This window comes from Bos mutus, chromosome 29, assembly GCF_027580195.1.
Source record: "Bos mutus isolate GX-2022 chromosome 29, NWIPB_WYAK_1.1, whole genome shotgun sequence".
NCBI lineage: Eukaryota > Metazoa > Chordata > Mammalia > Artiodactyla > Bovidae > Bos > Bos mutus.
The window spans coordinates 31,977,803-32,115,879 of NC_091645.1; the positions used below are offsets into that span (position 1 = coordinate 31,977,803).

Consider the following 138,077-nt stretch of genomic DNA (forward strand, 5'->3'; position numbering starts at 1 on the left):
AGTCGTGTCCAACTCACACAATCCCATGGACCATAGCCAGCCAGGCTCCTCTGACCATGGGATTTTCTAAGCAAGGATACCGGAGTAGTTTGTTATTTCCTTCTCCAGGGATTTTGGCCCCTGATTGACAACTACCGATCATACCTCCAGGCCCCCCTCCACCTCCACTCCTATCAGAAAAAATAAGCAGAAGCAGTCTGCCCTCACCTGGGTGGAATGAAGGAAGACCTTTACAGTCCTGTCTCACAGCCTCGCCACATCTCCAGCTCTCTGACACATAAAATCCAGAAGGATTTGACTGTCCTGCTCTCCCGTGGAACATCATGCTGGCCCCTGACATTGATAACATTTTTTTCTAGTTGAATCTGGAAGAAAGAATTAGGGAACACTCTGACAAGATAGGAGAAGGCAATGGCACCCCACTCTAGTACTCTTGCCTGGAAAATCCCATGGGCGGAGGAGCCCGGTGGGCTGCAGTCTATAGGGTCGCTAGGAGTCGGACAGGACTGAGTGACTTCACTTTCATTTTTCACTTTCATGCATTGGAGAAGGAAATGGCAACCCACTCCAGTGTTCTTGCCTGGAGAATCCCAGGGACGGGGGAGCCTGGTGGGTTGCCGTCTCTGGGATCGCACAGAGTCGGATACGACTGAAGCGACTTAGCAGCAGCAGCTGACAAGATGCATGCTAGAAGGGAGCTCAGAAGCGCTTGCTCCATCAGTGACAGTTCCAGGGCTGCTATGGTCTGGGGCTTAACAGCCACTGCTAAGTGAGGCACAGACTCCTGCACCTTGCATGCTCACCGCAAAGGAAAAGCACCCCGTTTGCGAGCCTGTTTGGGTTGTGGGGCTTCGTATCTGACATTTGGCTGTGCTACTTTGACTCACACACTGGGTCCCCCATTAGGCTGCTTATTTTGAGTGGAGCCTGATACAAGAACCCTTGGCAGAGCTGCAGGCTTCATTTCAAACTGTCCCACCAGTTTCACTGTAAAATCCAGCAGACCTAAATTATGGAATCCCTGGCAGACAGAGATGCAACCTCCACCCAGCTCCCACAGGAGACCCCAGGGGCAAAGCCAGGCTTGTTCTGTGAACAACTATACTGTATTTGCAAATACAGCCACCTCACAGCTGGGTCCTGGCAGAGACGAGATGTCTGACGATGGGACACGAGATGAGTTTGCAACCTGAACTGTTTGACTAAACTACATTTGTCATACAACTAAATGCAACCACAGAGCAGCATGTCAGCATAGGATGGAACCAATATCTATGAGATCAGGCCTGAACACGTCCAGGAGGCACGTTTTCTGTTGCCGTGCAAGAAACTAAGTGATTCGAAACAATGACTTGTTATTTCTCCTGATTCCGTGGGCTGGGAATTCAGGCAGGAATTGGCAGAGGAGTGCAGGAGCTCCCTGCTGTGTTTCCATGCTGTGAGGTCATGACCATGGTGGGGCCAGATCATCCAAAAGCATTCACATGCCTGGCTCCTTGAGACCCCTCTGCATGGCCACTCTCCTCCCAAGAATTTGGGATTCCTCACAGGTCTGTGGTCTGTCAGGGGAGCTGGATTTCTTGCATAGTATGTACTTTCCAAGGGAAAAAAGTGGAATCGCCAGTGCTCTGAAGAGCCAGGTCCGGAGCCATCACTTCTGCTGTGTGTGTGTGTGTGTGTGTGTGTGTGTGTGTGTGTGTGTTAGTCACTCAGTCATGTCCAACTCTTTGCAACCCCATGGACTGTAGCCCTCCAGGCCCCTCTGTCCATGGAATTCTCCGGGCAAGAATACTGGAGCGGGTTGCCATTTCCGTCTTCCAGAAAGGATGCCTGATCTTCCCTATTTCAGGACATGATAGGGATTTGTGGTACTTCTGAGACAGCACTGAGGTCAGGGAGCCCCTGGAGTGGAGGACAGGGGAACTAGTTGTCCAGGGAGGGCATTCCTTAAACGTCTGCACTGAAATACAATAGAATGGTACCTCCTGAGGACCTCGGGTGCTGGTCTGGGCCCAGGTGATGCTCTGAGCCCACCGGCGCCTCTCTGAAACCAGTCTTGGGCGATGGAGATTTTTCTGCCAATAGAGGGAGACGTGGCACCACAGCACAGATGCAGTTCTTCCTTTCATCCGGGAGGGGGCAGTGCCGGCCGCCGCCCTAGACACCGCGGGCTCCCGGACAGTCCGTTGCTGACTCCTGGCAGGGTCCCTCCGAAAGCCAAGGCGATTGGGCCCTAAAGCCCCTCCGGGGGCGCCGGGAAGGACTGCTAGGAGGTGAAAAACTTGTGAGAACTCCGAGAAAGCCCATTGACAGTCTACCTTCTACATGATTATCAACTCATTTTCCTTGCTCATGAAATTTCTGTTAACTTTCAACAGGTGATTGGGACTGTCTATATTTAGAGTAACCGAAGCTGCAGGACACATGAGATGCTTCGGCTTACCATCCGAGACCAACTTTGCTATTTCCTGACTTTAATATGTTTTCATATCAGCTTCCTTAGTATTCAGTACATCTCAGTTTTATAAAGTGCTGAGCATTAATCTTAATGTGGAAGATGAAAAACAGATATTTGTATAACTGTAATTATAACTTTTCCCACCCCCTTCCCTCCTGTTTGGAAAAATAAACTGGTATTCTTGAAGAATCATTGTCCAGTGGGAGGTATAGTGAACTTGAACTCAAAAGACCTGGGTCTGGGTTGTTTCATCGCTAAGTCCTGTCAGACTCTTGTGACCCCATGGATTGTAGCGGGCCAGGCTCCTCTGTCCATGAGATTTCCCAGGCAAGAGTACTGGAGTGGGGTGCCATTGCCTTTTCCAGGGATCTGCCCAGCCAAGGGATTGAACCCTTGTCTCCTGCATTGGCAGGCGGATTCTTTACCAATGAACCCCCTGGGGAGCCTGAGGCTCTGAGATTAGGGTCTACAACATTCTTAGCTGTGGGTGGGGTCCTCAGGTAAAACACTAATTGTTCATACCTGAAACACAAATGATGAGATATGTCCCTTTTCATTCATAGGACTTTGTAAGCCTCTAATGAAATAAGCTATTTGGAAATTTTCTGTAAATGTAAGTGTTCTGCACATGTAAGATGTTTTAAAACTATATAATATTTTTGAACTTAAATGAAATGCTTTTGAGGAAAATGAGAAATGTTAATTGAAAAATAATTCAAACAATATGAAAAACTACAGAAAGGAAAGTAAGTCCCTCAAAATTTCACTATTAAGAGATTATCACTGTTAGTATTTGAACATGTTTTCAGACAACTCTGCATGTCCATATTTACATATGTATGTAAACAGTGTTTCAAAAGTTAAATTGTATTCCACATTCTCTTACTTAAATGCCTTTTCCTCCACTCAACATTGCATAATATCTAATATTTATTGATCTTTAATAATGTGTCAAGCTTTATCTAAGCCTTTTAAGTGAACCCTTATTTAATCTCAGAGCAGTGGCATTGAGTATCTACTTTTATTGTAAAGATGGGGAACTGAGGTTCAGAGAAGTGAAATAACATTTTCCAATTTCCTGCCACTTTAAGGAGTCTTAGAACTAACGTATTTGCTTCTGCTTATGGCTTTTTCTACTTTTATTACTATGTCTTCGGCACCCTGTTTATTGGTAATGAAATCAAGAGAGCTACTTATTTAATACGTCGATTCTCATACCTGCAAATCTCTGGGGAAAGAGACTTAGGGGTTGAAAAATTTTTAAACAAGCTCTCCTTGGAAATTGCTCTGTGTACAGTCATGTTTGAGAACCACAACCTTGGTTTAAATTCCTAGGTTGGGTTTGCTGGATCAGTCTTAAATCTGAGACATAATGCCAAACGGCCCTCCAGAAATGTCAACCAGTTTACATTCCCACAAACCGTGTGACTAATTTAGGCTCTTTTGCTTGGATCTCTTTTTCTATTCCACAATAGTATCTTATAAATTGTTTCCTAGTTTGTCATCAGGACAGTAACCTACTTCTTGGCTATTTAGCGTGTGTGTGTGTGTGTGCTAAAGTTTCAATTTGAGGTTGAGCACTTGTTTTGAAATATGTTAATTATTTGAAGTTCAGGAACCTTTGTGTGTATTCTGTTCAACACTACCTTCTCTTCCTGTCTCATCTCTCTAACACCTTGCCTCATGCTGTTCTCTTTCTGGTCTCCAAGCCATTGTCTTGGACTATAAAACGTATTTTTCTAAAATCCTACTGGATAAATGAAAGTATAAACTGCATAATTAGTACCTCCAGGTGGAAAACAGATTCTTGTTATTTCCACAAGAAGTCAACTATAATCTACCTTCTGCCCCCGTTTGATCTCCCTAGTTTATCCTATTCTTAACCCAGAATCCTTCTGCCAAATTCTCCAAAATGTCTTGATCTTACCAACCTCCAGTCTCCCCACGTCAGAACTAAAGTCCTTCCCCTTGTCTACGTGAACATCATTCCTTTACTGGATCCCAGAGTTCATGAAGCAAGATTCTCCTTGTACTAAAGTTCTAAATAAAACTCCTTTTCTCCTTTTCAAAAACTATCTTCTTCCTACCTAGGAAACTGGATTTCTTTGAATTTCTTTGTCCTCAAAGTAAAGAGTTATTTTCTCTCCTAAAGAATACAGACTTTTTTTTTAAACCCATTCGTTAACTATTAACTTTTAACAATTAAGATACAGACAATTCACAAGTTATACACAGACAGCCCCTAAGTGACCATGTACTCTGGAATATTCAGTAGGAGGGTGAGTCATCTCAGACTTAAAGTTTACATTATTCATTTATGACAGTGATTGTTTCTAATTGTCTGTATCTTATAAAAAACATTTAAATCTATACGCAGAGAATAAAGCCCTGTAAAATTAGACATAGGTAAGTTATCTGGATTTCATTTTGCCCAAAAGAATATAAAAATGTCTTCTTTTTCTAATGCATTTATGCAAGTGAGAGCTTTCGTTCTGATACAGTTTTCTGAAACAAATTATTTTATAAACTGTTTCAGATCAGAAGATTTTTAGTCTGTGAATGAGAGCATGAATGTGAAAGGAAGACGGGTTAGTACAAGCAGAATGTTGGGCTGAGGTCCTGACACTTTCTCTTCCCTTCTCTGAGCATTTGTTTCTCTTTGGGGCTGTCTCTATGTCATCTAGAAAGGTAGTGATTTGAAATCACAAATATTCGTTGACAATTCCATATAGGAGGCTGAAAAAAATAAAAGGATTTCATTGTTATGATGATTTTACAGAGAAGCATTCTATGAAGCAGTGATTCAAAGAAAAGGCTGTATTCTCATATATGTGGTCGTTCAAATAATGTATCAGATTTCCTTTAAGTGAGGACATAGGCGGACAGGAATGCTAGTAAATTCCAGGGGAATAAACACTATTCGGTGATTTCTAATACTGCTGCTTTTATTTTTCAACATTTAACAAACACCAGTCTGGCTTAATTCTGGCATGATCCCAACCTTGAGAACGTCGAATTCAAATGAACACAGAATCGTCTCAGAGACATGGCTAAGCCATCTTCATACCCATGACATTTTGGACTGAAGATCTGTCAGAACACCTCCCAAACATTAACCGATAAAAATCGCAACCTCCTTCAGGAACCGGTTTCAGAAAAGAAAATTAAAACCTTTTGAGCTGTATCCACTTACTGTCTACTCTGAGAAAACAACCCATTGTTCTGCTGTACAAATGACTAATTTGACTAATTTTTTCCCCTGACTTGGCAGAATCTTTTATTGAACTGATTGAAATGACCAGATGTTTTGGCAGCTTATGTAGACATAATCTAAGAAACTCAGTAATTGACTTAAGTAAACGTATCAGGATGTGGACTGGCAATAGAATTGGGGATTCTCTGTTCTGTGATGACTTCAAATCCCTTTTTAAAAGGAAGGCTGCTTGTGTAGTTGAAATGCACAACAGAGATTGGCACCATCTCATTCATTTACTTTAGTAATTTATAGCCTATATAGATCTGAGCAACTCTGTAACTTTCAGAAAAAAAGCAAGGAAAAGCTTCAGCATTAGAGAGCTATAAAAATTGTCTGTGAGGCTGTCTGCTCAAGTGAAATGAAATACTTCTCTGCATAAGAATCCCCAGATGAAAAGATTGAAGCAGAATTTCATTTGACTCAAATTATCTAGAAAATGATACAGTTGCTTGCCTTAAGTTTTTGAGTGTTTTTTTGAGAAACTATTTAATACCAGAATTTTCCATTTTATTTTTTAATTCTCCATTTTGCTTTGAGCACACTTCTGTGTTATAATCTCTACTGATAATTAAAAATATTCATCATAAATAACTCACTAAGGTCAACTTTCTCTTAAAAGCCTATAACCAAAAGAAATATTTTAAATTGTGGTTTATTCCTTAGAAAAGGAAACAGTCTAATGAAAAAAGAAAAAAAAAAGGAAACAGTCTACACGTCTTTCTGTGTCCAAAAGTCTGCCAACCTGGGAAGACCACAGGGCAGACAGAAAACAAATGTCAAACTTTGGGCTGGACAATTCACTTGGCCTCAGGTTTTTTTTTTTTTAAGAGTGTTTTTTCCCCTCTCCTCTAAGATTAAGGATTCCTCCTGAATTTGTTTAGGAAACAAGGTTTTTTAATATCTCTTATTTCCCCCTTTTCCTGTTTTTTCCTACTCATTTATTCCTATATTCTAAAAAATGTATAGAACCTGGGCTCTGGCAAGTGTGCACACTCACCTCCTCTACACTTAGAACTAAGTGGGTGATTAGCACCTGTGTCCAGGAGTCCAAGCAACTTCCTCTTCCTTACCAGCTTGGAGAGCAGAGGCCATTACGTTCTGATTGGCACTCTGCACCCAGTGTTCTTGGTAAATATTGTTCTGTAAGAGCATAATAACAAACCCGCCAGCAAGTTAATCATTTGAGCATTGTTTTCCCTTCATGTGGTCAGAGGCAGACTGGCTCCACAAGTCTTTCCCTGTGCTGGCTGACACAGGAACCTTCCTGTCCTTGATAACAGCCTATGCCAACAACCAAATGACTGATCGCTCTCTTTGAAATCTGGCCTCTCTGGGTTGGTTGCTGGCTGGCCCTTTATTAGGGCAGATTACAGAGAATTCACATGAAACCTAACTGAGGCCTGCTTGAGGCAGAGGAGAGAATAAAAATACTTTATGAGATGATTTGGGTAAGCTGTCACCCAGTGGGTGCAGGATCTTAGCATTGTTTTGTGCAGACAGAAAACAACAACGATCAATGAGCCAGTCTCTTGTGAAGTGCTGGTTAGGATGATTGACACCTACAGATGTGCTGAGTCTGGGCTGCAGGTGCCAGATGTTGAGTAGCACTCAGGGACGCTTGGTGGCCAGCGCCATTCCCCTCAGTTAATGACAGTCCCTTACTCTTATACCGGTCCCTCCCACTCTTCATTTCTTGGTTGATCCTAGGTTCTGAACATTGAACAAAAGCCCAAACCAGATGTATATGAAACTGCAGTGGCTCTGACTCTTTTTAAAATATGCAGTTGTATTTTGTGATGGTTTTTTAGCCTAATCCTTGCTGTTTATCTATTAAAAAAAATTTTTTTTGGCTACTTCACAAGGCGTGTGGGATCTTAGTTCCCTGACCAGGGATCTAACTTGCACTCCCCCTGCATTGGAAGCTTGGAGTCTTAACCACTGAACTGCCAGGGAAATCCCTTTGTGATTTAAAATATATATATATATATTTTATATATATATATTAGTTCATTTATTTATTTTTGGTTGCACTGGGTCTTCACTGATGCACAAAAGCTTTAATCTCGTTGCAGTGCGTGGGGGCTACTGTTTCCTGGGGTGAGCGGGCTGCTTATTGCAGCGGCTTCTCTTGTTGCCAGCCACAAGCTGTAGGGTGCGTGGGCCTCAGTAGCTGCAGCTCCCAGGTTCTAGAGCACAGGTTCAACGTTTATGGCACATGGACTTAGTTGCCCCGAGGCCTGTGGTGTCTTCCCAGATCAGGGATCAAACCCATATCTCATATATTGGCAGGAGGATTCGTTACCACTCACTGAGCTTCCAGGGAAGCCCTGTGATGGTTTTTGAAAGCAAATTGCTTCCTAGGTTCTGGACATTGAACAAAAAACCAACCAAAGGCTCGGATGCTTTTTGAAAAATGCAGTTGTATTGTGTGATGGTTTTTGAAAGTGAATAGCGTATTTTATAGAACTCAGAGTAAAGGTAGTGGGAGCACCGGCTTCTCATAAATTAGCACAGTGCCTACAGTCCTCCATTGAACCCTCCAGCAAAAGTGAGTTGGCTATCATCATCCCACGTTGCGGGTGCAGACCAGAGGTCAGGGAGATTACTAACTGATTGGGCTGTGAATGGAACACACATTTGCCTGACTCAAAAGTTCTTTCCACTTACCCCAGGCTCAGAGCACTGCTCCCTAACATATTGAAAAATGATTCTCCTCTCTTGTGGCAGCTTCCTCATGAGTGAGGGATATTATTTCCAAAAAAAGAACAAATCAAAAGCAGTGGTGTCCCAAACATCAACATCCATTTCTACAACATTATGAAAAACATAGGAGTGCTTAAATTTTATTTTCCTGGCTATATCCAATGGGATAATTGAGAAAAATAGGCAGAAACAAGACTGTTTAGCCTGGATGGAAGGGAAGGTTGGGGGAGAATGGATACACGTATATGTATGACTGGGTCCCTTTGCCGTCCACCTAAAATTATAACAACATTGCTAGGCAGATATATTCCAATATAAAATAAAAAGTTAAAAAAAAAAGAAAAAGAAAGAAGACTGTTTAATGTTAGGATAGAGCAATTTTAAAAAGGAAATAATCAACAAAACAAATGTTTTTTGAACTTTTTATTTTATATTGGAGTATAGCTGATTCACAATGTTGTGATTGTTTCAGGTGGACAGCAAAGGGACCCAGCCATACACATATGTGCATCCATTCTCCCCCAAACTTCCCTCCCACCCAGGCTCCCACATAACATTGAGCAGAGTTCCCTGTGCTGTACAGTAGGTCCTCAAAACAAATGTGTGTGTGTGTGTGTGTTTTAATTTTTAAACCTGTATACCAAGCTTCTAAAAATTTGGAAACATTTGGATGATTCACTGCATTTTCACTTTTCACATAAATGTTAGGTGCCCTGTAGATACAGCAATCGTCTTTTTTTTTTTTTTCAGTTTAAAAACTTTTCCACCAGAAAGATGTTTCGAGAAAGAAGGACCTATTCAGACATTTCCAAGCCCATTTGTCAAGTGCATTGCATTTGTACCCTCTCTTAAAAAGATGCTTTACAGAGTATGAGAGCAGTTTTTGTAAATTAATATCATCATTAAAAATAAGCTGGCTTTCTTGTCTGCCTCCTTTGACTTCTTGTGCAAGACTGCTGGGCCGGGCTCTGCAGGCAGCAGTTTTGGCATGGCCCTGGAGCCCAGGGGAATATTAACTTACAAGGCTTTCCCTATTTTGCTTTTACATGTCTGAAACTATTTCAAAACTTAGCGACTGAAATACAAGTTATTAAACACACTTTACTGGAGTGTAAGGAGTGCTTTCGCTCCCCTCTCCCTACTTGGAGAAAAGACGATGGGGAATGAATTCGTTTGCTCAGAAGGCTTATTTATGCACTGGCCACTTCGGTATCTACCTTGACACATTGCCCAAGGTTATAAAATGATAGTTACACAAAAAATGAAGCTGAGTTCATTTACCTAGGGTTAGCTCCTAGAGGCAATTTAAATGCCACCCTAGGATTTTTAAATACCATTTTGTTTTATTAAATTTTCATGTATTCTGGTTGAGTAGAGACACTGGGTGTCAGCTGAAATGGGAAAGAGCAGGTCTTTGGTTTCTAGTTGTCAAAACCTTAAACTTTACACAGGTGTCTTTGCCCCTTCTTTCTGGCTGGCCCTATCCCCAGGAATCAGGCGCCAGATGGGGGAGGGGAGCTGAGCTCCTGAAGCCTCCTGGGGGTGTGCATTATTATCCCCTTCCCTGCCTGCCTGAGCAAGAATGGCTGGGTACAGACGGGTCTGTTTCTCTCCGTGTGTGTTCCTCCCGGTAGAGGGGCAGACACCGCTGGGGCACCGTCGTCACAGGAGGCTGGGAAGTGTCTGTGGGTCTCCAGCAGCTGGAAAAGGTTTGAGGCTCTTTGGCAGATGTTTGCTGTTCCAGCCACTTCATTAATGTTGGAAACTAAACCCCGGACTATTTCTGACCAAAGCCCCACTTTGTGATTGACAGCTGGGGTGTGCTTCCTTCTACCGAAGCCCTTTACAATCTGAGATCAGGAGAAGGGGAGTGAAAAGAGAGAGATGAGAGCAAAATGGGAGCTGGGCTAGATGCCATTGCTGAAAAATCAAAACTACAAAGGAAAGAGAGATGGATTTAAGGAGAAAGACAAATTCAGTACAACCAGTGAAGATTCTGAAGTCCCACCAAGTTCTCGAGTCTTACACACATTATACAATGATACAAACTTTCATGCATTAACTTATTCATGACATGTACTGAGAACCTACTATGTGCCAGGTGCTATGCTGGTCTTGGTGATATAAGATGAATTGTTCAGTGGGTGACACTAACACAGAGAAGACAGTAATTCGGTAAAGAAACCCCTAAGATAGGAACAGCAACCCCAGTCTTGAGAAGTGGGGGATATTTTTCCAGAGGAGGTGACATATGAGATGGGCCCTGAATTACTTTTTCAGGCAGAGAACGAGGGAGGGGATGGGGTGCCTTGGGCATTCTCATTGAAGGCAAGAGCTGTAAAAAGGCACGGATCATGAAATGCCAACCTTGTGAAATAGATATTATGATGGTCACGTACAAATGAAAAAACAGGCTTGTCTTTGATTATAAGTAACACAAAACTGGAGGCTCCAGACTCCAATATCCGGCATCCCTCTCCACTCTACTTGGAGACTTGTGCCCTCAGACCCCTTCTGAGATTTCTTGCGTCTGTGGTAGAAAATAGAAAAGACGGAAAGCCCAAGAATTATTACTTAATTTATTATGTAGCTATTTGAATACGCTGCAGATTTCCAATCGCAGGACCAGTTGCGGGAGAGTCTGGGCGAACGTTGTGCAGTGCTCGTGTGCACACTGAGAGGAACGCGGGTTAGAGGGCGCGGAGGGCAGAGGCGAGGCCGGTTCCCCCAGAACCGGCGGCTGGGGCTTTGGCGCAGTCCGGTCCCACGAGCCACCCGCAGCCGTCCGGGCGGCAGAGCGGCGATGCAGGAGCACAGGGAAGCGGCTTCAGATGCGTGTCTGAAGAGAGGGGGAGGGAGAGGACAAGAAGGAGCAAGGAAAGGAAGAGAGGAAAGAAAGAAAAAGAAACCAGGCTGGCAGATGGGGAGAAGGGGAAAAGCGGGAGTTCGATCGAGCAGAGGAGGCCCGAAGGCCTGGGAACAGTGGGGGAAGGAGAAATGGGCGCAAGCGGAGGAAAGGGACGGTGGCGGTGCAAGGGCCAGGAAGAGCCGGCGAGGGGAGGACCGGGCAAGAGGTGGAGGAAAAGGCAGGGGCCAAAGGGCGCGCGCGTTCCGTGAAGGCCCAACAGAGGGTTCAAGTGGTTAACGCTCGATCCCTCGCCAGGGTCGCTGGGTGCGATGCAGAGGCCCACCCCACAGCACGCCGCGCCCTCCGCTCCCACCAAACAGTTTCTCGTCGCTGCAGACAACGCTGCACTTTCCAGCAGGAAATTTAGCTCCGCACCCAACAATGTCCTCTGCTTCAACGCCGTACCCCCTGGGACTGTCCCCAGCTCGTGGCGCAGCGTGTTCTGAAGGCGCCGGGCGGCGCTGCCCGGACTGAGCCCGGAGCATCCTCGGCCAGGCTTGGGGCAGAGGACAGGCCGCGGAACCCGCCACCACGGCCGGGGGCGCACCGGGGCCCAGCAGGGCGACCTCCAGGCCTTGCGGCGGGACGCGCGCCGCACCCGGACACATGGCCGCAGCTCCCGCGGGCCCTCGAGCTGTCTCTCCGGGGGAGAGAAGAATGAGCATAAGGAGATATGAGAATAAACGAAAATCGTACTAAATGCAGGGAAGGGGCGGAGGGGAGCCAGGGTGCACGCAAACACTTTGGGAATGAAGTTCCTCAAAGGCGCGTAGCGGGCCATGTCTAATGTAAGGCTATAATTCGGTTTATTACTACTTTTTTTCTAAGTGCCTCGTTATTAGTTCTCCAGGCGTGGCCCTTCCCTCTGAGTCGAACCACTCGCCCAGGCGCGCGCGTTCACTTGCTTTGCCGCGACTCCGGCTCCGGGACAAGCAGCTCCGCTGGGAGCCCGCCGCGATCGAGACCGCGAGATGTCACCAGCCCCAAACTCGGTCTCGGCGAAGGCCATTCGCATCTGTAATTCTTAATACTCCTTACGGCCCCGCGCAAACCCATTTCCAAACTAAATCGCGAGGAACTGGCAGCACCAACAGTTTCTGCCGAGCGCGGGCGCGCGGGGAGGATGCCGGCAGCACTGTGAGTCCGGGTGCCTAGGCTGGGTGGGGTCCCCTTGCCCAACAATTTCAACTGAAAGCAAAACTTCGTTCAGCTACTAATTGGAGCACCCAGGAGGCAAAAGACAAAACATTTCATGAACGCGTGTCCTCGAGAGTCCCCGAACCCTGCGCGTTGCCAGGGACCTGGGGGAGGAACGCTGCGGTGCCCTAGTATTCGGCGCCAGGAGCCACCGCCGGGCCGGCTGCCCGAGGACCGGCCGCACCGGCAGTCACTCTCCGCTGGCCCTCCTGGAGACGAAAAAAGGTTTATAAACAGAGTTAAAGAATAAAAATAAAAACACACACACACACACACATGTTTTTACTGATTCCTCTTTTTTTTTTTTAAAAAAAAAGTTTACTGGTGGGATAACGGACAGCGCTAGGGTCATTGATGGCTTGGGATCTCCGTGGAACCATTAAGTTCGCGATCCCAGCGCACACTCCGGGTGCTGGAGCGCGCGGGCTGGGCGCGGGCTGCGAGCCTAAGGAACGCGAGGGGATGCCGTAGTCCTCGGGAAACGGCCTCCGGAAGTCCAGGTGGAGAGGGAAGAAGGCAACCAGATGCTGGGGGTCGCCGATTCTGGGGGTCGCCGATTCTGGGGTCCGCAGTCTCGGGAGCCACGGCGAGGTCTCCACTTCTTTCTAGTAACAGACCAGGAGGTGCCGGCCGGCTGGGTGCTGGCGATGGGAGCGGGACCGGGAGCGCAGCATGCCCAGAGCGTCGGGCTCGGCGGGGGCCGCGGCCAGCTGAGGCCTGGCCGGCAGGCGGGGGCGGCGCGCGCTCCCCTCACCGCGCGCACACACGGGCGCGCACACTGCACACACACCTGGAGCTCGTCCCGGGAAGGGGGTGGGGAGGAAAGCCAAAGCAAGTGTCTTAAAATAGGCAGGCAGAAGAGCGCTAGACGCTGAGAGGCGGGAGGAGGCGATCGCGAGCGGCAGGCACTAGGCGCGCAGGTCCGCGCCGGGTTGCACAGGAGGGCTGGGCGGGGTGGGCGCCGACGCCCCTCGGCGGCCAGCCCTCGGCGCAGCTCCGCACCCTGTCCCGCAGGAAGCGCGCGCTGATTGACAGCTGCGATGTCCCCAAAAGGCTCCGCGAAGATGCTGATCCGCGGGTGGGTCTAGACGCGCGGCCGGCACGCCCGGTGCCGCCTCCCCTCCGCACGCCTCCTGAGCCCCGCCGCCTCCCGGCCGCGGAGGAGCCGGGCCGAGGCCCCGCCGGCGTGCCAGCCCCACGGCCCCGGCTGGTGGGCGCTCGCCCGGGCTCACCATGCACTGCCACGCGGAGCTGAGGCTGAGCTCGCCCGGCCAACTCAAAGCAGCCAGGCGGCGCTACAAGACTTTCATGATCGACGAGATCCTCTCCAAGGAGACCTGCGATTACTTTGAGAAACTTTCCCTCTACTCCGTGTGCCCGTCGCTGGTCGTGCGACCCAAGCCTCTGCATTCCTGTACCGGTAAGACGGCCCGCGGGGGCGCAGTGGGGTGCGGCAGCTTTGGCACCAGGGTCGGGCGCTTGACCACCTCTGTTCTCGCACCCGAGGGCGAGAGGAAGGAACCCGGGAATTCTGGGCCCCTGCAAGGGAACTAGGCTTCTCCGCGGCTAGCATGGCAGAGGCCTCTGCAAGTTGGGGAAAGGCCCCGCAAGGTGTCGATGGCCAGGTTGGAAACGCAGTCACGGCAGCGCGCCCCCGAGAAACTGTGGCTCCGCAGCGCCCTGGGATCCGCCGGCAGGAGAACCTTCCTTCTTCCCAGCGCCGCTGTGGTTTTCCGGCAGAAAAGGCTTGTTTTCGGGCACAGAAGGCAACCCCCTGACCTGGTTCAGCGCCTAAATCACAGTTTCTCACCTGAGTTAACTCGTCCAACCCCCTCCTGTCTCCAGTGAGAATTTTACATGTAAATCAGTAGTATCCTGAGGTTTCCAGAAAAATCGTGAATCCGCTGAAGTTTGCTTTAAAGGATCGCCTTCTGGGAAAGTAGTACTTCTGGGGAAGAAGTGTGGCGTTGTGCGGCAAACACAACCCCCTGAGTTCTAAGCGAGTGAGAAACAATGCTCACAATAAAAACGGTCCTGAGGTCTGGTTTCCTTTCTCCATAAGAGCTAAGACCCTTGGGAAAGATAAAGAGCACTTAATAAATATATTTTAAAAGTCGTAGGTTTATATAGAAAATAAAACTTTACATTAAGAGAAGCTCCAAGTTTCATAGTACCCTGGTATTATAATTATAAAATCATCATAATTTGGATTTGGACTATCCAAACGTGGGTGTAGCAAAAAAAATTTTTTTTTAATCAAAAAAACCTGTTGACTGTGCTTCAACTTAAGGTAAAAAGTTTAGTATTTTCAAACTGGAAGACCCTTTGAAGTTATGTTTGTTGCATGGGTGATATGAAATAAATGAATTTAATTGTACTAACATTGAAAAAGTAAAGGGAAGTGTTAGCAGTGGTTTTCAAAGACAATTTTGTAATGTTCGGGCCAACTGCTGGTACACAATGCTTGGAATACTACATTTTCTGGTGGCTCCATTGACAGGCTCTTTAGGGAAATCAGTAAATCAGTGTGTGAATAGATAAAGTTCTTTCACAACCAAGTTGTTGCTACATGTGTTTGGTAATAAATGAATATTCTATTCAGTTACTCCTTTGTAAAATACAATTTGTCTGTAAGGTGAAGTTAGGTCTGATAGCCCAGAGCAAGACTTGAAATACTGAATTTCAAAAGCCAAGAAATTTATGAAACAAGAAATGAAGAAGAAATTTTAGAAACAAGACAGATATGGTTGATGTTGATGTTTTTACTTTTGTGTGTCTGCTGTGCGTTAGCCCTGGGATGACTCGTCCACATAGATCTTGAATGAAGAGAGGAGGTAGGCTGAACCTTATTTTGAGTATGAAGAATCATTTCCTGAAAAAACTCAAATCCCTTAAAGGAAAAAGAGAGGATCTGTTTTAATCATAAATCTCCATGAACCCTGCAAAGACATTGCATACCTGGGGGTCCCTAGGACAAAGCAGAACAGCTTCTCCTAAGCACCTTGGCATAGGCTGATGCCTGCAAACTTTTTAGTGACTTTGTACCATGCGTTGACTGGAAGGCAGCTTTTCCTGGCTTTTAGCAGTCACAGAGTTGGATCATAGAAGAAATCATGCCATAAAAAGAGTAATAAATAGCCTCCAAAAACAATGATCCAGTCATCAGTCAAGGCTGAGTAAGTTCTATGTTTTATTGAACCTTGTGCGGGACATAAATCAGAGGAAAATACAGTGATTCATATGTACTTTTGTGAGTGTTAAGAGTGAATTGCACATATTTCACAAACTAAACGTTTTGCTCAGTCTTGTGCTCTTGAAGTTCTTTGATGGTTTGTTGGGAAGCATGGTTGTTGGCACTGACATTCTTTCCCTATCATTCCCGCGCTTGATTTCTTTAGGTTGTTCTTTTGAAACGTGTGTTATGATTTTGCTGTAGTTGAGATTTAAAATATAGAAACTGGGATTGGCCAGTGGAATTAAACTCAAGAAAACTGGCTACAATAGTCCATCCTTTCAGATCATAAGCTTTCAGTGGGTTTACGATTACAGTTAAAGCCTTACATGTATTAGATCATGGGAATACCATTAACGACTTCTCAAAGGCTTTGCAAATACCACGCTTTGAAAGTTTTGCTTTTAACAGTAATATTCAGGTTCACAAATCTTAAGATTGGATGAACTTAATTTTTTTTTGAACTTAATTTTTATTAATTGAAAAAAACAGCAATAAGTTGCTGGCATCCATAATGAAACTATATATACATATATATATGTATATATAGGATAGAAATAAGTACCTTAGCACTTTGGTGGAACCAATGAATAAAATATTCAAATCAAGTGAAAGGCATAATTTGGAATTAAAGTTACTGAACTGTCTCATCCTTTGGTTTTGCTGTTTTAAGGTTTAAATAACTAAGAGAAATGAACTTTGTCAGATAAAATAATGAAAACTAAGATAGTAAAGTGACCACCCTCCACAATAAGTACATAAAATTGTAGAGAAAAAACTACAGTGTTTTAAAAGCCTCTACATAATTAAACAATCTGTGTTGTTTAGATTTAGCAATCCAAATGTCAGTTTATGATACCGATCTCCTTAGGCAGAAGAGCATGTATTCAAGTAAACTGAGAAATGGAAACATTTTTCATCAGGCAGATAATCGCCTGACAGTAATTTATTATTAGATACTTTAACCTTGATGGACTGCTCATCTTCAAAAAAACTTATTTGTTTGAACAGGTCTTTTCTTATTAAAATATAGTAATTTTAGTTTTAGGACGCAATCTCTAAACGGATTTAAGTTTCCTAATGGATCTCTTACATCATATAATAGATATTGAGTGAAGCAATCCTTTTCTTAAAGCCAAATAAAGGAATATTTGTCATTAAATTTAAAATGAAATAACTTAAAGAGAGTCTCCATTTGAAAAAAAATTGTTATTCCGACCATTGATGAATGTGGAACATGTTTAGAATTGAGTTTAGAACATGTTGTTCATATTTTAAAATCTGATAACAGTAATCTTTATTCAGAGGGGAACGATATTGTCGTTTAGAAGCCAGTGATGATCTCTCATAAATATTAGAATGTTGACAGTGATTGAAGCGCAATATGACTTGTAGTGTATGCTATCATATTTAACTTTCTGGTGCCTTGTTTTATTTTTCTGGTTGTGATGACTGTTTCTTGGTGGGAGAGTTGCTTGAACTGGCTTCTCAGGACAGAACATTGCAGAGGTATTGTCACGGTTCCTTTGGAAGAATCTCTTTCAGTTTGATCTTTAGAAATGGGCAGGGTTTCTAAATTTGAGGAGTGTTTGGAAAAAATGAGTAACTTGAATCACAAAAACGAGTTGTTACAATTTACCCTAAGAGTTTTCATATGAGGATACTGAGAAACCAATGCACTGTGCATAATTACATATAGCATTATAATTATTGAGATTTATAACCTAGAATTACCCTAGGTCTTGGACATGCACATTTAGGGGGAGCTGACTATGATATTTGAACATTTTACAACCCGTGACCGCTACATGATTTTTAGTGATCTTACTGAAACCTATAGTTTAATTCCTTTTCTCTTCTCTGGGTTCTGTTGACTGTCTCCGGGACCTCCAGTGGCCAGTCTTATAGAGCTGACTGGTGAGTTTTAGAGCTGGAAGGAAACATACCAATCACAGACCAAGCTTCCCAAGTAGACATACTTTTATTTTTTGCAAAGTCCCCAAACTCCCCTCCCATCCAGGCTGCCACAATATGGAGAAGAGTTTCATGTAATGTATGGCTGAGACCCTTCACTTCACCTGAAGCTATCACAACATTGTCTGTTAATTGATTATACCCAGTACAAAATTAAAAGTTAAAAAAAAAAGTGCTGTGGTCACATCAGTGACATATGACAGCTTAGACGTACTTTCAGCCTGCACCAAACACTGCTGCCTTTCATATTAGGGTACTCAGAACTCAGGAAGATTTTTCCAACTCATTTACACACCCAGGATAAATCCGCACAATCACACCCAAGAGACAGTCAACCAGTCAATTAAAAGGGGCATGTGGGGAAGGGTGTTTATCTTAGGAGGTGGCTTTGAGAACATTTTATTCTTTGGTGGGTCTAAGAGAAACAAGTTCTTTTGGGTGGTGTCCTTGGGTTCATTTTTTTATCATAAAGATTGAGTGTCATCCTGGTTAAGAATGAAATGAGGTGTGGACATGTGTGATGACTTCTTTGGGACTTAGGGAGCTGGCCGCTGCTTCATGAGTTGGCTCCAGTGAGTCCCTAGATTGTAGCTCAGTTTTTTAAAATTAGAGCCCAAAACCCATTGGATATTGGGAGCCTGGCTCCTGGGCCCTGAAATGTTGATGGAGAAATGCAAACTGTGGGTTTGGAAAATGGTCTTTATCAACAGGCATTTGTATTTCTGCCAGAGGCAAATGGGCTTTTATTAGCAATTACTCATCTCTGTCTTTCCTGTTCCCATTCTCAGGGTAAATAAACTGAGGAATGCATGGGGTAGAGGACTCAGAGTCAGAATATATTTGGAGCGGAGCTCTTTTTGGATACTGAGTTTGGGATCCTCAGCTGTCGTCTCTTTCCTCTTTAAATTTTATAATGCCTCTGCAAAATAGAGAGGCTAAGGGGATTCCTTAGGAGTCAGTTTTAAGGAGTTTATTAGCAGTTTCTTCTCTGGTTCTGCTTTTTCTAATAGGAAATGGGAAAATGATTCCAAATTTAGCAAGTTAAAAATGCCTTTCCAAAAGTCTATAATCTTCAGTATCATTTAACTCAGTAATTTAATTCAACAAATATTTACACTTGGTTGGTGATGGCAGTCCCATTATTTTTAAGTTTATTTTAAGTCTTGACTAACAGTGGGGATATTTTAAACCTTTCTCTGAAGCACCTGTAGAGCCACTGCCTACTTTGTGGTCCTCTGAAGTCTGTTCGGGCAATTTAGAATTGTGGACATTAAGGGCATAGTAACCCACTCCAGTATTCTTGCCTGGAGAATCTCATGGACAGGGGAGACTGGCAGGGTTGCAGAGAGTCAGAGATGACTGAACTTCATGACTGAAGCAACTGAGCATGCATGCATGACAATTAAATCCTTTTGCTTACCATCTGGAATTTTCTTTTTGAAGTACACCTGAAGGGTATTATCAGCACCAAAATTGTCATATTAACCTCCTTAAATGCAACTCAACTGACACTGCATATATAATAAATCTTTTATGAAACCAGTTTCCTACAGTGTCAGTTGTACCTCTGGGTTGAAAATAGAATTTGTGATCCCAGCGTAGCCCGTATACAGTTGCTCGGCGGAAATCTAAATGAAAAGATTGTTACATTTTTACATCCAAGAAATCTATGTGGAAAGCAGTAAGGATGGTAAGATGTTGTTGAGATTGTAAAGAGAGATGAAAATGAAAGAAGAGATGGAATAGGGAAAAATAAAAAGAGTAGGTTTCTTTGAAACTCTTGAAGCCACTTGATTCCACCTTGTATGTAGCACAGTGTCCTTCAGGATGACCGTAGGGGTGACACAAAGGTGGCTTCTAAGATTTTTCTGTCCCTGCGTGGAGAGGAAATGACCAACGCTGATTTTACTTAGACACCTCCCTGGGGACCCCTCAGGGGAGAGCCTGGCGCCAGTGCCCTGCCTGGCATTTAGGCCTCACGGTGCAGGACTGAGCCCGGGTGAACCCAGAGCATTTTTAGATGCTGTTTGCACTTTGTTTTGAGGTCAGAAGGAAGGGGTGGAAGTTAGGCAGGGCACGGACCAGAAGCGCCCTCCTTTGTAGGAGCCTGGGGACTTTGGTGTTGGAGCCTACAGGCTGCACTCACCACTCATCCATCCAGAGTGAAGACACTTTGGGTCCCCTGGCGACACCGTTGCTGACCTCTTAGCTGGAATATGATTAGAGGTCATGGGGCTTTGGTTAGATGGATAGATAGAGGCCTCATTCTGCATTCTCTTGGGGAGTGTCAGTGTCCATTCTGATCTTGAGACGGTGGAGTTTTTCTCATGGACCCCTGACTCTGCTAGATTCACCCCCTTCTAACCCAGAACTTGGCAAAACCAACAGGTGCTCTCTGGCCTGCTGCGAATCACTGGGCTGCAGGTCTTTTGGGAACAGTACGACAAAGAGGAGGAAGGAGAGAAAGAAAAATAGAGAACCTTTGGGTAGAGACTTCCCATGTGAGGCAAAGGCCCTCCGTCCCACCTGGCATGCCTGCCTCCATTTCAGCTGCTGTGATGTTGGAACGGTTGTTTCTCCTTCCGTAACACAGATGACGGGATTAGAACTGGCCTTAGGATTGATCAAGAATGGGGTTCAGACCAGGACCGTGTACCAACTTAGTGATATTAATAAAATCAGAAATACTCTTGGTCCAGGAGGAGAGCTGTTTGTTTGTTTTTCACCAGAAATGCCTTGCAAACCCTCAGAATTTAATTTATTTTTATTGCAGTTTAAAAACAGTTAGAAAAAGAAATGTCTTGTTAAAATGAATGCTCTAAATAAAAACAAGGTTAATTTTCCATTACAGTGTCTAATTACTTATCATCACCAGGGCATTTTTATATGGCGATTTAACTTCTTGGAAGCAGAAACTTGGCACACATTTAGGGAAGAAAGCAATACACCCAGATAGATATCAGAAGAGGGTCTAATTATATTTGGGCTGTAGTTGACACTTACACATGATTGCTCTGCCGAAGGCAGGAGGAGGGTCACTGAGGAAAGTCTCTGGTTTCTTGAGTGCTGGTGGAAACTGAATCTGGAGGGAGAGATGAGGTGCCAGTCACCTGTTGAAGCTGATGTCAGGACTTCTTGATCGGCCTGGAGGTCAGCTGTAAATGCTCCCTGACTCCCCTGGCAGAGTTCATGAGGATGAATGTGGCCCTTCTCCAAGGAGAAGCCAAGATGCAACTGAGCAGAAGCCAACCTGGGAGGCTCTTGGCACAAAATTAAATATGTTAAGAGTCTGAGCAGAGAGGCTTACGTGATTCCTTTTTATTGCATCTCTCTAGCTCACCACCATACCCTTAGAAACATGTGCTTCTGGATAGCAGGGATAGATAAGTATTTTCACAGAGTGCTTGCCACCGAGGTGATGTCAGTGTACTTTTGGTCACTATTATAAAAAACACTTCTGTGTTTGATATGTGATAGGATGATTGTCTTTTTGCTGTTCTTATGTGAGGGACATCATGGAGGCATCTCATGAAGTCAAGGCTGTGCTTCCATCCCAGGAACACCAACATGTCTCTAGCACTGACTTACCTGCTGGCTTCTACCACCTCCTGCCCCCCTCCCTTTTCATGCAGGTACTTGAAATTCAGGATCATGGTCCTTCTGCAGACAAGATCACAGTCGCTTGTGGATTGGAGGATGTGTCACTTTGATGTTTCGTTTAAGCTGTCTGGGAGGATCAGCACTGCACACGTTCCTCATAGAAACTTGTAAACAACAGAATCTTATTATGTTCTTGTATCTAGGGGAAGTCGGAGTAAGAGATGCTCAGAGTCCCCTTCCTGAGTCCTGCAACATTTATCCCAAAGGAGTTGTGAACTGGGGAGGAAGGCTACAAATGCATACTCTAAACCTCATTCTTCATCTTCATCACAATAATGGAAATAGTGACTTGTTTTGAGGCTCTATGTGTAACAGGCACTGGACTCAGTGCTTTTTGATCTGCTTCCGATTGTTCCTAAGAGATGTTATCTCTACTTTTCTGATAGGAGGCTGAGAAATTAAGTCACTTTCCCAAAGTCACAGAATATATAAACATCTCTTCCAGACCAGTTAAGAAAAAAAATGCAAGTAGGACTTCCCTGGTGGCGCAGTGGATGAGAATCTGCCTACCAATGCAGATAGGGGAATGGGTTCGATCCCTGGTCTGGGAAGATCCCACATGCCAGAGAACAGCTAAGCCCATGTGCCATGACTACTGAAGCCCAAGCTCTAGAGCCCATGCTCCGCAACAAGAGAAGCCACTGCAATGAGAAGCGCTTGCCCAGCTAGAGAGTAGCCCCTGCTCGCTGCTACCAGAGAAAAGCCCACAAAAAGTAACAAAGACCCAGCTCAGCCCAAAATAAATTTAAAAAGACAGCTTAAAAAAAGGAAAAAATGCAAGTAGAAAAATTGGCAATTCATAGAAATGAAGATCTATGTCCAGTGAACATGAAAAGGACTTTCCTGGTAATCAAGAAAACACAAATGAAAACGAGGTACCGTTTCATACCCATCGGACAAGCGAGCATGAAAAAGTCTGATGCTATCGCTAGATGAGAAGGGTGCAGAACAATAGGCACTCTCATCCCCTGATGGTGGAAGTGTTGTTTGGTACAATTACTTTGGAAGCCATGTGGCAGCACCTGAAACTGCACATATGCACAGAAGCCCTTGATCTGGCACTTCCACCTCTGTTTACACCCTAGATCACTGCATGTGGGCAACGGGATGCTGGGAGAGGAATGTTCATGTCTCTGTTGTTTATGCTAATGAAAAATCTCAAGCAGTTTAACTGCCTTCAGAGGAAAAAAATCATATGTATTGTATTCATGCAGTTAAATTCATGCAATAATGAAAATGAATGTGTGTGTGTGTGTATGTGTGTGTGTGTTCGCGTATGCTCACTTGTGTCCAGCTCTTTACAACGCCATGGACTGTGGCCCGTCAGGCTCCTCTGTCCATGGAATTTTCCAGGCAAGAATACTGGAGTGGGTTGCCATTTCCTTCTCTGGGGTATCTTCCCGACCTAGGAATCGAAACCTCGTCTCCTGTCTCCTGCATTGCTGGGTGGATTCTTTCCTACTGTGCCACTAAGGAAACCCAAAAATGGATGACCCAGACCTAACTGTATGAAGATAGATAAGATTTAGAATTACAAGGCTGAGGAAGAACAAGCTGTAGGTTGACACCATGTATATAATGCTGGAAAATGTGTAGACTGATACTGTTATATTGTTTAGGAAAGCAGGTGCATGGGATTGGGAGGGCTACACACAGATTTTTTATTTTCCTGTGTAGTAATTTATTTATTAAGGAAAAGAAAAGGCCTAGTGTCAGTATAGCCAGGCATAAATATTGGACAAAGCTGATCACGGGCACAAAAATGTTCCTTACATTATTTTGTGGACTTTTCTGCATGTTTGAAAATTTTTATAGTATAAACTTTGAAAATGATAGTACAGGAGACTCCACATATTCATACACCTCTTGGTCTTGGGGACTTCTGATGGTTTTCTTCATTGCTTTCTATCCTGAAACAGAAACTTTTAAATACAAGCTTCCTGTATTCATACTCACAGTAGGGAAAGAACTTTATAATTAGACCTGTGTGTGTGCTCACCCTGAAACAACCAAAGCAGCTTCTGAAATTGGGTTTTGGATCTCACTTACCTACCCTGGCTGGATGGGGATGTCATTTATCACCAAGATAACTGCTGTTCCCCCAAGTAATGCTTTGGCATCTGAATAAATGGGCTGAGTTGGGCTTGGAGGCAGGAGGGAATTGCTGATGAACTGTGTGTTTATTTTCCCTAAATATCCGTCAGTGATCATGCAAGCAAGAGTCGTGAGGTTCTTTTCCCCTCTTTCTTAATGATGTTTCAAAATCCAAGTAAATTGCCTTTGATTGCATCCTGCTTTGCTGTTTATCTGCTCAAATGATATGCCACCCTTAGCTTTTGACCAGTGGTCATTGCTATTAACAGTTTAACTTAAAATTTGTCTAGGGACATTGGTGAATATCAAATAATCAAAAACTGTTTTAAAAAACATAGCTTCTTGTATAGTTTTGAGATTAGTTGTTTGTCAGTTGCTTCATTTGCTATTATTTTCTCCCATTCTGAAGGCTGTCTTTTCACCTTGTTGATAGTTTCCTTTGATGTGCAGAAGCTTTTAAGGTTAATTAGGTCCCATTTGTTTATTTTTGCTTTTATTTCTGATACTCTGGGAGGTGGGTCATAGAGGATCCTGCTGTGATGTATGTCAGAGAGTGTTTTGCCTATGTTCTCCTCTAGGAGTTTTATAGTTTCTGGTCTTATGTTTAGATCTTTAATCCATTTTGAGTTTATTTTTGTGTATGGTGTTAGAAAGTGTTCTAGTTTCATTCTTTTACAAGTGGTTGACCAGTTTTCCCAGCACCACTTGTTAAAGAGATTGTCTTTAATCCATTGTATATTCTTGCCTCCTTTGTCAAAGATAAGGTGTCCATATGTGCGTGGATTTATCTCTGGGCTTTCTATTTTGTTCCATTGATCTATATTTCTGTCTTTGTGCCAGTACCATACTGTCTTGATAACTGTGGCTTTGTAGTAGAGCCTGAAGTCAGGCAGGTTGATTCCTCCAGTTCCATTCTTCTTTCTCAAGATCGCTTTGGCTATTCGAGGTTTTTTGTATTTCCATACAAATTGTGAAATTATTTGTTCTAGCTCTGTGAAGAATACTGTTGGTAGCTTGATAGGGATTGCATTGAATTTATAGTTTGCTTTGGGTAGTATACTCATTTTCACTATATTGATTCTTCCAATTCATGAACATGGTATATTTCTCCATCTATTAGTGTCCTCTTTGATTTCTTTCACCAGTGTTTTATAGTTTTCTATATATAGGTCTTTAGTTTCTTTAGGTAGATATATTCCTAAGTATTTTATTCTTTCCGTTGCAATGGTGAATGGAATTGTTTCCTTAATTTCTCTTTCTGTTTTCTCATTATTAGTGTATAGGAATGCAAGGGATTTCTGTGTGTTGATTTTATATCCTGCAACTTTACTATAGTCATTGATTAGTTCTAGTAATTTTCTGGTGGAGTCTTTAGGGTTTTCTATGTAGAGGATCATGTCATCTGCAAATAGTGAGAGTTTTACTTCTTCTTTTCCAATTTGCAACTCCTACAGCTCAACTCCAGAAAAATAAATGACCCAATCAAAAAATGGGCCAAAGAACTAAATAGACATTTCTCCAAAGAAGACATACAGATGGCTAACAAACACATGAAAAGATGCTCAACATCATTCATTATCAGAGAAATGCAAATCAAGACCACTATGAGGTACCATTTCACACCAGTCAGAATGGCTGCGATCCAAACGTCTACAAATAATAAATGTTGGAGAGGGTGTGGAGGAAAGGGAACCCTCTTACACTGTTGGTGGAAATGCAAACTAGTACAGCCACTATGGAGAACAGTGTGGAGATTCCTTAAAAAACTGGAAATAGAACTGCCTTATGATCCAGCAATCCCACTGCTGGGCATACACACTGAGGAAACCAGAAGGGAAAGAGACACGTGTACCCCAATGTTCATCGCAGCACTGTTTATAATAGCCAGGACATGGAAGCAACCTAGATGTCCATCAGCAGATGAATGGATAAGAAAGCTGTGGTACATATACACAATGGAGTATTACTCAGCCATTAAAAAGAATACATTTGAATCAGTTCTAATGAGATGGATGAAACTGGAGCCTATTATACAGAGTGAAGTAAGCCAGAAGGAAAAACACCAATACAGTACACTAACGCATATATATGGAATTTAGAAGGATGATAACAATAACCCTGTGTACGAGACAGCAAGGGTGACGCTGATGTATGGAACAGTCTTATGGACTCTGTGGGAGAGGGAGAGGGTGGGAAGATTTTGGAGAATGGCATTGAAACATGTAAAGTATCATGTATGAAACGAGATGCCAGTCCAGGTTCAATGCACGATACTGGATGCTTGGGGCTAGTGCACTGGGACGACCCAGAGGGATGGTGTGGGGAGGGAGGAGGGAGGAGGGTTCAGGATGGGGAGCACATGTATACCTGTGATGGATTCATTTTGATATTTGGCAAAACTAATACAATTATGTAAAGTTTAAAAATAAAATAAAATTAAAAAAAAAAAAACATAGCTTCTTAGCTGGGAAGAATCATGTGGATGTTGGCACATAAGCTGGTGAGTTCTCTTTATAGTCTATAACCATGATTTGATTTTAAAACTTTGATGTGTGGTGTCAGGGATTGTTAGGAAGGAATGGGAACTATTACCATGGTAATCACACAGAGAGCTGTCTGTTAGGGGTGATGGATGGTCATATTGTGGTTTGGAGAGGTTAACCTGGACCACGTTACTTTCCAGTGACAACTGTGATGGCAGGTGCTTTGTTCAGCCTCTCTTAACAGCCCACAAATTCTTCTTTTCTCTGCAGAATAGTTGCAATGTATAAATGTTGCTTTAAGGTACTGTGACAAAACCCTGACATTTTGGGAGCTCTATCTTTCTATGTCCCTTCAGAGGGAATGTACTCCTTGGTGTGAATGAAACAGTCTGTACAGTCAAGAGTTTGCCAAAGCATTTCTCCTTCCAAAACCACCCGTCTGTCCAAAGTAAGGTACAGAGTGCATGAGTGCTCAGTCATGTTTGATTCTTTGCGACCCCGTGGACTGTAGCTGGCCAGGCTCCTCTGTCCATGGGATTCTCCAGGCAATAATACTGGAGTGGGTTGCCATTTCCTCCTCCAGGAGATCTTCCAGCCCCAGGGATCATACCTGGGTTTCCCTACATATCCTCCATTGGCAGGCAGATTCTTTACCAACTGCACCAGCTGGGAAGCCTCTCTCCAAAATCCATATATAAATGGAGAAGCAAATAGATCAAAGCATCCAGAGCTCACATCTCATCCCTACCGTCCATAGCCAGGGTCGCTGTGCTGTCTTTGGTACTTGGCAGTGTGGCGAGGTCTGCAGGAATTAATGACCACATCTGGAGGGTGGTGGCCAAATTGCACATGACTGAAAGGCCGGTGGATCTAGCAGACCTGCTGCCAGTGGACAGACTTTCAGGGCTACAGGAGCGAGGCCTTCTGCATTTGATCTTATCTGTATGGAAGCACAGAATGGCTTCGGTGAGAAGAATAGATTGAAACTTCATTTTTGCCACACTCTGTCCCCTTCCTGGGTTTCTCTAGTGAAATCTTATTCCTTCAAGATGGACTTACCAGGCTTGAGGCTCTGAACGGAGTGAATACTATCGAGAAACACACTCCATGGGCTGTGTGCGGCTGTCAAAGGAAGATAAAATGCAAGTCTTGCTCCTGCTGCCCTGACTGTCCATTTACTGGCAGCAAATCTGACGGCTCCACCTTTGATCTTCTCTTTGGAACGACTTGGGAAAGGACGAGCAAGGATTTGGTGTGTTTATGGTAACTTTGAACAAGTTTCACTGACAGAGGGGATATATCTCACTAAGGTTCCAACCCAAGTTCTTTCTTTGTCACCACTGAACATTTGATTGAAATAATTCGTAACTTTCCCCAGAGGAGATTTTTTTAGGGAGAGAATGTTGTTAATTTTGTTATCCCTGGATATCATGGCAACTCATTATTGCTCTTAGCATGTTAGACAGCTGTGTGTCTTGGAAGCATGCTCTCAATCCTCAGTTGGGAGGACGGCAGAAAGGAATGTCCTACTGGAGGGCTGGATTTTTTTTTTTTTTTTAACTGGGACATTGAGCCTGTGCAGTTAGCTGCATAAACAAAATGTGTTTCACTTTTCAGAGAACGGGAAAGTAAAAATAATAACAATTATAAATGGTAACTGTGAGCCATTTGTAGAGGAGCCAATGGTGCTCCTCTATACTGAGTAATTAAACCATAAGTGGATACTCTATAGGAAGTAGTTATGGTTATCACTGTTTTTCAGAGGAGGACAGTATTAGTAAAACTCAGAGAGGTGAAGAAAATTGTAACACGATCCCGTGAGGAAGTGGCAGAGTTGAGACTGGAATTCAGGTCTGTCTCTTTCAATATCAAGTTCCATCCTGTGATAATATGTTGTTGTTGTTCAGTCACTAAGTCGTGTCTGCCTCTTTGAGACCCCATGGACTGCAGCATGCCAGGCTTGCCTGTTCTTCACTATTTCCTGGAGTTTGCTCGGTGATGCTATCTAACCATCTCATTGTCTGTCACCCCCTTCCCCTTTTGCCTTCAATCTCTCTCAGCATCAGGGCCTTTTCCAATGAGTCTGCTCTTTGTATCAGGTGGCCAGCTTCAGCATCAGTCCTTCCAATGAATATTCAGGGTTGATTTCCTTTAGGACTGACTGGTTTGATCTCCTTGCAGTCCAAGGGATTCTCAAGAGTCTTCTCCAGCGCCACAATTCAAAAGCATCAGTTCTTTGGCACTCTGCCTTCTTTATGGTCCAACTCTCACATCCATACATGACTACTGGAAAAATCATAGCTTTGAATCTACAGACATTTGTCAGCATAATGATATCTCTGCTTTTTAATATGCTGTCTAGGTGTGTCATAGCTTTCCTTCCAAGGAGCAAGTGTCTTTCAATTTCTTGGCTGCAGTCACCGTCTGCAGTGATTTTGGAGCCCAAGAAAATAAAACCCATCACCTTTTTGAGACCATACAAAGGTGTGTCAATTAGGAGTCAAGTATATCTTCTTGCATGGAGGCACCATGCTCTGTGTAAGGAAAGGTCCAGTGAATGCCGGCTCCCTAAAGATTTATTTTGAATGTATTAACTCCTTTACACATGTATTATACAAATGTATTTATGATCATTTCACATGTTTCTGAACAATTCCAGATGAATCTTAAGCAGCAGTGCCTTCTTTGGAGGACGTGAGTGGTGGGCAGATTTTGGGCCTGCAGCTGTCTGGCTGGGTCACCCTGAACTCATGTCATTATTTCTGGACATTAGTGTTCCCTGCCCAGGGATCAAACTGACACCCCCTGCATCAAAAGTGCAGAGTCTTAACCACTGGACACCAGGGAAGCCCCTGGAAGCTTCTTCTTCTGGATAAAGCTTTTCTGTGGGAGTCCAGAGTAGAATTCCCAGGCATGCCTGTGTTCATTCATTTATTCATTCTTGTGAACCAGAGAGAAAGTACTGAACGATGGAATGCTAGCCAATTGCCTTGAGAGTTAAGATTTTGAGTATTTTTTGTGAAATATTCATTATTAAGTTCAATGGGGAAAAAAAAAAATCTGGGACTTCCCTGCTAGTCCAGTGGCATCTGCCTTGAAATGCAGACCTGGTTTGATCCCTGGTTGGGGAACTAACATCCCACATGCCGAGGGGCAACTAAGCCTGGGCAGTATTACTGAGCCAAGAGAAATTCAAAGTGAGAGAAAAAAATCTGGCCATTTTTTTGGCATTGCTTAAAACAAAAGATTAATTTCTTTCATATTTTATCCAGTCGGGTTGGGGTGAGTTCTGGGAATCTCCATTTTGAAAAAGAGATTGTAATGAAAAGTCAAGTTTGGGAATCACTGTAGTAGACGGTAGCTTAAGGATGAGATTGAGGTAATTTATATCCGTGACTCAAATATATGAAGCTGTTGAGCAGAATGATCCTACTGGATGGATTTTGAGTCAGATGGTCCTGGATTTGTTTGTGTTTTATTATTGGTGTGACCTTAGGCAAGTCATTTAGTCTTTCTGACACTCAATTTCCTCATCTGTAAAAGGAAGATAGTAATAGCTACCTAATAGGGTTAGTCATATAGGTTAAATGAGATAATGTGTATAAAGCACTTAGCATTAGTTCCTGGCACGTAAGTACTTGGTAATTGATAGCTTCTATTACAACTAATTATCTTATAATAATAACCTCATCTTGGTTGGCTGAAGCACAGCCATTTAGAGAATGATTACTATTCCTGATGAATGAAACTCAAGAAAAATTAAATATCCTTTAAAAACCACTTCACTCTAGGGCATTCTTGTGGGTTATGTCATTGTACTGGCTGCCTTGTAAGTCCTCTGCAACCTGGGTGGTCTGTGAGCTGTTGAAGTCTTCATGAGTAGGTATGTTTCATTCTCTCCACCATTCTGGTTTATAGTGTGAATTCAGAATTTTGTGAATTCATACATGAGTGGCACAAACAAGTCAAACACTACAGCATCACAAAATGTGCTTTGTTACTTTACTTTTTACAAGAATTGCTCGGGATTCATTTACCCCTAGGAAATATTTCATCATACATCTATGCATCTCAAGAACTGTTTTAGAAAAGTGGCAGAATTTCTCAGCATGTTTTTTTTTTTTTTCCTTTGAAGAATAGAGTTAGGAAAAGTCTTTTCTTTTGAAAGAGAATATGTGTTTTTATTTTCTTATCTCAAAGTACTAAGAGAAGGAAAGAAATGCAGTTGATATCTTTCTTTCTGATTGGTAGTGTGGAAAAAGGTGGCAGGTTGGGGGTAATCCTTGTCTTCCTATATTTTTGAATCTGTGATTCAGAGGGAGTTCTAAAGGAAACCCCTGTATTACAGCTTTCAGTTGCTCATGGGGATCTTTTATGATTGCCTTCTGATCAGTAATGATGACCATTGTATAGAAGGGGCTCAATGCACAGGGTTTGCATGGATTTTTCCTGGAATTGTGTTTCTTAACTACTCACTGGTATCTTAGGAAACCAAGTATCTGCCAATGAAACTAACTGGTGGATCCCCTTCATAGGGTGAGAAGATTCCCATGGGCTGAAGGAAGTTACAGTGACCAGGGCAGCAGCTCTGTCCAACTATTTATAGTGGCGGTTCCTGCAGACAGTTTCTAGTGACATCATCCAGGTTCAGAGGGGGTGGGGGCTGGCTGGAAGCAGGTGGGATAGGAAGGAGGAGGTGCCTTGGGTGGTATTAATTTGTGGAGAGAATGCCAAAGTGGTCCCTTAAGCTCCTCAGAACCCTTGTAGAAATAGGACTCAGTTGGAGATAAGGATCTTTCTCCCCTCTCTTTATGTTTACTTTTGAAGACCATTATTTTTTTATTTATTTGGCGTGCTGTGCCTTTCTTGTGGCATGTGGGATGTAGTTCCCCAACCAGGGATTGAACCTGTGCCCCCTGCTTTGGGAACGAGGAGTCTTAATCATTGGACGACCAGGGAAGTCCCTATTTTCATGATTTTTTTAAACCTTTTATTTTATATTGGAGGATAGCCGATCAACAATATTGTGATAGTTTCAGGTGGATAACAAAGAGATATGGATCTGTGGCAGCCTGTTGAGAATACTCTGTTCCCGGTGAATTTGGAGAAGCAGTGTTTCTACTCTGGTGGGAGGGGAGCAGGCAGGGATAGGTCGGGGGTGAGAAAGAATGAGGGGGTGGGGAGAGAGGAGTCAGTGGAAGGCTTAAACAGGCTATTCTCCTGACGTGTGGATCCTTATGTGCTTGTTCAGCACTTGTTGTCCAGATTTGAAAATGAGAATGGGACATTTCATTTGGGAAATTGCCCTGTGAGTACGTGCTGCTTCTCAGAGGCGTAACTCAGAACTGACAGCAGCGATGACTTGGGGTTGGGCCAGGACTTGCTCAGCCACATAGGTTGCCTCATTATCATATATATTATGATAATATATATTAATGATGCATTAAAGAGTTTCACCATCCTGGGTCATGGAAGATACTATTATCCCATTAGGATGCAGTAATAGTGCTCTTGCAGTGCTCTGCAGGAGATGTGTGTACTCGAGATGAGCAGGCAACGGGGGCACAGAGTTCAAGGTGGAATTGCTCTCAGAAAGCCTCCCCTAGGACTTCCCTGGTGGTTGAGTGGCTAAGCCTCCACACTCCCAATCAGGAGGCTGGGGTTTGATCCCTGGTCAGGAAACTAGATTCCAAATGCAGAAACTAAGAGTTCACGTGCCGCAACTACAAGATCCTGCATGCTGCAACAAAGACCAAAGAGCCTGCGTGCCATAACTAAGACCCAATAAACATAAAATTTTTTAAAAAAGAGAACCTCCTCTGGGGCCCCCTTTCTCTGGGTTCATTCTGGGTCGGCTCAGTGCTTCAGTTTCTGCATTGATAAGACAGACCTGCCTCCCCGGTGTGTGGGCAAGAGTGGTTGATTAAGGATTATTAACTTAATGCCCTGAGAAGATCAAGGTGCAATGAACAAGCACAGTCTCCACGTGAGGGCAGCTGTTCAGTGTCAGGATCATTCTGCTTTTCCTAAATGGCTGGACCCCAGAGAGGCCAAACCTGGACCAACACCTGTCTTCCTGTTGTCATGAGCTCATGATGGCTTTTACACCTGTGCACAAAAGTCAGAAGAACAATATTCCATGACGTGTGAAAGTTATATCAGGTCCAGGTATCAGTGTCTATGAAGTTTTACTGGGGACAGCCATTCCCCTTTGTATACATACGGAGTCCTTTTGACGGAGAAAGTGTGGTCCACAGGATCTAAAATATTTACTATCCTGGCCCTTCGCGGGAAGAGTTTGCAGACCCTTGAATGAGACTGTTGGAAACAGGGTCCCTCGGCTGTGAAATGAAGTTGTTACCGATCCACATGTGGGATGTCCTTCTAGGCTACAGCCTGATGCCTCACACACCAGGCTTGTGTAGTCATCTTGAAATGCGTGGAGGCCAGAAAATGGGAGCTTAGTGGGGAATTTTACACAGACTCTCTGAACTTGGGATCAGGCTCTTAGCTCTATGGAGACATTTTCATGCCTTTCTAGAAATAACACTAGATTATTTTCTGCACAGAGACAGGGGTCAAAAATACTTACAGGAAAGTGGTTGGGATTCCACTGAACTGGGGAGACTTTTCTTTATAGTTCTAAAGAGGAAATCTTTAGATTTCCCAGAGGAAATATGAGAATGACGACTGATGGGAGGCTGGGAGCAGCAAAATTACTGGCCTTTTTCCGTTTGAGGTTTGGGTGACTTTTATATGCTTCTTCTCTGACTTTAATTTGTTGCCTGGCCCTTGAAGTAATAGTAATAATAATAAACATTGTGCAATCACGGTAGCACAACCCCACCTGGAAGGGTGTGTATCACTGGATAAAGTGCATAATTGCTGTGGTCCTTTCTGCTGTGGTTTCCACACACATCTGTGTGTGTCCATCGGAACCATCAGCTCGCCAGGGTCAGGGCTGCCAGGCCTCTCTGGAGGGACCAAGCGTGATTCTCTCGGTGCCTTGTCCCATCCTTGCTTTTGTCTGAGCACTTGAGTTCCAGTGAGGCTTCTGGGTTCCAAAGCAACCGTGAAGTGTTAGGGGAAGTGGGAGACTGAAATTAACCTGATGAGGCGCTAACTTCCTATTTGTGTTGGGTTGTTCCAGCCACCAGCCTGAGAATCCTTTAGGTTTAACCCTTGCCACTGGGATGTAGTGGAGAGTGTGAGGGCAAGTGGAACGCAGAGTAACTTCAGAGGAGAAAGTGGTTGATGTTGCAGGTAAAATTCTACCTGGAAGAGAAGTATGTGTGGGAGCACTTCATCAGACTTTCTTACACCAAACCAGAGGTGAAGTCACAAAGCAACAATAATAACAATAATAAACAAAAGAACTGTAAAAACAAATACGCATGATAGCAGACACTTACGTAATTGTTCCTATATACCAGGCACTGCTCTGATGACTTATGTGAATTAACTTATTTAATTCCTAATGCAATCATATGATACTTTTTTTTTTCTTTTTTTTGGAAGTAAAGTTGAATTACAGCATTGTTTTAATTACTGCTGTACAGCAAAGTGATCAGTTATATGTATACTGTTTTTCATAGTCTTTTACATTATGGTTTATCAGAGGATATTGAATGTAATTTCCTGTGCAGACTAGTTCTCTTATAATCCCTGTTTCACTTGCAGCTGAGAAATGAAGCCTAGAATGTGGGAGAGGGTAGAAGCAATGACTCTCCCTCCTAATTGCTATTTTCAGGCCTCATTGCATTTGAGACACTATTATTCTTCCTATTTAATAGTCGTGTCCGACCCTTGGGACCCCGTGGACTGTAGCCCACCAGGCTTCTCTATGCATGGGATTTTCTAGGTAAGAGTACTGAAGTGGGCTGCCATTTCCTTCTCCAGGGGATCTTCCCAACCTGGGGATAGATCCCTTGTCTCCTGCATCACAGGCAGATTCTACCAACTGAGCCACAGAGAAAGCACCTAATAGAGGAGGAAGCAGATAGAAAGAAGTAGGGAGATAGACCTCTTCTTGGGTGGGAGATTATGGGAGAGAAGAGGAGAGACAGCAGGATTCTAGGTTGTATAGAGATTGACTACATTAAGGGATAATCTCTGAGATCTATGATGCTAATATAGAAAGACAAAAACTCTACTCAAAAAATATGTGAGAAAAAAAAATATGTGAGGGAAGGCAGAGGAGAAATCAAAACCTGTCACGCATAGAGAACTGTGTTGCCTCATTTGGAGCTTAAACACCTGAAGAACTTATTTTCAAAAGCATGGTGCTGGGTACAAAGTAGGTCTTCAGCAATATTTAAATTTATTTTTCTTTTATTACAACCAATTTGACTTTCCCTTACCTAGTTCTTTATTTCTAGGCAATAAAAACACCCCTAGAGTGATGAGGACATGTTTTTTTGCCCTCAAGGAGCAGTAAAGTTCTTACACAGCTGGAGCCCTAGGGAATGTCTGGATACCCAAATATGCCAGGTGTGCCAGTGATGGACGAAATTCACTATTTTATCCATTATGCTTCACTTCCTTAGGTATTGTTCCAGGGTGAGTACGATTTAAGTAAATTTCACCTGATTGTTGGACGCCAAGGTGGGAAAGGAGGGGTGGGATGGATTGGGAGATATATACACCACTATGGATAAAGTAGATAAGTAATGAGAAGCTACACTATAGCACAAGGAGCTCTACTCAGTGCTCTGTGGCGCCCTAAATGGGAAGGAAATCCCAAAAGGGGGATATATGTGTATGTATAACTGATTCACTTTACTGCACTTTACTGCAGAAAATAACACAACATTGTAAAGTGACTATACTCCAATAAAAACTTTAAATAAATAAATGTCACCTGATTATAAATATTGTTAATATAAATATCAGGTAGATAAAAATATTTATATAAGATATGTAGGATAGAAAAATAACAATACAGAGGGGTAGATGAGGGAGGGACTGCAAATTTGAGATTAACAGATGCAAATTATTATATAGAGAATGGGTAAACAAGGTCCTACTGTATAGCATAGGGAACTCTATTTAGTATTTTGTGGTAAACCATCATGGAAAAGAATATGAAAAAGAATATATATATATACACACACATAACTGAATCACTGTTGCACAGCATAAATTAATACAACATTTAAATCAACTACACTTCTATAAAAAAGAGTAATGGTGAATAGCTGTGTACCTGCCACTCGGTTTAAGACAAAGGGCATTTTGTCTCAGGCTGCCTATGCTCTGGCCTGACACTGTCCTCAGCGCTTTGCCCATTAAGGACCCCGTATCTCAGCTCGCTATGCACACCTTGTGGTTTTCTGCAGTCTTACCATGTATTTGATGGTTCAGCTAGTAAAGAACCAGCCTGCCAATTCAGGAGATGCAAGAGATGCAAGTTCGATTTCTGGATCTGGACAAAGTGAAAGTGAAGTCACTCAGTCGTGTCAGACTCTTTGCGACCCCATGGACTGTAGCCTACCAGGCTCCTCTGTCCATGGGATTTTCCAGGCAAGAGTACTGGAGTGGGTTGCCATTTCCTTCTCCAGGAGATCTTCCCAACCCAGGGATTGAACCCGGGTCTCCTGTATTGTAGGCAGACACTTTACCATCTATCTGGACATGGAAATGACAACTCGATCCAGTATTCTTGCTTGGAAAATCCCATAGACAGAGGAGCCTGGTGGGCTACAGACCATGGGATCTCAAGAGTTGGACACAACTGAGTGTGCACACACGCACATCATATATTTATATCTCTTAATCCCTTTAGTTTGACTGTATATTTATTTTTTTTTCTTGGAAGAATTTCCTCTTCCCTTTTTATTTAAATGTAAACTGCAAAATAAAATCACCGAGTCAGTTGATTGATTATTCATCAGAGACTTGTGACAGGTCAAGAAATCAATTATTTATCATTTTAATTGTGAGAGAATGGTCCATGGAAAGAATAAAATAAAATTGTTAAGAGAAGTACTGTTGGGTTTCATACCCACCATTCCCTTTCAAATTACAAGTTTTACAGTTAAACCACAGTGCAATTAAAATGTGAATGGACTGATTGCACAAAGAGTCCATCATCTCTTAATCACATATTGATTAGCTCTGCTGGTTTTTGAACTTGTTATAAATGTATTTTTGTGACTTGTTTTCTCATATAACATCCAAGATTTGGAATCATGTAGATTCCAAGAATCACCTATGCTGTGTGTAGCTGCAGTTCACTCATGTTCGTTACTGTATAGAATCCAGTATATAAATATTATATGTTTATCCACTCCATTGACTTTTGCATTGTTTCCAGTTCTTATTACCAATATTGCTGCTTGAATATTATTGCTAAAGTCTTTTTTAAAAAACAATGACCAGGAAGACTCATTTAATTTTTTTTATTATTAAAAAAATAGTCTTAGAGCTTAATGAAAATTATAATGTTTGTTCTTTGCACAGATAAATGTAGTTTCCATTTGGGGGCACATATTACATGGGTTTATTTTTAGTTGCTTTTGGGGTTAATTTTTTTCCTGAATTGATAATGATCTGTGTATTTTATTTGGTAAACAAATCGAAGCATTGACTGTAAAAAAAACTGCCCCGTTTTACAGGAAAGGCTTTGTAAATATTTTGATAAACAAGTTTGAAAATAGTAGTTAAATTAGAATGTGAAGGACTTTCTTCTCTAAATTAAACAGGATATAAACTTTTTTCATCCAGAGCAACAAACAAACAATGTTTCATTATGTAGCTCAGAGGGTCATTGCCCTCTTCTTTTATTTGGAGACTAGAAAAGAAATTTTTAACATTTTCCAACTTAAAAAGATAGGACTGAAAATACTTGTGAAATCACTGCTAGAATTGTGCACAGGCACAGAGATTTAACTGGAGAAGAATTTAGAGTTCACTCTGCTTTTTTTTTGGACTAGAAGGAAAACCAAAGCTCCGAATAATTAGATGACTTCACCACCATCACAGCAAGGCTCTAGTCTTTTAGATAGGATTTCTCTAAAACAGTGTTGTGAGCTATAATTTCATTTTGAAATTAGAAGCCACAGCTTCTTTTCTTTTTAAATTTATTGACCATCTTCTGTGCTTTTTTTTTCTTTAAGCTTTTGGCTGTGCAGCAAGGCACGGGGGATCTTACTTCCCTCACCAGGGATTGCTGTGCAGCAAGGCACGGGGAATCTTACTTCCCTCCCCAGGGGTTGAACCTGCGTGCCTGAAAGTGAAAGTGCAGTCGCTCAGTCGTGTCCGATTCTTTCGGACCCCGTGGACTGTAGCCTACCAGGCTCCTCTGTCCATGGGATTTTCCAGGCAATAGTACTGGAGTGGATTGCCCTTTCCTTCTCCAGGGGATCTTCCCAACCCAGGGATTGAACCGGGTTCTCCCGCATTGTAGACAGATGCTTTACCGTCTGAGCCATCAGGGAAGTCCTGCGCCGCGTGCATTGGCAGCAAGATCATTTGAATCAGGCTGCAATCGCAGGCAGTGGATACCGGGTGTTTGGGGCTGGGTGTGAGGCTTTTTTGTGTTTCTGGACTCGCCCCTGCCCTCCTGTCACTCCCTGCAGCGCCCCACGGAGCCCCACCCTCTGCCCCATCCTGAAATAGCCGTAATTCAGCGGGAGGGGGGCGGGAATTGCTGGTGAGCCCTGCATTTGCCCCGGGGTGGCTTTTGATTTCCTTTCCCTTTCTGGAGAATCTGAAAGCTTAAAATCTGTGTAAAGAACCTGGACTGGTAGGAATGTAACAGAGCCTGGCGGCCACCGTGGAGACTGAGGGTCCAGCCCGGCTCCGCTGTTGGTGACTCTGGACCAGCCACCGTCCTTTCCTGGGTCTCTCCTTTTCGATTGTGAAGCAGGTATAATAGTACTAATACTGCTTTTTTGAGCTGAATCTCTATCATTTTATACAAATAATTTCACCTCTGAAATACATTTGAGGAAAAAAAAAAACAAAAAAAACAACCCCACATATTTCCTTATGTTTTTACATCAAAACCAGGAACACATTTGCAAGAGGCCAGAGTGCTAGTGGTTGGTTGCTGGGCTCACGACCTGTCCAGCCTGGTCACACATCAGTGCCCTCCTCTTGCACTCCAGCAGCACTGACACAGTGGGGATATTATACCGAAACTGTCACTGTCCCTCCTGTGGGGCTCTGAGCTTCCATCAGAGGCAAGGTTTGTGCTTCATTCTTCTTTGTGCTTCTGGCATCTAACATATTAGTGGCGCATGGTAGGTACTAAGCTTCCCAGCTAGTGAAAAAGAATTAGCCTGCCAGTGCAGGAGATGCAAGAGTCGAGGGTTAGATCCCTGGGTTGGGAAGATCCCCTGGAGAAGGAAATAGCAACCCATTCCAGTGTTCTTGCTTGGGGATTCCCATGGACAGAGGAGCTGGACCATGGGGTCGCAAAGAGTTGGACATGACTGGGCAACTGAACAACAGCACCAAACTGTTGAGAATTGTCTGTCCCTGGTGTTTCTTTACAGGAACTTGTTTTTTCCCTTATCATTTTCTTGTCCACACTTTCGGGCATGTGAGATCTTAGTTCCCTGGCCAGGGATCGAACCCATACTGCCTGCGTTGGAAGTGCAGAAGTCTTAACTTCTGAGCGGCCAGGGAAGCCCCTACAGAAATCTTTCTTACTATATTTAATGGGTTTCTCTCTCACTCAGCCTTCCCTGCTTCCTCCACACAATTGACTTTTTCACCCGGTCTGGGGACCACCCAGATCCTACACATGCAGTTTTCACACATTGCTGCTCCTCCGTACACCCCCTTTTTTTGGGGTGGGGTCTAAAAATTTATAATATGTAGCTTGCCACACTTAGCTCATAGGCTTTATTATCTGGAATGGTCTGCTTCAGCGTGAGAATCCTTAAGTTGAAGGCTTTATTTGTCTATTTTACTGTGTCTGCTGTTTTTTTTTTTAATTCTCTTAGTTCACCCTAATTGTACTTCACCATGAGGGATAACGGTTCATTTCAAGTTAATCTACGAGACTAAAGTGTAGCCTATTTGATGGCAGACCGGAGTTAAATGGCAGCTGTTAAGCAGTGCAGAGCAACTCCTCACAAGGGCTTAAACATGAAAAAGCAATCGGAGTAATAGAATATGCTGGAATTTGATGAGGACACTGAATGCTACAGGACAGGGGACATGAACTTGCAGTTGCAGACAATGACCATGCTTCCAAAGCGAGAGCTCCTGAGCCCTTCAGCCCCATGGTGCCCCCAAGAAGGGCTGCTGGGGTTACCAGCAAGTTTCCCGTGTAGCTCCCTGGACCTTTACGCTCTGTCGTCACACACCACCCGTTCCTTTCTTCCTTCAAGTTCCCTGTGATAGAGACATACAGACTTGCCCCCTTCATGAAACCGTAAGGCTGATGATCAAACCAATTGCAAAACCTTTTAAAACTTTCAGAGATGAAAAGTGGTAAGAAATGGAAAGAAGTCACCCAGTGCACGTAACTGGCATTCAACATTTTTTTCATGAAAGAATCTAGTCTAAGTTAGTGGCTATCAAAAAATGCCCTAGTTGAAAGTATTTTAAGAGTGTGGACGCCCTAGGCGGGTGGGAGGGAGACCCAAGAAGGAGGGGATATATGTATACTTATAGCTGATTCACATTGTTGTACAGCAGAAACTAACAGCATTGTAAAGCAGTTATACTCCAATTTAAAAATAAATTTAAATAAAGAGTGTGGGTCCATTTGGAAATAAAAATTATTAATAAGCTCTCTTGCCTTTTTTTTGTGCACAGGAAATTTTGTCGATGGCTGTTATTTTTTGGATTTTATATAAACTTAGATTCCGAACAAGTTTATCAAAAACTTAGTGTCTCCATTGAAAACCTTAGTGAATTCAATCTAACCCTTAATTGATGGAGTGATCCATACTTAACTTTCTGGCTAAGACAAAAAAATCTAATAGCACTTATTGTTTCAAGTAGAGTTCATTAAAAACAAAACAGGTGTTGTGCTAAGACTGTGGTTATGATGGGGACAGAGCCTCAGAGCTCTGCCCCTGTGGTTGTGGGAGAAATATGCAGAGGAATAAATGTGGAGTCACCAGCGCAACGAGACATGGCACGTTCCATGATGGGGAAGGTCTGTGTGCGGAGGGGCATCTAACCCAGGCTGGGATGGCGTAGCAGTTACGGAAAGCAGCGTTAAGATGAAACTGCGGGATGAAGGAGCAGGCTGAAAGCGGTGCCCCAGCAGAGGCAGGACATTGCTAAACTGAGTTCGTGTTCCTGAATGCTGTAATAAATGTAGTTGAACTTTTTTTTTTTTGATGGTTGAAGATCTTATGACCTTCAGGGTAATTATTATTTTTTTTAGTATTTTAAAAATTGAAGTATAGTTGATTTATAATGCTGTGTTAATTTCTGCTGTATAGTCAAGTGATTCGGTTACACATGTTTATACATTCTCTTTTATATTCTTTTTTGTTACAGTTTATCACGTGATATTGAATATAATTTCCTGTGTTGTACAGTAAAACCTTGTTGTTTATCTGTCTAAATATACTTGTTTGCATCTGCTAAACCCAAGAATAATATTTTAATCATCAGTGTTTATATAATATTGCAGATGAAATTGTATCAAATGTAGTAATATTAATGACAACATGGTCTGAAATGCATCTTGAGAAGCTGTATTTTAAAAATAAAACTCAATACTACTGTGGTAAGACTATGAAAACCATTAGGGTGAATTGTGTGTTCTTGAATCATGACTTATTGTTGCTTCATAAATCTATTTTTCCCCCCTTTTCATCATTTTCCCCTTGGAAGGTCAGAATATTTTTCATGTTTCTTGATGAAGTTAGGACTTTGTGTTTTACCAGGAATGGAGGTTCACTGATGTACTGGGTTTACTTTTAATTTTATAATGAGCCCCTGGAGTGACAGGGGTAAGCTGTTTCACTTCTTTTGAACTCTTTTTCCTTTAGAACAGAAACAGTATGCTCATTAGTCAAGTGCTTGGAGATTCTTAAATATCAAATAGGAAACTTAGGAAAATGTAAAGTATGATTCTCTACATATAAATGTGTTTGCCTGTTCTAAGCAGATGTATGATAAATGTGTCCTAAAGTAAGTCTGATTGAGAATTTAACCATTTATAGTTCATTGTAAAGCATTGGAATCCTAGTTGCAGCAGGTGAAAAGAAAAAAACTCGCTGATAATTCTATTGGACTTTGAGAGAGTCGTGTGAGAGTATTCCTTGGGCATACCACACAGCTTGTGGGATCTTAGTTCCCTGACTGGGGATTGAACCCCGGCCCTTGGCAGTGAAAGCATAGGTGTGTGAATATTTTTGATTCTGCTCCACTCATCATTTGGTTAGCTCAGTTCATCAGAATCTGCATGGGAGTTCAGGAGATACGTTAGCTTGGTTTGTGCAGGATACAGCTCAGCACCATTTGCAAAAGCTGAGTCTGAGTTCTAATACTTGCTTTACGGAACCTCAAGAGAGCCCAGTGACCATGCTGGGGTTTGTGAGAGAAGGGGCTGTGTAGCTATGAGTTTCCTTATCCTCAGAGGCTTAGGATAACTGTGTTTTGTTCCTTGGTAATATAGTGGCTCGGAGAAAACCATTTCTGACTACTTTACCTCCCTAACTTATTTTGGGATTACAGTTCAACTCTAGGGATATTTTCAGAAAGAGAAAAAAAAATGTAGCCACTTTTTTCCATAGCTCTTCTTTTTTTTTAAATCATTTTGAAAGTATAGTTACATTTCCTCATACTCATTTCAAGCTATTACCAACTTCTTTCTCTTTCTATTCTGTCTTCTTTAAAAAATTTATCTTTAATTGAAGTACAGTTGCTTTACAATGTTCAGTAGCTCTTCAAGGAACATCATACAGACCACTTGGCAGTCCGTGGATCAGCTCATGTCCACCTAGTAGAGTGGTCCATCAGTATTGCATTTATAGGGGCTTCCCTGGCAGCTCAGACGGTAAAGAATCTGCCTGCAATTCGGGAGACTTAGGTTCAATCCCAGGGTCAAAGATCCCCTGGAGAAGGGAATGACTACCCACTCTAATATTCTTGCCTGGAGAATTCCAGGGACAGAAGAGCCTGGTGGGCTACCATCCCTGGGGTCACAAAAGAGTCGGATGCGACTGAGTGACTGACACTTTCTCGTTTTTCTTGATTGCATTCATAACACTTAGGGGTTTGGCGCTGTAGGCTCTCCTGAAGTAGAGTTAATTAGGAAGCTTAGTTTTGAGATTACGGTTCTCATGGGAAGACTTGCAGATCAACTGGAGCGGCAGAGTGGGAGGACCAGTGGTTCTAGAAAGCCACGAGAACAGATTAGACTGTAAGCCAGCTGCTGCTTGTCCCAAGCCTGGAGAGTCTTTGATTAGAACTGTAGACCTATAGACCTGAAAGGTACTGAGGCTGCTCATCTTAAGGACCTTTGTTTGGCGTAGGAGAAACAGGTGTGTGTCAGCTCAGAAAACATTCTTGGAGCACCCACTCTTTGCCAGGTTGAGGGAGCAGCTACAATGATGAATTATCCCCTCAAAGAGCTTACTGAGCAGTAAAGGGCTGCAAACATAAGTCAATTTAAATACTCCGTGGAGGCACCGTGGGAGCACAAAGGAAGAGATTCAGCCCTGTCCCTGTAGGAGGCAGCAGGAAGGGCTGGGGAAGGCTTTATGGATGAGAAAACCTAAACTGAATCTTAAAGGATGAAAAGAATTAGCCAGGGGAATGAGAAACCTGGGGTGAGGCTAACAGCCTCCTGGGAAGAGGGGAAATAGAACCAAAGATGAGGCGGCTTGAGATAGCATGTGTCTGGGAGCTGCGGGCAGCTCAACAGTAATAGGAGGTAAAGTGCAGAGAGCAAGTGCTGAGAGGTGGGGTGGGAAAGGACCACACCATAGAGGTTTTGTTCTGTAGACTCTGGAGAGTCCCTACCTGGCTCTAAGCAGGAGAAGAGCAATCGAGTTTGGGTTTGGGGAGAATCACTATGGGGGATGGCTTTGCAGGAACAAGACTGAACACAGGAGGACCAGTTAGGAGGCTCTTGCCATCATCCAGGGAAAAGATGACGGACTAGGACAGTTCCCATTGTCAGGCGGCTCAAGTGGTAAGAAATCTGCCTGCCAATGCAGGAGACGCAGGTTCACTTCCTTGGTTGGAAAGATCGCCTGGAGGAGAAAATGGCAACCCACTAGTATTCTTACCTGGAGAATTCCATGGACAGAGGAGCCTGGGGGGCTGCAGTCCATGGGGTCGCAAAGAGTCGGACACGACTGAGCACACGTGAACGCACACGGGACAGTGGTAGGATTGGACCAAGGATGGAGCCTTAATGGGCAGGAGAAAATTAGGAACCTAAGCAAAACCCCAAAGAGAGAAAAGAAAAAATCAGCAAAGAGTGTCAAGAAGAGGATTTCAGAAGCAATGGGTGATGGAAGCTACTAAATGTAGCTGAGGGATCCAGTTGGCTAAAGACTGAGAAGTGTCCAAAGTGGTGGTCTGTGACCCAGCAGTACCAGTAGTATCTGGGGGCTGGCTACAAGAGCAAACTCGTGGCCCACACGAGAGACATGGATGTAGAGATGGCTGTTGACGATCTGGACAGATCATCTTTATTGGAGTGGCTGGGACAGGATCAACACTGCAGACAATTTGGGAGTTAATATAAAATGAGAAAGTGGAGCTAATATTGTCTTGAAAGAAACTTGACCGAGACAGAAAAGTGAGTTTGTTAGAGACAGGTGTAAGTCAACAAGGCACATTTCTGGAGCTTCCCTGGTGGTCCAGTGGTCAAGACTCTGTGCTTTCAGTGCAGGGGGAACGGGTTTGATACCTGGTCAGGGAACTAAGATCCCGCATGCCACACAGCATGGCCAAAATAAAATAAAATAAAAATTATATGTTAAAAAAAAGAAGACACATTTCTTAGCATGGCTAAGACTTGAGCACCTGTTTTTGTTTTGTTGTTTTTCCTGTCTAAAGGAAAGTAGGAAGATTGAGGTTTATGATAAGGAGGTGGCTAAAGAAAAAAAAAATATGTAGAAGACTTACATATCCTTTCATCACCGTGTAAGAACAAATGTAAATTACTGTATAGTGGGATTGAAAGAAATGGCTGTTGCCTTGGGGTTGTGAGGCATGGAGTTTAATTCTGGCTCTGTTTTTCAAGGTTTCTTTGAGAAATCTTGTGTATGAATAATAATACATTGTAGGAGCCTCCCTGGCAGTCTAGTGGCTAAGACTGTGAGCTCCCAATTTGTAGGGCCTGGGTTCAATCCCTGGTCAGGGAACTAGATCCCACATGCTGCAGCTAAGAGTTCAAATGCTGTAGCTAAGACCTGGTGCAGTCAAAGGAATAAACAGATAAAAATAAATATTTAAAAATCCCATATGTTTAAAAAATAGTACATTGTGTATTAATAATAGCCCACAGCTATTTATGGCAGGGACCTGGTTAGAATTCCAAGTCCCTTACCATTAAGTGTGTAAACATGAGCAAATCATCTAGACATTCTTAGCGTTTGTTTCCTCGTTTCTAGAAAAGGCAAAATAATATCCACTATCGTGAGTTAATGTGGTGATTAAATGAGAAAGTGTGTATGTAAACTCTAGGGTGTCCCCTATTAGCATAGACAGGATAAGCACTCAACAACTGTTTGAAGGAATGACTAAGAGAATTGATGTAAAAATCAGCACGTGACTAGGCAGGCTATTTAATATCGGAATGTTGCAATTTCCCCATCTGTGGAAAAGGGCTAATAATAGCACCCTTTCATTTATAGAATTTTATTAAGAGAAAAAGGAGCCATTTATGAAACAGTTGTATGAAATTTAATGCTCAGAAGTTAAAGGAAACATTTCACAGTACTGACGATTAACTGATTGGCTATCTTTTTCTGTGTCAGTTTCCTTGTAAATCCTCTAAAGGAGAAATTAGTCAAGTAATCAGTCAATCAGCGATCATTCATGCGTATGTGCATAGTCGCTAAGTCGTGTCTGACTCTTTGCAGCCCCATGGACTGTAGCCCGCCAGGCTCCTCTGCCCTCCAGGCAGAAATACTGGAGTGGGTTGGCATTTCCTTCTCCAGGCAGCAATGACTCATTGAATGTCTAATGTATGTAAGAGAACATTCTAGACACTGAAGGAGAGCCACAATAAACCAACAACAACAAAAGTCCAGGAGGAGCTTCAAGTCTAACAAAAGACATGATGTTCCAGGGTAGAAGTGATTCTAGCCCTGTCAGGAGCTCAAACAGTTCGCGGTCAGGAACTTGTTCAGAAGAGGAGAGCATTTGCAAGTCACTTCTTTTTGCGGATGCACTATGTTTGGAGAAATGGCAGCTGCTAAGACCAGTGGTGCCCTTGGAATAATCCCATTCCTTGAGCTGCAGTAGTCTCCCTGGCAGCTTTGCGACTTCAAGGAACTCTGACCCCAGCGGCTTCCTTGGCCTCTACATTTCTTACTCGGGAACGAGCTCATTTGGAATGGTGGTCACTGATTACTCTGAAATTTCTTCCTTTCCACTGCTTTTTATATACAGACTAGGTGGTGGGAGAAATAGAAGAGGACGTAACAAGGCAGGGTTGTGAACTTCGTGTTCATCATGGAAATTGGGTGACTGCTGCTTTGTCTTCTTGGACATCCTTGAAGGCTGTGTGAAATTTGCATCTGCCTGGAGATGTTATGGCCAGTTCATCTGTGAGGCTGCTTCTGTTTTCTCAAGCTTTGGCTTCCCGGTGGCAGCCTCCACTCTTGGACCACCATTTCTCAGTATACTCCCCACCCTGAACCTTTGGTCACAGTGCTCACTCAGCATGAGTATTTCCCAAGCTGCTGGTGACTGTGGAGGGCACAGTACTACTACCACATGAGGTTCCATCTTATGTTTCCTATATGACCAGTTGGCATGTTGTGTTGTAGAGCTGATATGGAGTGGTGGGTGCCGGGAGGTGAAAGCAGTAATAGAGCCTCCACCCGTTTCTTGCTGAGATCTATCTCGATTGCTTCCATTGCAAGTGGATTTGGATGCAATGGAAATTTGTACTTTTCTGTAGGCAAAGAAAGGTCAGTAGGAGTAAGGACTGCATCAGAACAAGCAATGGGATGCTGAACCAAGGATCATTTCTTTTTTTGAGGTTTCCCTGGTGGCTGAGTGGTAAAGAATCCACCTGCAATGCAGGAGACCCGGGTTCGATCCCTGGGTCCTGAAGATCCCCTGGAGAAGGGAATGGTAACCCACTCCAGTATTCTTGCCTGGGAAATCCCATGGACAGAAGAGCCTGGCGGGCTGCAGTCCATGGGGTTGCAAAGAGTCAGACACGACTAAGTGACAAACACTGATTTACAATGTGTTAATTTCTGCTGTACAGCAAAGTGACTCAGTTATGCACATATATACATTATTTTTCAAATTCTTTTCCATTATGATTTATCCCAAGATATTGAATATAGTTCCCTGTACTGTATAGTAGGACTTTGTTGTTTATCCATCCTACATATACTAGTTTGCACCTGCTAATCCCAAACTCCCACTCCATCCTTGGCAGCTACGTATCTGCAGGAACCCATTCTCAATAAGGATTTGATCAAAACTTCTGTGAGAGAGAATCCAGTGTCCATTTCACCCTGAGATTTTCCAGAAGGAGCATTATTGAGACCCACAGGCACACCTGCCGACACAGCCATTTTTGTTACAGTTCTGTCTGCTATTGCCACATCCTTATGTAAACCCAGATCGGAGAGGTCATCGTGGGAGGCTGCAGGCTGACATGGGGGAACAATGCCCCCATTCACAGGGTACAAGGGCGGGCCTGTCTCCTGTGCCAAGCAAAATGGTGCCCAGGATAGATGTCACTCTTCTAATCTTGTTTCAGGTGATTAGAACCAATTAAGAGGGTGACACATAGCAGAGACGGAGAAGGAAAACACAGAGGGTGTCAGTTGGTTTCTCTTGGCCCAAGAGAGAGAGCAAGCATTTGCATCTGCCTGCTTCACAAGTGCCCTTGTAAACTGTTGGACACCTTTAGCTTGTCTGCTGACCTTTCCGGGCTCTTCTCCCCCTTGGTTCCTGAAACAGCAGAGTTGCTACCTGCTCAGTGAGAGTCATTTAGTCTTAAAGAATCTGGTGGGAAATGCTTTTCTCTTTGGAGAGCCTACTGTTATTGCATGCTTCCTTCCCAGGAGCACACAGAGCCTGTCCATTTGGTGCAAACCGTGGAGGGAGGAGGCCAACAGGTGCCATTGGGGGAGCATTCTGGTCCATTCAGGGGGCACCAGGCTTGTTTTGATCTTCACTCAGATGGGAGGCTTTAGCGGGATCCCCTCTTGGGCTAGGAAGGGGACTCTTTGATCTTGCTTCGCCTAATAGGCAGAACCCTCTTCTCTGTTTCCTCTAAGGACAAAAATAAACAGAGAAGCTGAGTTTGTGGACAGCTGCATAAACATGCAATTTGGAAGTATGCAAAAAATATGTGGGTTATATATACATTCGTACACATATCCTCTTGATCTGGTCTTGCATCCTTGTGACCATCGCTGGATCTGAGATTTTCTTCGGATGCAGTAAAATCCAGTCCCTTAATGCTTCGAGGAGTTTAAGGACTCAGAGCACTTGGGAAGAAGCATTTCTCTCCCTTGGACATGCAGCAGTTCTGAGACATTCCAACTGTAATCATTTCAAGTGTAATAAGACAGCCCTCCTTAACATGTCAAAAGCAGGCTACTCACACTGTAGACGGCAGGTAACTTGATTGTGTAGTAGAGGCAATAAGTTTACACTTAGACAACAGAGTCTGCAAGTCTGAGGCCAAATTCATCTTCTTTTCTGTGCCCCTCCCTCCCAAAGAGGTCTTTCTTCTGACACTTATCACTTATTTAATGGGACCACCATTTGCCTGCTCACAGGCACAAAACCCTGGAGTGACCTAGTCTCCTTTGCTCTCAACATCCAATCAGTCTCCATAAACGTTCTCTATTAGTCTGTCTCTTCATTGACAGAGTTCAGGTCATTGACCTGATCAGAACTAATGCAACAGTTTCCTAACTGATAGTATAGCTTTACATTTAATGACATACATAAAGTATTTCGGATAATAATATGATAAGATGTGGAAAGCTCATACACTTTAGATGCTTGGGAGAACAGAGAAGAGACATTGACATTCAAGAGACGGCAGTGGTTAAATGTTTAGAAACGTTTCACTATTTAGTGCTGGTCTCTAGTTATTTTCCATGGCTTTTCCTCCCTGACCAGTCCTGCAAGTTTTTGTCTTTGTACCCGTGTCACAATGCTCCCTCTGCCTAAAATGCTGGCGTTCATTTTTTCCTTCTGCCGATCAAAATCCTCTCTGTTAATCAGAGTGGCTCATAGCTATGTCCTTCCTGAACGTTCCAGGCAGAAATCTTCACTCCCTTGACTGGATTTCCAGAATTCTTATATGCTTTATTCCACTTTTAATTGAATACCTTGCTTTCTAGTTTCCTGTGTATATTTCTTACCTGTCTCCTTACTAGATTATGGATTCCTGGACCAAAGTGGGGTTTATTTTATTTACTGTGTTTTTTCTTAATTGAAGTCTAGTTGATTTGCAATATTGTATTAGTTTCAGATGTAGGGCAAAGTAATTTGATATTTTTTCAAATTATTTTCCATTATAGGCTATTATACTGAATATAGTTCCCTGTGCTATATAGTATATCCTTGTTGCTTATCTGGCTTATGTATAGCAGTGTGTATTAGTGGTCTTCCATATTCCTAATACACACCTCCTCTCCCTCCCTTTTCCCTTTGGTAACTATGTTTGTTTTGGATGTCTGTGAGTCCCTTTCTGTTTCATATAATGTATGAAAGTGAGTGAAGTCTCTCAGTCATGTCCGACTCTTTGGGGCCTCAGGGACTATAGCCTACCAGGCTCCTCCATCCATCCATGGGATTTACTAGGCAAGAATACTGGAGTGGGTTGCCATTTCCTTCTCCAGGGGAATCTTCCCAATCCAGGGATTGAACCTGGGTCTCCCACATTGTAGGCAGATGCTTTTACTGTCTGAGCCACCAGGGAAGTTCATATAATATATAATGTATAGGGTAATTTATGTTATTTTTTTTAGATTCCACATGTAAGTGATATTATATAATATTTATCTTTCTCTTTCTGACTTCCTTCACTTAGTATGATAATCTCTAGGTCTATCCATTTGCTGCAGATGGCATTACTTCATTCTTTCTATAGCTCAGTAATATCCCACTGTATATATGTACCACACCTTAAACTAGTCATCTGTTGTGGGATGTTTTTTCCCCTCAAACATATTTGTTACCTGCAGAGCATAGCATGGTGCCCTGCATAAGGTAACCCCTAAACAAATACTTTAAAAAGCAGATGGATGGTACCAACCATGATATCCACACATTTATCTAATATTCCTTGGGTGGGGGGAAGGGATAAATTAGGAGACTGGGGTTGACATATACACAGTTCTATATATAAAATAGATAACTGTTAATAATAGGACCTGAATACTGTATTCACAGAAAACTCTGCTCAGTATTCTGTAATGACCTATGTGGAAAAAGAATCTAAAAAAGAATGGTTATATGTATAACTGATTCACTTTTCTGTACAGCAGAAACTAACACAAAGTTGTAAACCAATTATAATCCAATAAGAATTAATTTAAAATTAAAATAAAAAATAATATTTTTATGCCCATCATTTTGTGCCTTTATGCCCATGATTTCTTTTCCTAACCTTATTGAGACCAGGCTTTTTCTCCAGGAACTCATAGCCTGATTCAATTAGCAATTCTTGACAGAACATTATTTCTAATTACCCTGATCCCATCACCCTCTCCTGGAGAGTCAAATCTCACTTAAAGGATGCTTTCAACAATTGGGCCCAGTGCTCTGTGAGATTGGTCTTTAGCAATTCAAACTGTAATCAACTCACATCCCCCCTTTCACCCATACCTGCTCCACAGACAGCTGTTAAATCATGTTTTCCATGTTATATCTGTTTAATTAATTTATTCATTCGGTAAACTTTGCTCCTGCTCAGTTGCTTCAGTCGTGTCCAACTCTTTGCGACCTCGTGGACTGTAGCCTACCTCTGTCCATGGGATTCTCCACGCAAGAATACTGGAGTGGGTTGCCATGCCCTCCTCCAGGAGATCTTCCCGACCCAGGGATCAAACCCTCGACTGTGTCTCCTGAACTGGTACGTGGATTCTTTACCCGCTGAGCCACTGGGAAGCCCAGTAAACTTTGAGTATCTATTAAATGCTCAGTACTCTACCAGATGCTGTCTCTAAGATTTAATTCTGGACTTAGATGCAGTTTTGAAATTGAGCTCAGGGACTTCCCTGTGTGGTCCAGAGATGAAGAATCCACCTCCCAATGCAGGGGACACAGGTTCGATCCCTGGTCTGAGAAGAGCTCACATGCTGCAAAACATTAAGCCCATGTGCCACAATTACTGAAGCCCTCCCTCTAGATCCCGTGCTCTGCAACAGGAGAAACCACGGCAACAAGAAGCCTGTGCATTGCAGCTAGAGAGTAGCCCCCTTCACCACAACTAGGGAAAGAAAGCCTGCGTGCAGCAGTGAAGACCTGGAGCAGCCAAAAATACAAAATAAAAATACTGATAAATAAATAAAATTTCTTTGAAAAGAAATTGAACTCAGTCTAGTAGGAAAGACATACATAAATAGAAATTACCCACAGAGTGTGACAGTGCTGTGACAGAAATGTGTTTTTGTTATATAGTCACAAGCCTCTTCCCTGGTGGCTCAGTGGTAAAGACTCTGCCTGCAGTGCAGGAATCTTGGGTTCAATCCCTGAGTTGGGCAGATCCCCTGGAGGAGGGCATGGAGACCCACTCCAGTATTTTTGCCTGGAGAATTCCATGGACAGGGCAGCCTGGTGGGCTATCGTCCATGGAGTCACAAAGAGTCGGACATGACTGAATGACTAACACATACACATACAGTCACAGAGGAGGGATATTCCCTGGAAGGGAAGAAGGTGGGGAGAGGGCAGAGAAGGATTCCTGGGGATTTGGTAATTCTGTGAAAGCTTGGAGCAGTAAAAAAGAAAAAAAAAAGTAACTTAACCAGGGGAAGGAGAACAGGGCAAATAGGACAACCTTTGCGTGTGTGTGTGTGTGTGTGTGTGTGTGTGTGTGTGTGTGCAGGGGCGGGGGGTGGCTGAGAATGCCTGAGAGTATTCGGAGGACCGACCAGAACAGGGTCTGTGATGAGTGAGGAAGCTGCAGAGGTGGGCAGGTTTTGCATGCCTTGCTAGAGAGATTGGATTTTGTCTGAAAAGCTACTGAAGGATTTATTTATGTCTGTGGAATTTAGCCCATGCCAAGCTTTACAAATTCTGATAACATCTGCAGCGCGTTACTTTTTTGTGGCATGAGAGGACAGTTTGGTAAGAATACTTTTTCTGTTTCCAGATAAATTTTGGATAAAAACATCGGAAAAGGCATACTAACACATGGACAGAGGCCCCTGACATGAAGGTAGCCATTCAACAGCATTGAGTATGGGTGGTCAGCGAGCAGCTGCAGGGCTTACAAAACCTGCTCACTGTCCTGACCTGGCCCTTCCTGTCTCTCCAGACTCCTGCTCTGCTTCGTGCACGTCCTCTCAGCTGTCCCTGGGATGCGCGAAGCTTTTCCCTGTTCTGGTCCTTTGCCTCAGTCATTCCGCATCCTGATACACTCATTCTTTCTATGGCTGGTTCTCCTCAACCTTGAGAGATCTTCTAAAAGGTCTTTTCAGAGGCTATATCTCAGACTTCTTAATCCCAAACCCCACCTGGATATTTTCCATCATTCCATCTGAACACTTCTTGCATATACTTAATACAAGTATGCTTATATATTTGTTAACTTTCTACCATATTATTTATTCATCTTCTGTCTCTTTCTCTAGACTGTAAGCTTTTTTTTTTAATTTATTTATTTTTGATGGAAGGATAATTGCTTTACAATATTGTGTTGGTTTCTGCCATTCATCAACATGAATCAGACATAGGTATACATGTGTCCCCTCCCTCTTGAGCCTCTTTCCCACCTCCCACGCCTTCCCACCCCTCTAGGTTGTTACAGAGCCCCAGTTTGAGTTCCCTGAGTCATATAGCAAATAGGCTGTAATCTTTCTGAGAGGAGAGACCAGGTCTCTCTGTCTACCACAGGTGCTCAGGAAATATTTAGGTGCTATTAAATGTGGAGGTTTCTGTGTGAACACCCATCAAATATGGTGGAACATGAACCCTAGGATATGGGCAATGACCTTTGCTGACCTCAGGCTGACCAAAGGGGAATCTAATCACTATCCAAAATCCACGGTGATGGCCATATTATAGATGAGGCTAAATTATAGCAAGATTCTTTCCAAGTATATTCTTGGACAGTCTCAAAGTAGGTCTGTGATTCAGGGGATGTCACAACCTTTCTGCTTATGCTATGGTGACCCTCCCTGTAAAAGTGAGTCTATAAAGAAAGTCAGGGGGACTTCCCTAGTGGTTCAGTGGTAAAGAATCCTTCTGCCAATGCAGGAGACAAGGGTTCAATCCCTGGTATGGGAAGATCCCACATGCTACTGGAGCAACTAAGCCCGTGTGCTACAACTATTCAGCCTGTGCTCTGGAGTACATGAGTTGCAACTACAGAAGCCTGTGCACCCTAAAGCCCATGCTTCATAACAAAGAGAAGCCACTGCGGTAAGCCCACATGCCACAAGTAGAGAATAGCCACTGCTCACTGCAACTAGAGAAAGCCAGTGCAAAGCAAAAAGCTAGTGCAAAGCCAGTGCAGCCAAAATAAATAAATATGATTTTAAAAAAGGCAGTGAGTAGATATAAATGAGAATAATATGGACATGATGGACTTATACTCAATAACTTGCCTTTTAAATATGGCAGAGCCATGTTGACATGGAGATTCAGTAATGGAATTGTGGGATGATGAGCTACATGAAATCAGGAGTAGAATTGCCATGAGGCTCCTATAAGGCAGAGTTCAGAGAAAAGAGGTTTATTCACTTAGAGACAGGAAGACTGGGAGGCTTCATGATAGTTTGTGAGTGTGTCAATCAGTAAATCAACAAGCATTTGTTGACTTACAGTTTGAACTTGGTGATAAGTTGCTTTTCAAACCTGGCTGCGCAACAGACTCCTCACAGCCCACCTCAGGCCATTTAAATCAGAACCTCTAGGGGTGGGGCCTGGGAATGAATATTTTTAAAAGCTCCCAAGATCATTTTAATTTGCAACTGGGATTGAGATTTACAGGCATGGAGTCTCTTTGGAAGATAATCAGATGTGTAATACGACTCCTGTCCTTAAGGGGCTTGATTGGAGCTTGAAATTTAACAATGACAACTCAAGTGATAACACAAAGCCTGTGCCAAGTGAGTAGTTTGTAACATGTGTAGATGAGGTTAGAGTAGGGACATATTTTTGTACTTGGGATACTTCAGTTCAGTTCAGTTCAGTCGCTCAGTCGTGTCCGACTCTTTGCAACCCCATGAATCGCAGCACACCAGGCCTCCCTGTCCATCACCAACTCCCAGAGTTCACTCAGACTCACGTCCATCGAGTCAGTGATGCCATCCAGCCATCTCATCCTCTGTCGTCCACTTCTCCTCCTGCCCCCAATCCCTCCCAGCATCAGAGTCTTTTCCAATGAGTCAACTCTTCGCGTGAGGTGGCCAAAGTGTTGGAGTTTCAGCTTTAGCATCAGTCCTTCCAAAGAAATCCCAGGGCTGATCTCCTTCAGAATGGACTGGTTGGATCTCCTTGCAGTCCAAGAGATTCTCAAGAGTCTTCTCTAACACCACAGTTCAAAAGCATCAATTCTTCAGCACTCAGCTTTCTTCACAGTCCAACTCTCACATCCATACATGACCACAGGAAAAACCATAGCCTTGACTAGACGGACCTTTGTTGGCAAAGTAATGTCTATGCTTTTGAATATGCTATCTAGGTTGGTCATAACTTTCCTTTCAAGGAATAAACGTCTTTTAATTTCACGGCTGCAGTCAGGGACAATTAATTAAATATCAGTTATGTACCCAGCCTTGGAATAAATTCTGAAGGCGATACAGAGGAGAATAACACACAAGAAACATCTGTTTCATATAGAGGAAAACAGAATTAACAACTTTGAAAAAACCAGAATGGTATTTGCTATGGTAAATTATGATTGGGAATTTAAGTGCATTAAGATATTGAAAAGGAATTCCCTGGTGGTTCAGTGGTTAGGACTTGGTGCCTTCACTGTGTGATGCAGGTTCAATCCCTGGTCAGGGAACTAAGATCCTGCAAGCTGTGCATTGTACCCCCGCTGCACCTCCCTCACCTCCCCCACCAAGAAAAGTATTGAAGAGATACAATTAAACATATTTGGAGAAAGTTTCTAGTTGGAGGTAGAATTTGAGTTTTGCCTTAGAGAACTGCAAATAACTTAATTCTACAATTTAAAGAGGACATACTTCTTCTTCCCAGGCAGCATGGTAAGCACTTTGCAGGAATTATCTCATTCAGTGATCACAGTATACTTCTGAACTATGTTATTATTATCTCTCTTTTGCAGGTGGCAAAACTAAGGCTTATTGAAGAAGACATTTGTCAAAGGCCACACAAGGTATAAAGTGGTAGAGTTAAATTCAAAACCAGGGCTGTGTGGCCCTTGGACTGGGCTTGAACTCATGTCTATAGGACCAGCATGAGCAGAGAGGGAAGGCCAGGGTAGGCAAAGTACATTTCTTGCATGTTGAGTAAGTAGCAGGTGAGATTGAGTAGACCTTTGATTGAAAAAGTGAGTTGGGGCCCAGTTCAGTTTATCAGAGATTTTGATGTCCATTTCATGGAATGTAACTTTATATAGATCTCTCAGCAGGTGAATAGATAAAGAAGATGAGGTACATTTACACAATGGAGTACTACTCAGTCATAAAAAAGAATGAAATAGGAATTTCCCTGGCGAGCCAGTGGTTAAGACTCTGCCTCCCAATATAGGGTTTGTGTGTTCAAGCCCTGGTCGGGGAGCCACATGCCTCATGGCCAAAAAACCAAACTGTAACAAATTCAATAAAGATTTTAAAAATGGTCCATGTCAAAAAATATCTTGAAAAAAAAAAAAGAATGAAATAATTCCACTTGCAACAACATGGTTGAACCTAGAGATGATCATACCAAGTGAAGTAAGTCAGAAGGAGAAAGGCAAATACCATATGATAAAACTTACATGTAGAATCTAAAATATGATACAATGAACTGTTTTACCAAACAGAAACTGACTCACAGACATAGAAAACTGACTTGTGGTTGTCTGGGAGAAGGGGGCAGGAGAGGGTTGGATTGGGAATTTGAGGTCAGCAGATGCAACTATTATATACAGGATGGATAAAAATCAATGTCCCGCTATACAACAGGGGGAGCTATTTTCAGTATTTTATATATTATATATATATAACTATTTTCATATATTTTATATATATATATATATATATATCACTTTTTGCTATACAACAGAAATTAACACAACATTTTAAGTCAACTATACTTCAGTAAGGGCTTCCCAGGTGGCACAGTGGTAAAGAATCCACCTGCCAATGCAGGAGACACAAGAGATGCTAGTTCAATTCCTGGATAGGGAATATTCCCTAGAGTAGGAAATGGCAACCCACTCCAATATTCTTATCTGGGAAATCCCGTGGACAGAGGAGCCTGGTAATCTACAGTCCATGGGGTTGCAATAGAGTTGGACATGACTGAGCTACTGAGCACACACACACATACATACTTCAATAAAATAAATTTTAAAAAATGTCTCAGAAGTCAAGGCATGAAGGCCGAAGGGCCTGAACAAGGTCAGTGACAGAGGGACAAGGAAGCATTCGATTTGGGGCACCTTAGAGAGGAATATCTGTTCTTCATGTCCAAAGATGGCAGAGCATGTGGGATTGGACAGTAAGTACCTTGGGGCTTATTTTGGCTTGATTTGAGTTTGAATTTCCTTACATTACATTAAAGAAAGGTAGGGAGACGTTCAAGGTCAGGAGGGGCGGCGGTGAGGAGATACCGCTCCTCCAAGGTAAGGAGCAACGGCTGCACTTTGCTGGAGCAGCCGTGAAGAGATACCCCACACCCAAGGTAAGAGAAACCCAAGTAAGACAGTAGGTGTTGCAAGAGGGCATCATAGGGCAGACACACTGAAACCATACTCACAGAAAACTAGTCAATCTAATCACACAGACGACAGCTTTGTCCTGATGGAACGTGGTCCACTGGAGAAGGGAATGGCAAAAAACTTCAGTATTCTTGCCTTGAGAACCCCATGAACAGTATGAAAAGGCAAAATGATAGGATACTGAAAGAGGAACTCCCCAGGTCAGTAGGTGCCCAATTTGCTACTGGAAATCAGTGGAGAAATAACTCCAGAAAGAATGACGGGATGGAGCCAAAGCAAAAACAATACCCAGCTGTGGATGTGACTGGTGATAGAAGCAAGGTCTGATGCTGTAAAGAGCAATATTGCATCAGATCAGATCAGATCAGTCGCTCAGTCGTGTCCGACTCTTTGCGACCCCATGAATCACAGCATGCCAGGCCTCCCTGTCCATCACCTGGAATGTTAGGTCCATGAATCAAGGCGAAATGGAAGTGGTCAAACAGGAGATGGCAAGAGTGAACGTCGACATTCTAGGAATCAGCAAACTAAAATGGACTGGAATGGGTGAATTTAACTCAGATGACCATTATATCTACTACTGTGGGCAGGAATCCCTTAGAAGAAATGGAGTAGCCATCATGGTCAACAAAAGAGTCCAAAATGCAGTACTTGGATGCAATCTCAAAAATGACAGAATGATCTCTGTTCGTTTCCAAGGCAAACTATTCAATATCACAGTAATCCAAGTCTATGCCCCAAACAGTAGTGCTGAAGAAGCTGAAGTTGAATGGTTCTATGAAGACCTACAAGACCTTTTAGAACTAACACCCAAAATAGATGTCCTTTTCATTGTAGGGGACTGGAATGCAAAAGTAGGAAGTCGAGAAACACCTGGAGTAACAGGCAAATTTGGCCTTGGAATATGGAATGAAGCAGGGCAAAGGCTAATAGAGTTTTGCCAAGACAACGCACTGGTCATAGCATACACCCTCTTCCAATAACATGAGAAGACTCTACACATGGACATCACCAGATAGTCAATACTGAAATCAGATTGATTATATTCTTTGCAGCCAAAAATGGAGAAGCTCTATACAGTCAGCAAAAATAAGACTGGGAGCTGACTGTGGCTCAGATCATGAACTCCTTATTGCCAAATTCAGACTGAAATTGAAGAAAGTAGGGAAAACCACTAGACCATTCAGGTATGACCTAAATCAAATCCCTTATGATTATACAGTGGAAGTGAGAAATAGATTTAAGGGCCTAGATCTGATAGATAGAGTGCCTGATGAACTATGGATGGAGGTTCGTGACATTGTACAGGAGACAGGGATCAAGACCCCCATGGAAAAGAAATGCAAAAAGCAAAATGGCTGTCTGGGGAGGCCTTACAAATAGCTGTGAAAAGAAGAGAAGCAAAAAGCAAAGGAGAAAAGGAAAGATATAAGCATCTGAATGCAGAGTTCCAAAGAATAGCAAGAAGAGATAAGAAAGCCTTCCTCAGTGATCAATGCAAAGAAATAGAGGAAAACAACAGAATGGGAAAGACTAGAGATCTCTTCAAGAAAATTAGAGATACCAAGGGAACATTTCATGCAAAGATGGGCTCGATAAAGGACAGAAATGGTATGGACCTAACAGAAGCAAAAGATATTAAGAAGAGGTGGCAAGAATACACAGAAGAACTGTACAAAAAGATCTTCATGACCCAGATAATCATGATGGTGTAATCACTGACCTAGAGCCAGACATCCTGGAATGTGAAGTCAAGTGGGCCTTAGAAAGCATCACTACGAACAAAGCTAGTGGAGGTGATGGAATTTCAGTTGAGCTATTTCAAATCCTGAAAGATGATGCTGTGAAAGTGCTGCACTCAATATGTCAGCAAATTTGGAAAACTCAGCAGTGGCCACAGGACTGGAAAAGGTCAGTTTTCATTCCAATCCCTAAGAAAGGCAATGTCAAAGAATGCTCAAACTACCGCACAATGGCACTCATCTCACACGCTAGTAAAGTGATGCTCAAAATTCTGCAAGTCAGGCTTCAGCAGTACGTGAACCGTGAACTTTTCCAGATGTTCAAGCTGATTTTAGAAAAGGCAGAGGACCCAGAGATCAAATTGCCAACATCCGCTGGATCATGGAAAGAGCAAGAGAATTCCAGAAAAACATCTGTTTCTGCTTTATTGACTATGCCAAAGCCTTTGACTGTGTGGATCACAATAAACTGTGGAAAATTCTGAAAGAGATGGGAATCCCAGACCACATGACCTGCCTCTTGAGAAATCTATATGCAGGTCAGGAAGCAACAGTTAGAACTGGACATGGAACAACAGACTGGTTCCAAATAGGAAAAGGAGAATGTCAAGGCTGTATATTGTCACCCTGCTTATTTAACTTATATGCAGAGTACATTATGAGAAACACTGGGCTGGAAGAAGCACAAGCTGGAATCAAGATTGCCAGGAGAAATATCAATCACCTCAGATATGCAGATGACACCACCCTTATGGCAGAAAGTGAAGAGGAACTAAAAAGCCTCTTGATGAAAGTGAAAGAGGAGAGTGAAAAAGTTGGCTTAAAGCTCAACATTCAGAAAACGAAGATCATGGCCTCTGGTCCCATCACTTCATGGGAAATAGATGGGGAAACAGTGGAAACAGTGTCAGACTTTATTTTTTGGGGCTCCAAAATCACTACAGATGGTGACTGCAGCCATGAAATTAAAAGATGCTTACTTCTTGGAAGGAAAGTTATGACCAACCTAGATAGCACATTCAAAAGCAGAGACATTACTTTGCCAACAAAGGTCTGTCTAGTCAGGGCTATGGTTTTTCTAGTGGTCATGTATGGATGTGAGAGTTGGACTGTGAAGAAAGCTGAGTGCTGAAGAATTGATGCTTTTGAGGTGTGGTGTTGGAAAAGACTCTTGAGCGTCCCTTGGACTGCAAGGAGAACCAACCAGTCCATTTTAAAGATCAATCCTGGGATTTCTTTGGATGGAATGATGTTAAAGCTGAAACTCCAGTACTTTGGCCACCTCATGCGAAGAGTTGACTCATTGGAAAAGACTCTGATGCTGGGAGGGAGTGGGGGCAGGAGGAGAAGGGGACGACAGAGGATGAGATAGCTGGATGGCATCATTGATTCGATGGACGTGAGTCTGAGTGAACTCCGGGAGTTGGTGGTGGACAAGGAGGCCTGGTGTGCTGCGATTCATGGGGTCCCAAAGAGTTGGACACGACTGAGCGATTGAACTGAACTGAACTGAGGGAGATTTTGGAGTTGAGCATGTCTCTCCTTCTTTTAAGAAAGAGGCCAATGGCAATTTTTCTGAAATTGTTTAACTTTTATCTAAATTAGCTCTAGCCTGTAAGGATTGAATGACCTTTGATTCAGTTCAGCCCTGGATATTATTTAATGTAGGCCCTGAGACTAAGGACTAAGCTACTTCACGTGGCTTATCTTAGAGCTTCTGAGATAAAGGAATTACGTAAGTTCAACCTTTCCTTCTGATGTAGAACTGGTAATATTTTCTCAGTGAGCCAGTAAGCCTTAGTTCTCATTTCCCCTGTTTTCTTTAGTATTAATTACAGGTCCCGGGTTGTGTATAGATCTTTCCTTAATAACCCAAGAGTTTACCAAATGAGATCTTCTCCAAGTCTTGGATGGGAAGCCTTTCCAGATCTTATCTTGGGCTTCCCTAATGCTGTACTGACACCTGTGTCTTCAAGTGCTGTGCTCGCACTGCCTGGGGTGACAGCAGGGAGAAGCAGGGGACAGTTCCGAGTCTGCCTGGAGCTCTCTGCTCTTGCTGTCCTGTGCTAGCGTAGGAAAGACTCTATGCCTTGATGACTGGGATCCTGGTTGTGAGAAAATACTAGGTGAGCCAGGAGCGTTATTACTAATGATTTTCACAAGGGCCGAAGTGTTTGGGCCAAAAATAATTAGAGTGAGCAATAGAGCTACCAGAAGAGCAACCAAATACTGAGATGGCAATTAATGAACCGGCTCATTGTTCTTTTTGGCTCCAGGACATTAAGCCTTTCATTTTGTCATGATGACTAGTAGTAATATTGTTCATTTATACCTTTATTTAATAGTTATTGTATCCCTTTATTTGATAGTTATTTTACTTTTCATTTCTTTTAGTTTTAATCTTAATTTAATATCAAATCTTTTATTTTATTAATTTATTTGGCCGCACCGGGTCTTAGTCGCAGTATTCGGACTCTTACTTGGACCATGTGGGATTGAGTTCCCTGACCAGGGATCGAACCCAGGTCCCCTGCGTTGGGAGCGTGGAGTCTTAACCACTGGACTACCAGGGAAGTCCCAAGTCTTTTATTTTAATTAAAAAATTAGATTCCATCCCTCATACCCACCCCATCACAAACCTTATGAGCAAGAATGCTTTTGGTGCTTTGTAACTTTCTGATTTCCTTCCCTGTGATAGGCCCCATAATAAAGGTCCCCAGTAAGTGTTTTGGTGTGTCAATAATGATCCACTCCAGTATTCTTGCCTGGGCAAGAGATCCCATGGGCAGAGAAGCCTGGCGGGCTACAGTCCATGGAGTCGCAAACGAGTCAGGCACAACTGAGCAACTGAGCATGCTGTACACTGGACCTCCCTTTAGGTATCCATTTCCTCCTCCCTTTAGATCCAGAAGTATCGGGGAAAGCCTTTCACCTTACTTTCATAGCCAGGCCTCCAGGATGTCATGGGAACTGCCGGCACACAACTGACCCCGGCATCAAGCTTCCCCTCCTACGACTGCCTGCCCAGAGATTCCAGACAAGCAATGCTAGGTGCTCCCCGGAGCCTATTTGTCCTAATTTGTATATTAAGTGCTTCTCCTATCACCTTCGGTGTTTCTCCCTTCTCCTCCAGAAAGACCAGATTGCTTGCAAACCATTTCTCAGACCACAGAACACTGAGTCGTGGAAACTTTGGGCTTCTTTCCATAACTAAAGTGTTCAAAGAGTTGTAAGCCAAGGACTGATCCTGTCCTTTATTGCACAAGTTATGTTTGCACAAGACATTTATCAAGATTTGGTTGAACAAATTCCTCTCCCCCAACCCTAACTTTTCTTTGTTCTCCTCCTTCTGAAGAAAAGAGGTCAATAGGCCACTTTAGATCTTCTCTGAAGCCTTAGCTGACCCTTGCTGGTTCTGAAGTAAAAGTGTGGCTTAAGACCCACTAATTTCCCTGAATCTTTCAAAGATTCTGTTTCTGGAGGCCCCTTCTTCCAAGGTCCAAACTCCCCTGTGCTCTTCTCTCCCTTTTTTGGCTTCTCAGAGTTCACACCCAGAGAGACCCATTGGTTTCAGAGATGTGGATTTTTAAGAAATCTTCTGGTCCCTCCCCCTTTAAAAAAAGATTTATTTATTTAGCTAGATCCTCTAGAGGAGGGCATGACAACCCACTCCAGTATTCTTGCCTAGAGAATCCAATGGAAAGAAGAGTCTGGCGGGCTATAGTTCATGGGGTTGCAAAGAACTGGACACCATTGAGCAACTAAGCACACACACATCTATTTATTTATTGGCTGTGCTGGGTCTTCGTTGCTGTGCAGGCTTTTCTCTAGTTGCAGATAGTAGGGGCTACTCTTTGTGGTGGTTTCTTTTGTTGCAGATGAGCTTTAGGGCATGTGGGCTTCAGTAGTTGTGGCTCCCCGCTCTAGAGCACAGGCTCAATAACTGGCACATGGGCTTAGTTCCCAAGGCATGTGGGATCTTCCTGGACCCAGGGATTGAACGTGTGTCCCCTACATTGACAGGCAGATTCTTTACCACTGAGTCACCAGGGAAGCCCAGAAATCTCCTGTCCTTTGTTTCATCTTTGTCTTGTGTGGGAAAGGTTGGATTAGATGGGCTGGCTGACCTCCATGTAGACACTCTGTTGGGTCTGCAGGTGGGTTCAGGGCTGAGGCTGCCATGGAGGGTAAGGCTAGGGTGTGCTTTTTTGAAATTTCATTTGTTTTTTATTTTTTGGCCATACCTCTCATCGTGTGGGAATCTTAGTTCCCCTACCAGGGATCAAACCCTGGTCCCCTATGTTGGAAGTGCAGAGCCTTAACCACTGGACCACCAGGAAAGTCCTGGAGGTGCTTTTTTGATCCTTATGCCTGACTCTGAGTTGGGTCTCTTGTATGTCATACTTGGGATCCATGCTGTGTGTGGATTCTGAGATTGTTTACCGGCCTTGACAAGAGGTGACATTGATAGTGGCTGTGGGGAGAGTAGGGTGTGGCTGGGGTGGAGGTGGGAACGCTGGTTATGAAAGACTAGCAAACATTAGTGTGGGGACAGTGGGAGGAGCCACGTGGGGGATGGAAAAGTTTGGCAGGACAGGCTCTTCCTACATGAACTTTCTCAGAAATTCCTTAGCAGAAACGAGCTGGCTTGGTGCTTCTGAAGGAAGCTATAATGGCTGTGTATCTCTGACTGTAATGCCCAAAGAGTTTTGAAACTCAGGATTATAGAGATTCTTGCTGGTTAAGAATAAGAAGAAATTGTGTTGCCCATGACCTGTACTTGGAGTTGGTGTGTTCGTGCTGATTATTTCCCATTTGAACTCTGATGAGCCAGGTGCCCTCATCAGTTAAGTGAGCAGGATAACAGGTGTCACCACGAGTCTGTATTTAATTGCTACCTTAGAAAAGTGACAGCCTGAGCGTGACTCTAATAACTTCACTATAGGCCTAAAAATATAAAAGACTAACTGCGGTTCTTCATCTTCTCTGTGAATGGATGTTTGCCACTGAGATCCTGGTGCTGTGTAGATTGGTATGAGGCTATTTTGGGAGGCTTTTGCAATGTCCAGGGAGTTCATCCAACCAGGGTCTTTATCTGTACTTTAAATGACATGACCACACTCCTGCCTCTGCCAGCCCTCTAATGAGCTGTGGGGTAGTGATGTGGATGCAACAGACCAGCGAGGGACCCCGCTGTCTTCTGACTCTCTCAGCTCCGCTCCCAGGCCTGAGAAGATGCTTCCTGGGGCAGCTCTCAGCTTAGCTCTCAGATGTGTGATGAGAGAGGGAAGGCGGGTTCTGGCCTGAAATAAGGACCCAGGGATGGTGGGCACAGGGCCTGCGGGGTTGGACCGTTGGAAGAGAGCTCGTGCCTACAGGACACACTGTGTGTTCAGCTCTTCTCACTGGGGCCCGAGTTGCTTTGGTCAAAAACTCTCTTTTCTGTGCTGAATCTAAAGAGTGGAGATGAATCTTTTTTGACTGTTGAAGCTACTGCAGAGTCCCGTTGAGTCTGAGCTAGTAGTTAGTTATGCTTCATGTGGGAACTGGTTTCTGTCATGTTGAAGGCAGGAAGGGGAGAAGTTCTGGGAAGGACTGTGCTTGTCTGGGGGTCCCTGTCCGATGATAACTCTTAGTCTATAGGTGTATTGCCCTTTTCAGTTTAGCATAGTATATATATAGTGGTATAATAGTATAAAATAGTATATGTAAGTGAAGTACATCAATGATTACATTGACATTTGTATAATTTTCCATTTTCTGATTAAATTTCAAAATCTTATTCTAGTATTCATCTCATAGGCAGAAGAGACCCTAAATTAGTATATATATAGCCTTATTTTATTTATTAATTTATTTTGTTGAAATATAGTGGATTTGCAATGTTGTATTAATTTCTGCTATACAACAAAGTGATTCAGTTATACATATATATATATCCATTCTTTTTAAAAAATATTCTTTTCCATTATGGTTTATCTCGGGGTATTGAATTATATATCTTTATTTTAAAAATTTGTCCCTTTGTAAATCAACTCTACTTCAATTGAAAAAATTCTATGCTTTGAGATATCTTGGTAGAATTCTACACTGCAGTTTATTGACCTTATTTTTTTTCTGTTAATAATTGACAATTTTTGAACCAGTAGTCCTGAGCTTAGAATCTAGTGAGAAGTAGGGTTTATCTGTGCTTGTACAACTTTTCTACAGCAATTGTTAACACATTCCCAGCTCTGGAAATAAATTTGACTAATTGGGAGAAGCAGTGTTGATGTATATCTCTAGAAATAAGAGTTGCAAGTTCTATAAAAATGCCTCTCTGCTTCTCACATGGTCAGTAGGGAAATGGCTCATGGAAAATGAGAAAATACCTGGGTATCTGGCTACAAATCTGAGTTTCTTGCCATGTGTGTGGCTTGGCTCAGTTCTTTGGTCTTGGTAATAGGCTCATTATTGCCATGTTAGATGGATTTCAGTATGTCATACTTTGTTTCCATCCAAGCTGTTCCCCAGGAAACACAACTGTTTGTCCTCTTTTTCTTGTTGGACTAAAACCATGGCACCATCTTTCTTCCAGGCAGACCAGTCTATCCAAATAGGACCTCCTATGTCTTTCAGAAATCTGTGAGCTTTGCTGGTTTTTCTGTATGTGGAATGTACACAGCTTTTTTTTGGTGTCTGTGTTTCTGTAGATTTAAATTTTCTACACTGAAACATGTTGCTTCCTACTGGGAAAAAAAATGAATGTGATTTAAGAAGAAACAAAAGATGATATCCTTTGTCTGTTTCTTTTGGAGAGGGGGAATGGGGCACTGAGTCATGAAAATTATGGAGCCTTGAGATAAGAATTAACTATTTGGATGTCATGTGAGCCAACATGTATGCCCCATGCTAAGTCACTTTGGTTGTTTCTGACCCTTTGAGACCTAATGGACTGTAGCCTTCCAGGCTCCTCTGACTGTGCAGTTCTCCAGGCAAGAATACTTGAGTGGGTGGCCATGCCCTTCTCCTGGGGATTTTCCCCGTCCAGGGATCGAACCCACGTCTCTTACGTCTTCTGCATTGGCAGGTGTGTTCTTTACCATAGTGTTACCTGGGAAGCCCATGTGAGTCAATATTAGTGCCTAATTCACAAGCACACCCTGGAAGAGGCAGAGGTTTAACTGTGTTTGAATGTGCATCAACTGTCTGGAACAATAGAATGCCATAAGGGAAAGTCCCTGGTAAGGTGTATTTTAGGATTTTGAAAGGTAGCATGATATAATAATGAGCATGGCCATGAATCAAATTTCTGTACAGATTCCAGATATTTGCCCTCATCATCAGATAATCTTTGTGAGGAGTAAAAGAGATATGTGTGTGCGAAGTTTAGCCCGTGGTGGTGCCAATAAACTCTCCTCCCTTTGTCCCCTCCATCTGCCCATCACCTTGAGGTTATGGGTGGAATTTAAGGGATGTGAGGTTGACTTAGCATCTGTTAAGCATCTCTTCTTTTGGAGAGATTGGGTTATTATTTTTTTCTTATGAACAAATCGATGTCAATGTTTCGGGCCATTGAGCTTTAATATAGTCAGAGATCTACACTTATTTCCACCTTTCTCTTAAATATCTACTAGGATGTTTAGGAAAAATTTCCAAGCAGAAGTCTTTCAGACTGGCTGTTAAAAATATCAGATTATTAGCTGTTAATCTCTAATATGTTCAAACTTCCTAAAAACTGGACCACATGATTACAGCCATTCCAGAAAACAGTATGGAAGTTCCTAAAAAATGAAAGATAGATCATATGATGTGATAATTTCACTTCTGGATATGTATCCAAAGAAAGTAAAATCACTGTCTTAAAGAGACACCTGTGCCCTCGTGCTCAGTGCCACACTATTCATGACAGTCAAGACATGGAGACAGCCTAAGTATTCGTTGACATATAAATAAAGAAAATATGAGATAAACATTCTCTATGCAGTGAAATATTACTCAGTCTTGAAAAAGGAGGAAAGCCTGCCACTGTGACAACATAGATGAACCTGGAGGACATCACGCTGAGTGAAATGTCAGACAAAGACAAATACAGCATGAACTCCTTTAGAGGTGAAGTCTAAAATAGTAGGACTGAGAATTCCCTGGTGGTCCAGTGGTTAGTTTCCACTGCAGGGGTACAGTTTCCATCCCTGGTCTGGGAGCTAAGATCCACCCACATGCTACACTGTGTAGCAAAAAAAACAAAAACAAAAAACAACTGTATAACTCATAGAATAGAAACAGAGAAAAGATTTGTAGGGAGCTAGATTGCAGAGTAAAAGCATTAGCCATTAAAATAAATAGACTATATGAATGAGGAAGAATTAGTGTCTGAAGCCAAAAGTACTCAGCACTCTGGCAGGCTCTTGCCTAGAAAGGCAATACGTGACGTGAAAAAAGTGACGTTAAAAGAACATTTGTCTCTTCAATGGACACGAGTCTGAGCAAACTCCGGGAGATAGTGAAGGACAGGGAAGCCTGGAGTGCTACAGTCCATGGACTCACATAGAGTCAGACACGACTTAGCGACTAGACAACAATAACAAACTGGAGGTCTGGGCTCTGGTCCTAGTTCAGACATCGACTTTGTGTGACTTTATCCCGTCAAAGGCTGGGTTACGAAAAACTACTCTCTGTGTTTTGTTATTCAATGTGTCATTCCCTATAAATCAAATAGCGTCGAAGTCTTAATTGTGCGTGGTGAGATTAATTCAAAGATAGTCTTTTGCCTTTATAGTTAAAATCTGGATCACCTATGAGGCTATCAGATGAGTAAATAATTCATCAGTCCACTCCCTTGTGAACGGACAAGATTTAGTGGTTCTGGGGAAGTTTACGTGAGGGCATTAATACTCTTGCTCTTAGCTCACTCATTAACTGCAGCTAATATTTATTTAGTTGATGCCATTTGCGAAGCATGGGAAGTACATCGTGGGAAAGGAAGTATAAGACAAAGACTTCACAATTGAGTTGACGAATGTAAGAGACTCCGTATGTCCGAGTGTGGTTATTGCTCGTAAAGTCGTTGTATCTTGGTACTCAAAAGGACCCTAGAAACCACCCAACTCCCCCAACTACTGATGAGGAAAACTCAGAGAAAGAGAGACCTCATCGTGGACTGAGGCCAAGGCGAGGGGAATGGCGTTGTTGAGTAGAGTTGGATCTTAGACAGGATGGGGCTCAGTGCAGGGAGCATCTTGCTGTAGGAACAACTCTCTTTGGTCCAGTTGACCAGTTAGTTACCATGGTCCACATGATTCACATTCAGTGTGTTGCAGGATTTTATTGCTGTTTTCTCTTATTACCTACAAGAGCAAGACTCAAGCATGAGTAAATGTTGATATCTGTTGTATAATTTTCTCACTACTGTTTGGGGGTACGCTGGCTGCCATTTGATCTTAACTCCTTGAACAAAAGAGAAAAGGAGAGGAATTGTTTCATTCTAACAAGAGCCTTCCACCAAACAACAGAGTTCTGTCCCTCTCTTTTCAATTAGTAGATTCCTCTCAAGTTTGAGTGCATTTTGCAACACAGTTATGTATCTGCATAAGCTTCAAAAGTACACTTTTATCAGAAAATAATGGGGCACCAGGAAGAGGAGATTTAACCATTGAAATCACATGACTATCTGCATGACATCAAGGAATCTTGATGGAGATGCCTGCATTATGCTGGTTATCACAGTAGAGAGAGATGTGCTAGTCATTGACTGTACTGGGGGCTTACCGGGCACTGGTTTGAGAGGCCTCCAGTTTAATGTTTTGCCTTCATGTTCCAGGGTATCCCAGGTGAGTAATGCTTTACAGTGGTAAAGCATTCACCTGCCAATGCAGAAGACGTGGGTTTGATCCTTGGGTTGGGAAGATCCCTTGGAGTAGGAAATGGCAACCCGCTCCAATATTCTTACCTGGAGAATCCCATGGATAGAGGAGCCTGGTAGGCTACAGTCCAGGGGGTGGAAAAGAGTCAGACATGACTGAGTACACACACAGAGAATGCATAGGGAGAGGAGGAAAACTAAATTGGACTTAGAAAATTACATTTTGGCATGAGATGCTCAGTGTTTGGTGGCTGCTTCTCCTCCTGGGTAGTCAAGAGCTTGCCTGGGCCCCACAGGACCACTGACAGAAAGCAATCTTCAGTGGCTTCTCCTTGGCACTGCCCAGGGTCCTAGCACAATATGTATTTTCCCGGTCTGCCTGGTGGAGATTCCTATACCATGAAGATAGGTCTGGAATATCAGAGAAGGGGAGAAATTTTCAAAACTTACGTCAAGAGATTTCCTAGTGAGTAAGCTTATTGAAAGTGGATCCTTCTTGAAATTCTCTGGTCATTTCCACTGACCCTGTATTCCTACTTGTGCTGCTTGCTTCTTACACTGCAGTGTCTCTGGTTTATTGGTCCTATTTCCTTTCCCAGCTCCATTGATGAAGATGTACCCCAAGGCCCAGTCCTTCATCCCCTGATGGTCTTAAATCTTTGTTCTTGGGAGATGAATTCTACTTTCAACCCTTCAGTTATGTGCTGACCAAAGGTTAATGCCTTGTTGAGGAAAAAACTCTATGAGAAACTGACTGAAAGCTAGTGAGACCAAAGCACAGGACTGAGAAGACTGTCCCACGATTCAGAAAGCAGGCAAGGTCCAGATCCTGCAGGGCCCTCACGGGCCTTGGTGAATAGTTTGGGTTTAGTTTTAAATTCAGTGGAAATCTGAGGAACAGTTTTATCCATGAAAGTAACATGTTTAAATTTGCATTTTACTTCATTCTGGCAGTTGCTATCACAATGACCCAGGTACAGCAGCTTGGGTTATAGCTTGGTAATAACAGAGGTGGAAAGAGTTGCTGTCATTCACTTGCTAAGTCATGCCTGACTCTTTGCGACCCCGCGGACCACAACCTTCCAGGCTTCCCTGTCCTTTACTATCTCCTGGAGTTTGCTCAGATTCATGTCCGTTGTGTTGGTGATGCTATCTAAACCATTCCATCCTCTGCCACTCCGTTCTCCTTTTGCCTTCATTGTTTCACAGCATCAGGGTCTTTTCCAGTGAGTCAGCTCTTCAACTCTTATTCTATGTAAAATCCACAGACTCATCTCCGAGTCCTTCAGCAAAAATGAGTTTATGACCATGCATGCCTGCCAGGAATCATATGTCAAAATCAGTGTATGATTTTACCTCAAACTAAATAAGCCTCTGCAAGCCGTGTCTCTTCTAATGAAACACTGTCACGGGACAGAGGCAGAGGCTCTCTGCTCCCAGCAGTTCTGCTGCAGTATTGAATCTTGCAGCATCTTCTCTGTTTGCCCTCCTCTCTCTTCCCAATCTAGTGCTTCTCCAGGTCCTGTGGGTTCTTCCTAGACAGTGATTCTGAAATCTGTTCCTTCCTTCCCTCTCAGAACCCAAGCTCCTCCTTTTTTCATGACCAGCCACTGTACACTCTAGAGTGCAGAAATCCATCCTGAATTCCCATGAGTCTTCTGCCATCCAGCATTTGCCATACGCTTCTTTGTCTACTTATTAACTTTTATTGTAATGCCTCATGTCTCCAGTGAGATAATTAGCTTCAATAGGCTTCACAGATGATGGTGACAGTGAACCAGAGGGCCCCTCCTGGTCAGTTTTGTGTAGCCTCTATCCCTGTGACAACAGAACCTTAACTGGAAATGACAGTGTACAAGAGACAAGACAAAGGGGGATTAGGTTAGCACAGAAAGCAGGATTAATGTTTGTTTTTTCGATTGTTTTCTTGGCCGTGTCACAAGGCCTGTGGGATTCTAGTTCCTTTACCAGGGATTGAACCCATGCTCCCTGCAGTGGAAGCACGAAGTCTTAACCACTGGACTGCCTGTGAAGTCCCAGGATTATGATTTCTTTGGAAATAGAAGCATCTCTGAAATTTGGAAAGGTAGTACTTTTTTGACTGTTGGAAAAAAAAAAGACTACCTTTTTTTGGTATAGTTCTTCATTTTTTACAAAATTGTTTTATACTCATTATCCATTGCTATCTTTCAACAAGCTTGGGAGAAGTATTATTAGTGTCATTTTTAGGAAAGAAAGCTGAAGGTTGGAAGGATGGTTTGACCAAGACCACAGACCCCAAACGTGTCAGAACAATGTCTCCAGTCTTCTAATACCAGGTAAAATCAGTTCAGGTCAGGCGTGGCATTTTCACTGGGAAGATGCACTTAAAATTTTTTTTTAATTTTTATTTGAAGGATAATTTCTGTACAATATTGCTTTGGTTTTTGCCATACATCAACCTGAATTAGCCATAGGTATACCTATGTCCCCACCCTCTTGATCCTCCCTCCTACCTCTCACCCTTTCCCACTCCCCTCGGTTGTTACGGAACCTCAGTTTGAGTTCCCTGAGTGCATTTCCATTGGCTGTCTATTTTACATATAGTAGTGTATGTGCTTCCACGCTCCTGTCTCCATTCATCTCACTCTCTCCTTCCTTCCTCCGCCCCAACCCGTATCCATAAAACGATGCACTTTTTAATTCTGTCCTGAAGAAGTTTGCAATCTAGTGAGCAATAGATGGGTAAACACATTAACTCTTGCTCCAAGGTTTGAATTAAGTAAGGGTGAATAAGGACACATACAAAAAGCTGGGGTGGGGGTGCCTGGAGGTAGGAGTGATGAATTCAATCTCTGTACTAAACAACAGCTGCTCTGGGAAGCTTTCCATCCATGAGTGGTTACAAGGAATGGCTAAAAGCAGGTGTGGGTGTATGGAGACAGCAGAATGGCCAGGAGGAGAAAGACAATGTCATTTCTTATGTATGCTTTGGTGCCAGAGGACATGGAGCAGTGACAGCTAGAGGGTGGTTGATGACCACATCTGGGTGGGTCACTTTAGGCAGGATGGGAAGGTTCACACACCTATCTTCCAGCTTAATTGATTTCACGGAGCTCCCAGTGAAGCCCTGTGTTTTTGTGGGCGTCTGTCATTTTGATGATGCTGCAGGTTGAATGTGGTAAGACCGAGCTTGTTTCTTTGCGAAATCAAGAATCTGAAAAGATGGCGTGATGCAGTCCAGCCTTCTGGGGTTGCTCTCATGTCTCCTCTTTGTTTCCCAAATCTTCATTGCTCTAAATACCCAAAATGTGTTCTCTCCATCCCTTTGTGAACCTTCTTCAGTTTTTAATTTCACTAGATGCTTATTCCAGAATCTACATTATGGCAGTCGCATATGGATGCTGGAATAAATTTATTCCACATGTTTCTAATTCATTTACACTTAACTCATCAAAATGCCCACCCACTTTTTTTTTTTTATGAGGTAGTTGATGGCTAAGATGTTTTGTTAGCCTTTGAGTTGGCCTCTTAAAACATTTTCTTTTTTCTTTAGTAATACAAAGCCATAACCTGTAAAGGGAGCATGTATTCCATTAACTCTTACTGGGCTAGAAACTTAGTATGTCACAGAGTTAAATGGCCATTCAGCCTCATTATATCCTCTTTCCTCCCTTCCTTGCCTTTCTTTCTCTACAGCCAAAGAAATAGATACACAAATATTTAAATAAAATTCACATGCTGTTTGGTCCAGAAACTTACATTTAAAAATGTACCCAGCAGGGATAGATGTTCATTGCAGCATTATGTGTCATAGCAAAAACATAACTATCCTAAATGTCCACAAAGGGAGGAATGACTGAATAAGCATCAGGTGCAATCACAGTGTAGACCGCTGTATTTAAAATGTTTATGTAAGTGTATGTTTAGGTATTGGGATGAATTACATCAATTATCAACAGAAACAGAGAACAATTTTTAACATATGATACAATTTTAATAAATATAAACTCACTTTCACCCGCTGTAGACAATTTGAAAGTCTTCTTTCTTTATGTGTGTTTTTATAAAAAAATTAATTAAAAAATTACTTATTTATTGGCTGCACGGGCTTTTCTCTAGTTGCAGTGAGCAGGGGCTGCTCTTTAGCTGAGGTGCATGGGATTCTTATGGCAGTGGCTTCTCTTGTGGAGCACAGGCTCTGCGGGCTTCAGTCGTTGTGGTGCATGGGCTCAGTTGCCCCATAGCATGTGGGATCCTCTTGGCCCAGGGATCTAACTGGTGTGCCCTGTGATGTCAGGCAGACTCATAACCACTGGAACACCAAGGAAGTCCCTATATGGATAATCTTCAAGAATGGTAAGGGAGGAGGCTTCCCTGGTGGTCCAGTGGTTAAGACTTTACCTTCCAACACAGGGGATTTGGGTTTGATCCCTGGTCAGGGAGCTAAGATCCCATATGCCTCAGGGCCAAAAAGCTAAAGCATGAAACAGAAGCAATATTGTAACAAATTCAATAAAGACTTTAAATAATGGTCCATGTTAAAAAGAATCTTAAAAAAAGATTATTCTTATAGACAAACAAGCACTGAACTTTGATGTCTGGTTGCCACTTACCCTCAGCTTAGACTTTTCTTAGTCCACCTTCAACACAAGATGAGGCACGTTAATTTTAACCATGCATCTCTGTTTGCCCTGCAATTTTTAGAAATTGACTTTGGTACGGTCCTGTGTGCCACCACCGTCATCCTTCTTCGCCTGCAACTAACCTTGGGAAGGGCTATGAATTGTTTATCCAGGTGTGCAAAACCACAGTAGTTATTTCTTCATGGTTTTAGGGGGACGTCACTGGTACTAGTGGTAAAACCCACCTGCCAATGCAGGAGACATAAGAGACGTGGGTTCAGTCTCTGAGTTGGGAAGATCCCCTGGAGGAGGGAATGGCAACCTGCTCCTGTATCCTTGCTTGGAGATCGCATGGGCAGAGGAGCCTGGTGGGCTGTGGTCCACGGGGTCGCAAAGAGTCAGACATGACTGAAGCGACTTAGCACACATGCACTGGCTAGATTAGCCCTCTCACCGATTTACTCTAGCTGTCTTGTTTTGCTGTTAGGGCATGTAAAGACCCCCACTTGGCAAAGAGAAGCTGGCATATTCTAGTGTTGCTGAATCTTGCTTTTCATGCATATGTGCAGAGGATAAGAAGAGAACGCATGCGTAGCTCACAATTAAGTCTGCTTTCTTGCTAAGTCCAACTTCCACTGAGCTCATTCACGGAGCATCAAACCATTGAAGTGAAAAGAGGAAAGAAAGAGAGCTAACGGCAATTAAATGCATTTCATCTGTATAGTAATCTACATGGGGAAATTATTATTACTCCTGCTTTACAGAAGAGGAAATTGAAACTAAGAAAGTTTTGCTAACCTGCTCAAGGTCCCTCCAGGAGTCAGTGAGGTCCCGTTCTTTCCATTGTCCTAGCTTACCAGCCAATGTGTAGGGATGTGAGTCCATGGGAGCCATTTGGTGTGGGTGGTTTTATGATTTTCCCCAGGAAACTCAGCCAGAGCTCCCCAGTTGTTCCACCGAGTCTGTCTTTTAGGTTAACTGAACACATCTCTACCCATGTCTCTGTGTATGCTGCCTCTGTTCCTCAGAAGCTTTCTGCGGGTATATAGGTCACACATTCCCAGGACATAAATCAGTCAAGCAGGCAGCTTAGAGATCCTTATCCACTCAGACCTTTGACCTTCACTTGTGTCAACCAGAATGTGGGTGTAGAGAGCCAATGTAGGGACTTGGTGTCTTGGAGGAATGGAAGGGGAACCCCTAGGAGGTGTATGGGTGCTGACATGGTGCTCTGGGGTTCAAGTCCTGCTGTAGCTAGGGGTAGACTGGTGTCTACCAGTGGGGAAGGAGGAATTATGTTGGGGAGCTGTGCCTGAAATTGGCCATTCTGGACTGTGCCCATACTTGGCCCAGTTGCATTCATGTGTGTCACTTCCACTCAGTTTGCAGAATCCACTTGGGCTTCCCAGGTGGCTCAGCAGTAAATAATCCAACTGCCAATGCAGGAGACGAGGGTTTGATTCCTGGGTGGAGAAGATCCCCTGGAGGAGGAAATGGCAACCCACTGCAGTATTCTTGCCTGGGCAATCCCAAAGACAGAAAAGCCTGGCCAGCTACAGTCTGTGGGGTCACCAAAGAGTTGGACAAGACTGAGCAGCTAAACAACTTGCAGAATCCACGCGATGGAACATTCTGTTTAGCCTCCTGAATGTTCCACTTCTTCCCAGGCTGCCGGGGATGTCCCTGAGCATCAGCCTATCACAAATGTGCTCAGGTTTTCTAATCCCAAAACAGTTTCTCAAAACTCTCCCACATTTGGCAGGCAGCTATTTCTAGGTTGACGGTACATGCAGTTACGTGATACCCATCTTACAGCCTTATTGGTCTGGGGGCTGGGTTAAAGAAAACAGCTATTAGAAGATGCATTCACTGTGGTCATGTTTATATTCCTTTTGTCAACTAAAATGTGTTTGTTTAAACAAAGTCTTTGGTTTATGACAGTCATTACTCCCTCTCAGTAGCAGATAATGTGCTCAAATTTCCCAAGTGTATGTAAATGATCCAGGGTGGCTGGGCAGCTGTCTTCAGTCAACATTTTCACATAGTGATAATTCTCAGGAAAAGGAAAAGGCATACTTAATACATAGTGTTATACATTATCTGCCTTCTCAGTAACCCAAGTGGCCCCCCTCCATTGTATGTGCTCATTTATCATTTCCCCTCTATTTTTAAAACCTAAATTCGATTTTTTAGCCAAAATGTAAATAGGGGGCTAGATGATTTCATAGGACTTCTGTGAGAATGTGAAATGGGAGTGTGTAAGTGCTTGGTGGAATGAAAGCTCTGGGTACTGTTTTGTTGGAAATCAGGTCATATATTAAAACAAGGAAAGACAGGGAGCAGCTGGCTGGAGTATATTTGGGCTCACTTTTCTGCTCTCTGGTTTGCCTCTCAGGAGACGCCCCGCTTTGCTGCACACACAGAACCCACCCTGTGTCCTGGTGCAACCATGCTGTTCTTTCCTTAGGGACACACATCAAATACTAAAAACACAATATGGTGTCTCACTGCGATTGTGTTTATTTACGATGATGGCCTCCCTGAACCCTCCAAACATTTATCAGCATCCCAGAGGCCCCGTGGGTATCTCCAACATCAGAAGGTGCTCTTTTCACTGAGTGAAGTTGCTCAGTCATGTCTGACTCTTTGCAACCTCATGGACTGTAGCCCCTCCAGGCTTCTTTGTCCATGGGATTCTCCAGGCAAGAATCCTGGAGTGGGTAGCCATTCCCTTCTCCAGGGGATCTTCCCAACCCAGGGATCGAACCTGCATCTCCTGTGTCTCCTGCATTGGCAGGAGGGTTCTTTACTGTCTGAGCCACCAGGGAAACCTACTGGGGGAGTACAATTTTGTTACTGAACCTGCATCAGAGTATTGGGTAAAGATTCCTGAAATTATAAACTTCGGTGGTTAGAATGTTGCCTTGAATCACCACCATTCTTCTGAAGTTTTTTATTTTGTTTGCGTTTTTTTTAATGTGAGGTTTTCATTGGGTTTAAACTTTGTGGAACCAAATATTATAAATCTCCAAAAGCCATTTTTAAATACCCATAATTGCTTTCAGCCTATAGAGACCAGGATTGTCAAAAGAATAATTTTTCCCAATGGCACCCCACTCCAGTACTCTTGCCTGGAAAATCCCATGGACGGAGGGGCCTGGTAGGCTGCAGTCCATGGGGTCGCTACGAGTCGGACATGACTGAGTGACTTCACTTTCACTTTTCACTTTCATGCATTGGAGAAGGAAATGGCAACCCACTCCAGTGTTCTTGCCTGGAGAATCCCAGGGACAGAGGAGCCTGGTGGGCTGCCGTCTATGGGGTAGCACAGAGTCGGACATGACTGAAGTGACTTAGCAGCAGCAGCAGTAATCTGTAAGGTCAGGGGAAGTCTAATACATTTTTAGTAGGATTTGCTTTTTTAGAGACTAACAAGTTGATTCTAAAATTCAACTGAAAAAATTAATGACAATAGCCAAAAAAGTTTTGTAGAAAGAATAAAAAGGGGAAATTTGTTCTATAATAAAACTCCCCAATACCCCACAATAATAAAAGTGGAATGGTCTTATAACAGGATCATATATTAGTTCAGTAGAGTCCAGAAACAGATACATGTATATATAAAGTAATCCATCTATTTCTAAGGCCCCATAGGACCCAGTGTATCTGTAGAATTCTACTCAATGACAACTGAAATCTGATTACAGAAGCCTTGAGCATGAAGATCTTTAGTATTTTTTAAAGGAATATATTCAAGGATTTTACCCAGTACACCCCTAAAATGTTTTTCAGAAATCCTCTCAAAGTAGTCTTCACTCTCCCCAAAGTGCAGACTCTCGGGAGCCCCCTCAAAATCTGCCCCTTTCTGTTCCACCCGGTTTCCTAACTCTAGCCTCCCCAACCCCACCTCCTCCTGCACACCCACCGCCCTCCTGTAGCAGCTGTACACCTGTTTATAACCATACTAATAGAGGGCAGCCCTTGAGAAGGGTGGTTCTTGTCCTAGTTTGGCTGCTTTTCTACAAAGCAGGAAGCTCTCATACTTATGGTGACTAAAATTCCCCAGTAGACTCTCAGAATTCTGATAACCAGAAATTCCCAACTTCATTTCTTTAGGAGGAACTTAATGTCTCAAAGCTGACACTTTAAGTAATGGACTAGTCAGATTTGGGGAATTGTTGGCTATCTGTTTAGAAAAAATAAAGTGACACGTCTATATTTTACCAAATAAACACTTTGTAACTATGGGTTTCAGTAGATTAGAATATACATTATTAGATTTAGAACTTATGTATATTTGTGAATATGTGCGTGCTAAGCCACTTCAGTCATGACTGACTCTGTGCAGCCCTATCTGTGGACTGTAGCCTGCCAGGCTTCTCTGTCCATGGAATTCTCCAGGCAAGAATAATGGAGTGGGCAAGAATAATGGAGTGCCAGGCCTTCCTTCAGGGGATCTTCCTGACTCAGGTATGGAACCCGTGTCTCTTAAGTCTCCTGCATTGGCAGGCGGGTCTTTACCACCAGCGCCACCTGGGAAGTCCATGTTTGTGTATACACAGGGGCAGTTATGGAAGTTTACCTCTAAGATTTGGGGTTGAAAACTGAGAGGGGAGACCTTTATTTTATATATTTCCAATTACTTTAAAGTTCTTTTATAACAAATTGTGTTACATTGGTAATGAGAAACAAAGTAGTGAATTTTGCCGGTGGTCCAGTGGTGAAGAATCCTCTTGCCAATTCAGGGGACACAGGTTTGATCCCTGGTGCAGGAAGATTCCACATTCCTCAAAGCAACTAAGCCCGTGTGCCACAGCTGTTGAAGCCCGTGCATCTACAGCTTTTGCTTAGCAATAGGAGGAGCCACTGCAATGAGAAGCCTGCCTGCTACCAGGAAAAGCAACCCCTGCTCACTGCAACGAGAGAAAGTCTTCATAGTAACAAAGACTCAGTGCAGCCATAAATAAATAAACAATTTTTTAAAAATAGTAGTATAAGAAGCTTTTAGATTGTTTCTTTTTGAAGAAGCAGCATTTCATAATGTATACAGATACAAAACCACTGTACAAGGTATCCTACTTTTTCTTATTATAAAATATCATTCCCAGATTCTTTTCTTTAAAAGAAAGAAGAAAACCTTAAGTGTTAGCCTTGTCTGGATAGTTATTGGAAATAGTAGCCCTTGATGATTTATTGTTTAACAACTTTGGTTTCTACTGGGTCTTATCAGACATGTGGTCAAAGAACAGGAGAAGTTACCTGTTTTCGTAGTTGTGACTGGGGTCTAAAAACAGAAGCATGGAAATGAGTAAGAAGAGAAATGCCAGCCTAGAGGAGAGAGCATACACATAGCACGCAGGAGCTTTTGTGAACACTAAACAAGTGTGAGTGTTATCTGGCTCAGATATTCGCCTTGCTCTTGTAGTGAGTTGTCGGGGCTGGGCTGAGTCCCAAAGGGCACCCCAGAACTTCCTGTTTTCGTCATATATCAAGATGGGCTCGGGATGAAAGGTGCTTTCATGACATTAGTATGAAAGTGAACAAGTGAAAGTGTTAGTGGCTCAGTCTTGTATCCTCTATCCATGGGATTCTCCAGGCAAGAATACTGGAGTGGGTAACCATTCCCTTCTCCAGCGGATCTTCCCAACCCAGAGATTGAACCTGGGTCTCCAGCAATGCAGGCAGATTTTTTTTTTTACCATCTGAGCCGCTGAGGAAGCCCCATATAAGAGCTTGAAGAATTCTTCGAAATTATCTCCTTTTACTCACTTTACAGCTGATACAACTGAGGCCCAGAGGGATAAAATGATTTCCATAGGTAGTGATAGTGACATTTTAAACACAGTTCTATGGAATAATGGAAAGGAAGGACTTTTTCACTTGAGCCTTAAAAGTATCAGCAAATAAGAAATGGTGCAGCCCTCAAGCCACTCAGCCCTGAGCCACTACCCCCGCCCCTTGGTGAGCCTGAGGGAACTCAGGAGGGAGACCAACAGGCTGCAGGCTGCCCATTACCCTTGACCACTGCAGCTGCCCCCAGCGGTGCACCCCGAGGGGGCTCAGGAGAAGAAGGAAGGGCTCAGCTATACTGGCCCCAGATAGCTGAGGTGCATATCAAAGGAATGACTTTAGTGAGTCCAGATTTGTTCTTCTCTTGTGCGGAAAAGTGCTAAATCCATTAACTTGGGATGTCTGTGTTTTCTCTCTCCTTCTCTTTTTAAAACTTTTATTGGAGTATAGTTGCTTTACAATGTTGTGTTAGTTTTGGCTGTACAGCAAAAAGAATCACCCATATCTATACATATATCTGCTCTTTTTTGGATTTCCTTCCCATTTAGGTCATCATAAAGGACTGAGTGGAGCTCCTTGTACTATACAGCCGGTTCTCATTAGTTATGTATTTTATACATAGTAGTGTATGTATATCAATCCCAATATCCCAGTTCATCCCACCAACCCTTCCCCCTTGTTGTCCATGCATTTATTCTCTACGTCTGTGTCTCTATTCATACTCTGGAAATTTAAGTTCATCTGTACCATTTTTCAAGATTCCAAATATAAGTGATCTTATAGGATATTTGTTTCTCTCTTTCTGACTTACTTCACACTGTACGACAGTCTCTAGGTCTGTCCATGGTTTTCTTTAGTTAATAGTAATCCTTTGATGTTGTGACCACCTAGTCTTTGTTGCAAATACTCCTATATATCCTGGCTCCTCCCTTACCTCTTCAGAGCAGTCCCTTGGAGCTATCTGCAAAGATGCTCCTGGGCTTCATGTCTTAAGAAAGTCCCTAAAATATAAAACATAACTCTCAACTTTTAGGTTGTACAATTCTTTTCAGTCAACAAAAGAGAAAACATATTTTTGGACAGGAAAGGTCTCCTCTCTTAAAATTCAGAAGAGGCACAGAACTGTCTGGGAACTACCACGCCTCACGACCCCAGCACACCCTGGGGCAGACATTGCTAATCAACCCCAGCTCTCTTCCATCAGCTGGACTCTGACCCAGCCTGAGAATCCTCCTTAACATAGAGCTGGAGGCAGCCACTATAACAGATCTGAATTTTCATGTGAATTAAAATCTTTTGGGCCCCTCTTTTCTAAATGATGCATCTATGTGATTCATGGTGTGGTAACTGCCCCGTAGTTCAAGCCAGAAGAACCTAGTTTGACTCCTAAATGTGCTTGTTTCTAGCTCTGTGACACCGTCTAAGTCCTTTAGCCTTTCTGGCCAGAACTGTTTTCTTGTCTCTGAAATGAGGGAGTTGAAGTAACTTTTAAGCATCTTTCTACCTCCGAAAAATGTTTTGATTCAATGTTTGTAGACTTCCCAGGAAGAATTTATACTTAGAACCATGTATTTTTTATAAAGACCGGAGGTGGTTCTCAGGTACTTTGTATATTACGAATCTATTTCAGATTCCTTAAGTCTTCAGTTCCTTGCTTTATCTGACTACTTCCTTCTATCTGCTGTGTCATTGACCCATATCTGTGAAACCAGAATTTGAAGATTCTAAAGGAAGAGATGAGGAAAGAGTCATTTAAAACCAGAGGGATTTCGGGACCCTCTTCTTTGTCCTGTAAGACTTGAATGTTCTCACCCATTAGGCTGATCTAACCTGCATGTGTTCTGTCCGCCCAGCCTTCCCCATTTATACCCGGTTGTGAACAGGAGGCCCTGCCAGGCAGACGGGTCTCACTGTGGGGTCCTCTGGGATCTCTGGCCCCCTTTCTCTCCCCGCCCCTGCCCCGCCCCATGTGACTCGCCTCCCTGTTTGTCTTCCAGGCCCCACTTCCCTCCGGGCATATCCTCTCCTCTCGGTGATCACCCGACAGCCCACGGTCATCTCCCATCTGGTCCCCACCACCCCGGGAATCGCCCAGGTTCTGTCCCGCCACCCGGCCACTGAAGCTGCCTCTGCGGAGGCCCCAGGCGAGAACCACGGGAGCAGCGAGTCTGAGACGGAACAGCCCACGCCCCGGCAGAAAAAGCCCCGCCGGAGCCGCACCATCTTCACCGAGCTGCAGCTCATGGGCCTGGAGAAGAAATTCCAGAAGCAGAAGTACTTGTCCACCCCAGACAGGTGAGGACACGGGGAAGGGACTGTTCCAGGAAAGGCCCTTGAGAAGGGAGACTCCTTTTGCTCTCAATGTGGCATGGAGGGCCACAAGGACTGTTCTAGGGTTTGTGCAGGACACTAGGGCAGGAGTCTGTCCATGTCTCAGCTCAAGTAATCTCAGCCTTGGTTAAACAAAAGCCAGCCCACTGAGTGCTTCCTAGGTGGTGCAGTGGTAAAGAATCTGTCTGCCAGTGCAGGAGATGCAAGAGACCCAGGTTTGATCCCTGGGTGGGGAAAATCCCCTGGAGTAGGAAATGGTCAACTCACTCCAGTATCATTGCCTGGAAAATTCCACAGACAGAGGAGCCTGGTGGGCTAATTATAGTCCATGGGGTTGCAGAAGAGTCAGACACGACTGAGCCATTAAGCACACACATAGCTCACCTGAATTCATCATACTTAGTCCCAGAAGCCTGCCTGATGCTGAATTTTTACTCCTCACTGCATCTCTGTATGTTAACTACTGCAGTACAACAAGCATGGTGAAAGTGAAAGTTGTGTCCGACTCTTTGTGACCCCATGGACTATACAGTCCATGGAATTCTCCAGCAGAATACTGGAGTAGGTAGTCCTTCCCTTCTCCAGGGGATCTTCCCAACCCAGGGATTGAACCCAGGTCTCCCGCATTGCAGGCAGATTATTTACCAGCTGAGCCACAAGGGAAGCCCAGCAAGCTTGTTTACCATACAACAAGCATGGTAAAGCTTAGCAAATGGTTGCCCAGGCGCTCAGCTGGGAAACAGGTTTGGTGTTTAAAACCACTGACACTTAGGATCAGATGCACTGGGACTAGACCTGGAGTTGAGGTCCATGATCTTCCCAGGCTTCTGCCTACCCTCCAACCCCCAACTGGCTTAGCAGGCACACCTGGCTTCTGCATGGCAGCCTGGATTAATGGGGCTGCGGAGCTGTCAGATGTCCTGATGAACTTGACAGGTACCAAGTCAGAACCATTTGGCTGAGACCAAGGAGGACCTGGATGAAGGTCTCTTCTTTAAACCCTTTTGAGATCTCAGTGAGGGTGGCTATGACCCCTGCTTTACTCAGAGGCTTCAGTACCTCCCCACTTTCTTTAATTTAGCATCTTAGCAAAGAAATATGCCGCAAGAGTGTATGTTCTACCTTGTTCTTTCAAACTCACTCTGGAATGACTGGCCTAATGTGTGACCCTGTTTATTGGAAGGATTTTCAAGGTACTTTTGCTCTTTCTTTGCTTACTGCCTTGTCTATTTCAGGTCTGACCCTATTAAAGAGAAGGAAAGGAAACTCAAATGCATTTCAAGCTGTTTATTAGCTGCTCGATAAAAATTTGAGAGAGGAGCTTGCAAGTCATTGATTAAAAGGGAATTTGTTTACTGATTCAGTTAGTTGAGCTCCCAGCAGCTGTGTGCAAGGCATTGTGGCAGGGATTATGGGTCCAGAAGATAGCAGACAAGAGACTTGCTCTAGAGGAGGTCACGGGGAAGGATGTGGCTGCAGTAACCACATCACGACTTGGGGTGTGGATGCCAACATGTTCCTGAGGGCTCCAGGAGCACAAAAGTATTGCTGAGTGTATCTGGTGGCAGCTGGGAAGCCTTCTCAGAGGAGGCAGCACTTCAGAAGCACTTTGATCCCAGGAGGGAGATCCCACAGAGGGAATAACGTGCGAAAGGCACAGATGTGCTGCTGGGCATGCTGAGTGCTCTGCAGGTGATAGATGTTTCCAGCTCCAGGAGTTGGGGGGTGGTGTATGGGGGGAGTGAGGCTGCAGAGATGAGAAGGACCCTGTATGTCTGACCAAAAGATGTGGACTTTGTTGTGCAGGCTGTGTGTCGGTAGCTGTGAAGAGCTGCGAGTGTTGTGGCCAGATTTACGTTTTATTTTTTTCATTTTTTATTTATTAAAAAAAATTTAGGCCATGCCCTATAGCATGTGGGATTTTAGTTCCTTGATCGGGAATCAAACTTGGGCCCCCTGCATGGGGAGCATGGAGTTTTAACCACTGGACTAGCAGGGAAGTCCCAAGATTTACATCTCGGAATCTTCATATTGCTAGCACGATACGTAACAGAGAGGGAAGAGTGAGAAGAGATCGAGCAGGGAAAGCAGGTGGACAGAGTCCAGGGAAGGTCATTGAAAAGAATTAAGGTGGAGACAGTGGGAACAGAGACAAGAGAATAGATCTGAGACCTGTTGTGAAGCCAGAACAACAGAATTTCCATTGGCGTGAGGCAGACAGCTGAGAATTCTGTGGCTCCTGCCTGGGCCACCAGGGAAAGAGGGACAAGCATTAACTGAAGCTGGAAGGCAGAGGGCAGAGTGAGTTTGGTGAGGAAAGAGTGCATTCTGTTTTGGACATGTGCAATTTGGGGCACCTTCAGGCAGAGGATGGAGGCAGGTCTGTGGTTTGGGGATTAATAGATGAGATCTCTGGGGCTTCCCTGGTGGCTCAGATGGTAAAGAATCTGCCTGCAATGAAGGAGACCTGGATTCGATCCCTGGGTGGAGAAGATGCCCTGGAGAAGGGAATGGGTACCCACTCCAGTATTCTTGCCTGGAAAATCCCATGGACAGGGGAGCCTGGCCGGCTACAGTCCATAGGGTCGCAAAGTGTTGAATACAATTAAGTGACTAAGCACACTCACGCGCGCGCACACACACACACATGGTGTTCTGCTATTCTGATGCTCCCTGGTGTAACGAAGCACCTCCTGCACTCAACACACGTGGAGTACAGGAGGTGGAGTGGGCATCTGGATTTATGAATCAGCACACTCAAAATGACATTCTAGGCTTATTTTAGAAGTTAGAATTTTTTTTTTTTAGCAGAAATGTTAGTTCCAAATCAACCTCCTGGGGCTTCCTGCTACCTGCCCAGGCACCTCTCAGGTGAGCTTGATTCACTTGCCTGCAGAAGAGGACCATCTGGCTGGTGTGGAGGCTGCCGCCCAAGCTGCCCCACCAGCTGTTCCTCACCTCGTACGTGACCGGGGCCATGAGCACGCCTCCTCCCACGGCGCACACCCTCTTCCCCTGTGTTTGTTTCTCCAGTCTCCTAGGTGACCCCATTGAAGCGAATTTGCACAGGGAAGTGAGAATCTGTAACGGTGGCAGGTAATGAGAGAGAGCTGATGACAGTGAAGTGTGTTTCTGGGGCCAGCATGAGTCAGGAGTGCATTTTTCCCAAGTGAGCTCATCCTGGTTTGCCAATGCTGTGGCAGAGCTGTGAACTGATCCTTCCATTCACTGATGCACCTGACGGCCTTAGGTGAACTGGCCAGGAAGGCTATGCAGAGGGGGGAAGCCCTCTGCCTCCAGGGAGGTCTGGGAGACCCGTGGGATGGCCCCCCTGGGCTCTTGGTGTTTAAATGAATAGCTACCTGGGATGCCAAATTGTGGCCAGAAAGGCTACGATGCAAAATTTACCTATGCCCCCCGAAAAGCTATCCAGAGATACCGTAAACTGCTATATGGTTGTTAATAACACTTTTGCTTATAGTGTACCCGCTGGGTGACAGGCATTGTTAGGTGCTTTGCATTAGCAGTTCTCAAAGGGTTTGGTCTTGGGACCCTTTTACATTCCTAAAAATTTTTGAGCCCTACTCCCCAGAAAACTTTTGTTGGTTAAACTATTGATATTTACCAAATTGAGTATTAAAGTTGAGAAAGTTTAAAAATATTTAGTTACTCATTACAGGATAACAATATTAGACCTATCACATTAACATAAATAACAGTTTTTAAATTTAAAAATTTTCCAAAAAAGTGAGAAAAACTGATCTTGTTTTCACTTATGCAAATTTATGTCTACCTTAATAAAAAAAGTTTAGATTCTCATATGTGCTTCTTGGGCTTCCCAAGTGGTGCCAGTGGTAAAGAATCCACCTGCTAATGCAGGAGATGCAAAAGGCGCAGATTCAATCCCTGAATCGGGAAGATCCCCTGGAGAAGGAAATGGCAACCCACTCCAGTATTCTTGCCTGGAAAATTCTATGGACAGAGGAGCTTGGTGGGTTACAGTCCATGGGGTCACTGAGTCGGACACGATTGAACGCACACACACCTGGGCTGCAGGGCTTCATTAGTGGGGAGGCTAAGGACTGCTAGCACAAGGAATTTACTGGCTTCAGTCTGTTAATGACTTTCAATAAAACTGTCAGCTTACAGTAGCCCTTTTACTGGGCAAGCAGATAGGTGTGAATGGGGATTGAAGCCAGGAGCTGAAGTCCTTGAAGGAAAATGGTTTTTCTTATTGGAGATTGAATTGGGCACTCTGGTCCAAGCAGGGGGTCTGAGAAGGGTACCTGGCATGCCAGGAGCCACACCTGGAGCCTTCACTCCTGTACCACTGGTCTTCCTGATGGTGAGGTGTCGCTTGTTACTCCTCAAGTAGAGAAAGTTGAAGCTGAGGTGCTGTGCTTAGTCGCTCAGTCGTGTCCGATTCTTTGTGACCCCATGGACTGTAGCTGGCCAGGCTCCTCTGTCCATGGGGCAAGAATACTGGAGTGGATTGCCATGCCCTCCTCTATGGGATCTTCCAACCCAGGGATCGAACCCAGGTCTCCTGCATTGCAGGCGGATTCTTTACCAGATGAGCTACCAAGGAAGCCCCAGGGAAGCTTGGGTGCAGCTGAGGCTGTGTACCCAAGTCCCTTGGCCCAGGCTGGTGGCTCTGCAGGCTACAGAGAAATGTAGGACCACGCTTGGCCATGAAATGGAGAGCAGGAAGGGGACAGATGTAATGTTCCTTTTGGAATCCGTAACAGTTGAGGGCAGGGATGAAAGATGAGTCAACCTGTCAAAACGTATTTTTGAGCCCTCGTTCTTGATTTAGAATACGGTAAGCACGTTTGTGATTGTGAAGGAAGCAGTGGAGTCAGGGAGGCAGAAATAACTCATGAGAAGCAGAGACCAGCGAGAACTCAGAGCTCCCTGGTTGAGACGTGACCTGTGCAGAGGAAGCAACCTTCAAGGGGGTTTGTAGAGATAGCAGGGGTTGGGGGTGGGGGTGGCGGGAGGCTTACCACCCGGAAAAATGGGACTTTACCTTTCCTCCCCAGTTTGGATTTGGGGTCAGAGCCTTCATTTTATACAGGATCAGAGTAAAGAGTCTGTCGGGTCAGGAGAGGACTTTGCAGTGAAGGTTCAGAAATTCCTTTCAGGTTCCATGTAGACAGTTCTTAGGCTTGGGCATCTATTTTTTAGCTTCACAGTTTCCTCCATAGGATTCTGGGAAGGAAAGCAGAGCTCTTTGGGAGGAACTGGTTTAATGGGGAGGTCCACATGTTGGTAACAGGCCTTCCCCTCTTCCTCATCATACCCCTGTCTCTCGTGCCTTCTAGGTTGGACTTGGCCCAGTCTCTGGGACTCACTCAACTGCAGGTGAAGACCTGGTACCAGAACCGCAGGATGAAATGGAAAAAAATGGTAAGAAAGAGAATAAGTCTTAACCATGGGCCCATCATGATCGGAAGAATTCTTACTACAGGGCTGGCAAGAAGGCAGGAAGGACCCTTTGGTGGATTGAGCTCCAGAGACTGGAAGGCCTTTTACCATGCTGGCTGGGAGGGAGGCCGTTTGAACAAAAGGATGAGCAATTCTTTCTGACCTGGATTTCCTGACCAGAAGGATATTCTTTTTCACAGTTTCATTGGAAATAAAAAGGAAGCCTCCAGACTTGTCTGTTGCTGCTTTTAACCCCACCTAAAATCCCACGGACGGAGGAGCCTGGTAGGCTGCAGTCCATAGGGTCGCTAAGAGTCGGACACGACTGAGCGACTTCACTTTCCCTTTTCACTTTCATGCATTGGAGGAGGAAATGGCAACCCATTTCAGTGTTCTTGCCTGGAGAATCCCAGGGACGGCAGGGCCTGGTGGGCTGCTGTCTCTGGGGTCGCTCAGAGTCGGACATGACTAAAGTGACTTAGCAGCAGCAGTAGCTAGCCTTTTCAAAGAACTTCCTTCCCACTCCCACCAATAGCTAAGAATAGAAGTCAGTCCTCTCTGTTTTTTAGAGGACATGTAGGGTGCACCTGCTCTTGTAGAATTCTCAACTCTAGTGGGCATCAGAGGAACCTGGGTGGCAGGTATGAATGCAGAACTCAAGGCCCTTCCTAAGATTCTGCTTTGCTGGCCCAAGGCAGGGAGTGTTAACTAGCACCCAGGTTCCTCTGATGCATATGGTATAGTGACTCTGATTTCCCAAATACCACTCTAGTGCCTTACAGATGAGTTGTTCCCTATTTGGTTTTTAAATGAATTTATATAGCAATAGAAGGGGAAAATGTGGAAGCAGTGACAGATTTTATTTTCTTGGGCTCCAAAATCACTGTGGACAGTGGCTGTAGCCATGAAATTAAAAGACGCTTGCTCCTTGGAAGGAAAGCTATGAAAAACCTGCTGCTGCTGCTGCTAAGTCACTTCACTCGTGTCCGACTCTGAGCAACCCCATAGACGGCAGCCCACCAGGTTCCCCCGTCCCTGGGATTCTCCAGGCAAGAACACTGGAGTGGGTTGCCATTTCCTTCTCCAATGCATGAAAGTGAAAAGTGAAAGTGAAGTCACTCAGTCATATCCGACTCTTAGCCACCCCATGGACTGCAGCCTTCCAGGATCCTCTGTCCATGGGATTTTCCAGGCAAGAGTACTGGAGTGGGGTGCCATTGCCTTCTCCCTAGACAGCATATTAAAAAGCAGAGATAACACTTTGCCGACAAAGGTCCACATAGTCAAAGCTATGGTTTTTTCAGTAGCCATGTACAGATATAAGAGCTGGACCATAAAGAAGGCAGAGCGCCAAAGAACTGATGCTTTAGAATTGTGGTGCTGGAGAAGACTCTTGAGAGTCCCTTGGACTGCAAGGGGATCAAACCAGTCAGTCCTAAAGGAAATCAGTCTTGAATACTCACTGGAATGACTGATGCTAAAGCTGAAACTCCAATACTTTGGCCACCTGATGTGAAGAGCTGGCTCTTTGGAAAAGACCCTGATGCTGGGAAAGACTGAAGGCAAACGGAGAAAGGGCAGCTGAAGATGAGATAGTTACATAGCATCACTGACGCAATGGATATGAATTTGATCAAACTCTGGGAGATGCTGAAGGAAAGGGAAGCCTGGAGTGCTGCAATCCATGGAGTTGCACAAAGTTGGACACGACTTAGTGACTGAACAACAACAAATTAGTGTAAACAGCTCTTTAAAAAAGAAACATCTCTACATTTTAAGGACCTCATTTCATAATGGCTTAGCCCTCTCTTTTTCTTATTCAAAAAAAAGCAACAGTTAAATCCAGATTTTCCAAAGCAGTTGTCTCACTTCCAGTTTTGAAAATTCCAAGGGTCAAAGCCCAGAGAAAACAGGAGAGTTGGGAAGAGAGTGGGAAGAAACCTCTGACCCAGGCCTTTCCATGTTCTCGCTGGGTCTCTGGCCCCCTCTCCTATCCTGTGGACCGAGCATCTCAGGCCTGCCTGCATGATGTCCTAATTGCTAGGCCATCTGGTCACAAGCCTTGGTGTCTCAAGGGCTGGAGTATGAATTTTCTACAATGACCAAATAACTAAGCCCTCCTTCCCCTGCACCAGCTACCTAGTTTTCAGAAACAAAAAGAGTTAATAGGCACTTTTTGATAATGGGTAACAGATTTGAGTTTTCTCCATTTTGTGTTTTTATCCAATATATGTATTTTTTTCTCTGAAAACTTTGGTTCTTGCTATTGCCTGCTAACAGGCTTCCAGATGGTGCTAGTGGTAAAGAACGAGCCTGCCAGTGCAGGAGACATAAGAGATGTAGGTTTGATCCCAGGGTCAGGAAGATACCCTGGAGGAAGAAATGGCAACCAAGTCCAGTGTTCTTTCCTGGAAAATTCCATGGGCAGAGGAGCCTGGTGGGCTACGGTCCATTGGGTCGCAAAGAGTCAGACATGACTGAGCACACACAAGCAAGAGTCCAGAGGAGAAGTGAAATATTGGGACAGCTTGCAGGGAGAAATTGAAATGGAAAGATAAATAAGATTCGATTAAACATGTTGTTGCTCCCCAACTTCTAGAATGCTCAGACACCCATGGAGCCTTTTAGGGGACTGATCTCTAAGGGAACCAGATCTGGGACCTGGAAACACTGGGCTGTGTTTCCCGGCGTGCCCCTCCCTGGTTGGTTTTGGGCAAGTCTCTTCACTGCTTTTTGTGCAAGTTCCACCACCCACCTCCTTCCCCGTCCCATCATCGTCATCAAAATTGATGTCTCCTGAGTGGCAGAGGCATTGTTTGAGTTGGTTATCAGCGATCTTTTCGTGACTCAAACGATGGAGGCACTGACAGCCCGCCAGCCCTGCCAGCACCGCCCAGTGCCCGTGGGGAACACGTGTGCCCCTGCCACTGACGTCAGCTGTTTTCCACCAGCCTCTGCACGGCTGGCACCGCTGCAGGCCGCGTGTCGATAGTTATCAATGTCGTAGAAAACAAAATGGAAGTAACTGCACAGATTTAAATCTCCGAGCAGTCCACAAGCCAACCGAAGGCAGGCCCCTTCCAGAAATTTCACCTTATGAGCAGTGACTTTTCACCAGGCAGTAGAGATGTGGCTATAAGACACCAGTTGTTGTTGTTGTTGAGTTGCTGAGTTGTGTCCTACTCTTTGCGACCCTGTGGACTGCAGCACACCAGGCTTCCCTGTCCTTCACTATCTCCCATAGTTTGCTCAAATTCACGCCCATTGTGTTGGTGACACCATTCAACCATATCATCTGCTCTTGCCCCCTTCTCCTCCTACCTTCACTCTTTCCCAGCATCAAGGTCTTTTCCAATGAGTAAGATACCAGGCCATCCATTAAAAAAAAATTCAAAAAAGGTACTCAGTCAGTGGAGGTAGCTGACCTGTAAGTCGCTCATTATTCAGAGTGATCAGGGCAACACTGGAAGGAAATAAAAGGTTCAGCATCAGTAGGAGAAGGGAGGGCTTCCTGGAAGGGGTGCCATCTAAGCTGGGTTTAATGGATGAATAGACACCTGCCAGATGAAGTTTGGAAGGGTGTCAAAGGCTGAAGGAAGGAACAGAAGTACGCAGGGGCACTGCAGGGACCTCAGAACAGCTGGAGTGAAGAGGAGAACAAGGTGGCTCAGGTGTGGGTCACGTTCTGACTTTCTCAAAACAGCAAGGCATTGTTGGGATCCTGATTGCTTCATAGTTTCCCCTGGTAAAACTTTCAAGGCTGCCTCTTCAAGGACTGGGAAAGAAAAGAATAATTGAGTAATAAAGATGTCTCAAGGCAAGTAATCTCACTGGAACTGGAAAAAGAGCATTCGCTTCTCAGTGTTACTCGCATGCTGCCAGAACCGAGATAGCATCTCTGACTAGTTTTTACCGGTCAGCGTGTAGAACCTGTGGCGGGTTGGGTAAATGTGGTCTCCCATGTTTGGTGGGATCTGCACCCTCCCTTCCATTTCTGTTTGGCTTGGGTTCCAATAGGGCCCAGCAGGCTTCGTAGCGGGCCAGAAGTACCTCATCATTCAGGGGTACTTTTCATCTCCAAAGTAGGGTTCTGTTCTGTGAGAGGGTCCAGATGGGTGGTCCCTTCCTCTCCCAGTCACAGAGCTGGGTGGGCCACGTACCGTGCCCAGTGGTCATCTTGTGCACCAAAAGTCTCCAGCTGGTCAACAATTCTGTGTAACTGCTACCGGTTTCTACCTATGTAATCGTGGGCAAGCGCCTGTTTCCTCATCAGTAAATGCCTGATGTCCACCTTACAGGGATGCAGATGAGGTCAGTGAGCTAATCTGAGCCAATCCCTGTAGGACCCAGAACAGTGTCTGCCCCATAGGATACAGTCAAGAAGTGTTAGCTGCTGTTCGTCTCAGTGTTTTTTTTTGTTTGTTTTTAATTCTTTACCCATCCACAAAATTCATGTCTATAGAAAATCTCAACTTTTGGAGGCCAGGAGAGATAACCTGAAAATGAATTCTGCAAGTTTCCGGGATGCTGGTTAAGACAGTCAGGTGTTTTTCTGCATCCTCCCTACCTGCAAGCCTTCCCCGGTCAGTTGGTGCTTTAGCATTCAGGATTGAGTTGAGTGGAACATCCCATCTTCTGGCAGAAAATCTGCTAAACAGTGAGCTGGGGGAACATCTGTGCTGGAGATGGTGAATGTCTCAGCTTCAGAGAAATAGCATCAGTTACATGGCTCTCTGGACTTCCCTGGTGGCTCCATGGTAAAGAATTTACCTGCCAATGCAGAAGATGCGGGTTCAATCCCTGGTTCAGGAAGATCCCCTGGAGAAGGAAATGGCAACCCACACCAGTATTCTTGCCTGGGAAATCCCATGGACAGAGGAGCCTGGTGGGCTACAATCCATGGGGTCACAAAGAGTCAGACATGACTGAAGCAACTAGACAACAGCATGGCTCTAATTCCCATAGAGCAGCAGATAGAGAAAGGGAACAAAAAGGCAATGGGATAATGAGTCCATGGCCTAGGATCTGCTGGGAGGTTAGGAGGTCGGTAAGATAAATGTGGTAGAAATATCAGTGGAATCCTTCCCTTGCACATTACATGCAATGAAATACCAATAAGAGTGTTAGATTCAGGCAATCGAGGTTTTGTATTCAAATCCCAGCTCTGCCTTGGGTTGCTTTTCCACCATGACAAGCCACTTCTGCCTGAAAAGTGAGGGAGGTAGAAGGTTTCTCTCTGCGCTGACAGCCGGGCCCTCCCATCAATGTGCCCGTCCTCCGCCCACCTGTGCAGGTGGAGAAGGAAGGTCCTGACATCCCCAGCAGGAGGGCACAGGAGAGTCTAGTTTTAGAGTTTGGAGGAAGGCTGCCAGCGGGCCAGGTTAATAAAAGTAGGTGGTGTGCTGGGTGTTTTTCCCAGAGGCGTGTGACCTCACGTGCAATGGGTTGCCTGGCCTCTCTGGACGAAGGAAAGTAAATTGGCTCCAGGGATGCCTAGGGAGGAGGGGTCCTGAGAGAAGGGCCACAGAGTGCACGTGAGTGTGTAGTCTTAGCATGGGGTGGTTGCGAGATAATTGCATGTCTCAGGTGTGCTGGGAGGCAGAGGCCAGAGGTCAGGTGCAGAAAGCAGCCAAGAGTGTAGTTATGTCCTAATTATTGCTTGTGCTGGAATGTTTTATTCCATTTAGAAAATGGTCTGATTGTTTTGATTTTTTTTTTTTCATGCTGTAGGAAAACAGCCAGGTGGGGTCTAGCCAAGCTGTGTGGGTGGTGTTCCCTAATTGCTGGGCTGGACTTTCTTTTGCCAATTAGGTGGCTTCCTTAGACCTGCTCTTTTATAACTTGATTACTATGTGGGGCAACTCGATTTTGTATAACCTCTTTCATACTGAGTGGAGCTGCTTTCAACATGTCAATTTCATCTTGGCACATTTGGGTGCTTTCAACAGCCTGCGCTCACAGTGAAACCAAAATCAGATACTGACATATGAAAAGGAATATAGAGACCTCTTTTCCCCAGAGGTTGATTCTGTCAGCATCTCTATCTTGTTAGAAGTCCCCTTCATACCTCTGTGTTAGCTGTTTGGATTGAAAGTACAGTGGCTGAGTAGATGCCCAGCTAAATGGAGGTGTTTAGTGCAAATTTATGGTTTTCCTTATACCATAAGCAAAAGTTAACTCAAAAGGAATCATAAACCTAACTAAACATTAAAACTATGAAACTCCTATGGCTGATTCATGATGAGGTTTGACAGAAAACAACAAAATTCTATAAAGCAATTATCCTTCAATAAAAAATTAAATTTAAAAAAAGTTATGAAACTCAGAGGGAGGGGACATACATATATCTGTTGCTGATTTATGCTGATATATGGCAGAAATAACACAATATTTTAAAGCAATTTTCCTCCAATTAAATTTACATATTAAAAAAGGAAAAAAGAACTATGAAATTCTTAGAAGAAAACATTTTCTTTTGGAGTAAATGCTTATGACCCTAGGTTAGGCAAAACCTTTTTAGATAAGACACCAAAAGCACAAGCAATAGCAACAAAAATTGCACTTCATGAAAATTAAAAACTTTTGTTCTGTTGAAGGCCATCATCAACAAAGTGCAAAGGTGGGACTTCCCTTCTTAATTTGCCAGAGGTTAAGAATCTGCCATGCAATGTAGGGATATGGGTTCAATCCTTGATCAGGGAACTGATAATATCCCCCATGCCAAGGAGCAATGAAGCCAATAAATAAATAAACATTTTTAGAAATGACTTGAAAAGGCAACACAGAACAGAAGAATATATTTGTAAATCTTCTATCTGATAAGGGGCTTTCATCCAATGTATTAGTATTAATAGAGAACTCATAACTCAGTAATTAAAAAGGACAACCGCATTTTTAAATGGGCAAAGGATTTGAATAGACACTTCTGCAAGGAAGATATACAACTGGCCCATAAGCACATGAAAAGATGATGAACTTCAATAATTATCAGGGTTGTACAAATCAAAACCACAATGAAAAGCAACTTCACAACAGCTAGGATGGCTGGAATGAAAAAGACAGGTAGTAACAAGTACTGGGACTTCCCTCTGGTCCAGTGGTTAAGATTTAACCTTCCGATGCAAGGAATACAGGTTTGATCCCTGGCTGGGGAACTAAGATCCTACATACTTTGAGGCCAAAACAAAACAAAACATAAAACAGAAGCAATATTGTAACAAATTCAATAAAGGCTCTAAAAATGGTTCACATCAAAACAGCCCTTAAAAAAATGAGTTTTGCAGAGGATGTGGAGCACTGGAGCCCTCACATACCGCTGATTGAAATATAACATGGTGCTCTTGCCTTAAGAGAACAGTCTGGAAATTCCTCAGTCTTGGACTTCCCCTGTGGCTCAGATGCTAAAGAATCTGCCAGCAACGCGGGAGACCCAGGTTCTATCCCTGGGTCGGGAAGATCCCCTGGAGGACAACACAGCAACCCACTCCAGTATTCTTGCCTGGAGAATCTCAAGGACAGAGGAGTTGCTGGGCTACAGTCCATAGGGTTGCAAAGAGTTGGACACAACTAAAGTGACTTACCACGCATGCATGCATCGCTCTTTTACAGAATAGGAAACTGAAGCCCAGAGTCTTTAAAGGACTCTTCCAAAAACAAAGTAGACAAGGGGGCACAGTTGGTGTTTAATCTAGTTATTCTACTTTCAAAACAAGAACACACTCTCTCCTATGTGTTACTGCTTCTTCAAACAACATAAAACCATATGTTTCATATTTCCTTTTCTGATTACAGAAATACATGATCATTGTTGAAAAATTTAAAAAGACATTTAAAAAGAATTGAAATTATCCTTGATCTTGAGACTACAAGCAGGGTAGTGTGTAGTTGTCTAGCCACCAAATTAAATTATGCTGGTTTAGAACCCATTTTCACAAAACTATATTAATATTTCCCATGTTATTATATGTTCGCCTATATAATGATTGTAATGGTTGTTAAGTTTTCTCTCTTTGCCATATACTATAATTATGTACTCAATTATATGGTGGAAACTGTAGAGTATTTTTCTGGCTGTTGTTGCCATTTTTGTGATGAACATTTTTGCACATCAGTCATTGTCCCAATCTTTGATGACTTCCTTAGGCTAAATTGTTAGAAGTAGAATTTCTGTGTCAAACATTATGCACATTTTTTTTTAAGACTTTTGATTTGCATCCTCAGGTTGTCTTTTGAAAAAGCTGTACCAATTACACTTTTATATAGACATATGAGTGTTTATTTTCCTGTTTGTGACACTGTTTTTTTCTTTTAACTTATCAACTTGCTGTCACACTCATATTTTAATTTTCACTTGTTTCCCTATTTTTGAAGTTGGATTTTTAATGTATTTATGATCATTGTATTTAATAGAAATTATCCTGACTAAAAGTACATTGAACCTTTCATGAATGAAGCTGTCTTTGTAGACTGCAGGTGACTCCTGGAGAATATTTTTTGCCAAACTTTGCAACTTCATTGCCGGGAAGGAATGGTTTAGAGCAGGGGTGCCCAACCTGGGATCTAATGCCTGATGATCTGAAGTGGAGCTGATGCAATAAAAATAGAAATAAAGTGCACAATAAAATGTAATGTGCCTTTATCATCCTGAAACCATCCCCTCCCCAGTCTGTGGAAAAACCGTCTTCCACGAAACCAATCCCTGGTGCCAAAATGTTGGGGACCGCTGGTTCAGAGGTGGGGGAGTGGGAAAGTGGAGGGAAGAAGTTATTTCTTAGATTTGATCTCATTTGTCTCCTACGTAGGTTCTTAAAGGTGGACAGGAAGCACCCACAAAACCTAAAGGTCGTCCCAAGAAGAACTCCATCCCCACATCAGAAGAGATAGAAGCTGAAGAGAAGCTGAACAGTCAGGTTCACAGCCAGGAGCTCCTGGAGCCCTCCCAGAGCCTGGAGGGGCTCTGTGATATGCAGAAACCAAAGGCACGCGTTGTCCCTGTGGAGGTGGCTGAGTCCCCAGGCCAGGCCCAGGAGTTGCCAGTAGCCTCTCCGGAACCCCCACCATCAAGCTAAAATAAGACTCTTGGTCGAGGGGAAGGGGGAGACTGGGAAGAAGGGAAAGAGAGAGGGCAGGGAGACCAGGGAGAAGAAAGCTGCCAAGAGCCCGAGACCTGGGGGAGAAGACCACGGCCGGCTCCCTCCCTCCTGCCCACGGCTCTCAGCTCCAGCTTTTGAGGAAGACTTGCTAGCCTTGGCCTGCTCTTCCTGAAAGGCTGCCTAAGCCACACAAGCCCTTGACTAAGGGACACAGTGCCTTGGAACTGCCAGCCCCAGTTGGGGTGACGCCGTGGAGCTGTCCAGGTCCAAGCTCCCCCTGGCATGATGGGGGACACTCCGACCAGCCTCGGAGCAGCTAGCCATCAAAGCAGAGATGGAGGAGTGGGCAGCATGCCCAGGTTCCTTGCTGACTCAGCACTTATTTCTGTAGCTTTAAAAGAAAATTTAATGTTTTTGATTGTTGTTTTTTTTTGGGGGGGAGGGGTGGTCGGTGAGGGTGGGCAGATAAGAGTTGGGGGAAGGGAGTTTTGAGTTAATAGAATAAAGTTTGTTTGAAGACACGTGTGCCTTTGTACCCATTATAAGGTAGTCAGGTGACCCAGGAACTGATAAACCTTGTTTTTCTCGCTTGATTCAGTTGCCATCCCTGAAGCTGCAATGCAGATATGTTAAGATAACTTTTATTTTTTAATTAAAAATAAATCTTTCAAAAAAGATGGGATGTGTTGTTTCTTCCAGGGAGTGTATTTAGATCTTCTAGAATATGTCCTATGGAAAGAGGGTGGTGCTAGTGGTAAAGAACCCGCCTGCCAATGCAGGAGACACAAGAGACCCGGGTTCGACCCCAGGTCTGGGAAGATCCCACATGCCATGGGACAACTAAGCCTGTGTGCCCGTGTGCTGAGCCTGAGCTCCCTATAGCCTGTGCTTCATAACAAGAGAAGCCACTGGAGTGAGAAGCCCATGTATCACAACTAGAGAAAGCCCACACACAGCATCAGAGACTCAGCACAGCCAAAGATAAAATTAAGAAAAAACAAAAAACCAAAACTCGTAAGCCTGTGAGCTTGTAGTATACAACTCCTTCGACAGGACTGGATTCAAGTATCGTGACTGCCACTTCAACTTTGCTAAGGCCGTGCCTTCCCTTGGCCGTTGAGATCAACAAAGAGAAAGCAGTCTCTCTCTTAACGCAGAGGTAAGGACTTGGCTTCTGCGAACCAGTTCGTGCAGCCCACACCCAGCTGTCGGCCACTGCCTCTCTCAGCTGAGCCCACCCCACCCAGGGCTTTAGGATCTGCCCACCAGGCAGAGTCACCACGGCCAAAGTAAGCAGGTGAGTCCTGCCAGCTGGGTCTCCCTTCTGTCCTGTTCTCCTGCCCCAGGAAGGCCCTCATTAGGACGCAGCTTTCTTAGGCTGGTTTGTCTCTGGTCTGGGCTCTCATGCTGTCCTTCTCCTAGGCGTCTGACAGTGGCCACCACGGCTCAGGGAGAGGTGTGTGCACACATCTGGGTTTCCCTCAGCTGGGCTCTGGGCACTGTTTCTGACTTCCAGCCCTGGGTTCTTGGCCCATCATCTTTGGTATTGTTTCTTGGCCCTATGTAAGAGACAGGGGTTTGATCCCTGTATCGGGAAGTTCCCCTGGAGGAGGAAATGGCAACCCACTCCAGTATTCTTGCCTGGAGAATCCCATGAACAGAGGAGCCTGGTGGGCTACAGTCCATGGAATCACAGAGTCGGACACAACTGAAGCCACTTAGCACAGCACAGCACTTGGTTGGTGGGGTGAGTGCAGAGTCTTAAGAGCTTGGGGTATCTTGCCTCCTGTTTTCGAAGCCCCAAGCTCAATGTCACCTCCACTGACCAGCCTTGAGCTTGTCCTCCAGCCTCAGCTCTGTGGAGTTCAGCCCCATGGCTCAGAGGTGGGTCTGGGCTGGGCCTTTCCAAAGCCGATGGGTGCAGATTCAGGGGCCAAGTCACGGTCCTTCTCCACCTCCATCCTTCCCTTTTCCTTCCAGGTCTCAAGCCTCGTGACCAGTACCCAGAAACCAGCTCCACAAGTCCCTGTGGGGGACCGCCTCCTTTATCAGCAGCCACTGGATGTCTACCTTTGAGGACCCTGCTGAACAAAAGCATTCTCTTCTCCAGCATCCAGGGTGGTGACCCCTGTGGGTTCAGGGTCTTATTTTGGGATCTGCTCACCTGCTGCCTTTTGTTTTTCAAAGGATGGAAGAGGGCGGAGGCAAACTGACCACGGAGGGAAGGTGACCATGTGAGATTCCTGCATCCCTGTGAGGATGGAGGAGTCTCTTACAAGCACTATAGCTGATGCTGCCCCTTGGGCTGCAATGTGGACTGTTTTTCCCAGTTTTACAGGAAGCTTACTCATTGGAGTGAAGTTGATCATCTAACCCTGGTCGTGCAGCTGGCGGGGAGCCATGCCGAGAACTAAGCCTGGTGGCCTTTGTCCTTGCCGAAGGTCTCCATGACTGGCCTGCCCTCTGTCCCCACTTGCAAACCACCTGGGCCTTCTTGGGGTGGTGGTGGGGAAGTTGCTTCCAGCAGCAGTCTGCTCCCTGCACACAGCTTCAACCAGATTGCAAGGTGGCCTCTCTGCCTCCACTCCCACCACCTGGACTCCCAGGGCAGGTCCCAGCCTCCCAGGGTGCCCAGGCCTGCTTGCCGAGCTCTACATTCATGTTCTGGGGCATGGCACCCCCTGAATGACTTCTCCATGGTCTGCAAAGGTCTCACCCAGCTTGACTCACACAATCTCCCAATGGGTCATGCTGTGAGCTTCGAGCCCTCACATTAGCCCAGGCAGATCTATCAGAAACCAACCTTAACTGGGCTGGTTTCCAGTCAGTCTCAGAGATTGATCAGTCCTAGAGCCATCTTAGAGAAGGGGGCCTGCGGACCTCAGTGATCTGCCCTTTGAGCTGTGTATAGATTCCCCTGCACTTCTCAACACCTTTCAACTTCATCACCCAGCCTTGCCCCACGGCCTGAGAAGGGCCAGGGCTGAAACTGGACTGCAGGGCAGGAAGCTCTTTCCTCAGGAAGCTGTGCTCTGTCAGCCTGCTTGCATATTGTCCACTCAGCAGAAAATGACCAGGGACTTAACAGGACCGGGTTAAAGGCTGTCCTGGGGACTCACCCCAAGAGCTCCTGCCTGGGTCACCCGCTGGATGATTGCCTGAGCCCCTGGCGATTTTCTGTAGGTGCGACAGAAATCTTACCCCATCCAGTATTTGAAGACCAGGAAGTACTGGGATTAGACAGCTGAAGTGTGCTTACAGCTGAAATGTGCTTTACACACACACACACACACACACACACACCCCACACCTGTTTCTCAGGATTTCTATACACTGAATGCCTGTTTGTCTAAAGTTTGTGGGGGGCTGCTGCTCTGTGTCCACATAGACTCCCTGGTGGTCCCCTCTCTGCTGTCCTCGTGGAGGGAGGAGCTGAATCTTCCAGGCTTCTCCAGAGGCTTCTCCCTCCTCTTTGGACCCTTGCAGTCCCACTCCACGAGGCTGCGCCCCTCCCTACCCAGGAGACAATGTCCTCCTCCCCACTGGCTCCCTCTCCCTTCCCCTTCTCCAGCATGAGTTTGAAGCCACGTCTTCCCCTTCTTTCATTAAGCTCACCTCTACGCCAGTCTAACCTGTTCCTTTCTCTCTGCTTCCTCTTAATGCATCTTTTGTCATCATCGTTGTGATCCTGCCATTCTTCCAAAGAGCACACGGATTTGTTTGGTTTCCCTGTTAGAGCATGAATTCCTTCAGGCTGTTTTCCAGTTGATACGTTCCGAGTTTCTGCACAGAGGCTCCCAAGAACCACACACAGGCACTGGAAGATCAGGACCTGCTGACACTGCTCCTGGCCCAGGGGTTCTGTGTTCTCAGCAGGAGGGTCGGTCTGGCTTTGAGCCATGCACTGCCTCTCCCATCACTGACCCCTGTTAGCACCTCGCTTGCTGGCGGCAGGGCAGGGGGCTGCCAGCACTTTTCAGAGAGGAGAGAGAAGGCTGAGCAAAACATCTGTCGTCCGCAGAAAGAGTCCCACCAGCCAAGGGACGCTGTGCCAGGCTTCTTCCCCAGGGACAGAGGCACTGGGGAGGGTGATGGGGAGCCCCCACTTGCTGGCCTGCAGGGCCAAGGGTCAGCTCACCTCTATCTGGCTAACCCTTTGAGGGGAAAGGCATTGAAGCGGCTTCGAAGAAGAAACCCTTGGAACATTCTCCAGATCACAGGCTGGGATGCAGCCGGCAGCCTGGGAAAAAGATGCATACAGAGGTGTTTGTCTAAAACAGAATTAAAATCTTATGTAGGGCTTTCCGGGTGGCTCAGTGGTAAAGAATCTGTCTGCCAGTCCTGGAGACACAGTTTCGATCCCTAGTTGGGGAAGATCACACAGGCTGAGAAGCAACTAAGTCTGTGTGCCACAAATACGGAGCCCACGTGCTGCCAACTACTGAAGCCCGCACGCCCTGGAGCTTGTGCTCCACAAGAGAAGCCACTGCAATGAGAAGCTGAAGCACTGTACCTGGAGAGTAGCCCCCATTCACCACAACTTGAGAAAAGCCCATGCAGCATAGAAGACCCAGCACAGCCAAAAATAAGTAAATAAAAAATTTAAAAATCTCCTATTTAGACGCAAATCCTATTTGTAGCTGGTGGCGGGTGGGTGAGGCGGTCTGATCTGGCTCCTGAGGTGATGTGGGAGGTGGCTGAAGGGAAGGCATCGGTCCTGGAGGACTGGGGGGACAGGGAAGGAGGAGGTGGCAGCTGCGCCTAGGGCTCACGTCTAAAGCCTTGGGGCTGGCAGCACTTGCAGGTTGTGGGGAGGGAGGGCTGGGGGAGACAGCAGAGAGAGGCCTGACACTCAGGCAGGAAGCCAGCAGTGACCTCTGCCCTCAGAAAGTGGGGTGTCCCGGCCTCTGGGCCCAGCAGCAGTGTCAGCCCCATTGGAGTCAGCAGGTGCTTCCCGTGCCTGCCCAGGGCTGGTGCCAAGGGCAGGGGAGCTGCGAGGGGGCCAAGGAACATGTCTCTGTCCTCAGTAAGCTTGCCGGAGACACACCTGAGTGAGTGTTGGAGCAAAGGCGGGGATTCCAGCTAGATCTCTATGTTTCTACCCTGCCCCTACCCAGGAGCTGGTGTTCTTTGTGGGCAAGGAAGGTGATTCATGGAGGGCGCATCCCCACCATGTCCTTACCAGGCTAGGCCACTAAGGTAGCATTGAGTCCTTATGTTGGACCCTTGTACACCCGGGAGGGTGATTAACACTGGAACAACAGGTGTGCGATAAGTCACCTGAACCTGCCTCTAATCCCAGATTGTTGCCCCAATCCTGGGCGGAGGGTGGTTTGGGAGGCAGAAAGGTCCTGGTAACACCGCCTCTAATCCAGGGGCAGATGCTGAAAAGAACGGAGCTCTGCACCAGCCTGCTTCGGCCTCCCTGCCTCCTTTTGCTCTTGCCCCTCCTGTGGACAGGGGATGCGTGGTCCTCCCCGCCTCCTCCCCCATCCAGCTGTGTGTGCCCGTCCAGGTGTGTGTGCTCATCCAGCCATGCGCACTGTCGGCCCCTGGCTGCTCCAGGTCAGTGGTGGCCAGGAGGGTGCGGGCAGACGCTGTGGTTGCTGAGGGCTGGTAAGTCACCGTGACAGGCCCCTTTCATACTGACCTCCTTTCCTTCCAAAACCCTCTTCCCTCTGTGTACTCTGGTGCTGATTTATTAGATACGCAGTTAAGTGCCCATTTAGCTCTGCAAACTGTCAGCACCCCTGCTTTATGAATAAGATTATTCACTGACAAAACCTTTGAAACATTTTTTTTAACAAGAGGGTGGGGAGGAATGGGGGAGAGGAGAGGACCAGGAAGTAGCGCCCCGGGTCAGTGAGGAGGCCAGGAGGGACCGAAACCAGAGCGCAGCCTCTCAGCTCAAGAATGCAGCCAGCGCCTGGAGCCGCCTCACACTCACCCTGTCCATCAAGACAGGTGTCATTGCGTCCATGGGACTGTGGGGTCTAGAGTTCACTCCTTTGTCTCAGCTGCGTGTGCCTGCTCTGAGTGGTTCTGAGAATCTCAAGGCCTGCTGGGTGAGTCGGTGCCCCTTGGGCGTCCTCGGTTGACGGGCCGGTTCTGCCAGGGCTCCCCTCCTCCATCCAGGTGGCATCTCTTCCCAAGCACCCACTGCTTAAACACACAGAGAGTAGCTGACCCTGGTCCGTGTCTCTCTATACCCTCTGACCAGATGCCAGGCCCTGCAATGAGGACCACTTACATCATCACACCTAACACCTCAGCAGCCCTGTGATGGCAGCATAATTAGCATCTTGGCTCAGAGATGGGGAAGCGAGGCCAACATGGTGAGCTCTCCCCAACACAGCTATGGGTCTGTCTCCCCCACAAACCATGCCTGGGCTTACTTCTAAGAAGGCTGAGGTGACCAAGTCTGATCTGAGGTCAGTAGCACCCTGCAGGTGCCCTCACCCACCTCCCACACAGCTGTCACTGGGGTCCCCGTCATGGCATGCTCTTACAGTGCGGGGTACAGAGAACAGAGCGCAGTCTTCCCCTCAGGTGTGAATGATCAAGTCCTCCAACTACCCACCTGTGATGGTGAATACCTGGTTCCCCCTCCCACTTCTATTGTGTTTTCAGAGGCTTGGAAAGAGTCGGAGTTTGGGGGTGTGTTGTCCTTGGCAGTGACCTTGGAAAGGGGTGCTGGCATCTGGAGGAAGCTTGACGGGAGGGGTCACGTCTGAAGCACAGAGACAGCATAGATCCTCGCTACCAAGTGGCAGGCAGTGCCAGGGGATACTGGCTTCCACCCCGAAATGGGAGGGGCACAGAGAAGCTGGGAGACCCCCAATAGGATCTGTGTGGAGTCATGAGACTTCTATTCTGGCTCTGGACGTGGATGCTGTGCCTTCTTGGCAGTCCTGGGTGCCCTCTGAGGTCTAGGCCAGCCTTGGAGCTTGCCTTCTGGACCCAGAGGTCCCAAAGCTAGTGTTCCTTTTCCTGCTCCTCCCTGTCCTCCTCTTGATTTCTCCCTCAGCCATTTATTTCTCTCTATTTGTAGTATGTGTTCAGTGCAAACAAATTCCCTAATACGAGAAAGTCACTGTGAATCCGAGCATCATTAACACAGATACAAGGATGATCCAAGCAGATGTTCCACACACAAATAGAAAGCAACAAGGAGTATTCATGAGATATACAAAAGCTTGAGATGTGTTGGAGATGCTTGTTTTATACTGTTTTCTAAGAATGGCAAATATTTGCTTTTGTTATCAAGACTATACACCTGTTTGGACCCTGGAACACCAGAGTATGGTCATGGTAATCAAAGAATACAATGAGTGCATATTTCTAAACATAGGTTTCTGCACACACAGACAGTTGTATAAGATGTACTTTCCAGAATCAAGCTGTTTTTAGACCAGGTGTCTGGTTCTAACCATTTAAAACACTGGCTGACAGAGTGTGCTTCAATGCTAGCCTTATTCATATAGGTGCAAAAAGTATTTATAAAAATAGCATAAAAGAATTTTTATGAGCTCAATTCAGGTTAAGTTTCCAATGTTCAATTTACCTCAGTTTTTTTTTTTTTTTAATTTCTTTCAAGATTTACAAAAAATGTTCACTGGATGTTTTAAATTTTTACATATACTGAAAAAAAGGCACTAATTTAAAGTTATTTGGGACGTCCCTGGTGGTCCATTGGTAAAGACTTCACTTTCAGTGCGAGGGGTGTGGGTTTGATTCCTGGTCAGGGAGCTAAGCTCCCACAAGCCTCAGGGCCAAAAGACATAAAACAGAAACAATATTGTAACAAATTCAATAAAGTCTTTAAAAATAGTCAAAAAATTCTTAAAAATAAATAAATTTATTTGGGGTCATATTCTCTCAGCCAAAAGAATCTGACTCTTTTGGTGAATGGGAATATGTGAAGGGAAATGCCCAGTTTTCAACCTTTCTGGCTTATAAGCAACATTTAGTAATTATCTTCCATTTTGGGTAGTTTCCAATCTATAACTACTCTGGCACACGCCAGTTACTTTCAGCAAGTCAAGTGCAAAACCCTGGAGGAAACAATTTAGTTCCCAAGAGAACAGTGAAGGCTTATCAATGGAAACCTTTATCCAGAATAAGTCAGCATTAAATCAGTGCTGCTGAAATAATACAAAGAAGCTTCAAGGTAGAACCTGCAGGTTCCCTCCACTGTACACATTGATAGGAACCTGGAAATTTTCATACTATCTAGTTACTTTACATCTGTATAGATTTAACCAAAGTGAAAACTTTGTAGAATGAAAACTCCATTCTACATTCTGTTTTTTTATTCTAGATCAAGGTACAGTCTTTTCATTTCCAAAGTGGGGTTTTAGGTATCCACATTTCCTAAGCCATATTATTTTTATACTTGCATCTCTCTTTGATTTTGTATCAGAAATCTCATTTTCCAGGTTTTTAACATTGGCATCTACCATAAAATTAAATCCCTCAGATGTTCTTCAAACCAATCACATTTAGGAGTCTCAATAACTAAGCCACTGCTGTACAGCAGAAATTTTTACAACATTGTAAATCAATTATTCTCAATAAATTTTTTTAAAAGCCCCCAAACACCCCCACCCCACCCTCCAAAAAAGAAAGTAAGTGCTAAATAATTGTTTGATATGAGGGACATGGACAACAGTTAGACCCTGTAATGATTAACTTTATGTGTCAAAATTAGCTAAACTATGTTGTTTGGTCAAACATCAGTTTAAATGCTGCTGCGCAGATAGATATGATTGCCATTTATAATCACTGGAAAACTGTATGAAGTTTCCTCAAAAAAAAAAAAATTAGAACTACCATAGGATCCAGAAACTCCACTTCTGGTATTTATCTGAAGAAACCAAAACAACAAAAATGATAGCTACACCCCCATATTCATTGCAGCATTATACATGCTAACCAAGATATAGAAGCAACCTAAGTGAATACCGACAGATGAATGAATAAAGAAAATGTGGTATGTATATATATGTATAATATATATCAGATCAGATCAGTCGCTCAGTCGTGTCCAACTCTTTGAGACCCCATGAATCGCAGCATGCCAGGCCTCCCTGTCCATCACCAACTCCCAGAGTTCACTGAGACTCACATCCTTCGAATCAGTGATGCCATCCAGCCATCCTAATGAAATATTATTCAACCATAAAAAAGAATGAGATATTGCCATTTGTGACAACATGGATGAACCTTGAGAGCATTGCATTAAGTGAAATAAATCAGACAAAAATCAAGTATCATATAACCTCACTTATGTATTAAATCTAAAAAAAAGAAAAACCACACATACACCCCCCTCAAAAAAAAAAAAGAACAAACTGAGCTCATAGATACAAAGAACAAATTGGTGGTTTCCAGAGGTAGGAGTGAGCAAGATGGGTGAAGGTGACCACAAGGTACAAACATCCAGTTAGAAGATAAATAAGTCCTGGGGGTTAGTATGCAGCATGGTGACTACAGTTAACAATTTTTTGTTGAATATTTCAAAGTTGCTATATGCAGAGTACATCATGAGAAAAACCGGGCTGGAGGAAACACAAGCTGGAATCAAGATTGCCAGGAGAAATATCAATAACCTCAGATATGCAGATGACATCACCCCTATGTCAGAAAATGAAGAACTAAAGAGCCTCTTGATGAAAGTGAAAAAGTTGGCTTAAAGTTCAACATTCAGAAAACTAAGATCATGGCATCCAGTCCCAACACTTCATGGCAAATAGATGGGGAAATGGTGGCTGACTTTATTTTGGGGGGCTTCAAAATCACTGCAGATGGTGACTGCAGCCATGAAATTAAAAGATGCTTACTCCTTGGAAGGAAAGTTATGACCAACCTAGATAGCATATTAAAAAGCAAAGACATTACTTTGTCAACAAAGGTCCAAAACCAAGGCTATGGTTTTCCCTGTGGTCATGTATGGATGCGAGAGTTGGACTGTGAAGAAGGCTGAGCGCCGAAGAATTGATGCTTTTGAAGTGTGGTGTTGGAGAAGACTCTTGAGAGTCCCTTGGACTGCAAGGAGATCCAACCAGTCCATTCTGAAGGAAATCAGCCCTGGGATTTCTTTGGAAGGAATGATGCTAAAGCTGAAACTCCAGTACTTTGGCCACCTCATGCGAAGAGTCGACTCATTGGAAAAGACTCTGATGCTGGGAGGGATTGCGGGCAGGAGGAGAAGGGGATGACAGAGGATGAGATGGCTGGATGGCATCACCGACTCGATGGATGTGAGTTTGAGTGAACTCCGGGAGTTGGTGATGGACGGGGAGGCCTGGCGTGCTGCGATTCATGGGGTCGCAAAGAGTCGGACAGGACTGAGCGACTGAACTGAACTGATGCTGTACATCTGAAACCAATACAATGTTACATGTCAGTTCTATCTGAAAAAAAATTGTAAAAATTGTCAAACTAAAGAAAGTTTTACAATGAGCAGCAGACTTTGAGTGAGGCAGATAATATTCCATAATATGGGTGGGCTTCTTTCAATCAGTTGAAAGTTGCAAGTAAAAACATTGAGGCTGCCAAAAGGAAGAAATTCTGCTTCCATGCTTCCTTCAGACTCAAAACTGCATCAACTCCTGCTGGAATTTTCATCCCACCAGTCTGCCTCACATATTTAGGACTTGCCAGTCCCACAATTGCATAAGCCAATACATATCTATCTTTTTCTTTATCATGTCTATCCATAGATGATCTATATCTTCCACTGGCTCTGTTTCCTTGGAGATCCTTGAGTAACTCCCATCCCAAGTCCCAAGTACAGCTCCTAATTCAGATGCTCCAGAGGAAGAACTTTCTTTCCTGCCCCGCGCTGTCTCTTCCCTCTGCCTTCTTTTCTTTGATTTTTCTGTCTTTCATATGGCAGCTTTTCTCATCCATGATCCTTGCCCAACTATATAAATGATACATGAGGTAGTTGATGGAGACTTCAGGTAGAATTATCAATTGGTGGGCTTTATTTACCATAGGGCTTTCAGGCTTGAACCTGGCCTCTTTGGGGGGCAGGGGGTACCTATGTTTGTAAGTTGTTTGCAGTGAAGGCATTTATCAAAGAAATAAGTGTGATAATAGTTCCAAGAATTTGAGTGTGTTCATTTCTAGATGAAGAAAGTCTACTTTATGCTTAGTGTGAATGAGAAAAGACCCACATCAAGGCAACTGTCATGAAAATTTGGAACACGAGGAATATGAGAAAGATGCTTATATACATCTCCTGGGGCATGTTTGCAAGCATCTCTAGAATAGACACCTAACTCTTCTAGCGTCTGCTAGGGTGTACATGGCCAGCATAATAGATGTTGCCAAATCACTCTCCTACATGTCCCAACTGAAAGCAGTGAATGACAGTGTGACCAGACTTCAGGTTTTGCAATCTAATTAGGGTGAAATGGTATTTAATTATCATTTTAATTTGCATTTTCTCTTTATTAGAGAGGTGTGGCATATTTTCACATATTTATTGTTCAGATATATTCCTCTGTTTATTGTATATAAATATCCTTCATTCATTTTTCTTACTTGAGTAGTTGTTTATGTATTATAGATATTAATTCTTTTTCAGTTATAAAGTGTTACAAAAATCTTTTCCCATTTTGTACTTTTCACTTTGTGTTTTTAATGTTTTGTTCTATAAATTTAGAATGCTTCTTTTAAAAAAATTAACATCTTTGGACTATATCTTTTTTATATATCATGTAGGGTATTGTTATTTTTGTCATTATTATTTATATTTATTATCTTTTTTATATATCATGTAGGGTGTTGTTATCTTAGTTGTTAAGTCATGTCCGACTCTTTGCGATGCCACGGACTGTAGTCTGCCAGGCTCCTCTGTCCATGGGATTCTCCAGGCAAGAGTACTGGAGTGGGTTGCCATTTCCTTCTCCAAGAGATCTTCCCGACCAGGGATTAAACTTGAGTCTTCTGCATTGCAGGCAGATTCTTTTACTGCTGAGTCACTGTAGGGTAGGGACATATTTTTCCTCCCATAGGGACAGGTATCATGCCTTAAATAGCCATCTTCCACTGACTTGTAATGACACCAAACTCATGGATATATTGATATATTTTTAGATCTGTGTCTAGGGGGTGTCTGCTCTCTCAATTTGCCTTTTGTCTATCCATGTTATAATACCATGCTCACTTTATTTTATTTTCTAGTGAGTTCCTTTAATTTCTAGTGAGTCTTACTGTAAGTTTAATTCATCTCCATAGACTCTTCATGTACACAATTGTTTTGCCTATTTTTAAATGTTAAATTTAGAATTAAATGATCAACTAGGTGGGAAAAAACTCTGCCAGTAATTTTATATTTTTCACTGAATTTGTACTTTAATTTGGAAGATATACTGTCTATTTAAAGTTGTTTTTAAGCTCTTTAAGTTCCTTTTCATAATTAAAAAATAATTTTCTCCACAAAAGTCTTATGCATTATTGTTAGAATTATTCCTAGGTACTTTATAGTTTTTGTTGGTATTGCAAATGGTGTGTCTGTGTTAGTCACTCAGTCGTGTCCAACTCTTTGTGATTCCATGGACTGTAGCCTGTCAGGCTCCTCTGTCCATGGAATTCTCCAGGCAAGAATACTGGAGTGGGTAGCCATTCCCTTCTCCGGGGGATCTTCCCGACCCAGGGTTCAAACCCAGGTCTCCCAAACTGCAGACAGATTCTTTACTGTCTGAGCCACTAGGGAAGCCCCATTGCAAATGATATCATTTTTCAAAATTTATATTTTCCATTTGATAACTGTTTGTCTGTAAGAACACTGATGATTTTATATACTGATTTTATGTAGAACTTTGTTAAAATTCTAATATTAGGATTATAGACATTCTCAAGTATTCTAAATAATTATATCCTCTGAGAACAATAGCAGTTTTGTTTTATACTTTTCAATCTCCTTTCTTCCTAATCAATCAATTTTAATGACTCTAGGTTGATTCATGTTCTCTTTTTTCTTGAATTAGTTTTAAAAATTATTTTCCTGGAAAATTGCCCATTTGGCCAACCTTTTAAAATTATTTCATTTTTGTTTATTTATTTAGGTATAGTTGACATACAGTATATTGGTTTCAGGTGTACAACATAATGATTAGGTATGTGTTGCTGCTGCTGCTGCTGCTGCTAAGTCACTTCAGTCGTGTCCGACTCTGTGTGACCCCATAGACGGCAGCCTACGTGGCTTCCCCGTTCCTGGGATTCTCCAGGCTGGAATCTCCAGGCTGGAGAACACTGGAGTGGGTTGCCATTTCCTTCTCCAATGCAGGAAAGTGAAAAGTGAAAGTGAAGTCGCTCAGTCATGTCCTACCCTCAGCGACCCCATGGACTGCAGCCTTCCAGGCTCCTCTGTCCATGGGATTTTCCAGGCAAGAGTACTGGAGTGGGATGCCATTGTCTTCTCCATTAGATATGTGTCTACACTTCCAAATGATCACCGCATAAGTCTTGTTAACGACATTCATCACCATACATAGTTAACAGATTTTTTTCTTATTATGAGAACTTTTATTTATTTATTTATTTTTTATGAGAACTTTTAAGATCAACTTTCTTAACAGCTTTCAAATGTGCAATATAGTATTGTTAACTATAGTCACCATGTTATACATTATGTTCCCAGGACTTATTTATTTTATAACTGGGAGTTTGTACATTTTGACCATTTTCACCTATTTTGCCCCTCCCCCCACCTCCCCACTCTGGGAATCAGCAATCTGTCTCCCGTATTTGTCAATATTTATAAGGTTGTTTGTTGTATGATTTTGTTTTGTTGGCTATTACTTATGAGATCATATGGCATTTGTCTTTGTCTGACTTATTCCACTTTAGCCTGATGCCCTCGAGTCATATGACAAGACTTCATTTTGTTTTATTGCTGGATAATATTTCATTGCATATATATAAACCACACCTTATTTATCCATTCATCCATCAACAGGCACCTAAGTTGTTTTCATATCTTGGTTATTGTAAAGAATGCTGCAATGAACAGAGTGACACATGTATCTTTTTTTCCCCTTACCACAGTAATCTACTGTAATCTACCTTTTTTACTTTTTAACTTTAAAAAGCATATATCTTTTGGAGTTAGTGTTTTCATTTTCTTTGGATAAATATCCAAAAATGGAATTTCTGGTTCACATACTAGCTCTATTTTTTATTTTTTGAGGACCCTCCATACTGTTTTCCATAGTAGCTGAGCCAATTGACATTCCTATCAGTACTGCACAGGGTTCTCTTTTCTCCAGATCCTCAACAGTTCTTGTTATTTCTTGTCTTTTTGGTAGTAACAGGTATGAAGTGATATTTCATGGAGACTTTGACTTGCATTTCCCTGATGATTAGTGATGCTGAGCATCTTTTTTAGTACCTGCAGGTCACCTGTATATCTTCTCTAGAAAAAAAGTGTCTGTTTAGATACTTTGTCCATATTTTATTTGGATTGCTTTTTTTTGCTATTGAGTTGTATTGTTCTTTATATATTTTGTATATTAACTCCTTGTCAGATAGATGATTTGCAAACATAACCTCCCATCAGTATAGGTTGCCTTTTCATTTCATCGCTGGTTTCCTTTGCCTTTTAGCTTGATGTAGTTTCATTTGTTTAGGCTTCCTTTTTGTTGCCTTTAGTTTTGATGTCAGATCCCACAAGTCTTCACCAATGTCAAGAATGACTATGCCTTTTAAAAAACTGGTTGCCGGAGAACTGAGAAGATGGCGGAGGAGTAGGATGGGGAGAACACTTTCTCCCCCACAAATTCATCAAAAGAACATTTAAACGCCAAGTAAATTCCACAAAACAACTTCTGAATGCCGGCAGAGGACATCAGGCACCCAGAAAAGCAACCCAAGTCTTCGAAAGGAGGTAGGAAAAAATATAAAAGACAAAAAAAGAGACAAAAGAGGGAGGGACGGAGTTCCGTCCCAGGAAGGGAGTCTTAAAAAGAGAGAAGTTTCCAAACACCAGGAAATCTTCTCACTGCCGAATCTGTGCCGAGCCTTGGAAGCACAGAGGGCAACATAACAGGGAGGAAAAATAAACAAACAATTAAAACCCGCACATTGCGAGCCCTACGGTAACTCCCCCAGCGGAGAAGCAGCGCAGACGCCTGCATCCACCGTTAGCAAGCGGGGGCTGGGAGGGACGCGCGGCACGGGCTGCATCGCAAGGATCTATCCTGAATACCCGGAGCGCCATCTGAGCGAAATAATTTGGACTAGCAAACCAGACTGTGGGATATCTACTACGCAAAAAGTCAGCCCTAACCTAAGACACCGCCAGACCTGCGCACGGAACAAAGGACTGAACAGAGATAGCCGGCAGCAGACCATTCCCTTCCGGTGATAGGAAGCCAGAGCCGGAAGGGGACAATCGCAGCCCCAGAAAGACATTATCTATAAAACTGTAAGCAGGTTTCTTTGCTAACTAAAACTTCTTGGGGGTCTGGACGGTCAACATCTGCCTGAGAAGGTGTGCCAGTGCACACCTAGATAACCGAGCGGCAGGGAGGCGATAAGTCACAGCAATCGCGCGCGCCAAACACCTCATCACCTGAGCTGCTCGGATCTGGGAAGGGCACAAAACGCAGGCCCAACCGAGAGTCTGCGCCTCTGAGGACTACCCGAGTGCCTGAACCTGAGCGGCTTGGACCTGGGAAGTGCAGGCAGCCCAGGGCCAGCCACAGATGGTTCCCGGTGGAGCAACCCAGAGCCTGAGCAGCGTGGGCAGAGAGGCTACACACGCCGTGAACGGGGGGCAGACCCAGTGTGGCTGAGGCACTGCGAGCACACGCCAGTGTTATTTGTTTGCAGCATCCCTCCCTATCTCCCCTCAGCGCGACTGAACAAGTGAGCCTAAAAAAAAAAAAAAAAAAAAGTGTCCTCCACCATCCCCTTTGTGTCAGGGCGGAAACCAGACACTGAAGAGACCAGTAAACAGAAGAAGCTATAACAGAGGGAACTGCCTTGGAAGCTACAGGCAATAGATTAAAACCCTGTGGTTACTACCAACTACGTAGGAAGGGGCCTATAGATCTTGAGAAATATTAGTCGGACCAAGGAACTAGCCAAAAATGAACTGAACCCACAATACTCACAACAAAACCGGAGAAAGTCCTAGATATATTTTTACTATTTGTACGATCATTCTTTCTTTCTTTTTTTTTTTGTGTTTCTTTTTAATTAAAAAAATTTTTAAGTCCTCTATTATTCCTTTAATTTTCACTTTTATAACTGATTACTTTGCAAAAAAAAAAAAAAAAGAAGACCCTATTTTTTTAAAGCAAACTTCATATATATATTTTTTATAATTTTTTGACCTTGTTTTTTTTTTTTTCTTTTTCTTTAACAACATTATTTTTTGAAATTCCAAACTCTATTCTAGATTTTTAATTTAATTTTAGCTTTTTGGTATTTGTTATCAATTTTGTACCTATAGTTTTTTTTTTTTTTTTTAAATTTCTGTGACCCTTTTTCTTTTCTCTTTTTTCTTTTTCTCCGTTTCTTTCTCTTCTCCTTTTAAATAAAATTGTATATCTGAAATTCCAAACTCTACTCTAGATTTTTAATTTATGCTTTTTGGTACTTGTTATCAATTTTGTACCTGTATTTTTTTTTAATAATTTATGTGACTTTGTTTGTTCTTGTTTGTTTTTTTTTTCTCTCTCTTTCTTTTTCTTCTTCTTTTTTTAACATTGTATTTTTGAAATTCCAAACTCTATTCTAGATTTTTAACTTTTGCTTTTTGGTATTAGTTATCAATTTTGTACCTATATTTTCTTTATAATTTTCGCGACCTTGTTTGTTTTTGTTTGTTCATTTTTTCTCTCTTTCTTTTCCTTCTTCTTTTCTTTAACATCGTATTTTTGAAATTCCAAACTCTACTCCAGATTTTTAATTTTTGCTTTTATGTATTTGTTACCAATTTTGTACCTTTAAGAACCCAATCTTCAGTAGCCGTTTTTCACTAGGGAGTGAGATTACTGGCTTAACTGCTCTCTCTCCCTTTGGACTCTCCTTTTTCTCCACCAGGTCGCCTGTGTCTCCTCCCTAACCCCTCTCTACTCTACCCAACTCTGTGAATTTCTGTGTGTTCCAGACGGTGGAGAACACTTAGGGAACTGATTACTGGCTGGATCTGTCTCCCTCCTTTTCATTACCCCCATTTATCCTCCTGGCCACCTCTGTCACCTTCCTCCTTCTTCTCTTCTCTGTATCACTCTGTGAATGACTCTGAGCCGTCCAGTTGTGGAGTGCACATAAGGAAGAGCTTACTGAATAGCCCACTCTCTCCTCTATTGATTCCATCTCATCTCATTCGGGTCACCTCTAACTCCCTCCTCCCTCTTCTCTTCTCCATATAATGCTGTAAACCTCTCTGGGTGACTCTCACAGTAGAGAAACTTTTCATCTTTAACGTAGATGTTTTATCAATAGTGCTGTATAGAAGGAGAAGCTTTGAAACTACTGTAAAATAAGACCGATAACTGGAAGCAGGAGGCTTAAGTCCAAACCCTGACTCCAGGGAGCTCCTGACTCCAAGGAACATTAATTGACAGGAGCTCATCAAATGCCTCCATACCTGCACTGAAACCAAGCACCACACAAGGGCCAACAAGTTTCAGGGCAAGACATACCAAGCAAATTCTCCAGCAACAAGGAACACAGCCCTGAGCTCCAAGATACAGGTAGCCCAAAGTCACCCCAAAACCATAGACATCCCATAACTCATTACTAGACTTTTCATTGCACTCCAGAGAGAAGAAATACAGCTCCACCCACCAGAACACCGACACAAGCTTCCCTAATGAAGAAACCTTGACAAGCCACCTGTACAAACCCACACAGAGTGAGAAAACGCCACAATAAAGAGAACTCCACAAACTGCCAGAATACAGAAAGGACACCCCAAACTCAGCAATTTAAACAAGATGAAGAGACAGAGGAATACCCAGCAGATAAATGCCCACCAAACCAAACAAAAGAGGAAGAGATAGGGAATCTACCTGATAAAGAATTCTGAATAATGATAGTGAAATTGATCTAAAATCTCGAAATCAAAATGGAATCACAGATAAATAGCCTGGAGACAAAGATTGAGAAGATGCAAGAAAGGTTTAACAAGGACCTAGAAGAAATAAAAGAGAGTCAATATATAATGAATAATGCAATAAATGAAATTAAAAACACTCTGGAGGCAACAAATAGTAGAATAACAGAGGCAGAAGATAGGATTAGTGAATTAGAATATAGAATGGTAGAAATAAATGAATCAGAGAGGATAAAAGAAAAACGAATTAAAAGAAATGAGGACAATCTCAGAGACCTCCAGGACAATATTAAATGCTAAAACATTCAAATCATAGGGGTCCCAGAAGAAGAAGACAAAAAGAAAGACCATGAGAAAATACTTGAAGAGATAATAGTTGAAAACTTCCCTAAAATGGGGAAGGAAATAATCACCCAAGTCCAAGAAACCCAGAGAGTCCCAAACAGGATAAACCCAAGGCAAAACACCCCAAGACACATATTAATCAAATTAACAAAGATCAAACACAAAGAACAAATATTAAAAGTAGCAAGGGAAAAACAACAAATAACACACACGGGAATTCCCATAAGGATAACTGCTGATCTTTCAATAGAAACTCTTCAAGCCAGGAGGGAATGGCAAGACATACTTAAAGTGATGAAAGAAAACAACCTACAGCCCAGATTATTGTACCCAGCAAGGATCTCATTCAAATATGAAGGAGAAATCAAAAGCTACTCAGACAAGCAAAAGCTGAGAGAATTCAGCACCACCAAACCAGCTCTCCAACAAATACTAAAAGATATTCTCTAGACAGGAAACACAAAAATGGTGTATAAAATCGAACCCAAAACAATAGAGTAAATGGCAATGGGATCATACTTATCAGTAATTACCTTAAACATAAATGGGTTGAATGCCCCAACCAAAAGACAAAGACTGGCTGAATGGATACAAAAACAAGACCCCTACATATGTTGTCTACAAGAGACCCACCTCAAAACAGGGGACACATACAGACTGAAAGTGAAGAGCTGGAAAAAGATTTTCCATGCAAATAGGGACCAAAAGAAAGCAGGAGTAGCAATACTTATATCAGATAAAATAGACTTTAAAACAAAGGCTGTGAAAAGAGACAAAGATGGTCACTACATAATGATCAAAGGATCAATCCAAGAAGAAGATATAACAATTATATATGCACCCAACATGGGAGCGCCGCAATATGTAAGACAAATGCTAACAAGTATGAAAGGAGAAATTAACAATAACACAATAATAGTGGGAGACTTTAATACCCCACTCACACCTATGGATAGATCAACTAAACAGAAAATTAACAAGGAAACACAAACTTTAAACGATACAATAGACCAGTTAGACCTAATTGATATCTATAGGACATTTCATCCCAAAACAATGAATTTCACCTTTTTCTCAAGTGCACATGGAACCTTCTCCAGGATAGATCACATTCTGGGCCATAAAGCTAGCCTTGGTAAATTCAAAAAAATAGAAATCATTCCAAGCATCTTTTCTGACCACAATGCAGTAAGATTAGATCTCAATTACAGGAGAAAAACTATTAAAAATTCCAACATATGGAGGCTGAACAACACACTGCTGAATAACCAACAAATCACAGAAGAAATCAAAAAAGAAATCAAAATTTGCATAGAAACTAATGAAAATGAAAACACAACAACCCAAAACCTGTGGGACACTTTAAAAGCAGTCCTAAGGGGAAAGTTCATAGCAATACAGGCATACCTCAAGAAACAAGAAAAAAGTCAAATAAATAACCCTACACCTAAAGCAACTAGAAAAGGAAGAAATGAAGAACCCCAGGGTTAGTAGAAGGAAATAAATCTTAAAAATTAGGGCAGAAATAAATGCAAAAGAAACAATAGAGACCATAGCAAAAATCAACAAAGCCAAAAGCTGGTTCTTTGAAAGGATAAATATAATTGACAAGCCATTAGCCAGACTCATCAAGAAACAAAGGGAGAAAAATCAAATCAATAAAATTAGAAATGAAAATGGAGAGATCACAACAGACAACACAGAAATACAAAGGATCATAAGAGACTACTATCAACAATTATATGCCAAAAAAATGGACAACGTGGAAGAAATGGACAAATTCTTAGAAAACTACAACTTTCCAAAACTGGACCAGGAAGAAATAGAAAATCTTAACAGACCCATCACAAGCATGGAAATTGAAACTGTAATCAAAAATCTTCCAGCAAACAAAAGCCCAGGTCCAGACGGCTTCACAGCTGAATTCTACCAAAAATTTAGAGAAGAGCTAACACCTATCCTGCTCAAACTCTTCCAAAAAATTGGAGAGGAAGGTAAACTTCCAAACTCATTCTATGAGGCCACCATCACCCTCATACCAAAACCTGACAAAGATCCCACAAAAAAAGAAAACTACAGGCCAATATCACTGATGAACATAGATGCAAAAATCCTTCACAAAATTCTAGCAATCAGAATCCAACAACACATTAAAAAGATCATACACCATGACCAAGTGGGCTTTATCCCAGGGATGCAAGGATTCTTCAATATCCGCAAATCAATCAATGTAATACACCACATTAACAAATTGAAAAATAAAAACCATATGATTATCTCAATAGATGCAGAGAAAACCTTTGACAAAATTCAACATCCATTTATGATAAGAACTCTCCAGAAAGCAGGAATAGAAGGAACATACCTCAACATAAAAAAAGCTATATATGACAAACTCTCAGCAAACATTATCCTCAATGGTGAAAAATTGAAAGCATTTCCTCTAAAGTCAGGAACAAGACAAGGGTGCCCACTTTCACCATTACTATTCAACATAGTTTTGGAAGTTTTGGCCTCAGCAATCAGAGCAGAAAAAGAAATAAAAGGAATCCAAATTGGAAAAGAAGAAGTAAAACTCTCACTGTTTGCAGATGACATGATCCTCTACATAGAAAACCCTAAAGACTCCACCAGAAAATTACTAGAACTAATCAATGATTATAGTAAAGTTGCAGGATATAAAACCAACACAAAGAAATCCCTTGCATTCCTATACACTAATAATGAGAAAACAGAAAGAGAAATTAAGGAAACAATTCCATTCACCATTGCAACGGAAAGAATAAAATACTTAGGAATACATCTACCTAAAGAAACTAAAGACCTATATATAGAAAACTATAAAACACTGGTGAAAGAAATCAAAGAGGACACTAATAGATGGAGAAATATACCATGTTCATGGATTGGAAGAATCAATATAGTGAAAATGAGTATACTACCCAAAGCAATTTATGGATTCAATGCAATCCCTATCAAGCTACCAATGGTATTCTTCACAGAGCTAGAACAAATAATTTCACAATTTGTATGGAAATACAAAAAACCTCGAATAGCCAAAGCTATCTTGAGAAAGAAGAATGGAACTGGAGGAATCAACCTGCCTGACTTCAGGCTCTATTACAAAGCCACAGTTATCAAGACAGTATGGTACTGGCACAAAGACAGAAATATAGATCAATGGAACAAAATAGAAAGCCCAGAGATAAATCCACGCACATATGGACACCTTATCTTTGACAAAGGAGGCAAGAATACACAATGGATTAAAGACAATCTCTTTAACAAGTGGTGCTGGGAAAACTGGTCAACCACTTGTAAAAGAATGAAACTAGAACACTTTCTAACACCATACACAAAAATAAACTCAAAATGGATTAAAGATCTCAACGTAAGACCAGAAACTATAAAACTCCTAGAGGAGAACTTAGGCAAAACATTCTCCGACATACATCACAGCAGGATCCTCTATGACCCACCTCCCAGAATATTGGAAATAAAAGGAAAAATAAACAAATGGGACCTAATTAAACTTAAAAGCTTCTGCACAACAAAGGAAACTATTAGCAAGGTGAAAAGGCAGCCTTCAGAATGGGAGAAAATAATAGCAAATGAAGCAACTGACAAACAACTAATCTCAAAAATATACAAGCAAGAGCTACAGCTCAACTCCAGAAAAATAAACGACCCAATCAAAAAATGGGCCAAAGAACTAAATAGACATTTCTCCAAAGAAGACATACAGATGGCTAACAAACACATGAAAAGATGCTCAGCTTCACTCATTTTCAGAGAAATGCAAATCAAAACCACTATGAGGTACCATTTCACACCAGTCAGAATAGCTGCGATCCAAAAGTCTACAAGCAATAAATGCTGGAGAGGGTGTGGAGAAAAGGGAACCCTCTTACACTGTTGGTGGGAATGCAAACTAGTACAGCCACTATGGAGAACAGTGTGGAGATTCCTTAAAAAACTGGAAATAGAACTGCCTTATGATCCAGCAATCCCACTGCTGGGCATACACACTGAGGAAACCAGAAGGGAAAGAGACACGTGTACCCCAATGTTCATCACAGCACTGTTTATTATAGCCAGGACATGGAAGCAACCTAGATGCCCATCAGCAGATGAATGGATAAGAAAGCTGTGGTACATATACACAATGGAGTATTACTCAGCCATTAAAAAGAATACATTTGAATCAGTTCTAATGAGGTGGATGAAACTGGAACCTATTATACAGACTGAAGTAAGCCAGAAAGAAAAACACCAATACAGTATACTAATGCATATATATGGAATTTAGAAAGATGGTAACAATAACCCTGTGTACGAGACAGCAAAAGAGACACTGATGTATAGATCAGTCTTATGGACTCTGTCGGAGAGGGAGAGGGTGGGGAGATTTGGGAGAATGGCATTGAAACATGTATAATATCATGTATGAAACGAGTCGCCAGTCCAGGTTCGATGCACGATACTGGATGCTTGGGGCTAGTGCACTGGGACAACCCAGAGGGATGGTATGGGGAGGGAAGAGGGAGGAGGGTTCAGGATGGGGAACGCGGGTATACCTGTGGCGGATTCATTTTGATATTTGGCAAAACTAGTACAATACTGTAAAGTTTAAAAATAAAATTAAATTAAAAAAAAAAAACTGGTTGCCCTATACTTTCCACAGAATTTTCCTAATTTTAAAGAGAAATCTTATTTTATTTGTATTTATTTCACTTTTTAAATTCCTGGTGTTACTTACTGTATTTAAACTTTTTCTCATCTGGTTTTGCTCTTTTATTATACTTTCTTCTTTCTTCCCCTCTATATGCCTATGTGTGTATGTTTAGTCCTCTGCATTATTTCTAACTTCTTATTTGTCTATTTATCTTATTAATGTTTAGACTATCTTTCACTACTTTATACACACATGTATACACACCTATATGTTAGGTAATGGAATTTACTGTTCTTATCCTGTTTTTCTTATGATTTAGTTTTAATTAGTTTATACTTTCAATCTTTCCTTTTTCTTTGACATGTGAAACAAGAACATATTTTAAATATTAAGAAATACTTTTACTACTGTCGGAGAACATGGTTTGTGATAGCAATTCTCTTGATATTGGTTAAGATTTGTTCAGGAATACAGAAGTAGTCAATTTTTATAAATATTATATGTGTAATTAATAAAGTATTTGTCTAAAATAGATTTTCCAGTCAAATGTTAATTTCACTTTTTTGTGTCCTTATGATTCTAGTGTGTTTTTATGAAGACTGTGTAATAACTTAAATGATTATATATATATAAGTAATTTAAAAAGCATTATTTAGTGGTTCTTCTTTAACATCAATATATCTCTGATTCTCAAACTAATTTAAGAAGTTCCCCTGGGAAGAATATGCTTTATTTTTTATCTGATGCTAGAACTTCAGGTTGATATTATTCAACAGAACACAATTAGAGCAGTGTGAGAAAATGTCAAATTTTTCATTGGATAAAACAAAGCTGGTTATTTCTGTGGGCTTGGAATTCTAAAGATGTTTATGACTGCACCATAAAGTCAGTTTAAAATTTTGAGCGTAAATAGTTAAATATGAGAGCTTCTATAATTGTATGTTAGATATTATTCATTTCTTATGATATTTATTTTTATGATAGGCTTTACGTTATTGCATCTAAAGTAGGAATACTTGCTCTATGTACTGCAGAAATGCTTTTGGAGGGTAGTTAGCAAGTAGATGTGGTGTTTTGGTCATTAATATCATCTAACTGAATAAATTGGACTATTAATGTTCAAGAACAGTTTTCTAGGTAGCAGAAGTATAGACCGTGAACTTCCAGATGTTCTAGCTGGTTTTAGAAAAGGCAGAGAAACCAGTGACCAAACTGCCAACATCCGTTGGCTTATCAAAAAAGCAAGAGAGTTCCAGAAAAACATCTATTTCTGCTATATTGACTATGCCAAAGCATTTGACTGTGTTCAGTTCAGTTCAGTCGCTCAGTCGTGTCTAACTCTTTGTGACCCCATGAACCGCAGCACGCCAGGCCTCCTCGTCCATCACCAACTCCCAGAGTTCACTCAGACTCATGTCCATTGAGTCAGTGATGCCATCCAGCCATCTCATCCTCTGTCATCCCCTTGTCCTCCTGCATCACATCCTCCCAGCATCACGATCTTTTCCAACGAGTCAACTCTTCGTTTGAGGTGGCCAAAGTTTTGGAGTTTCAGCTTCAGAATCAGTCCTTCCAATCAACACCCAGGACTGATCTCCTTTAGGGTGGACTGGTTGGATCTCCTTGCAGTCCAAGGGACTCTCAAGAGTCTTCTCCAACACCACAGCTCAAAAGCATCAATTCTTTGGTGTTCAGCTTTCTTCACAGTCCAACTCTCACATCCATACATGACTACTGGAAAAACCATAGCCTTAACTAGGCAGAACTTTGTTGGCAAAGTAATGTCTCTGCTTTTTAATATGCTAGCTAGGTTGGTCATAATTTACCTTCCAAGGAGTAAGCGTCTTTTAATTTCATGGCTTCCATCACCATCTGCGGTGATTTTGGAGCCCCAAAAAATAAAGTCTGACACTGCTTCCTCTGTTTCCCCATCTACTTCCCATGAAGTGATGGGACCAGATGCCGTGATCTTGGTTTTTCTGAGTGTTGAGCTTTAAGCCAACCTTTTCACTCTCCTCTTTCACTTTCATCAAGAGGCTCTTTAGCTTCTCTTTACTTTCTGCCATAAGAGTGGTGTCATCTGCATATCTGAGGTGATTGATATTTCTCCCACAATCTTGATTCCAGCTTGTGTTTCCTCCAGCCCAGCGTTTCTCATGACGTACTTTGCATATAAGTTAAATAAGCAGGGTGACAATATACAGCCTTGACGTACTCCTTTTCCTATTTGGAACCAGTCTGTTGTTCCATGTCCAATTCTAACTGTTGCTTCCTGACCTGCATATAGGTTTCTCAAGAGGCAGGTCAGGTGGTCTGGTATGCCCATCTCTTGAAGAATTTTCCACAGTTTATTGTGATCCGCATAGTCAATAAAGCAGAAATAGATGTTTTTCTGGAACTCTCTTGCTTTTTCCATGATCCAGCAGATGTTGGCAATTTGATCTCTGGTTCCTCTGCCTTTTCTAAAACCAGCTTGAACATCAGGAAGTTCACGGTTCACGTATTGCTGAAGCCTGACTTGGAGAATTTTGAGCATTACTTTACTAGCGTGTGAGATGAGTGCAATTGTGTGGTAGTTTGAGCGTTCTTTGGCATTGCCTTTCTTTGGGTTTGGAATGAAAACTGACCTTTTCCAGTCTTGTGGCCACTGCTGAGTTTTCCAAATTTGCTGGCATATTGAGTGCAGCACTTTGTGGATCACGACAAACTATGGAAAATTCTTAAAGAGATGGGAATACCAGACCACCTGACCTGCCTCTTGAGAAATCTGTTTGCAGGTCAGGAAGCAACAGTTAGAACTGGACATGGAACAACAGACTGGTTCCAAATCCAGAAAGGAGTATGTTAAGGCTGTATATTGTCACCCTGCTTATTTAACTTATATGCAGAGTACATCATGAGAAACTGATGGGCTGGATGAAGCACAAGCTGGAATTACAATTGCCAGGAGAAGTATCAGTAACCTCAGATATGCAGATGACACCACCCTTATGGCAGAAAGTGAAGAATTAAAGAGCCTCTTAATGAAAATGAAAGAAGGGAGTGAAAAAGTTGGCTTAAAACTCAACATTCAGAAAACTAAGATCATGGCATCTTGTCCCATTACTTTATGGCAAATAGATGGGGAAACAACAGAAACAGTGAGAGACTTCATTTTTTTGGGCTCCAAAATCACTGCAGATGGTGACTGAAGCCATGAAATTAAAAGATGCTTGCTCCTTGGAAGAAAAGTTATGACCAGCCTAGGCCCATATTAAAAAGCAGAGATATTACTTTGCCAACAAAGGTCTGTTCTAGTTGAGGCTATGGTTTTTCCAGTAGTCATGTATAGGTGTGAGAGTTGGACTACAAAGAAAGCTGAGTGCTGAAGAATTGATGCTTTTGAACTGTGGTGTTAGAGAAGACTCTTGAGAATCCCTTGGACAGCAAGGAGATCCAACCAGTCCATCCTAAAGGAAATCAGTCCTGAATATTCATTGAAAGGACTGATGCTGAAGCTGAAACTCCAATACTTTGGCCACCTGATGTGAAGAACGGACTCATTGGAAAAGACCCTGATGCTGGGAAAGACTAAAGGCAGGAGGAGAAGGGATGACAGAAGATGAGATGGTTGGATGGCATCACTGACTCAGTGGACATGAGTTTGAGTAAAGTCTGGGAGTTGGTGATGGGCAGGGAGACCTGGCATGCTGCAGTCCATGGAGTTGCAGAGAGTCGGACATGACCGAGTAACTGAACTGAACTGAAATAATAGATACACAGCAGAGTTAGCACCCAGCTTTGGAATTCAGCTTATACTTGTCTTTAGTTCCCTCCTTACTGAGTTGGTTCTTTGGGGAGACAGCTAGTTAAGTTCACTCTTGAGGAGACAGGCCCTTGGGGCTGGTGATGCTTGTCCAGGCTGCTTCCTTAATCTTATATTGCCCTCTCCTCCCAGCTCTGGGGTTCCCATTCAGGAGCTTCAGCTGTGAAGTCCTGCTCTGTGGTACTGGCTTGGCAGAGCCTCTTCCTGCTCTGACCTTCTCTGTCACTGAAGCAGACATGAATTGTTCTTTAGTCAATGACTCTTACCCTGTGCCCTCCTCCTTTCCCAGGCTGTTAGCCTCTTCAACAGGGATCATCTTGCAGTGCCCATCACCCCCAGAACCTGGGCTAGGGCTGAGCCCACACTCAGGGCTCCACTAAGTAACACTGATGGATGGGGTGATAGCTTCATCCAAGAGAAGGAAATGACAATGTCCTTTTCTCCTGAGGTTTTATAATATCCTTATTGAGCAAAATATATATGGCACCAACACTGAGTCCCTTGACTGTGTGTATACCTATGTAAACCTTGTTGGTCTGTGAAATCCAAAAGTCTTGGATCCGTAGCTCTAGTGGATGGACCCTAAGTCTGCGGGACTTAGGAATCATTTAGGACAATAAAAAATAGATTCCTGGACCTTGTCCCAGGCCCAAGGAACTGAAAAATGAGAGCTCAGGAAAGCTGTTTTTAAAAAAGACATGCAGATTATTCTGATGTGGGTGGTATTTAAATTAGGCCTCAAATACTGGGGAGAGTTTGGACATGGGGTGTTGGAGGTGGGTACTGGCAGGAAGAAGCCTCCAGAGCGAATGTGTGAACAAAGGTGGAAAAGAGGAGAAGCAAGTTTTGGAGTTGTCAGTGGACCACACGGACCAGATAGATGGCCTGTACAAGGGAGCAGATGAGGTGCTGACCAAAAGGTAGGTGGTGGTTCAATTGTGACAAACTGAACCTTTACCAAGAATACTAGAACCTCCTCCAAGGGAGAAGAAAGAAAATTACTGAATTCCTTACATGCAAAAATCATTGTCTTTGGGCAGAACAGATAATGTCCCATATATTATATTATTTTATTTTTTTATGGATTTATCTATTTTAAATGCATATTGTTTGGATTAACACAACATAACATTAATATATAGAAAAGCTTTCCTGAATTCTAGGTAGTGTTTGGTTATTTTTAGCAGATCTTAGAGTACAATTTTCATGATGTGAGACGCTATGAGTTATTTTAACCAAAAGATTGAGACGGGCTTGTGGATTCAGGGGGACCCCCGTTTGTTTGGGTGGTGGTGGTTGTTCAGTCAGTAAGTTGTGTTTGACTCTTTTGTGACCCCATGGTCAGGCTCACCAGGCTCCTCTGTCCATGGGATTTCCCAGGAAAAAATACTGGAGTGAGTTGCCATTTCCTTCTCCACTGTTTGGATGGCATCATTCTTTTATTACTTTTTCTATTGAAATATGTTTTACATATAAATATGTGCAACATGTTGACTTGATACATTTTTATGCTGTAATGTGATTGCCGTTGTTCCAATAATTAACACCTCCATCAATTTACATAATTATCGTTTCTTTTGGTGGTTGGAATAATGCAGTTCTACTTTCTTAGCAAGTTTGATGATTATAGTACATTATTATTGTCTATGTTAACTATACTGTGCATTTGATCTCTAGGACTTATTTCCTAACTTGTTGCGGATTTGTACTCTTAACCTCTATCATATCCCTTCACCTCCTATCTATTGGTAACCATAATCTTACTCTCTGCTTTACAAGTTTGGCTTTTTTAGATTCTACATGTAGTGATATCATACAGTTCTTATCTTTCTCTAACTAATCTCACTTAGCATAATGTGAGCCCAGGAAAGCTGTTTTTAAAAAAGACATGCAGATTATTCTGATGTGGGTGGTATTTAAATTAGGCCTCAAACACTGGGGAGAATTTGGACATGGTGTGTTGGAGGTCCATTCATGTGGTTGCAAGTGGCAGGATGTCCTTCTTTCTCAGACTGAGTAGTATTCTGTTATATGTACCAGAATATACAATACACAATCAAGGAACTCAATGAAGATGCTTATAGGACATTTAGGTTGTTTCCATGTTTTAGCTATTATAAATAATATAGCTATTAATTTAATATAAATAATATGGGATGTACAGGTACCTCCTTAATAACCAAAGAAACCCTGAGAAAAAAGAACAAAACTTGAGGAATCCTATTTCTTGATATCAAACTATACACCAAAGCTATAATAATAAAAACAGTAAGTGCTGACATTAAAAACAGACACAGAGACCAATGGAACAGAAAGAGCCCTCAAATTAAACTTCTATATATACAGTCAGCTAATATTTACCAAGAGAACCAAAACCCAGTAGGGAAAGTATAGTCTCTTCAACAAATGGTGTTAGGAAAACTGGATAACCACATGTAGAGCATTGAACTTGGACCCCTATCTTATGCCACTCACAAAGAGTAACTCAAAATAGATAAAAGACTTAAAACCTAAGACCTGATAACTTAAAACTCCTAGAAGGAAACATAGGGAAGAAACTCCTTGCCATTGGTCTTAGCAATGATTTTTTGGCGATGAGACCAAAAGCATAAACAAGAAAAGTGAAAAACAACAAATGGGACATCAAACTTAAAGCTTTGGCACAACAGAAACAACTAACAATATGGAAAGGCAACCCTGGGAGTTTGAGCAGAAGACTAATGGATGCTCAGGGTGAACTGAGGAAGGGAACTACTGAAGATGGAGACACCAGGGAGAAGGCCACTCAGATAGCTCCAGAATGAAGTAATGAGGACCCGCAGGAGGCGAACAGCAGTGGGTTTGAGGACAGCATCATATCTTGTGGCCTGGCTAGGAGTCAGCTGCTCTCTTGTTTGTTTTTTTTTTTTAAGATTTTTTTGATGTGGACCTTTTTTTTTTTTTTTTAGTTTTTATTTGTTACAATACTGCTTCTTCTATTTTTTTAATGTTTCTTTTTGGCCATGGGGCATGTGGGCTCTTATCTCCCCAACCAGGGATCGAACCTGCACCCCCAGCATCGGCAGAACTCTTCTACACTGGACCAGCAGGGAAGTTCCTTCCTACTCTTCTTCATCACATGTCTGTCCTTTACAGACCTGCCCAAACCCCCATGTCTGCACCAAGCTATATGTTCTTGAGGCAGGAGATGTACCTTATTCTTCTCTGTGTGCCAAGTCCTGGCAGACCAACTAGTAATAAGTAATTATTTATCTTGCTAATGATCATCATTCCACGTAATGCTTCTGGCTTGAAAAGACCCTCCTGAACCCAGAAATGTATTTCTCAGGATCAAAGTATAGTCCTGGGTGAATGAGGGTAGGAGAAAATGGACCAGAGAACAGTCTACTAATAACTCAAAGAGATCAGATTTAAAGAAGCAGCAATCCTTTAATCCCAGGCGATATTGCTTCTGCTGCAAACCCTGGAGTCCACATCACCATGCAGATGAGCCCTGGCTGCAGTCTCCAGCCACCTGATCCTCAGAAGGGGCAGAGAACATTAGCTGTTCCATAAGTGGGCACAATGGGCTGTTTGGGTGGGGCAGAACACTGTCATTTAAGCCACAGCATGCCTCTGTCTCTCTTGGAGCAATTGATGTGATGGAGATGTAGAGAACCTTAACCCTAGCTTGGCACAGAGGCAGCCTGATATTCCCCAAGGCTCTTCCACCCAGAAATTCTGTATTATAGACAGAGGAACCAGTATGCAAACCTGCGGTGAGGAAGGGCCACTGAGGCATGTGGCATGGTGACAGAGCAATGGAATTTCCTGGAGGAGGGACATTTTTGGCATCATATCTAGACTTCCTGTCTCAGGCAAGACTACACTGTGGTCTTCTTTCTCCTCTTTATGTCACCTGTATTTCCATTTTTCTGGAGGAAAGTAATTCGTGCATGTTCAGTTGCTCAGTCACATCCAACTCTTTGTGACCCCCCTGGACTTCAGCCAGTCAGGATCCTCTGTCCATGCAGTGTTTCAGGTAAGAATACTGAAGTGGGTCACAGTTTCCTCCTCCAAGAGATCTTCCCAACCCAGGGATCAAACCTGAGTCTCCTGTGATGCCTGCAGTGGCAGGCAGATTCTTTACCGCTGAGCCACCTGGGCATCCCATACCTAGAAAAGTGCTAAATTCCTTAACTTGGAATATCTGGTTTTCTGTAATTAACAATAATCTTTTGACATTCATACACCTCCCCTTTGTTAAAAAACTTCTGTATAACCTGGTTCCTCCCCTCCCCTCCTTGGAGCCATTCTTTCAGAGTTACTTGAGATGCTGTCTCCTGGGCTTAAAGTCCTAAAAATTTGTACCAAATAAAACACAACTTAACCTTTAGGTTGTGAATATTTTTTATGTTGACACAGGGGTAAAGAAGTAACATGAATGATCATTAGCAGAGACTAATTGACTATAGGTTCTCAAGAACTGAAATAGTCAGTTCATCCATGTTCTATTTGAACTCCTAAAGAGAAAACACATCCTAGGTCTGATGAAAAGGGGTGTGTCTTTAGCAATTACCATAAAGTTTTATGGGACCTTAACAAATTCCCTGTTTTCAAAGAAGCACAAGCAATTCTTCAGCTCCAAGGACATCACGAAAATTTGTGTCTCCTGGGTGTTCTTTGGAAGGAATGATGCTAAAGCTGAAACTCCAGTACTTTGGCCACCTCATGTGAAGAGTTGACTCATTGGAAAAGACTCTGATGCTGGAAGGGATTGGGGGCAGGAGGAGAAGAGGATGACAGAGGATGAGATGGCTGGATGGCATCACTGACTCAATGGACGTGAGTGTGAGTGAACTCCGAGAATTGGTGATGGACAGGGAGGCCTGGCGTGCTGCGATCCATGGGGTCACAAAGAGTTGGACATGACTGAGCGACTGAACTGAACTGATTCTAAGGAAGAAGCCAACTAAGGTGCCTGGAGGAATGTAATCCAGATTCTACCAACCAGCTGCACACTGCTGGGGCTTGAATTCAGAAGTGAATCCCATGAGGAGGCAGCTACATGTAAGGGGATGCTTATCTGAACTGCAAACTTGGTGAAGGCAGGGGATTCTTCACATGGGCAGTTGTAACCTTTCCATCATTTGGTTCCAGGGATTACAGGGGCCATGTAGCATCTGGTTGTGATGGTTTTGCTAGAGAAGCTGTCGAGTGTGGCTGCTGCAGCACTCAGATTCTGTCTTTCCAGCTTTCCTGGAAATTTGCTGAGCTCCCTAACATTCTTTGCTGGGAGAAACACCAACAACCTGAGATATACAGATGATACACTGTAATGGCAGAAAGTGAAGAGGAACTAAAGAGTCTCTTGATGAGGGTGAAAGAGGAGAGTGAAAAGTTGGCTTAAAACTCAACATTCATAAAACTAAGTTCATGGCATCCAGTCCTATCACTTCACAGCAAATAGAAGGGGAAAAAGTAGAAGCAGTGACAGATTTTATTTTCTTGGGTGCCAAAATCACTGCTGACAGTGACTGAAACCATGAAATTAAAGATCTTGCTCTTTGGCAGGAAAGCTATAATAAACCTAGACAGCATATTAAAAAGCAGAGATATCATTTTGCTGACAAAGGTAATATTGTCAAAGCTATGGTTTTTTCCAGTAGTCACATACAGATGTGAAAGTTGGACCATAAAGAAGGCTGAGTGCTGAAGAACTGATGCTATAGAATTGTGGTGCTGGAGAAGACTCTTGAGAGTCCCTTGGACTGCAAGGAGATCCAACCAGTCAATCCTAAAGGAATTCAAGCCTGAATATTCACTGGAATGACTGATGCTGAAGCTGAAGCTCCAACACTTTGGCCACCTGATGCAAAGAGCCAACTCACTGGAAAAGACTCTCATGCTGGGAAAGATTGAAGGCAAACGGAGAAAGGGCAGCTGAGGTTGAGATAGTTACATAGCACCAACTCAATGGATATGAATTTGAGCAAACTCTGGGAGATATCAGAGGACAGAGTAGCCTGGCATTTTGCAGTCAATGGGATCTCAGAGTCAGACACGGCTTAGCAACTGAACAATAACAATTTATGACAAGATAGCTCTGTCCATGGGGTCACAAAGATTCGGACATCGCTGAGCCACTAAGCACAGTCTAAAGCATACGATGGTGAAGGATAGTCTCTTCAATAAATGATGTTGGGAAAACTGGACAAACACATGCAAAAGAATAAAACTGGACTCCTGTCTCACACTATCCACAAAAATAAACTCAAAATAGATTAAAACCCTTAATGTAAAACCTGAAACCATAAGAAAGCTGTGTTTCTTCCTAGAAGGAAACATAATGAGTAAAATTCCTAAACATCAGTTTTGGAAAAGATTTTTTTAATTTGACACCAAAAGCAAAGACAACACTAACAAAAAGCAAGCATAAACAAGTGGGACTATATCAAACCAAACACTTTCTGCCCAACAAAATGAAGACAACCTATGGAATGAAAATATTTTCAAATCATATATCTGATAAGGGGTTAATATCCAAAATGCAGAAAGAATTCAAACAACCCAATAGCAAAAAAACAAAACAAAACAAATGAACAACCTGTTAAAAAGTGGGCTGAGAATCTGAACAGACATTTTCCCCCAAAGAACACAAAAATGACCAACAAGTTCATCAGTAATCATCAGGGAAGTGCAGATCAAAAGCACAGTGAGATATCCCCTCATACAGGTTAGAATGGCTGTCATCACAAAGACAAGAGAAAGGTGTTGGTGAGGATTTGGTGTATGCCCCCTGATTTCAGTTCATGCTCTAGCACACCCCTCTGAGCAGCTCCTCTCCCCCAGCTGCCCCTCTGTCACCTCTGACAGTGATAGCTTTGAGTGATGGGGAACACATGTGGTGACGTAAGTGTCCTGTCTCAATGCCTTTCACGGGGCTGGCTGTTTTGTACCCTAACCCGAATGTTACTATGTCAGAGGTCCTCGACAGTGCCTTCTGGGAAAAGCAGAGTGTGCCATGGCCTAGAGCAATGAGGAAAGCAGTGTTAGTCGCTCAGTCATGTCCAACCCTTTGTGACCTCATGGGCTGTAGCCCACCAGGCTCCTCTGTCCATGGAATTCTCCAGGCAAGAATACTGGAATGGGTTGCCATTTCCTTTTGCAGGGGATCTTCCTGACCCAGGGATTGAACCAAGGATTCCTGCATTGCAGGTAGATTCTTGACCATCTGAGCTACCAGGGAAGCCCTAGAACAATGAAGGCCTCCATTCAAATATTCCAAAATACCCCAGGCTTCCAGAAAGACAGAATTCTGAGTGAACACTGCACCTGGGGCATCTGAAACTGAGGTAATTGATCCCAGAGTATTGTGTGGACCAGAGAGCTGGGTGTGGCAGAAAGAGTACAGGATTTAGCTGAATCTTGGCTTTGAATTTGTTTCTGCCCCAAGCACGTGTCTTTTCCCCTCCCTTTCAATGGTCTCAAGTTTCCCTTTCAATGGTGCCAAGTGTGTCGAGAGGCATTACATGCACAGCAGCCCAAGAGGAGACTCAGTGCAGACACAATCAGAGCAGAAGTAAGAGTAATCTTGGAGACAGAAACACCAACCCACTCCAGTATTCTCGCCGTGGGAAATCCATGGGCGGGGGAGCTATAGTCCAGAGGATTGCAAAGAGTCAGACGTGACTGAAGCAACTTAACAGGCAAGCATAGGAGTAATCTGGGAGGGCTTCCTTTAGGAGGTGAGTCTTACCAAGGACTTTGAATGTGCTAGACCACAGTCACCCTGGAAAACACACAGATGCCAAGGTTACCCCAGGGGCCACCGGCAAGTCCCCATCCTCCACTTCATCTGGGCTTGGCCTCCTTGGCTCCCACTTCAGGCCTTTGGGGAGAGGTTGACATTCACTAACAAAGGGATCCTTTGAGAATCCTGGGAGCCCAGAAAGAAAAGCACGATCTGGACTCTCCATCTGCCTGCCTGGCTGTTGTGTAAGAGCCGCAAGGGGAAGAGGAGCAGTCGGCCCAGGGTGGCTCACAGTGGCTGCAGTCAGTCCCCAGCCGCAGAGAAGCCAACTCCGCTGGCTGACAGGCTAGGCCTCTCCCACAGGCCTTCCCTGGGACTAGACAAAGGAGGAATAGAGAACAGGAAAAGGGCGGAGGGTGCAAATAAAAATTAATTAACACTATTTTTCTTTCCCTTTCTGAAGGTAATCCGTTAATCCTAAGAACTGGGATGCATGCCTGCCCCTTGGTCCATAACAAAAAGGGAAGGTCAGGAAGAATCCATCATGTTCAAGATTCTCACCTGTTAGATTTACTTTTGTCAATGGCTCTTTGTGTGGCAAACTCCTGTGGAGTGAAATGGGCCTTCTTGGCTTGGACTAAGATGAGACAGTCATGGCCAAGGATGGCCATCACCAGGAAAGTTTTGACTTGGACAAATTGGCAGCTGCAGGAAAACTGCATGTCAGGACTTGAGTTACTGAGGGAAAAAGAGGGAGTATGATTGTTTCTCAAGTGCTTTCCAAATAAATCTTTATTCCATCAACAGGTTCTTCTCTATAGCCCATTACACTCCACTTTTTCACTGCTTCCATCCAGGGACCTTGTTAGGGGTTAAAAAGGTTCTTTTTGAGGTCTTTGTCTCTAGGCTCCAACATAATCAATATAGGAAAGCGTTTACCATCCTGGCCTCCACAATTTGGAAATGGGCAGAAGGAGGAAGAAAAGGGATGACTGGAAAGGAAATACGAAAAGTAATTTGGAACCAATCGGAAAAACCGGGAAGCTACTCTCATGCTTAACCTAAGTAAATGGACCACCATTCCCTTGGTTGTTCAAGTCAGACACTTGTGTGAGCATCACTGGTCCCTTCCCCCACCCCCTCTGCATCCATAGTGAGGGATCAAGCCATTGTGGCCTCTTGTCTGGGTTATTGGAATGGTCTTAAATGATCTCCTGATCTAACATATCATTGTCCTTCAATCTAACTTGCAAATCACGACCAGAATTTTTTGTTCAACTACACAACTCGATCATATTTCTTCCCTGGTCTAATGGCTCCCTACTGCTTTCAGAATAATTTCCAAACTCCTAAGTATGGCAATACTTTGGTTACCTGATATGAAGAGCCAACTCATTGGAAAAGACCCTGATTCTGGAAAACAGTAAAGGCAGGAGGAGAAGGGGACGACAGAGTACAAGATGGTTGGATGGCGACACCGAGGACATGAGTTTGAGCAAACTCTGGGAGATGGTAAAGGACAGGGGAAGCCTGGCTTGCTGCACTCCATGGGGTCATAAAGAGTTAGACATGACCTAGTGACTGAACAACAACGAAGTATGGCAATGTCTGGGACTCCAGGGTCCAAGCTCACCAATCATCTGCTCTAATCCCTTCTTATAATAGATGAAGACAATGAAGCTTTGGAAAATGTAGTGACTTGCCTTTGCCCAAGGATACCAAGATATTCCAGCAAAACTAATCCCAGAAGCACAAAAACCCAGTCAAATACTCCTTCCACGCCATTCATGGCTTCCTGTCACCATCAGAGAGGAAGTGGGGGGAGGGACTGAAACCCTGCAAGGCTCTGAAAAAGCCCTTTCTCTCATCTGTGTCTGTCATCTCCTTGGCAAACTAGGGAGGACACCAGTGAGCTGTCACAGGGCATGTGAAGCCTTTGGAAAATACAAATCCCTCAGTGAGGAGAGTCTAAGCAATTATTTACTTGTCATCTTGGGAGGGTAAGGCAGGATTAATCTGAGCTCAAAGAATCAGGGTAAAAACAAAGGTGTCATTATTACTTTAATAATGATAATCATTTACTAATCTGCAGACTCTATACAGGTATTACTCCACCCTCGAGTAGTTTACCTGTTACAATTGGGGCTAAGCCAGTGGTGAAGGTGGAGAAGAGAAGGAGCCAGGTGATCGACACTGTGAGGGTCAGAAGGTAGGAAAACAAACTGGAGAAAGAAAGGGTGCTGATGTGCTGCTGATGGAGGGAGAGTGCGGATGGTCCGGCAGGCAAGACATTTTACAGTCGTAAAAGTCATAAGCTGTTTCTCTTAGGGAATACTTTATAGTGGAACTCACATTTCTTATTTTTCTTTAAAAAGACTATAAAAAAACACATCGGGTCTTAGTTATGACTTGCAGGATCCTTCGTTGTGGCGCATGGACTCTAGTTGTGGCATGCAGGGGGCTCACAGACTCAGTACCTGTGGCTCACAGGCTTTGTTGCCCTGTGGCGTATGGGATCTTAGTTTCCTGACCAAAGATTGAACCAGCGTCCCCTGCCTTGCAAGGCAGATTCTTAACTACTGGATTACTAGGGAAGTCCCTCTCATTTCTCTTGTTGTTGTTTAGTAGCTAAGTCCTGTCTGACTCTTTGTGACCCCATGGACTGTAGCCCACCAGGTTCCTCTGTCCATGGGATCTGCCAGGCAAGAATACTAGACTGGATTGCCATTTCCTTCTCCAGGGGATCTTCCCAACCCAGGGATCGAACCTACATCTCCAACATTGGCAGGCAGATTCTTCACCACAGAGCCACCTGGGAAGCCCCTCATTTTTTCTTATTAGGAACCAAAAACAAGAATGTTAAGTGAACTGCCTAAGATCCCACAACTTGTCAATGACAGAATTTGAACTAGAACTTGAGTCTTTTTATAGTTAGTTGTGTGCTGGTCCAAGAAGAGCCTACATGGGTGCTGGACAATGTAGCACTTTGGGGAAGAGAAGGGCCAGAAGATAAGGTGTTAGGATGTAGGTCTAGGGGCTAGTTCACCACCTTCCCCCTCTCCCCCAGTGCATTTCAAAAAATATAAAAGGGCCCAAGTGTGAGGAATGGGCTTCCCTAATAGCTCAGTTGGTAAAGAATCCACCTGCAATGCAGGAGACCCTGCTTTGATTCCTGGGTAGGGAAGATCCACTGGAGAAGGGAGAGGCTACCCACTCCAGTATTCTTGGGCTTCCCTGGTGGTTCAGCTGGTAAAGAATCTGCCTGCAGTGGGGGAGACCTGGGTTCAATTCCTGGCCGGGGAAGATCCCCTGGAGAAGAGAAAGGCTACCCACTCCAGTATTCTGGCCTGGAGAATTCCATGGACTGTATAGTCCACGGGGTCAAAAAGAGTCGGACACGACTGAGCGACCTTCACTTTCACAAGTGTGAGGAATAGCCAGAATCCTCACTTCTGGGGCTGTCCAAATCAAACTGGCATCTAAAAGTGGGAGAGAAATTGTTGGCTCTCAGTAAGAGAGTGTGTTGCTTCCTCTGGAGCTTTTCAATTTTTCCAGGAGTGAGAACTCATATAAAGGAGGAAGAAAATAAAAGACATCATGAAAAACTGCCTTCTAGCAATTGTCCTCTTTTCTTGAATCAAGCATCCTCAGGTCTACATATTCTCTCGGTAGTGTGCACTTCTTCTTGGCAGCACCTACCACTGAGGTGACTTTACCTGGAGTCGTGGGGCTACTTGAGTAACACCTGCTTCCCTTGCTGGACTGCAAGTGTGGTTGGGGCAGAAACGCCCTTGGCCTTTTCTTTGCTGCCTAGTATGGAGTTTGGCACTCTGCTGTAGTTAAGATGTGCCACCCAGGGTGCCACCCAGATCCACTTCAGCGAAGAACTTGCTGCCCACCTGTGGGGAACTCAGTCAGCACAGAGCCTCCTGCTGTCAGCATCTTTAGGGTCTGGTTCCACTGCACAACAGCATCTCTGAAGGTCATACCTCCCAGGTAGGGGGCACTCTACAGTGCTGAGCGAGTGGAGCAGGGGGTAGTGAACTGAATGGTGACCCCCCAAAAGATACGTCTGGTCCTAATCCCCAGACACCTTGTAAATGACACCTTATTTGGAGAAAGGGTCTTTGCAGATGGATTTAAGTTAAGGTTCTCAAAATGAGGTCATTTGGGGTTTAGAGTAGAACCTAAATCCAGTGACAGATGTCCTTATAAGAAAAAGGCAGGGCTTCCCTGGTGGCCCGGTGAAAAAGAATCCGCCTGCCAGCACAGGATACATGGGTTCGATCCCTGAGCCAGGAAGATCCCACATGCTGAGGAGCAGCTAAGTCCATGTGCCACAACTACTGAGCCTGTGCTTTAGAGCCCATGCTCTGCAACAAGAGAAGTCACAGCAATGAGAAGCCCATACACCGCAACTAGAGACTGGCCTGCGCTTGCTGCAATTGGAGAAAAGCCCTCGCAGCAAGAAGACCCAGCACAGCCAGAAAAAAAAAAAAACAGGCAGAGACTGGAAGGACGCTGTTCAGGGATACCTGGAGTCACTAAAAGTTGGAAGAGGCAAAGAAGGTTACTCCCCATGAGCCTTAAGAGGGAGCACGCCGGCCTTGCTGACACCTCATGCTAGACTTCCAGCCTGCAGAACTGGAAGGAAAGATATTTCCGATGTTGCCATTGGTTATGCATCCCTAAGAAACCAACACACGGGCATAAAGGACTGCATCTGGGCCACCGATGACCGGTTCATGCTCTGGTCCCTGCTGGGTCCCCGAGGTTCTGTCAGGCCTGAATCATGTGCAGCTTCTTTTTTTGCCCAATCTGCTTTCTTCCTTCCTCCTTTCACAGATTTTGATCCCTAATAAACAACTCACACTCCAAAGTTGGTCTCACTGACGGTTTCTGGAGCACTCAGCATGGCACACTATACTAAGATATTTGTTAAATGAGTAAATTAAGTAGAGAGTGAGTTCCTGCAAAGCAAGCAGAACGGAATGTTGTGCTCAGTCAAGCCCGACTCTTTGAGACACCATGCATTGTAGCCCACCAGGCTCCTCTGTCCATGGAATTCTCCAGGCAAGACTACTGGAATGGATTGCCATGTCCTCCTCTAGGGGATTTTCCCGACCCAGGGAATCAAACCCAGGTCTCCTGAATTGCAGGCAGATTCTTTACCAAATGAGTCACCTGGGAAGCCCTTATCTGGGAGGCGAGAACTATGTCTTATTCATGCTGACAACCTTAAAGTTTAGGACAGTTTAACACAGAATATGTGTTCAATTACAATGTCTTAAAGAAAGAATGCATGAACATATAGATAGTTTGAATTGAATTGATAGATTCAAATGAATTTTGGTAAAAATACTTTTGTATATTTCATGTGAGTCTCCACTGAAGAAGTAGGAAGGAAAGAAAAGAGGGAGGAGGGAGAGAAAGAAGAGAAGAGGGAAGGAGGGTGATCATGGCTCCCTGTGCCCTGAACTCAGCCAAGTATTGTCTTCAGGCTCCTGTGAGGGTAAGAACAGAGGACACAACCTCTGTGAAGGACAGCTTTCCCCCTTGAGGGCAACATTTTTGTTCCTGTAGCGCCAAGACTCTCCCTATCAACATGCAGTAATCATTTCACCACTATGCCCCTAGACACTCTGACATAAATCCTTATGGATAAACATTTTTAGTGTAAAGAGCAAAAATAAACCAGAAGGGACATGTTCCAACAAGGCGGTGGAATGCAGGTAAGGGAGAAAGAATTGCCACTATTTTCAACAGTCGGAAAGTCTCCGTGGAGGAAATGGGATTTCAGAATGACTTTCTATCTCAGCAGGTCTCAGAGAATCAGGGCCTCAGAGGTCATGGACCGCGGCACCTTCTTTTAGAGATGAAGACACTACAGCCCAGAGACAGCAGGGGTTCTGCTACCAGGTGCCCGGAGAAACAAGGCTAGAACCTCAGAGTGCTTCCCACCAACTCTGAATGGGGCAGAAGGAAGGAAGGAAGAAGCACAGGAGGAAGTGGAGGAGAGAAGGGGTACTGGCAAAATGAACAAGGTTTTAGCATGTGTAGGGCTTTCCATGTGGCTCAGTGGTAAAGAATCCACCTACCAATGCAGGAGACACAGGAGGCCTGGGTTTGAGCTCTAGGTCAGGAAAATCCCCTGGAGAAGGAAATGGCAACCCACTCCAGTATTCTTGCCTGGAGAATTCCACGGACAGAGGAGCTTGGCAGGCTACAGTCCATAGGGTTCAAAGAGTCAGACACGACTGAAGTGACTTAGCACACATGCAAGGGAAGGTAATCACCCGATTCTGGCTTGGGGCTTCAGACAGACTATAGCATTCATTCCCTGTAACAAGGATGTGCTCTCTTCATTTCATCATCCAGGAAGTGAACTCAGAAACATTGGGTGAGTTTCCCAAGTAAAGTGTAAGGTTAGGATTCAAAGTCTAGTCTGACCCCTAAAACTGTGCTTTCCTAGAACAGCATGTTATAAGGGAGAAGGTGAGAATAAAGTGGAAATGAAGGATTGGCTGCGATAGATGGGTTACCTCGGGGAAGCCAAGGAAGGAGAACAGGAGTGGGGATCGAGGAACTCAGGAACCCCCAGAAAAGAGTCTTAAAGCTCAGAGTGATAGGAAAAGGGCACTAGGAGCCGTCTTCTTATCTGCAAATGTCTAAGGAGAGAGGAGATACGGCGGTAGTGTCTGTGTCTGGAGTTGGAGCTAAAAGCTGGTGTTGAAGGTGGAACACTGGGTGGGCAAAGGGGCCGTGATTATCCCCGTGGGGGAGATGCTACTGCCCATCAGTACAGAGGGCATGACTCTGCAAGTGGCAAGAAACAAGTTTCTCGGACCTTTGGAAAACAATAGACAGGAAATGGAGAGGGTCAGAAATAGGAGCTTTCTTAGGAGTAAGGGAGGCCCAGGGGAAATAAGAAGCTATCCTACCAACCTTAACTGGGGGCCCTTGTTTTAATGTCCATCTTCCTCAGTAGACTGAATCTCTGGAAGAGAGTATCTGTTTCCCAGTCCTAGTGGAGTAGACACTCAAGAAACAAACCCTTGGGTGCCTTTCAGCTCCAACAGCCTACAGTATTCTGCTATTCTGTTAGCACCATTTTCACTCTAGAAGGAAAAGTGCGCTAGTTGGCCATAATTTTGTCTCTAAAGATGCTCGAAGTAAATAAAAAGTCCTTTCTCTCACCCAGAGAGCTTGTGTCAGGGTAGATAAATAAACACAGATACAAAAATTTCACAAAAGTTACCTGCCCTAAACCCCTGTTGTCTGTTTTTCTAGAGTTGTCTGCAACAATAACAATGTTTTTGTATTGTTGGGACTTCCCTGGTGGTCCAGTGGTTAAGACTCTGCACTTCCACTGCAGGGGGCATGGGTTTAATCCCTGGTCAGGGAATTTAAGACCCGGCATGCCTCTTGGTGTGGCCAAAATAAAAAGTATCGATAACTTTCACAGCCACATTTACTGAATGCTTGCTGTCTTTCAGGCGCAGGACTAAAGGCTGTAATCTGCCCAAGTTCACATATCTGGCCAGCAGTGGAGTCAAGGAGAATGGGTGCCTTTGGAAGGGTGATTCGGCATTCAGTTGCCTGCTTCACATGGAGCAAGGCAGTCAGGGCTATCATGGACAAAGTACAGGTGAGCAGGCTTCTCAGTGGAAGGCAGAGGTGCCAAGTCACAGATGGAGGAAGTCTGAAGAAATGGGAGCTTTCTCTGTGGGACTTGACTCCCCACCAGCTGAGCTGATGGCTTTCCTACTTTCTTGCCATGGGTTTTCCTGTAATGAGACTAATTACTGTATTAATCCTCTCTTTGCCAGCAGATGAAGATGCCAAGCCTGCCAGACGGGCTCCTGCAGCTTCCCCTGCTGCTCCAGGCCAGTCGCAGGTTAAAGCCCTGTTGGCAAGAGCTACCTATGGAGCTGGACTCCCAGTGTGGGGCCGCAGGGTGGGGGAGTCAGGTGTGATAGAAAGAATGGAGACTGAACGGAGCACCTTCCCCCATCTGCTGTTTCTATGCTTCCAACTCCTTCCAACTCCTCTTAATGACATCGAGGAAACATTTCCAAGCTGAGCTCAGAAAGCACAGGTTAAGCCCAAAGCCCTGTGCTGGGCAGTGGCTGTTCCAGCACAGAGAGAATCACACTGGCTTCTGTATGTCTGCCTCCCTCATTCCCCAGGAGGAGGTGGAACTTCAGTTGCTAAGACATGTCTGACTCTTTGTGACCCTATGGACTGTGGCCCACCATTTTCCTCTGAACACGGAATTCTCCAGGCAAGAATACTGGAGTGGGTTGCCATGCCCTCCTCCAGGGCGACTTCCTGACCCAGGGATCGAATGTGCATGTCCTGCATTGCAGGCAGATTCTTTACCTTCTGAGCCACCAGGGAAGACCCCTCACCTTTCTCAATTCCATCGCCAATCATAC

At 43.6% G+C, this 138,077-nt stretch overlaps 1 protein-coding gene across 1 annotated transcript; it reads left to right on the plus strand.

Annotated features, from left to right (window-relative positions):
- The first annotated feature begins 13,407 nt into the window (after positions 1-13,407).
- Positions 13,408-95,465, plus strand: BARX2 (BARX homeobox 2). Its single transcript, XM_005896983.2, has 4 exons — positions 13,408-13,942; positions 80,148-80,445; positions 85,806-85,890; positions 94,710-95,465. The coding sequence occupies exons 1-4, from the start codon at positions 13,756-13,758 to the stop codon at positions 94,974-94,976; spliced, it is 837 nt and encodes a 278-aa protein (XP_005897045.1). The 5' UTR covers positions 13,408-13,755; the 3' UTR covers positions 94,977-95,465.
- The last annotated feature ends 42,612 nt before the right edge of the window (positions 95,466-138,077 follow it).

Coding starts and splice junctions, on each gene's coding strand:
- BARX2 (XM_005896983.2), top strand. CDS start 13,756: ATGCACTGCCACGCGGAGCTGAGGCTGAGCTCGCCCGGCCAACTCAAA. Junction 13,943..80,147: donor GCCTCTGCATTCCTGTACCG/GTAAGACGGCCC, acceptor TTTGTCTTCCAG/GCCCCACTTCCCTCCGGGCA. Junction 80,446..85,805: donor TACTTGTCCACCCCAGACAG/GTGAGGACACGG, acceptor CGTGCCTTCTAG/GTTGGACTTGGCCCAGTCTC.